The 120,257-nt window shown below is 41.3% G+C and overlaps 1 protein-coding gene across 1 annotated transcript; it reads right to left on the bottom strand.

Annotated features, from left to right (window-relative positions):
• Positions 1 to 18,577: 18,577 nt before the first annotated feature.
• On the bottom strand, positions 18,578 to 54,938 carry LOC147891623 (uncharacterized). The gene is made up of 2 exons (XM_087388008.1): positions 52,575 to 54,938; positions 18,578 to 21,539 (listed from the first exon to the last, which is right to left on the bottom strand). The coding sequence occupies exons 1-2, from the start codon at positions 54,688 to 54,690 to the stop codon at positions 18,847 to 18,849; spliced, it is 4,809 nt and encodes a 1,602-aa protein (XP_087244134.1). The 5' UTR covers positions 54,691 to 54,938; the 3' UTR covers positions 18,578 to 18,846.
• Positions 54,939 to 120,257: the final 65,319 nt, after the last annotated feature.

Below are 120,257 nucleotides of genomic sequence, written 5' to 3'. Positions count from 1 at the left end.
CCTCCTTGATATCTCCATTCAGAAAGGTGGATTTCACATCCATCTAAAACACGAGCCAACTTCCCTGGGCAGCTAAAGCCAAAACACTGCGAATTGTGGTTAGTCGAGCTGTGGGAGCAAAAGTATCTTGATAATCAAAACCATGTACCTATGCAAATCCTTTTGCCACGAGCCGAGCCTTGTACTTATCCAACGTGCCGTCGGACTTGTACTTGATCTTGTACACCCACTTAGTTCTGATTACCTTGCGTTTTGGTGGTCGATCCACAAGGTCCCAAGTGTTGTTCTTCATTATGGAGCCATACTCTGACTGCATAGCCTCCATCCACCTATCATCACCATGTGCCTCTTCAAGACACTTGGGTTCATCAGCACGGATCACTTCTGTCATCAAAGCATAGTTGACCAAGTGTTCCTTCACCCTTCTTTGCTCCTCTAATCTCTTGGACCCGCGGTGTTCGGATGGTTCCTCCTCAATTGCTGGAGGTTCTCTGCCGTCCAAAAGCTACTTTATCCACTTCGTGAATGGCCGTTGCCATTGTGGTTCTGCAGGCTCTTCTTCATCTTCTTTGTCTTGAATCCTCCCAAGCACCGTTGGGGGAGTTCGGTCTGCTATTGGTGGTGGTACTGGATGGATATCCTGGTCTTGGTTGTCTGGGAAGGAAGCATCCTCCTCCAATTGATGCGGTTGTTCTGAGAAGACCACATCACGACTTACAATTACCTTCTTGGTAACAGGGTTATAGAGGCAGTAACCCTTTGCCTCTTCATTGTAGTTCAAGAAAATACACTTTCGGCTCTTCCGTTCCCATTTGGTCCTGGTAGCATCAGGGACATGCACAAAACAGTCACATCCAAAAACTCTGAAATGTGCAACTGAAGGTTTCTTACCAGAAAATGCTTACAGTGGAGTCATCCCATTCACAGCCTTCGTGTAGCTACGATTGAGGATGTAAATTGCAGTGTTACATGCTTCAGCCCAGAAAGTCTTTGGCAAATCTTTCCCTTTCATCATACTCCGACCCATTTCGCAGATGACGCACATCTTGCGTTCTGTTGCTCCATTTTGCTGTGATGTATGTGGCGGGGGTTTCTGCCTCTTGATTCCATGACTTTTGCAGTAACTTTCGAATTCAGTCAATGTGAACTCTCCACCTTTGTCTCATCTTAGCTTCTTCACCTTCCTCCCCAATTCTTTCTCGACCATTACATGCCATTCCTTGAACCTACTGAAAGCCTCGTCTTTCGTCTTTAGGAAGTATATCCATATCCTTCTATTGTAGTCATCGATCAGCATCATGAAGTAGAAGGAACCACCCAAAGCTTCCATCTCCATCTTTTCGCAGAGGTCCGTGTGAACGAGCTCTAGAGGAGCCTTTGCTCTACTAGCCTCTTTAGGAAAGGGTTGCTGATCCTGCTTGCCCATCATGCAAGCTTCACATACATCAGGCAGATCTGAAATTTCTGGTAGTTTTGCAATCATTCCACTTTTATGCATCTCCTTCAAAGAACTAAGGTTTAGATGACCAAACCTCTCATGCCACAGCTTAGTGTTCTTCACATCCGCTCAAGCACTGAAAGCTAAGAGTTCGTAAATGTTGTTGCACCGTGTACCTTTACCAATGACCTTTCCTTGAAGATCCAGGATCTGTGCATGATTCTTATCGAATTGGACTTTGAGGTCCCGATCCGTGATCGCAGAAACGGACAACAAGTTCCTCTTGATATTTGGCACATAAAGAGCATCGGACAACTGTTTTACAACTCCATCTGGCTTGAGAACAATCGTACCTTTTCCTTTTTCTGGACATTTCGCATCATTGCCGACTGCTACCATGATGTCATTCCCTACCGGCTATAGAGAGGTATACCAATCCTTCCGACTGGTCATGTGGTGCGATGCACCACTGTCAATGATCCAAGGTTCATCTACAGGTACATGAACTGCCTCCGTGCAAATCTCCTCAGTTGCGATTAGTAGCTCTATGGGTACTGCCTGTGCGCTATTGCTGGACTCTTTCTTCACTCCGTTCTTCTCATCTGCAATCTTCTTGCAGCACTCATTCTGCTTGTGCCCTACCTTGTTGCAATAGAAGCACTTGATCTTCTTCTTTCTCTTTTTATCATCAGAAGAAGATGGGTTACTAGAGTCCTTACCGTTACCTTTCTTTGATCCAGTCCAGAAAGCCGAATCTTCTCCAGTCCTCGTCTTTTGATGCATCTCCTCCTCAGAAGCATCACATTGAAATCCTCAAAGTTGAGGGGCGGATTTCTGTTCTGCGTATTCAGCGTCGTAACAAGACCATCGTACTTTGGTGGGAGAATCCGTATGTACCTTCATGCTAGATTCTCACTAGTGATGGTGATGCCAATCACAGTCATTTGATCACGTAGATTCTTCACCCTGGTGATGAACTTCTCTACCGCTTCAGACTCAGACAACTTTTCATTCGCGAGTTGAGTCTCCAAATTCTAAATCTGCATCTGATTCGTGGTCTCGTACTGATTTTCCAAGACCCCGTCCATGCCTCCTCGCTGTGGTGACATGTTGAATTAACGCCATGATGGAATCACTAACACTGTAGACAATAGAACACAGTGCATCTGCATTTCTTCTTGTTCACGTGAGAATCTCATCCACAGTTGGTACTATCTATTGTCCTGCATTGGCTAGATTCAGACGTCCACCCCAGTAGCAGTGTCCCAAAGCTCATATGCACTTAGGATGGTCTTCATCTTGAACTTCTAGAGATAGTTAGAGCCGTCCAACTTTTCGCTTTCGCCGAATGGTGGGATTCGTAATCTTGCAAGCTGGGCCATCTCTCACAATCTGCTCGCAAATAGAAACACACTACCAAATATTCTTGCTAGAGTCCAGGCTCTAATACCATGTAAGAAAATAATACAACATCTGTGCTCAATAGATAATAGGATCTCGTACACAAGAGAGAAAACAAGATAGTATGGAGAATCAAAATTTTGATTACTATAGAATTGATACAATAGATGGTGCTACCTCCCAGCCGTGCGCTCCTATGAAAGAGGCTTCGATGGCATGCTAGAAATAGTAGAAGACGGAGGCTGAATGCTAAGGAATCAAGGTTGTTGTAGCCAGTGATAAAATGGGCTTCACGGGCTTGCTCTTATATAGCCACCAGTTGTAGTCAGTTAGGCTCAATTGGGTGGCCGACCCAGTCCACCCAAAACGGTCGACTGGGGGTCGGTCCCGAAATAGGCGACCGACCATACGATAGAACCGATGTGCAAAACAGAGCAATTGACCTACGGTTACCATTCGGCCCATAGCCATCCGGGATCATCTGAGGCTCCAAACGGGCCCCGTAACCCGAGAGTGGGCTGCACCAAGAAATGCTCCATCTACCCTCAGTGTGGTCAATCAAGGGATGCCTTCCCGTATTTGCATGTAGCCTAGTTGGCCATGTGCCAACTCTATCTGAAGCCGTCCAACCATCAGGCCACACATGGCCCCCATCTGGTGTCCAAACCAGGACCTACCAGATAACCGAGCTACTCAAATGCCTTCTCCTCATATGGGGGGCTTACAAATAGAGTTAGCTAGTTCCCGCATAGTTACATGAGAGTGGAGCATTGATATCTAACAAATTCACTCTTTGCTAAAGAATCCAAATGTGAATTATTTGCAAAAGAAGTGAAATACTTGGGACATATAATATCCCAAGAAGGGGTTCATATGTACCCTGACAAAGTAAGGGCCATATTGGAATGGCCACATCCTACAAATCTAGAAGAATTACAAATATTCTTAGGTTTGTCCGGATTCTATAGGAGATTCATCCAAGATTATGCTAAGATTGATGTTCCGATGAGACGAACCAGCTTAAGGGGAAGGGAAGCACCTTCATATGCGATGAAACTCAAAAGAGAAGTTTTGAAAAATTAAAAGTTAGCTCCTGTGCAAAATGACCACCACAAGCTTCTTCATGTAAACTATGTAAAATGGATGGAATTTCGTGAGTAGTGGGTTAGGGTAGTACTTTTACAAAAAGGTCCACCAGTGGCTTTTGAAAGCAAAAAGTTAGATCGTGCCCAACGGAATTACTCGACATTTGAGAAGGAACTATATGCTATAGTCTATGCTTTAAAAAAGTGGAGGCACTATTTATATGGTGCAAAATTCGAGATCATCTTTGATCAAGAGAATATTAAGTGGATTTGCAATAAGCCAGAGCTTAAAGGTAGAAAATCTAGATGGGCTGAATTAATGCAAGAGTTTGATATACAATTGACATAACGAAAGGGGAAGTTCAATGTGGTAGCAGACTCTCTTAGCCGAATGCCAATTGTTAATGAATTGAGTTTTACTCAATTTCAGAATGCTTTCCTAGAGTCCTTAAAGGGGAAATGTGAGTTTGATCCTCACTTCTCTGAAATATGGAAATCAATTAGAAATAGGGATCCAACCAATTTAGGGGCTTTAATTGAGGAGTCACATGGAAATGGCGACACACCACAAGTTGGTGATAAACAACTCAAGTGGAAAAAATATACTATTGAAGATGTTTCCTTTATTGATTACCCTAAGTAATTGTTCTTACCCTCCATTTTCTCATTGTTTATAATTAAAATCCGCTTTTCCTACATGATTCCTCACCTAACCACTCAACCTGACTTTTTTTCTAATATGCTCTACCTAATCTACACTTGAAACAAACCCATCTTTTTACTTAATTTTTTTAACATCATGCAAATTAACCTGCTACAAAAGTTTGATGCTCGTCCTTCACCTTGCAAGTTGCAGGTCTATTACTTTATATGCTCCATATCGCTCTCCCTTTGTTCCATTGCATTTAATCTTTCCTCACCCAATTCTTTTGGAATGTCAAGATAGTCCGAGTGCTGGACACCTGAGAATTCAGAAGACATATGTGCTTCTGAAAAGAAAATTCTTTTGGCCAAGAATAGGTAAGGATGTCCAAGATTATGTATTGAAGTGCCAAAAATGCCAGGTCAATAAGGTTGAATGCCTTAAGGTAGGAGGTCTCCTACACCTATTGGAGATTCCATCTAGCAAATGGGAAAGCATCTCCATGGATTTTATTGTGGGATTACCTAAAACACAGGCACAACTTTGTGTGGGTAATTGTGGATCGGTTGACCAAGATGGATCATTTTATTCCTATCAATAAAGATGTTAAAACTCCAGAATTAGCTAGGCTATTTGTGGAGCATATTTACAAATTGTATGGGCTACCAACAGATATTGTTAGTGACCAGGATAGCAAATTTAATAGCCATTTTTGGAGGGTTATGTTTAAGAGGTTAGAAACTTCATTGAAAATGAGCACCGCGGGTCATCCACACACTGATGGTCAAACTGAAAGAGTCAATCAAATCATTGAGGATATGCTTTAAGCATATGTAAGTAAACCGCACACTAATTGGGAGGAACAATATTTTCCCATATTAGAATTTGCATATAACAGTGCCAAACATTCAGCTACAGGTTTTAGTCCATTCATGATGATGTTTGGACTTCAACCAACAGCCCCAATGGTAGTGAGACTCGAAAAAGAGAAGGTTCAAGCGGCCAAAGATTTTCTTGAAGATATGAATCAAACACTTAAATTAGCTAAAAATAGCATAAGAAGAGCTCAAGATAGAGCACAAAGTTATGTAAACCCCCATCGTAGAAGGTTGGAGTTTGAAGTAAATGAGAAAGTCTACCTCAAAGTACTGAATCTTCAGAATCTCTAAAGACATGTAAATGTCCAAAGTTGTCTCCTAGGTATTGTGGACCATTCACAATACTTAAGAAGATTAGAGAACTCGCTTACAAATTAGCCTTACCTGAGGGATGTAGAGTATATCCAATTTTTCATGTTAGTGGGCTAAAAAGAAAATTAGGAGATGATGATAATCTCATTGGAAATGAAGTCCTAGTTGAACTCATTGAACCTGCATCTTTACCACATGAACCAAAAATAATTTTAGATAAACAAGAAAAAAGAACACGACATACTATCTAGCAAGAATGTTGGTTAAGTGGAAAGATAGACCTGAAGAGAGTTCAATGTGGGAAAGGGTGAGCAATCTCCAGAAGACGTGTAAAGGGCTCTATGAGAGGGCTAGAATGAAAGGTACCTTATGGGATGCATGACACCAAAGCATGAGGCCACTTGGTAAGCATTAGGTCTAGGGATGGATTCTAGAAGGAGTTCACAAAAGGATAGATGATAGAAAACAAGGAACTCACATGGGAATCCAGTGGCTGGGTGGTAAACAATTTGGAGAGCCTTTTGTTTGAGGAATCGTAATAGTAAGGTATGTGGAAATAGCGAAGGGGAGTGTGGCTGCAAAGGTGTTCAACATGCTAACATGGGCGTCACTAGTCTTTGGAATTTTGTGTTGTGTCCCAAACCTCTTAAAGCCTGCTACCCCTATCATGGGTGTTTTTTGGGTGACTGCAAAAAATGTGGCCCATGCAAAATGTCATGCTGCCCACGTGAGATGAAATTTGTTTCCAGAAAGGTGATGGTGAAGGTCTTCAAGAATTTGGAGACATCACGGTGCAGGGGAAAAAGAATCAAAGGAAAGACCCTGTTGGCAAGGAGATGTATTGCAACGAACTTATATGATTACTGAAGGCTCACCTCAAAATATTCATCAATCATAATTACACTTGCAAGTGGCAAGCTAAATAGTTTAAAGAGTGTCTGCTGAGGTTTCCTGAAGATAATATGGTTTTAAAGGTGGACTTCATAGAGAACTATTCTTTCAAGGGCAAAACAAGATTCAATCCATGCACTGGCACTCTATCCAAGTTACAATTCTTGTCCACATAATATATGACCATATTGGATCTGAGGTGAAGAAGACATTTCATTTTTTCATTTCAGATGACAAGGTCCATGACACCATCTTTGTCCAACATTTTTTTATGCTGCATCATAAGTGGTTGTCAGATTAAGGGTTGGAGCTGACTAGGCACTGGGTTTGGTCGGATGGAGTAGCCTCTCAATTCAAGGCTAGAAGACCTTTCTATTTCATTTCTAGATTTGAACAACTAGTGGGTTTGGAGCTGACTAGGCATTGGGTTTGTCAGATGGAGAAGCCTCTCAATTCAAGGCTAGAAGACCTTTCTATTTCGTTTCTAGATTCGAATAGCTAGTGGGTTTGAAGATGACATGGAATTTATTTGGATCTGGACACGAAAAGGGTGAGCACGATGGGGCTGGGGATGTTGTGAAGAGAGGAGTGACACATGAACAACTAAAGCCAAATGGAGCAACCTTAAAAAATGCAAGAGATGTCATGGATTTTTTGAGGACCAACTTGTCTCATGGGGCTCAAGCCAGCTATGCATCTAAGGAGAGGAATGTAGCATGAGTGTTTTGGGAGGTTAAGGAAGGAGATATTGATAGATCTATACAGTGGAACCTATGCCACAGACACAATATATGCATTGTGTACGAGGAGCTGCACAAGGGGTTGTTTGCCAAATAGTAATGAAAAGGTTGTCATGCTACTACAATGCTTGTATTCAAGAGTCTTGGGGACACTGCACCAATAAGAAGCATGTGCCCAATTGGGAATATCACATCATTATTCCTGATGATGCAGGTGTTTTGGATACTGATGAGGAGCTCATTGAGGAGCCTCTCTTTGAAGGGCATCATGAAATGCTTAGCGATGCTCTTTGTGTGTGGGGGACAACTTCGCAACGAATGTAGAGGGAGACAATGAAGAGGGTGTTGACTTCTACATCTTGAAGTGTACCAAAGCTAAGGAGAAGAGCCAAAAGGCTATGAAGGATGCTTGGGGCAACATAGTTGCTGCAAGCTCCTTTGTTGTGAAGGGTCTCTTTTATGGTCATCAAGGTAACTGCCACTACAAGCTTCTTGATCATAAACATGAGGTCATATTATATTCCGATCTTGCAAGGTCAATCAAGTTTCCATTGGAAGCCATTGAGGTAGAGAGAAACTTATACTTGCTATCACTTGAAGAGTACCAGGCTGTCTACAATAGCATGCCTTATGATCTCTAGACCACATTCTAATTAATTTATTTCCCACACTTACTTTCATTTTCTATGATTTTTTATTTGTCTCCCCCAAAAAAGAAGTCAAGTATGATTTTGGCTATACCAAATATGTGAGAAACCATTGTATATACATCAGTCAAGTAATGGTCATGATCCATTAGAAAAAGTAATACTTCATGATCCAACCATAGGGCACATGATCCAAGTTATTGATAATATTTGCAAGCAGTCAGAATGCACTACAACTAGGCAAGACATGATGCAAGTCACAAAGATAAATATAATATGATCATTATCCAATTGAATAATTACATGGTCTGGTATTATATTTGTGATCCAATTGAACAATTGTACATGATTCAGTAGCCAAAAATTACACCTCATGAAACAAAAACAAGGTACATGACCAAGGTTACAGGCAGTATTTGCAGTCCTTGAAGAATTTCACAGATAACAGCTTGTAAACAACCTCCTCCGCCTCTGATAAACATGTCACGTGCCCCAGAAGCAATCAGCTCCACAATTGGGGCTATCACCCACCCAAGCTGCACAACATACTTTTTTGCAACTAGCAGGCTATCTGTATCTTCCCAAGCATTAAAGTAGTCTTCAAATGCAAAAAACTGTTGGCGATCCCATGAGTTCCACCATCGCCATAACCAAGGTCCTACATGCTTAACCAAAAAATTGTGCTGCCAATGCATAGAAACTGAATCTAACTTTGGGAAAAAATGTCCCTTCTGAATTTCCAATACACTTGTAGAAGCTGTCATTTAGAAGCGCTGTGCTCAACACATCATAGAAAGCATATTGCTCCTAGAAATACCACAGGTGCTTGAAAAAGATTGGTTTCCCATCAGAAATGGTGAAATGTGCCCTGTCACAATATTTCTGATCCAAAACTTCTGAGATTACATTCTCTAGGCCAAGAAAATACAACGTAAAGTGCCACAACAGGTTGCATTTCCATTGAGAGCTCCATTTATATACATCAAGCCATCGAGTAGCCCAACACAGAAAAGTCTGTGCATCCTCTAGCACCAAAAATGTCAAGACACAATCGGGCCCTCCATGGAAGTCTCGTACTTGCTGTGCATGATGATGCCATCAGGGCTAGAATAGTTGCTTTTCACGGTTGTGATGATAAATCAACACACCATTCATGTCTATCACAATTGCACGTCATTCTGCATTCTTGCTCTCTAGGATCATGTAATAGTCAGTTTTGGGGGAGACAACAAAATCCTACTCTTTGAGTTCATGATGGGTACTGTGATATTGTTGGTACGGTGAATGATCCCTAGCTTTGCAACATATCATTTTAGTGCTCTCCTGCGCTGACTTGGATGCGAACCACATGCTATCTTTGCATGCATCTTAGGCCGGAGTTTGAAAGGACCTTTTGTATACATGACCAATGCTAATTTTTGATCACCTATACGAACCACAACATGATCAAGCTTCATCAAGGCACCTCTCCCCATCGAGTTAACACATGTTTATGCACGCGAGCCCATGGGCAGTGCATACTTGCTTTTAGGTTAGCTACATGACTTGCATCCTTCTCAGGAACCTTCTTGGCATTACTTGGTGTTTTAGTCCTTTTTTCCCTACTAGTAGGCATCTATGTAGTTGATGGATTGGCCTTAGCTACGTTGTTCTACATGGTCTTGCACTTTGTCAGTACCTTTATCCATTGTCCCACAGTGAACCCATCTCGACTGATCTCCTGGTTGGGAGCAGCATCTCCTTCACTTGTGGCTGCATCTATGAGATCATCCAAACCTGCCTATGTAGGTATATCACCCATCTATGTGTGTGTTCAATCTTCTAAGTCAACCACTTTTATAGGACTCTACACAGACCTTGGGATGCCTGACAAAGGTGTTATCTCATAAATAAACGTACAATCAGGTTCTCTTCTGACCTTTTCTAATGACCTCGTCTGTTCAATATCAAAAAAAACTTTCCAAAAAGGAGAATGGGGCTCGGGCCCTGGGCTGAGGCCAAGAATCTTCTCATGGGCTGTGCTACCCAAGAAAGGTGTAGGCTCACCAGTAAATTCTTGAGTAGGTCCAAGTACTCCAGGCTTGTCTGATGATCATGCTTGTGAATTATCAACAAAGACTGCATTTAGAGAACATGCCAAATTTCAAATGGAGATTTTATCTCGGTGGAAAAAGCACATGCAACCTAATGCAAGAACACATTTAGTAATCATGTAGTCATGCATAGACAATGCAGAAACAAAGCACTACCAATAAATATACAAAGCACTCCCTAAAAACCATCACAAAGCACATGATGCACTTACAAAAAGCGCATGCAAAGCATATGCAAAGAAGTCTAAAAGTAGAAGGAAAGTAAACAAAAATCTAAACCCAGTGCTTAAGCATTGCCAAACTAGCCACAAAGAAATTAAGCTGTCACAAAGCAATGCCAAAGCATTATCAAACCACTCACAAGTAGTGCAAAAGCACTCACAAAAGCAAGCAGTGCCAAAGCATACTGAAAGCAATGACTATTTACATCGAAAGTAGTTTTAAGAGAGAAAGTAGCGGTAAAGCAGTCACAAAGCACTGCTAAGCATTGACAAGCACACATACAAGGCAATGCTAAAGCAATGAGACCCACAAAGCACATGTAGAGTACTTTGCATATTCCATGTAAAGTAGTCTAAAAATACAAAGCAGTGACCAAGCAGTCAAAAAGAAGTGCCAAAGCACTACCAAACCACTCACAAGCAGTGCTAAAGCACTCACAAAAGCAAGCAGTCACAAAGCAGTGCCAATGCATACTGAAAGCAAGGGAGATTTGTGGATCTTGGATATTGTGATTATGGATATTTTAGTTTTGTACTCCCATATAATTAGAATATTTCAGGGATGTTTCATTACCTTGTGACTGCTGGAAATTACTATTTGTAATATGGATATTGCAAGCATGTTTAGTGTAGTTTTGCACTATAATATAATTAGAATATTTCAAGGATGTTTCATTACCTTGTGAGTGCTAGACATCATTGTTTCATATTTTACTAAGTTCTAGTCCAGCTTCACTTCAAGGAATTGACCCATGGAAAGGAGCTTCCCAAACGTTTTGTATAATTTTCAAGGCTAAATTCTCATCCTTGGATGCACAAGTTTTGCTAACTATTCTGCTAACATTTTTTGCAACAATGATTACTAATAGGCTTTACTACTAATATATTTTGCTAAAAAGTTCTTGGATGAATCAAGTTTGTCTAAGCATTCAATGATGCTCTAAATATCGGATTTATTTTGATGATGAGCACATTTTTTATCCATAATATTTTCATTATTTATTACTCCAACTTGACCACGGATGTTACTTATGAAAATACATTGTTATGTCATGTCAATAACCTGTAAAATTATGTTGCTATGACTTGGTCATATCTTGCGGCATTGGTCACAATCCGTGAAAGGGATTATCTCCTTTGGTAGTGGTCCATCCCTTGTTATTGATAGTTGGCCGAACAATAGTATTCATCCATTCCTTATTGATTGCCAGATAGTGGTATTCATATGTGCCTTATTACTTATTGATTTGCTGGATAGTGGTATTCATCTGTGCCTTATTACTTATTGATTTCTGAATAGTCGTATTCATTTGTGCCTTATTATTTATTGATTGTTAGACTATGGCATTCATCCGTACCCTACTACCTATTGATTGCTACTCTTCCATGCCTTATTACTTACTGGTTGCTGGATAATGTTATCTACCCATGCCTTATTGATTATTATTTTTTTTCCCAAAAATGTGGGTTTATATTATAAAGCCAAAAAGAGAAGTTTTTACATCAAAAGCTCTCTAACCTTGACCAGTATTGTTAGGGAGAAGTAACATAGGGAGTTATCATTCAGAATAGGTCATTTACTGAGTTAAAAAGGGTAAGTGTTGAACAGAACATGTTAGATTATCTCCTCCTTTGGCACCACATGAGTGATGACATTGATAACCACAGTACTCGGGATGTACATTTATGGACAAGAGCACATATGCTTCTGTTCCTTCTCAAGATGCGATCTCTTGGAGTGCTAAAGGGACTCGAGAAAGAGTTCCCTTGACATGTTCTCATTGCGCACCTTAAATGACACCTTTGCAGGATCAGCTAAGGAGATGGGTCTCTTGAAGGTGAGTGGGGGTGGTGAGTCTTTCTAGAGCACTGGGGGAGCAATAAGAATCTTCATGACAAAGCTAATGCTTTGGACTTGGAGTGATAGAGAATGCAAGAATCTATTTGTAAGCTAACTCAAAAAAAAATATGTGGAAAGGTCTATCTACTACCAATTTCAACGTGCCTTAAAGAAGGAATGAAGGAAGGCAACAGAACAAGTGTAAAAGATGTAAAAGATGAAGGAAACACTTTGGGCTTGAAGGAGAGGAAAAGACAATTACAATATATAGATGCATTTGCAGCCATTGATGATGCTAGAAAGAGGAGAATCTAGCCTACAAGGTTGGTTCTTCAGTGTTTCAATGAAATTTCTTACTTTAGTGCTACATTTTTCTACTAAGTTTCACTTGTCTTATTCTTTAGGAACTTCATATGGAAGATGTGATGGGAAGAATGGACAGAGATGATATTGATTGTTAGTACATTCTAGCCACTTTATTGAAGCCAAGTGATGTCATTGGGATGCTAACCCAAGACACAAAGACTTGCTTGTGTAAGTTGCTGAAGAGATGATGGAATTTAAGGGCATCGTGGTGAAAAGGAGATGCTTGGATCTTGTGATACTTACACATCTAAATTTTCAAGTCTATTCTTTTGGAAAGTATAAGAAACCTAGAGTATCATTACCCACACCTTGGTCTCTAAAGCTTGCATGGCAAGAAACAAACTAATGTGTGAGAAAAATGCTTAGAGGCTACCATTATGTAAGGGGCACAATGACTTGGAAAGGTCAAAAGAAATTTGGTGTGAAATCATCTGAGATGAATGTTTTTAAGAATGTTTGAGGCCTAGTTGGTCAAAGAGCACAAGCTAGAGAGGGTGAGCATCAATATTATGAACAAATCTTGGCCTTTGTTCAAGGTGATGGGGAAGTTGAGAAATATTTCTCAATCCAATCTGAGAAAGGCATATAGTGGCTTGTAGCATTTGAGAGTCCAAAAGAGTGCCATGAGACATTGACGTGGGTTTTAGAGAGAACATGAATTCCACCCATTATTCAAAGGGAGGAGGAAGGACAAACATTGGCAATGGAACATTTCAAGTTGAATTGCATATTGCTAGTGATTGGAAGACACTAAAGCTCTTATATGGTTGTGATACATGGGAAGATGTAGCAATCACATGCCTGTATTGCAATTGTTATCAACAGAAGAAAAAGGTAGGATTATAATCGAAGAATGGAATTCTCTCTAGTAAATAAATGCTAGCCCAATAATGACAAGAAGGATCCGAAGTGGGATCCCATCTTGCCCATCCCACTGTCCATGGCAACACAAAATATTCTTGCCAAAGTGTCGATGGATGGAACAAAGGCAATGAGATTCTTATCCAATCACAATCTTGAGACATTGTCTCAAAGTATATTAGGTTGGGAATATTGGAAAGCCTTATGTCAATGCATGAACAATAAGACTCCCATACTCAACCGTTGACTTTAAGGGCAAAAGTGTGCCCAAATCTTGATGCATTGATGAAATTGCTTCTCTAGCATTGAATCAACGAGATGTATTATGAAAGGTTCATAGAGTTTATACAATTAATAGTGAAATCATGCAGGCACTCACATATTACACATTACATGGTAATCCTATACTATCACAATCTTTAGTACCTAGTTTATTTTTAAAAAATGTTACTAAAATGATGTTTGTCATGTCTACAACATATTCTTTATGCACTTGGACCATGATTGTATAGGATTGTGGGCATCTATCCATTTGCAATACAGAAGGCATGCAAAAGTCACACTGTCAAGCCAAGGAAGCCTACTTCAAGAACCCAAGGCATGGTCATGATATCACTCATAGCAATGCATTGCATGAGATGTTTGATTGGTTTTTTACATGTTTACTAGGTAGGAATTTGAAGTCTGAAAAGGAACACAAACTTCTGAAAGCCGTTTAGAATGTATCAAAGAAAAGAAGCTATTGTTCTTGGAAGGCATCCATAGGGATTCAAGGGGTGGCATGTTGGAAGCAAAGTACAGTTAAACGAACACAAAAGGCAAAGTTCTTCGAGATGTTGAGGTCTGTCCAAAAACACTTAAATCTACCACGGGCACAAATTTGGACACTGGGAAGATTTCCAAACACCCAAATTCATGCCATGGTGGGTTTAGCTATTTTTGGTCAAACCATGCCATCCTGAACAGGTTTGCCTTCTGCGGCATGGTCAAATCTTTTGTAGATTTGTAAAAAATGATCATTAGAGTGTTCGAAATTGGCTTAGAATATATTGAATATAATGCCTTTTCCCATGCTTTCCCACTTTAAGAAAGGGACGTGTAACATCAACATTGTGTTCATAACTTTTGGAATTTTTATCTTATTTTGGATTTTTTTCCCAAACATGTCACTTCCACTTGATATTGACCTAGCAGACTCAAAAATGGGTGTTTTTGCAACACTACATATATTCACCTTCATAGAATTATGGCCTACATATGTTGGGTTGGTAAAGAGATGTGAGGGGAAGGTAAACAAATTTTAGTAAAGTATTTTGCACATGTGACACCAAATGAAAGTTTTGATGGAAAAAAGAGCAAGGTACCACCCACATGTGGTGCACGCCTTATGTGGGCACATAAGGATTGAGCCTTATGTGGGCACACATTGCTTTAACCTTATGTGCCCACATAAGGTGTGCACCTTATGTGGGCACATAAGGCTTGAGCCTTCTATTGCTATATAACGATTATTCAAAGAATTTATTAATAATTGATTTCTTATGTGGGCACATAAGGCTTGAGCCTTCTATTGCTAAATAATGATTATTTAAAGAATTAATTAATAACTGATTTCTTAATTATAAGTTTCTAATTTATAAATAGATTTCTTAATTATAAGTTTCTAATTTATTAATAGATATCTATTGCTTCTTATTGATTTCTTGTTTAGTAATTAATTTATATTATTAATCCCTTTCTACTTATACTTTAATTTGTAAATCCATTTGTTTGCTATGGCCTTCTTTCTTGGTCAAAGGTCACATCATTCCCAAGTGTTGTTCTTGTACAAAGCTTCCATTTCTTCATTCATAGCAATTTGCCATTTTAGATTGTCAACCGCATCTTCGAAAGTACACTGGCTCTTTTGTAGCCATGATGATAGTCATAAGAGCATAATTGGTAGTTTCAATCTGAATTTCTTTGCCTTTCTGAGCATATGTCAATCTAGTTGGTGGTCTGCTTTCCCTAGTAGATGTCTAAGTTGCTGCTCTTCTTTGGGTGTCTCTGGCAATTCTTGCTCTTCTTCATCAAACCTTTTCTATAGGTGCCTGAGTAATTGGTGTGTCTACTCTTGTGTATTTGATGTCTTCCATTCTGATTCTTCATTAAAGATTACATCTCTGATTATCTTTCGGTTAATGGGATCATACAACTTGTATGATTTTCTTTCTTCATAGTAGCCAACCATGATTCATTTATGTGACTTAACATCCAATTTTTTGCGATGATCATCATGTATGTGGGAATATTCTATGCAACCAAATATGTGGAGATGCCCAATGCGTGGCTTGTATCCAGTGAATGCTTCATAAGGTATCATACCTTGAATCAATTTGGTCGAAAGCCAATTAAGCAAATAGTTTGCAGTGGCAATTGCTCCTTCCGAATACTGATTCAGAAGATGCTTCTCACTAAGCATTGCTCTAGCACTATCTGCTAAAGTACCATTCGTCCTTTTAGCTATTGCATTCTACTGAGGAGTATCTGCACATGTGAATTGTCTTTGAATGCCATTACTTCTGCAAAAGTTCATGAATGCTGAAGACATGTATTCTCATCCTATGTCTGATCTCATGACTTTGATCTTTTTGCCTGTCTACTTCTCAACCATGATTTTGAATTTTGAAAAGACTTCAAATTTATCTTCAGAAAGTAGACCCAACAATATCTATTGTAGTCGTCGATGAAAGTCAGGTAGTACAATGAACCATTGATGTTGCAGGTCATTGTATAGCTCATACATCTGTATGTATCAAATCAAGAATACCTTGTATAAAAATAACACTTGGGAATTATGCGACCTTCCACCAGGAAAAAAGGCCATAGCCAACAAAATTTGGAGACCTATGCTAAGTTAACAACTCAAATTACGGCACGTGGAAATACCGAATGGAGACCATTCTTGTACTTCAAGACAAATGGGAGTATGTCGATGGGTCTACATCTCGACCATTTGACAGTCTAGCAACAACTCCCACCATTGCCGTAGCACAAGCAAAAGGTTCTACACCTGCACCAATGGTATCCACATTTGCTACCATTGCCAAATCACAGGCAGAAGGGGATAAGAAAGACTTATGTGTGTGCAAGAAGTGGATTTGATGTCGAGGCTAAAAAGTGTATGATACTTGCACTGAAATGTGCATGTGATGTGATGAGCGCGTAGAGCACAAAAAATCGAGCATTTTTTCTTTTTGGAGCACCGTTAAATTCTTATTGGATTAAGAGACATGGCTTGATCTAGGTGTAGGGGCAAAAAAAGGAGAAAAATGATGATGTGGCAAGAGGGGTCACATGTAGAAAAAGCGCATGTGGAGAGGTGTGCTAGTGGAGCACTAATGAGGTGGCAACTTGGTTCACATGCACTTCTTGTGTAGAGACAAGTGTGCTTGGCAAGGGACTGTGCCACGTGGCATTGGTGAGGCGACAAGGTGACGTGGCCTAATGACATGGCACAATGACAAGGTACTCGATGATGTGGCAATCAATGCTTACGTGGCAGTCTGTTGATTGGACTACTGACTAGGCGTTGGCATGGCAACAGTGCCCACGTGTCAAGTGTGATGATGTGGATGGATAGGGTGCCATCATGGCAATGATGTGGTAGTCTCGGTAGCCTAGATGACATGGCACATAAAGCTGCCATGTGGTTGTTGCTTGACTACACGTCTGGGTAAGGTTGAGGATAAGGCCACGTGTAGCTTAGAACACAATCCTTGAGATGTCCTCAAGATTTCGTTGGAATCTTTCAAGATTCCATTAATGCTGAAAAATCGTCGCCTTTTTCGGTTGTTTTGACGTAGCTTACCTCTTGTTGATGAAGGCGCGCCTCTCGTTGCGCAGTCTGTGGGTTTGTGTCTTGGAGGCTTTGTGTTGCAGTCGTTGGCGTGCAGATGGAGCCCATAGTCAAGGCGTCAGATCGTTGAGTGGCTAAGGTCTCGGAGGTCGCTGGAACACGGTGGTTGGCGGTCGATTGGAGCTCGTTTGCTGTTGTAGAGCCTAAGTAGTTGAAGCAGCATGGCATTGCATGCCAATGCTACTGTCGGCTTGCACGTTGATGTCGCAAGGTAAAGGCGTTGCCTGGCGGTGCTGTGTAGACGGACAGAGAAGGCGGTGTTGCAAGGCTGGAGCCTTCGTTTGGCCTATGTTGTGGCGTTGTACGCCGCTGCTTAGCTCGATGAGGTTGTCTTGCCGTTGTAGACAGAGTTGCATGTGTTGGCCGGCTGGGAGCTTCTGGTCGATGATTAGGTCGTTGAACTCGGTGTATAGATAGTTGGAGCGTTGTTGTATGAAGCAACTATTGCTTGGCGTGTCGGCCGAGCAGGTCGACTGTGTTGTTGTAGGAGCCGGTTGCTGGCAGATAAGGTGCTCTTTGATGTAGTCAGGTTGGAGGTGGGAGCTTGTTGTGAGGTGGGAGCTTGTTGAACGAAATTCTCTCACCAATGGATGGAAATTCTCTATCACTTCATGGAAACCTTTCATCACTGGAATGAAAGAACAATCAGCACGTGTTGTGTGTTCCTTACATTTACAGTTCACTCTTCCGCTGTCAATCATTTAGTGAGAGTTTAGTCTCCTTGCCCATTACAATTCTACAGTTTGCTGCCTATTTGATTGCGTTCTCCCCTATCTGTGTTTTCTCTCTACAATTTGTGGGCACACGTCATGTGGGTGACATCTTGAGTGTTGGATTCTGGGACAGTCCGCTTGACACTTGTTTGAACTAAGTGTTTCTAATGATGCATACTTGTTTGAACCAACAGTTTCCCATGGTGCTAAAATTTTGACACATTTGAAACAAGCAATTTGGATACTTTAACAATTTATTGAAGGTTTCCATCAAGGAGGTTTTCTACAAACAAAGACCCGTGAATACATCCATTGAAACCCTTAGATATTCTACATAAGACTATCGTATGACAGTGATCTCACCTATAACCCACATACACACACTCCATCCTAAATGTAATGGAAACAAATAGCAGCTTTCATGACTATATTGTACAGTGACCTCACCAATAAACTACATACACACTCCATCCTCAATGTAATGGAAACAAGTAGCAACCTCCAAGACTATTTTGCATTTAACAATATTCAATATGAATTGGTGGCAGAATGACACTCAGAGCACACACTGAAAGTTTATTATCATTGCAAGCAAGTGTTCCTCGAAGAAAGGGAACAGGCCCGCGAGGTGGGGGGGGAGCACTCAGAAGGAATGGCCAGCTTTCCAATGTGGTTAGCACAGCAGGTCTTATTCTTCATCCACATCAAAAAGCACCGCAATTGGATCAGCTACAGATCCTGCCCCTTTCATAACATACTCAACATCTGCAATGCCTGGGTTCCCGTTAAAGACATGACATGAGTTTCTTAATAACAATTTCATGCCGCCGCAATCACTTCTATATAACTGTGACCTGACACGTTCTTCGCACCATCACCAATCATCGTGTTTCTTACATTCACTGTGTCATCCCACCTAACTGCATCGGCCTCAATGTTTGCTAGCAGTACATATGATGAAGCATTCCCATCTAGCTCAAAAACAAGGTTTGCAGCACGCACAGCCCGCTCCACATCACTATGAATCCTGCATGATGAAAGCAAGGTCAACCATGCTGGAGCAACATGTTCATGTGGCATGCTGATGATCAGGTCTTCTGCCTCTTCCAACAATCCTCCTCGCCCGAGAATATCAATCATGCACATATAATGCTCCACCGAGGGGGTTATGCCATGGTCTTTGTCCATAGAGGCAAAGTATCGCCTCCCATCAGCAAGCAGACCTGTATGATTACATGCCGTAAGAATGCAGATGAAGGTGATCTTGTCTGGCTTTACCCCTTTGTCTTGCATTTGCCCAAGCAGTTGGAGGGCCTCCTTGCCATGCCCATTCTGGGCACACGCTGCCATCATGGCATTCCAGGAGACTACATTGCGCACTGGCATCTCTGCAAAAACAGCCCTCGCATCATCCAGGCTCCCACACTTGCCGTACATATTGATAAGGGCATTCCACACAACAACATCCGATTCCCATCTGTTGCCAGAAACAGTAACATGGATCTCTTTCCCCTCTTCTAGAGCTACCACACCTGCACATGCATCCAAAACACAGACAAACGTGAACTTATCTGGCTTTATGCATTCAGCCTGCATGTGGCCGAACAGTCCCAGGGCCTCCTCGCCATGTGCATTCTGAGCACACACTGCCATCATGGCACTCCATGCAACAACATCCCGCATTGGCATCAATGCAAACACATCCCTTGCATTCTCCAGGCTTTCGTACTTGCCATACATATTGATAAGGGATGTGCCTACAGCAGCATCTGACTCGCAGCCATTGCCAACAACAGTAGCATGGATCTCTTGACCCTCTTCTAGAGATACCACACTAGAACACACGTCCAAAACAGAGATTAAGGTGCCCTTCTCTGGCTCGAAGCCTTCTGCCTGCAATTGAACAAACAGTTGTAGGGCCTCCTTGCCATGCCCAGTCTGGGCACAAGCTGTGATCATAGCACTCCACGAGACCACGTTCCGCAAAGGCATCTCTTCAAACACAACCCTCGCATCATGCAAGCTCCCGCACTTACCATACATATTGATAATGCATGTCGCCACAACAACATCCCAATCCAATCTGTTGCTAGCAGCGAGAGCATGGATCTTTTGACCCTCTTCTAGGGCAGTCACGCTGGCACATGCATCAAAAACACAGATGAAGGTGATTCTGTCTGGCTCAAAACCTTCAGCCTGCATTTCACCAAACAGCTGTAGGGACTCCTGGCCATGCCCATTCTGTGCACATGCTGCTATCATGGCATTCCAGGAAACAACATCATGAAGAAGCATCTCTTCAAACACAGCCCTTGCATTATCCAGGTTGCCACACTTGCCATACATATTGACAAGGGCATTCCAAACAAACACATCAAACCCCCATCCGTTGCCAGCTACAAGAGCATGGATCGCTAGACCCTCGTCTAGGGCTGCAACATTGGCACATGCTTCTAAAACACAGATGAAGGTGACCTTGTCTGGGTTGAAGCCTTCTGCCTGCATTTGCCCAAACAATCGTATAGCCTCCTTCCCACCCCTGTTCTTGGCACATGCTGCCATCATGGCATTCCAGGCAAATGCATCCCGCATTGGCATCTCTGCAAAAAGAGCCCTCGCATCATCCAGGCTTCTGCACTTGCCGTACATATTGACGAGGGCTGTCCCCACAAAGACATCTAATTCCCATCCCTTCCCACAAACAGTAGCATGTATATCTTGACCATCCTCTAGAGCTGCCACACTGGGACATGCATCCAAAACACAGATGAAGGAGACCTTGTCTGGCTCGAAACCTTCTGCCTGCATTCGACCAAAAAGTTGTAGAGCTTCCTTGCCCTGCCCATTCTGGGCACACGCAGCAATCATAATAGTCCAAGAGTACAAATTCCGATCGACTATTTGGTCAAACACTGTGCGTGCATGGACCAAGCTGCCACACTTGCTGTACATTTGAACTAGAAGGTTACAGAGAAATCTGTTGCCTGCATATCCACGACTGGTTATGTGTTTATGCACATGTTCGCCCTGATACAGGGACTTGGTACTGGCGCAACGCCTCAAAAGGGATGCATAGGTAGCAATATCTCTCTCTGGACCCAGCTGACCAATGGTCTCTTCATTCAAGCTCTCAGGACAGCTGTCTTCATTTCTAGCAAGGCCACTGTTACGGTACTTATGTGATGTATACGAGTCTCTGGTTTCTAGCTTCCTTAGCACCTCTTCTACTAGCTTGGCCAACTTGGTTCCCCCATTGCGTAGTTTGCTGGCTAGCCACCTCAAATAAGGGACAGGCAACGATTCAAGAACCTTGCCTTGGTGCTTACCAAAGTCTATGGTAGTATCCCTAGCCTCAGGGTCCATGGTATCCAAAACCCTGCAGTTTGTAGACGTACAGCATGTGATCCTGTTTGCTTGCCTTCTTTCTAAGGATAGTGACTCCATGGCAAGGTGAGGCATACCCGATGTCGGTGATAAATTTGGGGAAACGCACGAAAGGAATAGCGCCATACATTAATGATCGAAACGGCCGCAACTTGCCAGAAAAGAAACAAATGGGGAAAGCAAATCTTTCGAAGAATGCATTCATGTTTTATCCACGAAACAGAAGAGGGACAAAAGGAAACCTGGTTCAACTACTTTTGATGTCTCCAAGCAGGGATGCCTTGATTCTTATACCCTTCAATGTTGACGGCCGCCTTCTCAGTCTAGGAATTTAAGCAACATGAGCTATCCTTCACTTGATTCTAACTTTGTGCACCAAATGCTTAATGTTTGACATTCTAACAATCACCTTGCTATCTACAAATCTTTGCTCAAAAGAAATAGTTCCTCTATTTGCTTTTGGCTCTAAAAACAGTTCCTCAACAACCACTACATTTGCTTTTGGCTCTTCCTTTAGAGATTGGTCCTAACCTTGTCATAGTAGAAGAATTTCTCCTTTTTGGCCTCTCCCTCCCCCCCAACACTCCCCCCCTCCTCTCTCTCTCTCTCCCTCTCTCCCCTTTATCTCATGTAGTCTTCCCTCACACCATTTCCAATGGATTCCTTTTTGTTTGCTTTTTTTTGGCTTGGGGGTAGCCTTTATTAATCTTGGGCAGGCCTTATGAATGATTAAATATCATTCACCTTGTTCTTCTTGCCTCACTCTCTATAGAGTTCCTTGCTTTATCTCATGAGTCACCATCACCCTTCTTCTTGGACCTACCTTGTCTAAGCTTGCCCTTATGCCTGTAGCAATAAAGGCCATCGTTGTCCCTGTACTTCTTCTCCCTCGCTTCATCTTGCATGAGCATTGGCCCAAGCTCCTCGAAGGTGGGATCTCTGCATTAGTTAGTGTGGTGACCAAACCCGTGAGATCACTTTGTAGTCATTAGTGTGGTTGCTAAGCCCATGAAGCTCATAGCACTTCTAATTGATTTGATCAACCTTTTGATCCACACCTACTAGCTGATTCTTGATAAACTTGACCCGAATTAAATGATCACATACCATAACTCCTTTGTCCATTTTGAAATGCAAGACCTAGCTAGTGTTGTTTTACAAATCTTTCATAATGGTCCAACCCTCCTCTAGGATATCTGCCCATAGGATGTGCAGAATCACTCCATCTATCAATGGATCCCTTAGCTTTAATTAAAGATTTACATTTGCAATCATATTTAGATATTCGTGTGTTGTAAATAACATAAAATTTGGCAACCCCTACTTAAGGGTTTTTGTCCCCAAAAATGTAGCATGATGCCAACTATGCAAATAAACAACTCCAATACTTCGTAAACCCTCGATAAAGCTCAAGTTTAATGAAGTATTGTCTTCTTCAATTGACAATGTATAGCTAAATAGAGTAAAGCAATGACTATATTATATAAACTTTGCTATACATGTATACTTAAGTCCCAATGACTATTTGATGAAAGTGTTTGAAATTCAATACAACTACCTTTATTGATGCAATATGATTCAAAATCGGTGGCTACACTTTGCAAGAGTTTGAAAACTTACTAAAAATACAATGTACTATCACGATTGTCAAAACAATGACTATATGATGCAAGTTTTGCACTGTACTTAGCTCATTTTTCTCTAGCTAAGAGTGAAGGCCCTCCTTGTAACTTTAATTGATGACATCTTTTGAACCCTCATCAATGGGACTACCTTGCATCTCTATGTTTTCATCTTTCATCTACTTCCTCACTTGCTGCTGAATTGGATTGCCTTCTTTAGATTGAATGGCTTCATGTGCTAAAGGTGGCTCTCTAAACTTGAGAAGATGGTGTTTTCCATGAACATCTAAGTTGCAAGGGCTCCTAATGCCACTTGCAAGAGAATAGGCAGTGTAAGCAAGATAATATCCTACCCTAAGCAGATCTTCCCAGAACATTAACCAAAAATATTGTAAGCATAGGTTTTTTTGACAAGAATGATTTGTCCTTCTACTGTTGATTCGATCACCTCCCAAAAACTTTGACAAAGCCTTGACGAACCAAACAACTATCTTGCCATCCTTGCTTAAATGCCGGTGATAAATTAATATTTTTATAGAAGAGAGCATCTTCATATAGTGAGAGAGGCTAGCAAGCTGGCCAAGACCTCTCTCCCTACCCCCACTAGACCTCACAAGGAAGGAATCACCTTCAACATACAACTACACAAGCTAAATCAAAATGAGTTTTCCATCAAAGGAAACATGAGAACAGTGATATCAAATATAATATCACTCAAATCAAAATGAGAGAAGAGATACCAAAAGACAAGATTACTCACCTTCATATTCTTATCTTACTCTACATCCTTGTCCTTCTAAAGGAAGATGCTTCTCTTTATGATATCTTCTGGTATTCTTTTCTTTTCCTCCCTTTTTTTGATCGTGTCAAACTTGAGGTCTCTTTGAATCTTCATGAATGTCTCAAAATTGATCTCATAGTCTCCCATACATTTCTGAGATTCTTCAAAGAACATGGATAGACATTCATGTGAGTTGAAGTCATCTTCCATCCCATGGAAAGGGTCATCCTTCGCAATAATCTCAGAATCCATATGGTAGACTTGGGCAATCATTGCCAGTGCATAATCCTCCCTCAAATAAAATATTTCCTAAATGTCATGAATAATAATATACTCCATATCTTCAATTTGGAAAGTGGGAAGCAATGGCACAGCATCGTTCGAGCTTTCAATGTTAAGGCCTTAATACTTACTGGCCCGTAAAGTGTGTCTGACCTTTGTGCCACAAGGTCTAGTGCAAAGCTTCATCTCTCTTCTTGACTACATCTATCACCTCCTCTTCATCCTCCCCTTATGCTTCCCCCTCCTCTTGGAGTTTCTCTTTATCCTACTCTTCTAGCTCTTGATCCCACGGCCTCTCTTTTCCTTCCTCCTCCTCTTGCATCTTCAAGACTTCCTTAGAGTTAACCTGGTGACAGTTTAGGTATAGTACAAACACCAAACCTTCCTCTAGAGGTTCACACTTTCTATTGTGCATGTTGACTCTAATTTAACATGATTTCTTATGTTAAAATGTGCTAAAGAGGGCACTTTGGGTTGTTGGGCGATTCCCGAACACCCCAAATTGCTTTCTTAAGCACATTTCTTTAGTTTCTCTTATTTTCTACTGTTGGGGTGCTAGTTTAGACAAAATTTGTTCAAATGTGCTTAACAAAGTGATTTAAGCTATTGGGACTATTCCCAAAACTCTAAATTGCTTAAGCACATTTCTAAAGTTGCTCTTGTTTCTTGATTTTTGGGGGCTGGGCTTTCTCTCCAAGCTTTAGAAGATAGTAACTGTGAAGAGAGCACAAAATGCACTCATTTTTTAAATTTGGGAGGCATATTTGAACTGTGCTCAAGAAAGTGATTTGGTCTATGAACCTATTTCAAGCTTTTGAAGGCAGCTAGTAACTATTAAAGGAGCATAAAATATACACATATTTGAAATCTGGGAGGAATATGTGAAATGTGCTCAAGAAAGTGATTTGGGCTATTGTGTTGAGAAACCATCTCGACATCATGTGATCATATGTGCATAGCACTAACACATAGAGAGTGCTATAATGGAAAGGGTTAGATGCCCTAACCCTAACCCTAAAAGCATTTCTATATATTCTACATTTTCAACTAAATCTAGTGTACAGTTAGTGTACAGTTAGTCATTTGTCGTGTGCTCTCTAGCTGTGCCCTCTCTCCTAATCTCCACTCTTCTTCTCTCTCCTCTTCATATTTTGTCATGGTATCAGAGCTCCCTTGCCTTCCACTACATCGAGATCATTGTGTAAGAGATCGAGAGATCTTGAGTGTTCGCTTCCATGAGAGAAAAAATCCATTCATTTTGGAAGAATTTCCATCCATTCCATTCACCTTTATGTGAGAGAGAGTTCTTTGATTGAAAGCGAGAAAGAGTGAGCTTCTTTGAGAGATTATAGTTCAATGAGAGATTGTGGAGTGATATCTAAGAGATATATATATTTTTAGAGCAATTTGAGAGCCTAAGAGGTTAGGTTCACCTTTTTTTATAGGTTCTGTAAGCTTCCTTGAAGCCTGAGTGCCTCGAATCTCTGTGCTTTTTTCTTGTGATTCTATTCTCCACACCCAGCCATTTTTCAAGGCAAGATTCTCCAAATCTCCTAGCTTCACATAGCAAGCTGACTAGCAGCAAAATGACTAGCAACTATAACGCCCTACCAGGGACCTCTGCGACCTAGCCATCAAAGGCTGCAAACCTGTTCTACATCCAGGCTAGAAAACCAGTTCTACATCCACTAAGGTGACTAAGAAATACTAGCACGTAGCTGAATTCTATGCTCTCACAGGTAGCAATGGTGGCTCTAAGCAATCTAGCAAGCTCCATGCTCGGCCTTCAACGAGCAACTCAACAGGCCACGGCTTAGTCCTTCTACAAGGCGGTTATGTCAAGCCCGACGGCTAAAGATTGGCTACACATGAGCTTACTACAGACATTTTGAAGCTCCAAGGCATAGCCTCCTTTTGTCGCCAGCGACTCCATCAGCTCGTCATTCTACAATGCCATAACTATCACAAGGACACCATCTATGCAGCTAGCTTCAAAGTCTGATGCCCATAGCCAACAACTTCAACTGGTCGCCATACTAGATTGCAAGGCACAAACTTGGCTTCCAAAAGCTAGCGCAAGCCTAGCAGCTCCAATGGGTTTGCCAATAGCCGACTACCAGCTTGTCTATGCTCTACAACGATGCCCATGACATTCCATGACATTGAACACTTTGAAGCCTGCTCATTGAATTGTGGAACGTCAACTTTTAGGAAAGGTGATGATGTGAAACCAAATGTGAGTGAAGGGATTGGATCCGAGTAGGAACTATTTAGGAATCTTTTGGCATGGCTTTGATTGGCTTCTTTGGAGTTGTCTCCACTATGGATGATCTAATCTACTCTGAACTAGATCTAGACCAACTGTTAAGCAATGAAAAAGCATCAAATAACTCCTTTTCTTTGTTCATTTTAGGTGCTGGGTTAGATGCATCGATGTAGAGGCTGATGTGCATGCAAGAATTGGATTTGTTGCCAAGGCTCACAAGTATGTGATATTTACACAAAAATGTGCACGTGATGTAACGAGCTTATAGAGCATTAAAAATCGAGCGTTTTTTCTCTTGGAGCGCCCTCAAATTCTTCCTAGATCAAGAGATACAGCTTGATCTAGGTGGAGGGGCAAAAAAGGGTGCTAGTGATGATGTGGAACTCAGAGTCACATGCAGGGGTACGCTTGCCAAGGCATGTACCTCTGGGGAACTGTGTGATGAGGTGGCAACTAGGTGCACATGCAGTGTACTAGTGTGGCTACAAAGAGGTGATTGTACCTGGCAAGGGGTCAATGCCATATGGTAATGCTGAGGTGGCAGTGCTGATTGGATGTGGTTGATGAGCTGTCAAGTGATAATGTGGCTTCTTAACATGTGTCAGCTGACTAATGACCTAGCAAGTCATGATGACATGGCAGATGGGTAAGATGCTATTGATGTGGTAGCATGCCACATGGCTCTGTGGATGGCCTTGATAGCCTTGATGGGTAAGATAGTCACATGTCAGGTTGCCATGGTTCCACGTGTCTTCTCATCGGTGCACCACGTGTCACAAGGGTAGCCAAACCTTAGTGATAACTTGATATAGTTGGGTGACGGATTTGAGGCTCTGTGCCATTGGCGTGGTGGAGGATGCTATTGGAAGAGCTTTAGGGCTGCAGTTGGAGCTCAGAGGTCGCTGCTCTAAGCAAGCGTTTTGATGTGTAGAGCTCTAGAGCGGTTCATTACACATGAGTCTCATGTCGTCCACCTTAGAGGGCCTGTGGAAGCTCTATGGTTCGTCCTATTTTCATGGAGGAGATCAAATCATCCGTGAGCTGGTAGTTGGAGGGAGCCTGGGAGCCCGTTATGAGCTGTGGCACTGAGCCTACTAGTCGTGTTCACGTTGTCATTGTTGGAGTGAATGGAGAGCCATATGTTACCGTAGGCTCTTCACTTGATGGTCGTTGGAGCCGTGGATGCACTTGAAGCCTTTGTTGGAGTTGTTGGAGGTTCGCGGCATCATCGCGATGGTCATTCCAATCACACTCATTATGCCAATGAACCTAAGAACATGTTTCTTGCAAGCAAGGATCTGCAGCACACTAAAACAATGTATCTTGACATTGATTGCAATTCAAAAGGGGAATGCAGTTATCAAGTTGATCAAGCATATCAAGATCCTTAGTACATTGACATCGGTGCATCATCTCATATGACAAAGTGTCAGGAATGGTTAAGAGAGATGAAACCATTAGAAGGACATAAGAACATTATCTACACTGCAGATAACACAATGAATCCAGTTCAAGGAAAAGGCATTGTTCCTATGAACAATTTCACTAGTACAAAAGGATTGGTGAAAGATGCACTCTATGTTCCGAAGCTCAGCAAGAACCTCTTGTCAGTAGGTCAAATGATGGAACACAACTACTGAGTCATCTTTGATGGAGATGAATACACGATCAAAGACAAATCCAGAGGATATTAGCTACTAGGAAAAGTAATCAAGGAAGGATTCTTATTCAAAATGCTAGCTATAGTACCAGATTTGCATGCCATGTCAGCTCAACCGCAACAGATGCCACTTTCTGCAATATGGCACAAAAGATATGGACATGTCAATTTCAAAGCTTGATAGAGCTCACAAATAAGAATATGGCAATTGGAATTCCTAAGCTTCAGTTTCTTGGAAAAGTTTGCGAAGCATGTTGCTTTGGTAAACAAAAGTGAACCAACTTTGGTAGAAGCACCTCTTGAGCATGAGCTATTTTTTATTTGATTCACACATATGTATGGGGTTATGCCCAAACCCGCAGTATCAATGGTTCACTTGACTACTTGACTTTCATTGATGACTACTTGACTTTCATTGATGACTACTTGACTTTTTGAAAGAGAAATTTGAAGCCTTTTTCAGATTTCAAGAATTCAAACCCAAGGTTGAAAACCAAATATGTAGAAAGATCAAAGTCATAAGATCAGACAGAGGGGTGAATACATGTCTTCAGCATTCATGAACTTTTGTAGAAGTAATGGCATTCAAAGACACACCCATCTTGGCCTCCTCCCACCTCCCATTCACATGTGCCTCGATGTCTGCCCGCCTAGCCTCGATCTCTTCTGTCTCATCCTAGAAAATAAATAAATATTAATTATTTAGAAAATAATTAAATTTATTTCTTAAAAAATTAAGTCTATTTATATTTACTATCAACTTTTTTTAAAATTTAATTATACATATATTGATTTGAATTATATTTAATAAATAATTAAATTTTATTTTTGGAACATTTAAATTTATTAAAATTGACTTTTGGTTTTAAATTTTTAAATTTTAGTTTTTTTTAAATTGAAAAAAATAATTTTATTTTTATTAAAGTCACAACAACATCAAGAAGCTTGATTTGATTTTCACTTTTTGAAACTTTTCAAGATATTTAATGTTTGAACAAATATAATTTAGAATAAATTATAACTTAAGTTATATTAAAATTATTAATATAACATTAACTTTTATAAAAATATTTTTGAAAATTCAAAAAAATGAAAAAAAATCTTCAAAAATTTGACGAGTATTAGTGAATCACAAAGTAAGGATTACATAAAATTCTAAAACTAATTTAAAAATTAGTGAATGAATTTGTAAGCTTGGTGTTAGAAAATATGAATTGGTGTGCTTTTATCCTATGTGTGTATCTTTGATGGGTATGATACTTTGAAGAGGCCTTAAAGTTTTTAAGTTTGAGGCCTCTACAAAGTATCATACCTATCAGATATCATTTGCATAGTATTTACTTGTTTCATACATGTATCATGCATGAGTGTAGAAACATTTGCATCTGTGTGCTTCTAGCCGATGTGCTTGTATCCAATGGTTATGATACTTTGTTTTGGCCTCAAAGTAAAAAGAATTAAATGCTTTACAAATTACCATACCATCAAATATCATTTTCATGGTTTGGAATGGATATTATTGAATCCTTGTTTCTTACCATGTGTGACATGAAGTTGGGGATAATAAACTTCACACACCTCTTTACTTCCTACTTCTTTCAAACTGAGTGATAGAGATATTCATCATTGGGAAAGGGACATTAAAAAGAAGCTTTTATACCAAGAGACCACACCATACTATCCTCCCTTAGATGAGAATGAAGATGGTAACATCCCAAGTGATGTTGTACTCAAGCATAGGGAGAAGGAAAGGATCAACAGAGGCCATAATCTCAGCAAGCCAGTCTGCGCCAAAGAGAAGAGCAATACGTTGTTGAAAGAAGATCTTGCGGCTCAACATGACATGAACTGATATATATCGAGGAGTTTGAAGGGGCTGATTGGGTCAGATGGGTAGGTTCCGAGGAAACATTGCACCTCCTTCATAGACACCTCTACACAGCTCAAAACACACTCCAAACTATCATAAGACACAAAGACCCATAACTTTCAATAGAGACATGATATAAAATATTCAATCACATATTGAGATGCGTCTTGAAATGGACTTTACTCTGATATAAGTTTCGTAAAAAACAAAGAAGCGGTCGGAAAGATATGGGCAGTTTACTGAACGTGGGTAAAAACCGTCTAAAAAAGAAACAATCACACATAGAGAGTCATAGATTTTTGGTTTGACATCTAATACAATAACTGAAGACAAGGATAATGCTCCTTGAAGAAAGCTTTGCACTGATATAAGTTTCGTCCAAATAGGACCACCGAGTGAAACGTTATGAGCAAAATATTGACAGGGGGTCAAACTATCATGAAAAACACCTACTCCCTCTACTGGTGCCGACTTGGGAGAATACTACCTCCATGCTTAGACTTCATCAACGATCCAAGTCCCATAGAGGTCACCTAGGAGGGAAGGAAGAGCCCCCTTTATGGCTTGGGAAATAGATAAACCATGTATGCGCAATGAGCGGCTGAATAGACAACACTTTTGAGCACTTTGGAAGAGAAAACAATGGAAAAAGGAAAGAGACACTCAAGAGAGAGAACTTGAAGTGACCTTCATTACCGATAGAGTGAGACTCCACTCCAATGGAACTCAAAATACTACAAACACAAGGGAGAAGAAGAGGTTTCATACGTACAAGAGGGAGCAGAAGCTCCAAGACTACTCACAGAGAGAGAATGAACTAGAGAGTCTCGATGGACTCAAGAGTCTACATAAGAGAATATCTACAAGAGGGAGAGAAGGCTCATGGAAGAGGCTTGAGGAGACTAGAGCTATAGAAACATGAGGCCTAATGGTGGAAGAGATGATGAACAAGGGAGAGGAGGGCTCCTTTTATAGAGATTTTGTCACCCTCCTTCACCCATTTACAATTGCTACCTGTAGATTCCTTTCCCCATCAATCACATAAGCCCATATGTCACCATCCATGTCCTTTTTGGCTACTGATGCCATGTGTCCCATCAAAAGATGCTCAAGACTCTTAAAAATATTAAGAAAGTCAAGAGTCTCCCACATGGAGCCCATAGGGACCCTCTCTTTTCCATATGTCCACATCCTCCTTATTCCACATAGGAATTCTAGAAGGATTCTTCTTGACTTCACACTCATCCACATGCCTTCCACACGCTTGGCATGTGATCTCTCTTATATTATTGGAACATATGGACATGAGCCCACCTCTTTATATGACTCACTCTTCCCACTTTCTAAAAACCCCATAATATCCCATACACAAATAACTCTCACCCCATACCAAGGTATTTATCATTCATACACATGGTATTTACAATGAACCATTCCACTCATCCTCTCAATCCCATACAATATCTTAGAAAATAGAAATAAGTGAGAGTCGCTAGGCTATCACTTGATACTCAAACTCTTATCAAACATAGAAGAAAACAATACCAATGCCAAATTAAAAAATATCAACTTTTGGCATCACACCATGCATTATACTTGAGTGTTGAAAAATATGCTTCATTGTGCTTCTAGGTATATGCTTGGCTCTGATGGGTATGATACTTTGCAAAATCTTTAAACTCACTTAGTTTAAGGCCTCTATAAAGTATCATATTCATGAGATATCATTTGCATGGTTTGACATGCATATTTGCTTATTTCTTATCATGCATCACGCATGAGTGTTGAAAAATATGCATCGGTGTGCTTTTGGCTTATGTTCTTATCCTCAATATGTATGATACTTTTCATAGTATTTTAAGGCCTATGAAAAGCATCATATGCATCGGATATCAATTTCATTATTTTTTAATAAACCCTGAACCCTAAAACCTAAACCTTAAACCCCAGGCCCTAAACCCTAAACCCTAAATCCTAGAACCTAGACCCTAAACTCTAGATCCTAGGATCCTAGACTGTGAAATTACCTTATACACTAACCTATAAACCCTAAGCCCTAAGTCCTAAACCCTAAACCCTAGACCTTAGGCCCTAAATCCTAAACCCTACACCCTATTTTGTAGATTTTAGACTCTAAACTCTTAAACTTATACACTAATCAATAAGCCCTAAACACTAAACCCTAAACCCTAATCCTAAAACTTGAAAACCTAAGCCCTAAACCCTAAACCCTAGACCCCAAACCCTAAACACAACCCTAAACCCTAGACCCCAAACCCTAGACCCTAGACCCTACATTCTAGAATATAAAATCTTAACCTTATATACTAACCTATAAACTCTAAATACCAAACCCTAAAATTTAAACCCTAGCATGACTTGCCTTTACATCCTAGATCTTAAAATGTAGATCTTAGACCCTAGAACCTAGACCATAAGCCTTAGGCTCTAAAACTTAAATCCTAGACTATAGATCCTAAACCCTAAATTACAATAAATAATTTATGAAATATATTGATTTGTGCAATAGGTTGCATGCATCCCCAACCTGTTGCATGTGCAACAGGATGAGTGTACCCCCAACCTATTGCATGTGTAACAAATCGGGGGTGCATATAACCTATTGCACAAATTAAGAAAATTTGATGATTTGTGCAATAGGTTGTGTGCACCCCCACACATGCAACAAGTTGGGGGTGCACACAACCTGTTGCACGATCAAGAAAATTTGATGATTTGTGCAACAGGTTGTGTGCACCCCCAACCTATTGAATGTGTAACAAGTTGATGTGCCCGCAACCTATTGCATGTGCAATAGGTTGGGGGTACAGGTAACCTGTTGCACAAATCAAGAAATTTTGATGATTTGTGCAACAGGTCATGTACACCCCCAACTTGTTGCATGTGCAATAAATTGAGCATAACCCCAAAATGTCGCATGTGCAACAAGATAGGGATGCATATAACCTATTGCACCACTAATGTCAATAGGCAGACAAGGTCTCGATTAAGCTCTAAGCTCTTTCAAAGTCCACTTCAACTTCTATAAATGTGGTAGAATTGCTCAAACCACTGTCTACCGCTAGCCTTCACTTTATGAGCAGTCGCTTCCCTTGCTTGGGATATAGCTCCCGAATATCACATTAATTTCCAAAGTTCATCTTCTTTGTGGATGCATTCAATGAGATGTTAGGCCCAAAATTGTATACCTGCCGCTTGCACTCCATTTCCTTCACATGTAGTTGTGGGCATGTCCGATCTCGAAGGTGCTTTTGCATTTTTCTCTTCCACTTTCATGGCCTCCTTTTCCACTTCTTTGACCGCTAGGTGATCTTGAACTTCCTCTATGTGTTTCAATATTTTAATCCTTCACATTCGATTCATTTGTATTCATATTGACTACCCTCAGTGGTTGCAGCTTCTGCTACAAGAGTGAGTTCATCTATGACAGCCTTAAAAGATGGATCACGAACCACTACCTCTGCCTCAACCATCTATGCTTCATCTTCCACGTGAATTACTTTCTCTTCTATAGGTGGACTGCAGGCCCTAGGCTTAGCTTGATGGTCTCACCCTATGGTGTGCTATCCAACACAGTTGCAAGTTCATTAAAAAAGGAAGGGCAGGTGCATATGTTCCAAGCTTGTCTAATGACCTGGCCTGCAATATATCATGGAAGATTGCATTTGATCCAAGACCATGGGCTTAGTTCATCATTCTTCTCATGTTCTATGCTACTTGGAGGTGAAGGTTTAGCAATACACATGTGCACTGGTCCATGTCTTCCAGGCTTGTTAGATGACCCAATCTACGAATTATCGACAAAGACCATCCAAAGAAACATGTAAATTTTCAAATGGAGATTTAAGCATTTGCAAAAAACACATACAAAGCAATTCCAAAAACACATAATTTTATCTTAGTGTGGATGGATTGGGCATATTATGACTTGACACATTTCACCCTTTTGGATGGGAAGCATGTCTTTTTCAAGAACCTATGGTATTTCTAAGAAAAATACCCTTTCTATGATGAGTCGTGTACCGTACTTATTGATGACAGCTTTAACAAGTGTATAGGAAATTTGTCTGGGACATTCAACACACTTCCAAAGATGACAATAATGCTTGCACACAGGCACTGCAATTTTTTGTTTAGACACATAGTGCCATGGTTATGGCAGTGGTTGTTGCCAAAGGATTGGTTGCAGTTTGCTTCTGGAGACCATTTCAGGGCTTGGTCAGGCTAGGAAAGCTTGCAAGTCACAGAAAGTTTTCTCATTCACTATTATGATACTGCATATCCACAGACTATATATATATGGGCACATAGACCAGCCAACACCTTGTCCAAGATACGGCAACAAAGAAATATTGCTAGAAATGAAAGAAAGGTAGGGAAATAAATATATTAAAGATCAGAAGGCATACTATTGTAGAATTCCCCATACACTTCAAGTGGAAGAAAATACAAGCTCTTTCCATCAATGGCTTCTAGTGGAAACTTCATTCGCCTTACAAGATGGGAGTATAAGAAGACTTTAGGTTGATCATCAAGAAGATTAAAGTGGTAGTGACCTTGATGGCCATAGATTAAAGCCTTCACAATATAGGAGTTTTTTGCTATCATGTTGCCCCAACCATCTTGCATAGCCTTTTCAGTCCACTCTTTAGCTTTGGTACACTTCAAAATGTAGAAGTAGGCACCTTATTCATTGTCTACCTCTGCACCATGCAAAGAGCATCACTAATTGCATCATGATGTCCTACATACATAGGTTCATCAAGGAGCTCGTCATCACTACCCAAATCATCGGCATCATTAGGAACAATGATGTGATATTCCCAGTTGGACACATGATTTTTATTGGTGCACTTTCTCCACCAAGACTCTTGGATACAAGCATTGTCATAGCATAACCTTTTCATTGCTATTTCCTTGCTAGCCCCTTGTGTAGCTCCCTTGACGCAGTGCATGGATTGTGTCTTGGGCACAGGTTCAGTCCCATTGTATAGATCTATCGAAATCTCCTTCCTTTAACTTCCCAAAACACGTGCTACATTCCTTTCATTAGATACATAGCTGGTTTGAGCCCCATGAGACAAGTTGGTCCTCAAGAAACCCATGACATCAGATGCACAATTTATGGTGTCTCATTTTCTTTAAGCTATTCATGTGTTAATGCTCTCTTCACAACAACCCTAGCTCCATCAAGCTCTCCCTTGTCGTGCCTAGATCCAAAGAAATTCCTTGTCAATTGCAAACTTGTGAGCTGTTCAAATCTAGATATGAAATAGAAAGGCCTTCTAGCTTTGAATGGGGAGGTAGCACTATGTGACAAAACCTAAGCTCCAGCCATTGATCTATCAACCACCTATGATGTAGCATAAAACAATGCTGGACAAAGAGGGTGCTGTGCACCTTTTCGTCTAAAATAAAGAAGGGAAATGTCTTCTCCACCTCACTTCTAATATGAATGTATGTTATGTGCATAAAAATTATAACCTGGCTAGATCCAATGCATGGACTGAATCTCATTTTGCTCCTTGAAAGAGTAGTTTTTTGCAAAGTCAACCACCGAAACTACCACATCTTCAAGAAATCTTAGCATGCACTCTTTGCACTGTTTAGCTTGCCACTTATAAGTGTTATTGTGCTTGATGAATATTTTGAGGTGCTTCTTCATTAACCATATAAGATTGCTACAATCCATCTCCTTTCTCACAAGGTCTTTCCTTTGCTTCTTTTTCCCATTCACAGTGGTGCCTGTGTCCACATTCTAGAAGACCTTCACCATCACCTTTTTGGAAACTTGATTTATCTCACAAGGGTAACATGATATGTTCTTTGGATCACATTTTTTATAGTCGCCCAATAGACATTGATGACTATAGAATGTGGCTCCAATAAGTTTGGGGCACACCACAAACTCCCAGAGGGGAGTGACACCCTTGTAAGCCTATCCAAAAGCTTTGCAACCTTTGCTATTTCCACATATCTGACAGCCACAGTTGCAAGATGCTCCATGAAGACCAAAACTCTGCGTCCTTAGCTAATTGACTACATCCTTGATAAAAATCATATGCATGTGATAAATTCAGCAGCATGTGTACCTATCCTTCAGCTTTTGCATGAAATAGGGCGTCAAGCACTCAAATGAGCATTGTTGGATGCTGATCTTTGTAAAGGTGTCCTTGAATCACTAGAAGAGCTCAACCTATGGTAGCGTACAAATCAAGGGAGCTCTTAGAAGTAGTAACACATACTATCAATTATATTCTTTTTTTAAAAAATCACCAGCATTGTGCTCTCATTACATAATTACAATAATGCTCACATCACAGAGTCACCCGCTTTACAACAACAAAGGTTGACTCTAGAAAAGTCCAACAATCATGCCATCCCATAGGTTTCTTTATGGCCAAAATTGACATATCACTTTGTTCCCCCTTTGTGCATTATGAGCAATCACAAAGAAATTATTGAAAGCAGTCTCAAAGCAACTATTTGAAAACACTCTCATAGCAGTTCATAATGTCTCCAACCAGTCAAGAAGCAATCTAAAACAACTCTCAAAGTAGTTCATCATGGCATCCCATAGGTTTCTTTGTGGCCAAAACTATCCATATCACTTTGTGCCCCCTTTGTGCATTGTGAGCAGTCTCAAAGTAGTTTTACTGGAAGCAGTCTCAAAGCAATTACTCAAAGAAGTCTCAAAGCAATTGTCTAAAGACACTGTCATAGCGGTTCATGATGTCTCCAACCAATCAGAAAGCAATATGAAACAACTCTCAAAGCAATTCATAATGCCATCTCATAGGTTTCTTTGTGGCCAAAACTATCATATCACTTTGTGCCTCCTTTGTGTATTGTGAGCAATCTTAAAGCAATTACTGAAAGTAGTCACAAATCAATATCAAAGCAATTATCTGAAAACACTCTCATAGCAATTCATGATGTCTCCAACCAATCAAGAAGTAATCTGAAACAACTCTCAAAGAAGTTCATCATGCCATCCCATAGGTTTCTTTGTGGCCAAAATTATCATATCACTTTGTGCCCAAAGCAACCTCAAATAGTCTCAAAGCAGTTTATCATGGCTCTAGCCACAAAGCATTCTCAAAGTATATCTCAAACAGCCTCAAGGAACTTTATCATGACTCCATCCACACAAAGCATTTTGAAAGCATTCTCAAACAGCCCCAAAAGCAGGTTTAGTTGGTTCTTTGGGGAGTCTATGTGGCCCCCAGCTTGGGGGAGTCCACATGAACCTAAGCAGTTCCAAAGCAATCAAAAAACACTAAGAATGATAGCTTTATTGCATGTGATCTTCATTATGGCCCCTAGTAGCCACACAACATTTTCAAAGTAGTAAAAAATCACCTCAATCCAAAGCAATCCAAAAATCCATAGAATTTATGGGGGAAAAATGAATATGGAAAGCACTGTTGTGTCTATTGGAAGTACCCAATAACAGTCCCATGAAAAGCTACAAAGTAGTGAGTACACCTGACTTGAGGTTCCTCGAGAAGGTGGATAGGATGCTTCACATAGCTTTTTTTGCCTAAACTCTTTCGATAAACATCTTTATTATTGGGGGACACCCTTGTTTCTTGAGTCCAAAATGCAAAGACAATATCCTAAACCTAATGTGTAATGCTGCTACATCCTCATTATTGTCTTTAGCACATGGGTAGCAACAACATTCTTGAACTTTGACCAACAAATGAGATTTTGCAGAGTAAAAATTCCTTCTATGGACACCTAAAAGCTTTGAGGATTTTGTAATGTTATATTCTTGGTATTTTGGTCCATTAGAATTCATCACCATCATCATGGTAGACCTTTTGAAGAAAACTTCATCAGAGGTTTGTGGCTGCTTGACATGGCTTAAGATGCTACGGATGTTGGATACAATTGCTCCCTGTAACAACTGAAGTTCATCATTGGCATTATGCAAATGCTTGACATGGGGATGAGAAATGATTTGTTCAAAGGTATCCTTTCTAGCTATTGAGTCCATTCTGCTTCTTTGTTTTAGTAAGAATGACACAACCTCATTTGCTATCTTTCATCTCTTGTCCATGTTAACTCAATAGTAGCCTCATTTGCAAAAGCTTACTTCATCCTTGATTTTTTTCGATGCTCTCTTTTCTTCACAGTCTCATATTCTCTTACAATGTTTACCTCTTGTTCTCTACTGGTCAGATGTGTTAGTGTCCCTACATTGACATCCTCTGGTGTGGAAGGCAAATAAGTTAGATGCACTTGCAAAAAAGAAACATGAAAGATCACTACCTAGATCACTAGTTTCATTCTCAAAGATCAATCAAAGAATATAAAATCCAATGTATTTTTTGTAGCACAAGCACCTACCATTTTGTTAACAAAGAAAGAAGTACAAGAAATGGAGAGCTTGTAAGAGAGAGAGAGAGAGAGAGAGAGAGAGAGAGAGAGAGAGAGAGCTTGCAGCATTCTCAAAGTAGTGTCAAAGCAATGTGGTGATAGAGAATTACAAAAAGATAGAGCTTGGAAGAGCAAACAGCATGCGTGCACACACACAGAGCTTGTAGTAGTGGAAGGGACAAGTAGGCCAAGAGAGACAAGAGTGAGTTTGCAGGCCAAAAGCACGAGACAAATCAAGGAGACACAATCAAGGGAGAGCAGAGTAGTCAAAGATCATAACCAAGGGAGAAGAGGCAATTACAAGGTCATTATGAGACAGGACATGGGATGTTAGTTTTTTATCACTTATCACTTGCAAATATACACTTGCAAGGTGCTTTTATAAGATCAGTAACAGGGTACTGTTTCTCACTTGGATTTGTAGTTGTGTCATGGGTCAGCAAGAAGCAACCCACAGTTGTTCTTTCTTCTACCAAGGCCGAGTACAAATCTGCATGCTTTGCTTCTTGCGAGGCAATGTGGTTGAGGAGGATTTTAGGAGACATGGGTGCAATGCAAAACAAGCCTATGCAGTTATCATGTGACAATCAAAGTTGCATGGCGATTGCAAAGAACCCGGTGTTCCACGCTCACACAAAACACATTGAGATTCAATATCACTTTGTATGTGAGATGATCATGGATGGAGAGGTCGACTTGGTGTACTGTCCGACTATAGAGAATGCTGCAGACATCTTCACGAAGGCTCTTGGAAGAGACCTGCTGGAGAGGCATCTTCATCGACTTGGCATTGGGCCGAGAAAGTAAGTTCACTTGCAGGTGGACATTGAGGGAGGATGTTAGATATCAATGTTCCACTCTCGTGTAACTATGCGGGAACCAGTTAACTCTACTTGTAAGCCCCCCATATGAGGAGAAGGCATTTGAGTAGCTCAGTTATCTGGTAGGTCTTGGTTTGGACACCAGATGGGGGCCATGTGTGGCCTGATGGCTAGACGGCTTCAGATAGAGTTGGCACACTGCCAACTAGGCTACATGCAAGTGTGGGAAGGCATCCCTTGATTGACCACACTGAGGGTAGACGGAGCATTTCTCGAGGCAACCCCCACTCTCGAGTTGCAGGGCCCATTTGGAGCCTCAGATGATCCCGGATGGCTATGGGCCGAATGGAGAACATAGGTCAATTGCTTTGTTTTACGCATCAGTTCTATCATATGGTTGGTGGCCTCCGACCCCCAGTCGACCGTTTTGGGTAGACTGGGTCGGCCACCAAATTGAGCCTAACTGACTACGACTGGTGGCTATATAAGAGCAAGCCCGTGAAGCCCATTTCATCACTGGCTACAGCAACCTTGATTCCATAGCATTCAGCCTCCGTCTTCTACTGTTTCCTGCATGCCATCGAAGCTTCTTTCAAAGGAGTGCATGGTTGGGAGGCAGCACCATCTATTGGATCATTTTTATAGTAATCAAATTTTTGATTCTCCATACTATCTTGTTTTCTCTCTTGTGTATGAGATCCTGTTATCTGTTGAGCACAGACGTTGGATTATTTTCTTATAAAATTATCTCTAACCAGCTGGAACACTTTTTGCAAATGTTCCAAATGCTTGACAGCTATCCTTATCTACTCTAGTTGTGGCTCAGTTAGTATGCCACCTTAGTTAGTTGAGTTTGGTTTGAGACCCACATATAGGGTTCTTCTATTTCTTTGTACTAGAATTCTTTTGGCTTTCACAACTAAGAAGAGGAAAACTATTTTCAGCCTCCACCTTTGTGTGTATTCCCCCATTGTGTATGTGAGAAAGCTGCAAGTGAGACTCCTTCCCTCTCTCCCACTATCTTCACAATGATGACTGAAAAAAAGGAACTCACGTGGGAATCCAGTGGCTGGCAGTAAACAGTTTGGAGATCCATTTGTTATCGTAACATTGGTAAAGAAAAAGGTTGGTACTATGTGTTTATGCATAGATTACGCACTAAATAAAATCACCATAAAAAATAAGTATCTGAATGAGCTCTTTGATCAATTACAAGGGGCAAAATACTTTACTAAATTTGATTTAAGATCAAGATATCCCCAAGTACAAATTACGAAAGAGGATGTCTCAAAGACATCATTTCGTACTAGGTATGGGCATTATTAATTTAAAGTAATTCCATTTGGATTAACATATGCTTCAGCAACAATCATGACACTTATGAATAGTGTCTTAAGGCCATATTTAGGGAAATTTGTTGTAGTACTTTTAGATGATATCCTTATTTATAGTAAAACCAGGAAACCGAACTGAATGTTTCTTCATAATCAATGCCATATGTCTGTGCATACCCCTTGACAACTAATCTTGCATTGTATCTATTCACAGAACCATCTGCATTGTGCTTGATCTTATAAACCCACTTACAGCCAATTGCATTCTTGTCTTTAGGCAAAGGCACCAATTCCCATGTAGCATTTGCTTCCAAGGCATCCATTTCTTCATCCATGGCTTTCTCCCATTTTTCATTTCCCATGGCTTGCTCAAAAGAAGTGGGTTCTGGTTCCTGTATCACTTTGACCATGTAGGCATAGTGAATGGCTGTAAATCCATCATATTTTAGCCTATCCATAGGATACCTAGCTCTGGTATACCTGTGCAAAATACGCTCACTTCCAGGTGCTCTCAAAACATCCATGGTCTTCCTTACTCCAGGTGTAACAACAGAAGGAATACCCAACTCATCATCAATGCTCTATTCTGAGCCACTGGATTCACCATCCACATAAGAGTGACCTGCATTCACACCAAACATGGGCTGATCTACCTTCTCTTTTCCTTTTTGTGATACCTGTGTACCACTATTTGCATTGCTTTGAGGAGATTCTCCTGATCTCAATCTGCTTGTCCATGGCGAAGTATGTGAACCACTGCTAGAGGACATTGCAGGTCCACTGATATTTTGTGATTGCTGCTGTGAATTTTGTGCAGCATTACCATTTTGTGCATCTACATCAATCATCACATTTACTGGTTTATACCAGTTGCTCATCTCATAAAAAACAACATCTCTACTCACTGTGAACTTACGTGTAGAAGGGTTATAGCATCTATACCCTTTCTGCTACAGAGAATAACCAATAAAGACGCACTTCTCAGCTTTTGGATCCAACTTGGACCCCAACTCATCTGGCACATGAACATAGGCAATGCAACCAAAAATTTTCAAATGAGAAATGTTTGGTTTCCTACCAGTATACATCTCCTCTGGAGTCATGCCATGTATTGCTGCAGTGGGAGTCCTGTTCATTATATAAACTACTATAGCAACTACTTCAGCCCAATAATAATCTAGTAGATCTTTTTCATTTAGCATGGCCTGAGATACCTCTCCAATATGCCTGTTTTTCCTTTCTGCAATTCCATTTTGCTGTGGGGTATGACTGCATGAATATTGCTGCTTTATGCCATGCTCCTGCAGGAACCTTGCAAACTCATTTGAGAGGTACTCTCCCCCTCCATCTGACCTTAGGCATTTTATTTGTAGGCCTGTTTCTTTTTCAACCATAGCTTTAAAAGCTTTGAAGTGCCCAAACACTTCACTTTTCTTTTTCATAAAATACAACTAAAGTTTTCTGCTGAAGTCATCAATAAAAGTGACAAAATAGTGACAACCTCCAATAGATGCAGCTTTAGTAGTCCACACATCAGAGTGGATTAATTCCAATGGCTTTTTACTCCCTTGAACATGCCTGGGAAATGGTTTTCTTACCTGTTTTCCAAATTGACAGGCTTCACAAACCTTATGCATTTCTGCAACCTTGAATTTAGGCAATCTTGCAACAATATTTTGGGCTTGCGTTGATTTAAGTCACTGTATATTAACATGACCAATGCGTTTATGCCAAATATCAATATCTGCAACTACACCGGTCCCATGTGCAAACATTACTGCACTCAATTCAGGCATGTCCACATCCAACGTAAACATCCTACCCTTCTTCTTTCCTTTTGCTATCAAGCGACCGTTATTTTTCATATCCTCAACAAAGCATCCATGAGGATTAAATCTGACCTGCAAGTCCTGCTCAACCATTTGACCAATAGAAACTAGGTTCTTGGTGATGTTCGAGACATGAAATACATCAGACAGGTATTTCTTTTTCCCATCCTGCATAGACAAAGGAATTTTAACAATCTGCATAATAGGATGTGCAGTATCATCACCAGTCTCCACAAATCCTGGTTTTTCCATTTTCCTTACATCCTGCATCCACTCTGCATGACCTGTCATGTGGTTTGATGCACCTGAGTCAACATACCACACATCATTTCATTCTTCTGCACTTGTCACAGAATTGGTCATGTGCTACACCATAAATAGATGCTCATTTCTATCATCACCCTGTCTACTAGAAGATGCATAATTGCATTGCTACAATTTTCCATTCATAATGTCATTCTGCTTTTTGTAGCAGTCCTTAGCCATATGACCCATTTTTCCATAGTAGTATCATTCAACATTGTTGTTTGCATTTTGGCCTCTCTGCCATCCACCACGACCTCTTTGGCTCCCCCTACCTCTAGAGTTACCACGTCCTCCTCCATAGGACTGGTTTTCTTGAGTTTGCTGCATATTTTGATTTCTACCACGGCCTACAGATCGGCCTCCTCTACCTCTGCCTCTACCTCTTCCAGCATTTGAGTAGAAGATAGTTTCTTGTGAAGTTCCTCCTGAAGAAGATGCACCCCCATTTCTCTGCTCTTCAAAAATTAGAAGAGCAAACAACTCTTCAAAATCAGAAAATTTTTCACGGACGGCAATGGATGTCCGAAACTGTGCATAATCCTTTCCTAGACCATTCAAGGTCATAGAAACTAGATCATCATCTTCCACTGGTGACCCAATGGAAGCAAGTGCATCTGCAATTTTCTTCACCTTCATGTGGTAGTCATTTATGCTCAAATTTTCTCTCTGCACATTGTGCAACTCCTGTTTGAGCTGCATTTTCCTGGCTTGCATATTTGTGCTGTACATTTTTGCCAAAGTATCCCATGCCTCATTTGGCGTACTTGCATCCTGAATATGCACAATCATAGAATCCGAAATACTGATAGACAGCTAGTACATAACTTTTCTGGCTCTCTCATGCCATCCTTTAAATGCCTGCATTTCTTGTTGATTGGTAACATTAGGAAGAACTGGTTCTTCTTCATTTCCTGTAATGAACTCCCAATAGCCTTTTCCCATAAGGAAATTCGTCATTCTAAACTTCCATGCCTGGAAGTTGTTCTTGTCAAGCTTTTCTGTAACAATCTGTGAAAGAGAATCAGACGCCATTACAGAACACTGCAAAATATTCTGTCACTGCGAAAAACATAGCTTTTGCCTCACACGAGCAGATCTGCAAAATTGACGAAAGTGGTATTTGAACACGCAGTCACTTCCTAGTGACGATTTTGCATCAACAGGCAACAAGCATGATTCTGCAACTTCCAATATCTCTGCACACAGGCATATGATGCAATTTTTGCGGCAACTTTTCACCGACCAGCCGAGCAGTGGTCGCACAGTAAAAATAGGCCCTTTTTTCGAGTGCCTGCGAAGAACTTCCGCCTTCAAAACTGGCCTCGAATCAGAAAAATAAAGTCACCAGGGGCTTTGCCATATCCCGCAGCATATACTGCCCTCTCGCCACACCGCGAAGGGCGTCTCAATCTGAGACAGTGCACTCTTGCACTTCTGCCTGTGCTACCTGCAGAGATTTGCTCTCAAACTCGAAAAAGGAAAGCAACACTGGTCCTCTTACTAGGATACCGCGAACTTGGTTTGCTTTCTTGAGCTCCTTACCACGAACAAGGCTGTGATACCATGTGAAGATAGTGGGAGAGAGGGAAGGAGTCTCACTTGCGGCTTTCTCACATACACAATGGTGGAATACACACAAAGGTGGAGGCTGAAAACAGTTTTCCTCTTCTTAGTTGTGAAAGCCAAAAGAACTATAGTACAAAGAAATAGAAGAACCCTATATGTGGGTCTCAAACCAAACTCAACTAACTAAGGTGGCATACTAACTGAGTCCTTCATCTTTCGAATGAAATAGGGCTTCAAGCACTCAAACGAGTGTCATTGAATCTTGATCTCTCGAAAATTTTCCTTGAATCGCTTAAAGAACTCAACCTATGCTGGTGCACAAAACAAAGGAAGCACAATTGGATAGAAATCACTCTATGGATAGAAATCATAACACATATGTAAAGCACTCCATGGACATATAGAGAGCTTATAAAGCAGTCACAAAGCACATACAAAGAACTTGTAAATTTCATGCAAAGCACATTACAAGTAGAAAGTAGTGGAAAAGCACTCATCAAGTAGTCAAGAAAAGGACAAGCACTCATAAAGCACTGCCAAAGTAGTAACAAGCACATGCAAAGCAGTGCCAAAGCACATGTAAAGCTTTGCCAAAGCACATGCAAAGCACATGTAAAGCACTCTTCAAATAGAAAGCAGTGGACAAGCAGCCACAAATCAATGTTAAAGCACTTTCAAAGTAGTCACAAAGCACATACACAGAACTTGTAAAGCAGTGGTAAAGTAGTCATCACTGAGCAATTCTTAGCAGAATCTAAGAAGTCAAAAGCATATGCAATTTCAGGACTGTGAGTAACATAATATTCTATGTGGGTGGTAGCATTATTGGTCAGAACGATTTTTGTGCTTAAAAGCTAATAATCTAAGAAGTCAAAAAAGCACATGTAAATAACATGCCAAACCACATACAGAGATTTGCTAAAACACTACCAAACTAATCACAAAAGCAAAGCACCACTAAAGCATTGTCATAGCATTGAAAAGCACATGTAAAACACGCCTCAATTAGATAGCAGTGGGCAAGCAGCCACAAATCAATGTTAAATGACTCATAAAGTAAAGAAAAGGACAAGCAGTCATAAAGCACTAGCATGCAGTAACAAACAAAGGCAAAGCACTGCCAAAGCACATGTAAAGCACTCTTCAAATAGAAAGCACTAGACAAGTTGCCACAAATCAATGTTAAGGCACTTTCAAAGCAGTCATAAAGCACATTACAAGTAGAAAGCAGTGGAAAAGCACTCATAAAGTAGTCAAGAAAAGGACAAGCAATCATAAAGCACTGCCAAAGCAGTAATAAGCACATGAAAAGCACATGTAAAGCACATGGAAAGCATTGCTAAAGCACATGTAAAGCTCTGCCAAAGCACATGTAAATCACTCTTCAAATAGAAAGCAGTGGACAACTTGCAAAGCACATTACAAGTAGAATTACAAGTAGAAAGCAGTGGAAAAGCACTCATAAAGCAGTCATAAAGTACTACCAAAGCAGTAACAAGCACATGCAAAGCACTGACAAACAATCAAAAAATCAAGCTATCAAAAAGCAATTTTTAAAAAGAAAGTAGTGGTAAAGCTCACTGAGCAATTCTTAGCCAAATATAAGAAGTCAAAAGCACATGCAAATAACATGCCAAACCACATATAGAGCTTTGCTAAAACACTACCAAACCAATCACAAAGCAAGCAGTGAAAAAGCACCACTAAAGCATTATCATAGCATTGAAAAGCACATGTAAAGCACTCCTCAAATAGAAAGCAGTGGACAAGTAGTCACAAATCAATTGTAAAGAACTTTCAAAGCAGTCACAAAGCACATATAGAGAACTTGTAAATTTCATGCAAAGCACATTACAAGTAGAAAGGAGTGGAAAAGCACTCATAAAGTAGTCAAGAAAAGGACAAGCAGTCATAAAGCACTGCCAAAGCAACAACAAGCATATGCAAATCACTGCCAAAGCAGTCACAAAGCATTGCTAAAGCACTGACAACTAGTCAAAAAATCAAGGTGTCAAAAAGTAGTTTTTAAAAAGAAAGCAGTGGTAAAGCAGTCACTGAGCATGAATCCAATACCATAGAAGCTTCTAAAGTAAAAAGACAGCCGTAAAGAACTTGCAAAAGCACTTCTAAAGTGACAGACATTGCTGGGCACATGTGAAAAAACTTATAACATTGCTAAAGCACAAGCAGAAACTAGTCACAAACCATTCTCAAAGCAGTTACAAGAGAAGCCATGAGTGACACGGCCACGCAAGAGGACCAAGTGGCATTGACAAAGCAGTCCAACAGAAGATCCACTTGAGTGTGTGATTCCTTAACTTGGAGTCTACATGGCTCCAAGCAGTTACATGGCATTGAGAATGCAACCTCAAATGACTTCATCATGGCAAAAACTAGTCTAGAAGCAGTTCATTATGGAAAAAACTATTCTAGAAGCAATTCATTATGGTAGAAACCAGTCTAGAAACAGTTCATCATGGCAAAGACTAGTCTAGAAGCAATTCATCATGGCAAAGACTAGTCTAGTCTAGAAGCAATTCATCATGGCAAAAACCAATCTAGAAGCAGTTCATTATGACTCAGACGAGGAATCATGGGGAGGCGAATGCAGACGTGAGGTTCCTCAAGAAGCTGGACAAGGTGCTTCACATAGGTTTTTCTGCTTAGGGCCTCTTTCTACAAACATCTTTCTTATTGGGGGACACCCATGTTTCCTAAGTCCAAAATGTAGACACGATATCTTGAGCCTCTTGTGTAATGTTATTGCATTGTTGTTGTTGTCTTCGGCAGGAGGATAGCGACAACATTCCCTATTCGTTGATGGACAAGTGAGATTTTGCAGAGTAGAAGTTTCTCATGTGGACGCCCAAAAGCTTGGAAGCCTTTGCAATGCTGAAATATTGGCATTCTTGCCCATCAAAATTCATCAACATCATCATAGTAGACCTTTTGGAGAAAACTTCATCATGGCTCCATGGTTGTTTGACATGGGTTAAGGTGTTGCATATAATTGGATACGATTGATCCCTGCAACAACTGAACTTCTTTGTTGGCACTATGCAAATGTTTGATATTGGGATGAAACAAGATTTGTGTGAAGATATCCTTTCTGGTTTCTGAGTCCATTCCTCTTGTTTGTTCTTCAAATAAGGAAACAAAATCCTTTGCTATCTTTTAGCTCTTGTCCATGTCAGATACAACATTTGCCTGATCCGCCATAGCTCGCTTCGCCCTTTCTTTCTGTCATTGCTTTCTTTTCTTTGTAGCCTCGTACTCTCTAACAGCATCTACCTCTTTGTCTTGACGGGTCAATTGCATCAATGTCTCTGCATTGACATCCTTAGGTCCTGGAGACAAATAACCTAGACGCACCTACAAAAAGTAGCATAAAGCATCGCCACCTGTCCTGATTTGCAATGTCATTTAAGAAATAGAAAAGAAAACATGTTTCCTGCAGAGGCACGTACCATTTTTCGACAGAAAATTTGAGTATGAACTTTGATGGTCCTGGGGACGCTGTTAATTCAGCAGGAGTGTTTGCAAAGATTTCGTTGGTTTGAAGTGCTGCTACTCTACTCTGGTCTCAAGTTGATTTGTTCCTCGCTAGTAGTGGAATTTGCAGACTCCACTTCACTCAGGATCTCACCTCTTCTGGCATCTTTTTTAAGTGTTGCTACTCTCAGGATGTTTTTAAGATACAAAGACATAGAATGCAAAGAAAGAACCAAGAGTGCCCACACACACACACACACACACACACACACACACACACACACACACACACACACACACACATACACACACACACACACACACACACACACACACACACAGACAGAGATTGATTTCAGGTTGCATATTCAAAGCGGGAGGTTTCAAAAAGGTAAGCAGGTTGGCAGTTACAGTGTCTTTGTTAGTTACGCATCATGGACGTGGGACATGGTTTTTATTTTTATATTTACACTCCTGACCAATCTCACAATAGGTTTAAAATATGCTTTTACAAGCATTGAAGAAGCATTGTCCATGGACATTGCTTTTTAGTTCAGCCAATCGTGCTACCACCCATAGAGACAGTGCTTACAAAATTCAAAGTAAGAAAAACTCAAATGGGATACACAACCCAAATGGCATAAGAGTTTTGTTCCATTCTGGCTCATGTGCCTCAATAAGCAATGCCACAAATAAGTACTTGGCTGCTTGGTTATTGTAACAACATGATTAGACACTCCTGATACATGTAAGGGATACAATGTCCCACACTTGACACATCTTGCCAAAACCATAGAGCCCTTCTAAATTTTCCAACTCTGAAATCCAAAGGTGGTATGAAAACCATCATCATCTAGCTAACCCTTTGAAATGAGACTCTTAGTCAAATTAGGCACATGTCTCACATTTTTTAAAACAAAAGCAAACCCATTTGCAAAAGAAAACTATCACCTGCTCCCACTATCACATGAATAGTTATTTCCAAGATGCACACAACTTGCCTTTCCACTGTCATAGGTGGAGAACCATTCCCTATGGGGAGAAACATGGAATGAAGTACCAAAATCCAAAATCCAATCCTGGGAATATGCATCATCTGAGGTGGTAAGCAACTATGCGGGTAGACTACACATGAAGAGAATGTAATTATCACTATGATCAGTGACTACATTGATCTCCTCGATCTTCACTTTTCCTTTGTTCTCCCTTGGACTCTCTTCCTTCTTATTTGCACCTCAATTTGCATTCTTTTTCTTATCCTTTTTCTCTCTTTTCATCTTGTAGTAATCCTTTTTCATGTGGCCCTTCTTGCCACAATGGTAACACTCAATGTTATGTGTCCTAGATTTGCTACGAGACTTTTCTCTTTCTTATGACTTCCCCCTGAACTGTGATCTACCCCTCTGCAAATTTAAGGCTGCATCTTGCTTGTTGCCATCCATAGACTTCCGTGTAATCTCCTCGGCCAAGAAGCTACCCACAACATCATCAAACTTCAGTACTCCACCAGGTGCAGAGTTATTGATAGCTATATGAAAGGTATCCCATGAGCATGGATGATTTTTTCAGTTTAATTTTATTAAGAAGCTAAACTTGTATATTGGTGTCGAAAGTTTGTATACCCTAATAAAAATAAATGTTTGAAAGATTTGCCAGGATTTGAAACTTTTGCCAGGATTGACATTTTTTACCTCAAAATTCAAAAGAAAATATATAAAACTATACTACATCCTATCAATATTGTGAAACTAAAAAAATAATTTTGATAAAATTTTGCCAAGATTTTATATTAATATATAAGCATAGCTTCAATAAAAACATACATGCCCATGAGGATGGAAATGAACACAAGAGGATGGCTCATTTACTAATGTGAAATAAACAGACTCTGCAAGATGAAGTCTAACAAAAGACTCTCCTAATGCATCCAACTCATTCCAATTATCCTCAGACATAACTACAGGCTTAGCTGCAATCTCTTTCAAGGGTTTAATTTGGTTCTTTTGAATAAGCACATCCCTTATCTATTCTTTCCGCAAAGCAAAGTTTTTCCCAGAAACTTTTTAATGTTGAAAAACTCCTTGTCAGACATGGAAGAGGATTCCATGATGCAAATAAAGCAAAATCTCAAATGCTAGTGCCTGCCAGAAAGAATCACACCAAATACTAGGTGCACCCAAATTTGTCCACCATAATAGAGGGTAATATCACCAAAAGCTCAAAGCTCAAAGCATCTGACTCATTTGCATATACTATGCATCCATATGAGAAAATATGGCCCAAAAGAAAATACCAACCTGTAATGATAAAACAATGGCAAACCTAATGCCAATAAGATCCAAATGCCTCAAGCATAAACACAGTCCATGGGCATAAGCATCAATAATGTCTCATCCAAGAGAGCATAGCACTATCAGCGCATGAACTGCAATGTGTCAAACCTGCGTTTATGCCTCAGTCCATGGGCATAAGCATCAATAATGTCTCATCCAGGAGAGCATAGCACTATCAGTGCATCAACTGTAATGTGTCAAACCTGTCCCTCATCATAAAATAGCATCTGTGTGATAAACATCCATCAATAAAGCATCTCACGAGGTTATATGGGCCTGTCAGCCCATCCAACAAGGATCTCAGTCCAAATGTCCTGTAAAGCATCCATTGCAACCCAATGCACACAACGAATGAACACGCATGGCTCAAACTGCAACCAGAGTGATCTGCATATGTATAAAGATTTATCTATTGGGAAGAGTCCTTTTGAAGCAGTGTACGGATGCAAAGTGGGGATGCCTTTCACATTTTTGGACATGGCTGTGCAAAATTAACAAGCTCGGGACGATTTGAAATGGATGGAATATCTTCTACAACTTGCTAGAAAGAACATGATTAAGACCTAACCCAAGCAAAAAAAATTATGCGGAGGTACTTGGTTCTCAAAGTAGGGAACTATGTGTATGTAGGTCTCCACAAAAATTGATGTGCCTCCCTAAACGGTAATACCAACACTAAGCTAGCTCATCGGTGTTATGGTTCTTATGGAATCATTCACAAGTTCAAGGTGGCTTATCACTTAGAGTTACACACTTTCTCTAGGATCCACAATGTTTTGCATGTCTAAATGGTGATACTACGTGGACCAAAATGTGCAGTTCTACTTGAATCGCCACCTACGGATAAAGGAGGCCATATTATCTACATTCCAAGATGTATTGTGGGTTTCAAAGACAAAGTACTCCGTAACAAGAGGCACACACGTGGCTAGAGCACTCTCCCCAAGTGGCAGAGTATAACTCCAGTTGTTCCGCTTTCAAAGGGCGTCAAGTTTGTAGTAGCTAGAGCTCTGCTTTGTCCCTAACGGGGCAATGCTAACAAAGTATACATTGACTAACTCCTCAAGTGGAAGAAGTATAAAATTCTTGGAAATCAAAGAACATTGTGGGCTGAAGCTACTGCCTCTATATCTCCCTTCTCCCACGCTTGTGACTATTGTATAGGGGAGTGGGTGGGCACTTTCCAACCCGGAAATGGCCAACCACGGCCATGAAGGGCCGTGTGGAGTAAGTATTCCGGTTGCTTGCCACAAATGGGCCAGAATACAATATATGATTTGTGTTGCCGATTGGAAGAAACCATGAACACCCTTGCTAATCGTCTAGTCTAGTCAAGGCTTAAATCCAACAGTTTGGATCAACGGACACATGCCCTGATTTGCTTATTGCACTGCGCCACAATTGGAACAATCTGTTGCTGTATTACGCTCACAACCTCCATGGAGTTATACCTAATGGATTTGGTTCAGATAATTCACAACTGCGACCCAACTATAATCAACGCTGACCAGAAGAAGATTTTCGTCGCATAGTTAAGTCTGGAGCGACAATGTATGCATCCTTCGCTTCTGTCACAAGCAAATTCGTGGAGATGGCACTGCTAATGTGAATAAGACGGTCGTGTAGCGTAAGCTCTCCAGAGCTATGCCAACCCCTTCCTCTGGTACCAAAATGAAAATAACAAACAACCACATTCTCTACAATCAAAGAACAATTTCCTCCCAGCCAACATCTGTAGAGTCAACACTCACGCTAGCACGCACAGCTTCAATTTTGATTCACCTGCCTTTTACTCTACAAACCCCCAATTCCCTACATGAGTCCACAATTATGCCACGTCCATTAATTAAGGCTCCACTCACCCTCACAGACAACCTTAACATGAAAGCCCTTTTAACCATATACATGAAACGCAATACACATTGTCCAAAGGGAACGTGCCGACTGATCCTTTCGAGGTAATGTTGCCTGAGCATAACATCATCATGACCCAAGCAAGCTACAACTAGTGCTAATGTAAGCCAGAGCTAGCTAAACAAGAATTCCAAATCAAGAGATGGTAAAATGGGAGTAAATATCCCCCGTATATGGTGAAGCATCTCGAACTTTGATCGTCTTGTAGGACATATTTACATTCGCTCTTAATTAAAGTTAAGAGGACTCACCCATCTAAAGGGTAAACGGATCCTTCAGCTTTATGTATACAACCCTATTAAGAGATTCATGTGTTAAAAGCACATGAGACCCGCAAAGGTCCTTGGTGAAGTTGAGAGTTCCTAGCAGGCTGGAAATGAGACGAAGATGGCCCATTTGTGGCAAGGTACTTCCCGCAACCGGAATACTTAACTGGAGTTACTCCAGCCACCTCCACACCAACACCTCCCTGGGTAGCAAAGCATGTATTTTTATTCTTCATCAACATCAAGAAGCGCTACATTTGAGCTATAGCCATATATCCGCTGCTGTACATCCTCTCTGATGTGTCTCCAAGAATGATTTATGTACTTAATTCTCACCGCAGATTTCTTTAAAAAAATAATGATTTATGTACTGAATTCTCACCTCAATAAAGCTCAACCTCTCCTCAGCAAATACAACTCCTCTGCAACTCAGGAGGTATATCCTTTTGTTGAGGGTATGATGTGTCTCCAAGAGTAAATTCATGCACCACATTACTCAGCTCCATACAACTGTGACCTAACACCTTGATGTCATTATCAGCCTTTGCCGTTTCCATCTTTAGTGCATCGTCCAATCTGTGTGCATTAGACTGAATATTGGCTAGAAATGCATTCGGTGATGCGTTACTTGGATCTAACTCGGAAACAAAATTTGCAGCATGCACAGCTCGTTTTATATCGTTATGGATTCTGCACGATGAAAGCAAGCTCACCCATGCTGCAGCAACCTGTTTAAATGGCATGCTGATGATCAGGTCCTCTGCCTCTTCCAGTAGTCCTCCTCGTCCAAGAAGGTCAACCAAACACACATAGTGGTCAACCCCAGGGCTTATGCCATGGTCGCAATTCATAGAGGCAAAGTATTGCCTCCCATCAGCAACCAGACCTGTATGGCTGCATGCAGTAAGAACACAGAGGAAGGTGACCTTGTTTGGCTTCAAGCCTTCAGCCTGCATTTGACCAAATAACAATAGGGCCTCCTCCCCATGCCCATTTTGGGCGCAAGCTGCCATCATAGCACTCCATGAGACCACATCCCGCAACGGCATGTCTGCAAACACAGCCCTCGCATCATCCAAGCTCCCACACTTCCCGTACATATTGATAAGGGCGTTAGACACAACAACATCTGACTCCAATCCATTGACAGAAACAGTAGCATGGACCTGTTTACCCTCTTCTAGGGCTGCCACACTGGCAGATGCATCCAATATGCAGGTGAAGGTGATCTTGTTTGGCTTTACATCTCCTGCATGCATTTGACCAAACAGCTGTAGGGTCTCCTTCTCATGCCCATTTTGGGCACAAGCTGCCATCATGGCACTCCAGGAAACCACATTCCGCACCGGCATCTCTACAAACACAGCCCTTGCATCATCCAGGCTCCCGCACTTGCCGTACATATTGATGAGGGCTGTCCCGGCAATAACATCTGACTCCCATCCTTTGACTATAACAGTACTATGGATGCCTTGACCCTCTTCAAGGCCTGCAAGACTTGCAGATGCATCCAGCATACAGATCAAGCTGACCTTGTCTGGCTCAAAGCCTTCTGTCTGCATTTGATCAAATAATTGTAAGACCTCCTTGCCATGCCCATTCTGAGCACAGGCTGCCATCATGGCATTCCAGGAAATGACATCCCACATTGGCATCTCTGCGAACACAGCCCTTACATCATCCAGGCTCTCACACTTGCCATACATATTGATGAGGGCGTTCCACATAACAACATCCAGCTCCCATACATTACCAGCAATAGTAGCATGGATCTCTCGGCCTTCTTCTAGGGCTGCCACACTGGCACACGCATCCAAAGCACAGATGAAGGTGACCCTGTCTGGCTCGAAGCCTTGAACTTGCATTTGACCAAATATTTGTAGAGCCTCCTTCTCATGCCCGTTCTGGGCATAAGCAGCGAGCATAATTGTCCAAGAGTACAAATTCCTATCGTCTATTTTGTTAAACACAGCACGTGCATATTTGAGGCTCCCGCACTTGCTGTACATTTGGACAAGAAGGTTACTCAGAAATGTGTTGCGACCATATCCATGCCTGATCATGTGTGCATGCACGCGTGCGCCCTCAGACAGCGACTTGGCACCGGTACAACGCTGCAAAAGGGAGGCATAGGTAGCAACATCGGTCTTATTACACGGCTGACGGAGAATCCTGTCATCAGCATACCAGTCTTTATTACTCGTAATGCCACTTTGATGGTGGGCATCTAACGCATGTATATGACAGGTCTTGCTTGTTCCTAGCTCGCTTAACATATCGTTTGCAATCTCGGACCACTTGAACTTCCGCCCACCGTGTAGCTCGTTGACCATCCACCTCAAATAGGGGACATGTAACGATCCTACACTGGTCCGAGGGCTGAGCCTATCTAAGACATTGGAGCTTGTAGGCCTGCGAAATGCTGCCGCATCTGCTTGCCTACTGCCCAGAGATTGGGGCTCAAGCGCAAGCGGAGGCAAGCTCGATGCGAACGATAAAGTAAGAGATGCACAACAGAGGAGTATTGCCATAGATATGGAATTATTTGGTGGAAGTGGGCAAATGAGAGAACCACCAAGGCCAAAACTGGCCGAGGATGAAGCGAGCAACTCTTTCGAAGAATGGATTCATGTATAGCCCACGAGACAGGACCGAGTTGTACTCCTCTGTTGTGCGCCGACGTTTGATTGGAGTGGTGTTGGAAAGATGTTGGGCTTTGGGTTGAAACTTGAGCTGCCAAGAGCTGGGAGCGTTGTTGCGTGTCCATCGTGCTCCTTCCCTCGCTAATACCCTTTGCCATTGAAAACTTGGTTTCTATGCATATTTTTATCCTATTCTCATCCCACCATATGCTAACAAAAAAAGAACTAGGGATGGCTTTAGGAGGAAGAGGACACATGGCATCATTTCATGTGTTTAAGACGTGAGGACCTCGTGGGGACAAGGACAGTCATCCTTCCATGTTTTTGAATCCCTAAAAAAGGGGAACCCATTTTGGCTGCGAGGGTCTAGAGGCCATGATCTAGGATGGGAGAAAAAGTGGCTACTCCCATTCTAAATCCATCTTAGACCACTTGGTGTAAGATGGGAGTAATGATGACAAAAAGATTCCCATCCTAAACCCATGCTAGCCCCATCCATGTGCTAAGGCCCTAATAATTATCAAGCACTCTAGTGGCCCACATGTGTGCTTCCCATTCCAATCCGTCAAAGGCTCGGTTCGTGCAGAACGCGATCTCAGCCGTTCCATTCAAAATCTTGTGGAATGGGAATTTCACCCTTGCCCAAAACAGCTGCCCGCATTGAGAATCTGACACATGGCGTGATGCCTCTGATGGAAGGGATAGGAGTGGGGAAAGGCTTCCCCCCTCCTATCCCCTACTCCGTCAAATTCATGGGTCTCGCAGATGAGATCTCCACCTTTGGATCAAGTCTCCCTAAATCATGAAAAATGGTGGGCTCTATGAGCTCGATGATGCAACACATCATACCAAAGCACTTTCCTAAATGTTGAAGTGTCAAATTCTTTCCAACTGGCCCATCACATCAACCTTTTAATTGCTAATGTGTCAACTCCTCACCTCATGACTTTGACAGCCGGGATAAGCCATGGGTTGGCCTCTCCCTCTGTTGTCTCTTTCCCACGGCTTCCGTAGGAAGAGAAGGGTATTCACAATATACAGGGTTCCGAGGCTTTTGTCACCTACAGATATATTTGTAATATCATTTGTAGTATACATGTAGCTTAGGACCTCGAGTCGTATTTTGGTGAGAGACGTAGGCTTAAGTGGGGTAAGCAAACATAGTGCATGCATGTGTGAAAGGGATGTGCATTATTATGATTGGGGTAATGAAGGCTTTCGCCTTCATTGGGGGTTGAAGGGTTTAGGAGGAGTTTGAGGGTTAAAGGGAGGTTCAGGGTTTAGAAGGAGGTTCCAAGGTTTAGAAGGAGGTTCTAAGGTTTAGAATAGGTATAGGGTTTAGAAGGAGGATCCAAGGTTCAGGATAGCATACATGGTGGAGAACTCGTCTCCCTCGTAGATCATGGAGGTCAAGGGTTGAGGGACTAAGGGTTTAGGGGGAGCATAGGAGTGGGAGAGGAAGAAGGTGTAAGAGCATGGGGGGGAAGGAGAGAGAGAAGGGAGGAGGGAGGAGGAGACTGGAGGAGGAGGAGGGAGTTAGGAGGGGGGGGGGAGGAGGAGGAGGAGGAGGAGGAGGGAGGAGAGGGAGAGGAGGGGTTGCAAGGCTGGAGGAGAGGGGAGGAGGAGTTGCAAGGTTAGGACATGCTTTTGGACGTGGATTGCAAGGAAGCATGGACAATTAGAGACAATTGCTTGGAATACCAAAGTAGAACTCAACACAATACCCCAAAGAGTGTGGGCTTCATTCCATTATGGAGTATTTATACAAGTTGGAGAGCTTCTCTCTCTACATGTAGGAATTGTAAGGCATTCTCTCTCTACATGTAGAACTTGCATATAGAAGTTGCATGTAGAACTCGCATGTTGCATGTAGGAGTTGCATGTTAGAATTGCATGTAGAACATGCATGTAGGAGTTACATGTTGCATGTAGAACTCGCATGTAGAACATGCATGTAGGAGTTGCATGTTGCATGTAGGAGAGTTGCATGTAGAACTCACATGTAGAACTCACATGTAGAACATGCATGTAGGAATCGCATGTAGGACTTGCATGTAGAACATGCATGTAGGAGTTGTAAGTAGAACTTGCATGTTGCGGATTCCTAAGAGAGATTATTCCTAGCTTTATGCACGTACAAGCAGAGCTTTGCCACTACTCTACGTACACATTCTGTGCTACCTAAGTCCATGTTGGCACAGAGACAACACCCTCATATGAAAGTGACTCGCGGCTTCGCCGCTCGCCATTTTCATATGAGGGAGGCCACTTTCTAAAATGTTGAAGTGTTAAAATCTTCCTAACTTGCCCATCACATCAACCTTTTAATTGCTGATGTGTCAACTCTTCAACCCATGACTTTGACAGTTGGGAAAAGCCATGGGTTGGCCTCTCCCTCATATGAAAGTGACTTGCGGCTTTGCCGCTCTCCACTTTCATATGAGGGAGAGGCCTCCCCATGGCCTCCCCCTACCCCATCAAGAAAGTTTCCTGGGGACTATTGGATGTTATTGAAATCAGAGGCACAAAGTTTCATGCATCTATACCCACGATCACTTTTATTCTACAACTATATTAGTCGAAGGAGCGCAATGCCCAAGTAACCCAAGCAAGGCATTAGAATTTGTGGTGGGACATGATTAAGATAAGGTCAGAGTGAAAAAGTTACAAAGGCGGTGGGAGATATTCCTGAAGGTTCTTGGTTGCCTCATGCATATATTTAGAGGGAAGAGAGCTAGCGAGGCATAGGAGAGATGGCGGGGCACAGGAGAGATGGCAAGGCACAAGAGAGCCATACAAGAGGAGGATCCATGGCACTGAGAGGCGAGTGAAATGAGTAGATGAGTTTTATTAATACATTAGGTGAATAGGTGAGTAGGATGAAAAAATTGCAATTAATTAATTTCTCTATGTTTGGGAGGGACGTGCACAAAAAATTAATCTAAGGTAAGGCGAGACGCACGATTAATTAGTCTCCAAAACCTTCACTGATTTTGAGAAGGAGCATAGATCTAGCGGAGGGGAGCTTCTTGAATAAGGTTTTGATCGCAGAAGCTTCTACACCAAGGTATAAAGACCAGAGAAAGCGGAGGTATAGGGGAAGAGGGTTGTGAAGACCTCTCCAAGATGAGGAGGAAAAGAAGGGGAGGAAAAGGGTGAGAGGGGGTTGAGCGGAAGGCAGGGGGAAGGGAGAGTAGTGGGATAAGTGAGAGAGGCAAGGGGGAGGAGGAGGAGGAGAAGGGGAAGCTGTGGGGATGAGCAAAGGGAGAAGAGGGAGGGAAGGGGGGCTGAGGGAGAGGAGTGAGGGGACGGGGGCTGAGGGAGGAGGCAGAGAGAAGAGGAGGCGAGAGGAGGGAGTGGAGGAGGGAAAGAGGAGGAAGGACACATCATAGAGCAGTAGAAGCAGCATAGATTTATTCGCAATGAAGCATAGGTTAATCACGATCATGGGGGCGAATGCAACAACTAATGACTAATGAATTAATGCAATTTAGGGAGAGATGCGAATAGGATTGATTACATAAATAGGACCCCTCAAGTTGGTAAAAAATTGTATTAGTTATTAGAAGTGGGAGGAATCAGTTAAGTAAATCTGGAATCATCTAGAAACCACCTTAAGATGCTATAAAGCCTCCAAGCTTCCTCACTCAGCCCTCTTCTTTCATCCCCTCCAGTACCTCTTGCTTAGCCTACCCATTCTCAATGCCTTTTCCCTCAACCAGCTTCTTGCTCTACCATCCCATAGCCAGCTCTTCTACTCTCTGCCCTCAAGCCCTGAAGCTGGGTGATTAGGGAACTATTGCATGTTAGCTTGATCTGTCTTTCAATTGCTTTGCTCTGCCCTACACCCTTGGTAGGTTCCTATTTCTACCAACGAGTTGTTGGCATAGAATTCACTTGATTGTCGAACATTGATGAGAGCAAATTGCTGCAGACACACACGCGAGTAAGAGAATTGTGGGATAGTGGAATTTTTTTGGGAAATGTTTTTGCTCTACACAAATGTTGTGTATACTATTTGAGAACGTTATCGCTATGAGGATTTAGAACAAAAAATTGACTTTGATGTGCAAGTGGTTCAGATTGATACGAAATTTTAGTAAGGAGATACAAATTTTATGATTATCTCATAGCTATTAGGTAACAAATAGAAGGAACATTCATCATTTCTATTGGATACCTCCCTTACATTCATCATTTCTATTGGATACCTCCCTTACATTCATAATTTCTATTAGACACCCCCCTTTTGCTGACCCTTGCTTGCCTATGTAGATCGTTTGCATTTGTCAGCCTTCTGTTGGAGCTCCACGTTCGCCTCCTGTACCAACTCAGCATTTCCTTACCTAAGCTTTGCCGAAAGTACTCCATGTGCCCAGGGCAAGGTCCTTCGTGGAGTTTTCATTATCATTCTTAAACAACCAGAGGTCTCCTTTATTCCTTTATCACGTGGGGATTGAAGGCCAGCCAATATCCAAGCCAAAAAATGTGTGATTGGTGTGTCTACACACTAGGCGGACACACTAGGCGGACACTAGAAGAATGAAAAGAATGAGAGTGCTCTCAACGGAAGCAAGAATGGAAGAAGGAGAGAGAGAGACAGAGAGCCACACAAGTTTTGCTGGGTGCAGAACCACCCTAATCTTCTTTTTCATTCATTTATATATGTGTTTGAGTATTGTACATAACCGGGGTTAAGGCACAGTGACCTTTAACCCCCACAACCTCCCACTTAAAGGACAATGTGCCTTTAAGGGAGAATAACTAGTGAGCATACTATCCAATGCCCATCGATATACGACAATACTCAAACCGCTGACTAGGTAGACTCTTCGTCAGCATATCTGCAGGGTTATCATCTGTATGAACCTTGACAAGCTCTATGCGCTTGTCCTCAAGTACCTCCCTGATGAAATGGTACCTGACCTCGATGTGTTTGGTCTTTGCATGAAAGATCGGATTCCGTGCTAGCTGAATAGCACTCATGGAATCACTATGCAATGTCGGTACACCTGTATGAATCCCCAAATCTCCCACTAGCCGATCAAGCCATATAGCCTCCTTGCAACCCTCTGTGGCTGCAATATACTCAGCCTCTGTGGTAGACAAAGCAACACACTTCTGTGCGCGAGACATCCACGACACTGCACCACCTGCAAAGGTGAACACATAACCAGAAGTGGATCTCCTACTATCCACATGCCCTGCATAGTCTGAATCTGTGTACCCAAGTACACGCATGTCTCCTTTACCAAAGCAGATGCACATCTCCTTGGTACCCTTCATGTACCTCATGATGCACTTAACTGCCTCCCAATGCCTCTTTCCTGGATTAGCCATATACCGGCTAACAACTCCCACTGCAAATGCAATGTCTGGTCTAGTAGCTATCATAGCATACATAAGACTCCCAACTGCTGATGCATAAGGAACCTTGGCCATCATGGCCCTCTCCTCATCTGATTTGGGACTATCTGTATGACTCAGTTTCACATATGGAGGCAATGGAGTACTCACTGCCTTGCCCCCCTCCATATTGAAACGCTGCAATACTTTTGTAACATACTCTTTTTGTGAAAGCCAAAGGAGTTTCCTACTCCGATCACGCGTGATGCGCATACCAAGAATATGACCTGCAAGTCCCAAATCCTTCATATCAAAGGCCTCATGCAACTTGGCCTTTAAGGCATCTAGCTCATAAGTATTCTTGCTAGCCAATAGCATATCATCCACATATAGTGCCAAGATTATCAGGCTATTATCCTTAGCCCTTTTAGTGTAGAGGCAGTGATCAACTTCACTCCTTCTAAAACCCTGGGACTGAATGAAAGCATCAAACTTCTGATACCATTCTCTAGGTGCTTGCTTAAGACCATAGAGACTCTTCTTCAGCTTGCAAACTAAATGCTCTTTGCCCTTTTCTTCAAAGCCTTCCGGCTGCACCATGTAAATTTCCTCATGCAAATCCCCATGCAAGAAAGCTGTCTTGACATCCATTTGCATAAGCTCCATATCCTCTGATGCCACTAGTCTAAATGTGGTCATCTTCACAACCAGAGAGAATATCTCATCAAAGTCCACACCCTTCTCTTGCTTGAACCCTTTAGCAACCGAACGGGCCTTGTACCTAGGCACATCATCACCTGTGACCTTCATTTTGTAGACCCATTTACATGGCAATGCTTTCTTTCCATGTGGCAAAGAAACCAAGTCCCAAGTCTTATTCTTCATAAGTGAACTCATCTCTGATTCTCTGATTGCATAGCATACTCCCACTTGCGTTGATCCTCACGCATCATAGCCTCTCTGTAGCAAGAAGGCTCCCCGCAATCAGTAAGCATCACATAGTCTACCTCTGGAACAAACCTATCAGGCGGTCTAGACACTCTAGATGATCTTCTCAATGGCATTTCAGCTTGCTGTCCCACTTGCATATCAGCCACATTTGGCTCATCATTTCCACCAATAGATGATCCATCATCTACCCTTGATTGTATACCTGTGGGAGTACTTGGTTGTACCATTTCTTGCACATTTGGTGCATGGGCAGCTTGCTGTCTATCAACATATGCAGGTGGATTCACATCCTGGAAAGTGATTCTCCTCATTTCCACATCCCTCATGGGTGCCTTATGCATCTTCTTCTCATTGAAGACCACATCATGGCTGCGTATGATCTTCTTTGCTTCTGGATCCCAGAGACGAGAGCCCATCTCTCCACTTTCACCATAACCCAGAAAGATGCATTTCCTAGACTTAGGATCTAGCTTCTTTCGAAGCTCTTTTGGCACATGTGCATATGCCTCACACCCAAATATACGCAAATGAGAGTAAGAGGGCTTCTTGCTACTCCATGCCTCTTCAGGAATACCACCATCCAAACTCTTACTAGGTGATCTATTGATCACATGCACTGATCACATGCACTGCAGTCTTCATTGCCTCAGCCCAAAAACCACCAGAAAGACTTGCATTGGAAAGCATGCATTGCAACCTTTCTTGAATGGTACGGTTCATCTTTTCTGCAACTGGATTTTGCTCTAGAGTACGAGGGGATGTGAGCTCCCTCTTAATCCCACGTGTATCACAGAAATGCTGAAAGTCATGAGAGAGATACTCTCCACCATTGTCAGTCCGTAGGCATTTAAGCGTTCTACCTGACTGATTCTCAACCAAGGCCAGCCATTTCTGAAATACCTGGAACACATCACTCTTCCGAGCTATAGCATAAGCCCACACTTTCCTAGTTGCATCATCAATGAATGTCACATAGTATTCAGCCCCGCCTAATGACCGTGTAGGCATGGGACCACATACGTCTGAATGCACCCAATCAAGCATTTCAAACTCTTTCTTTCCCCTTCTTTTATGGGCTGATTTAGTCTGCTTCCCATAGAGACAGTGCTCACAAAATTCAAAATCAGAGAAACTCAAATGCGGTACATAACCCAAACGGCATAAGAGTTTCATTCCATTCTGGCTCATGTGCCCCAACCTGCAATGCCACAAAGAAGTGCTTGGCTGCTCGGTTATTGCAACAACATGATCAAATACCCCTGATACATGTAAGGGATACAAAGTCCCACACTTGGCACCCCTGGCCAAAAGCATAGAGCCCTTCTGAATTTTCCAACTCTGAAAGCCAAAAGTGGTGTGAAAACCAGCATCATCTAGCTGACCCACTGAAATAAGACTCTTGGTCAGCTTAGGCACATGTCTCACATGTTTCAAAACAAATGCAGACCCATTTGCAAAAGAAAACTTTATGTCACCTGCTCCCACTATGTCACATGCATAGTCATTTCCAAGATGCACACAACCTGTCTTTCCACTATCATAAGTGGAGAACCATTCCCTATGGGGAGTAACATGGAATGAAGCACCAGAATCCAAAATCCAATCCTGGGAATATACATCATTTGAAGTGGTAAGCAACTCTGCAGATAAAGTAGACATGAAGAGAACATCATTGTCACTATCATGTGTGACTGCATTGATCTCCTCGATCTTCACTTTTCCTTTGTCCTCCCTTGGACTCTCTTTCTTTTGATTTGCACCCCAATTTGCATTCTTTTTCTTATCCTTTTGCTCTCTTTTCAACTTGTAGCAATCCTTTTTCATATGGCCCTTCTTGCCACAATGGTAACACTCAATGTTCCGTGCCCTGGATTTGCTACGAGACTTCCCTCTTTCTTGGGACTTCCCCCTGAACTGTGATCTGCCCTTTTGCACATTTAAGGCTGCATCCTGCTTGTTGCCATCCATAGACTTCCGTCTAATCTCCTCGGCCAACAAGCTACCCACAACATCATCAAATTTCAGTACTCCACCAGAGAGTTACTGAGAACTATACGGAAGGTATCCCATGAGGATGGCAATGAACATAAGAGAAATATTGCCTTAGTCTCCGCATCAAAATTCATTTTCTGAGCCTGAAGCTAGCTGAAAATAATATTGAATTCATTCAAGTGAGAAGCAATGGAGACCCCTTCCTTCATTTGCAGCTCAAACAACCTCTTCATGAGGTAAACTTTATTAGAGGCAGTTTCCTTCTCATAAGTGGCACACAGTTTCTTCCACAAATCTTCCGTAGTCTGCTCATTTACTACTGTGAAATAAACTGACTCTGCAAGATGAAGTCTAATAGTAGACTTTGCTAATGCATCCAACTCATTCCAATCATCCTCAGACATATTTGCAGGCTTAGCTTCAATCCCTGCCAAGGGTTTAATCTGCTTCTTTTGAATAAGCACATCCCTTATTTGTTCTTTCCACAAAGAAAAGTTTGTCCCATCAAACTTTTTAATGCTGAAAAACTCCTTTTCAGACGTGGAAGAGGATGCCATGATGCAAATGAAACAAAATCCCAAATGCTAGTGCCTGCAAGAGAGAATCACACCAAATACTAGGTGCACCCAAATGTGTATGCCACAATAGAGTGAAATATCACCAAAATTCAAAGCTCAAAGCATCAAAAGATACATCTGACTCATGTGCATATACTATGCATCCATATGAGCAAATCTGGCCCAAAAGAAAATGCCAATAAGTGCCAAATGACTCAAGCATAAACACTGTCCACTGGCATATGCATCAATAATATCTCATCCAAGAGAGCATAGCACTATCAGTGCATCACCTGCAATGTGTCAAAGCTGTCCCTCAGCTTAAAATAGCATCCATGTGCAAAGCGTCCATAAAAATAGCATCCCACAAGGCAATTTGGGCCTATCAGCGCATCCAATAAGGACCGCAATGCATCCAAATGGCCTATAAATCATCCACTGCAACCCAATGCACACCACGAATGAGCGCACACTGCTCAAACTACTGCAATTAGAGTGATCTGCATAAGGTATGCTCAAGAAATCATAGTCCCACGGTAATGAGCGCTACTGAAAATAGAACCTGAGATGCCTCAAAACATGGGCACCATTGCATAATCGGAACCAGCAAGAAAATCTGCAAATATCTCTCTTCTGCCAGAACTCCAAAATCCCAACCGATGAGTGAGAAATGGGAGTCAACACTTATCCACTGCCATGTGGCATAAATCTAAGGTTTCAAAACCTTAGTATGAAAAATGCATAATAGAGAGACAAAATCGAATACACAGAGATCTATAACTCTGAAAATCCTCCACCGAATCACACAAGAATAGGTAGGGGTTTTTGGGCATCCGGAACGCAATGGGACAGACGGTTTTGGAAACCGTGGCCTCAATCACTAGGTCCAACACACGGACTGAAAAACGTTTTTGGAAACAGATCTATCTGTAAACTCCACCGGAGTGCGAATGATGAGCAACATAGAAGTTTTAGGACCTCCTAAGTCCACCAGAACTGACAGATCTGCAAATGGTTGCTCCAAACTTGAGTTCCAACACCCGGGCAAAAAACGCAGGAATTGACACAGTGACTCAGAAATCCAATGAAATGATCCCAGATTCAGGAATGAAGGTGTTTCCAGGCTCCTGAAGTAATGTGGACACTAAAAGCAAGCAATAGTTGCCTCTACAAGTCAATACGGAGTCTCTGTCATCGAACGGAACAGGGAAAAGCTGAAAAAACGACTTTTTCTTTGAAAGCTCTTAACAGGCTCTCAAAACCACTTCGTAAAGCCAAAGTGACTTTTCAAAAGATTCCTCCAAGGTCTCTGCACACTCGGATGCAAGTAAAGTCACCCACAAAGCTTCCCACAAAGCTTCTCCTTCCTCCCACAGAGCTGCTGAGCTTCCAAGCATTCACGCACGCTCAGCTAGATCACCCGAGCTCTGATACCAGTTGAGAGTGCTCTCAACGGAAGCAAGAATGGAAGAAGGAGAGAGAGAGACAGAGAGCCACACAAGTTTTGCTGGGTGCAGAACCACCCTAATCTTCTTTTTCATTCATTTATATATGTGTTTGAGTATTGTACATAACCGGGGTTAAGGCACAGTGACCTTTAACCCCCACAAAGAAATACATTTATTGTACAAGCTAGAAGATGCCTATGTGGTTTGGAGTGGACGCCATGCTATATCTGGAAGAGTTTGAATCCTATTGTCAGTAAAATGGCAACTTTGGGTGGGATGGCCTTTTTTTTGCATAGCTTGTGGTTTGTCGACATGTGACTGCCACACAAGGGGGCTTGGCATTTTGCGAGTAAGTTTTTATGAGTTTTGTGAGTTTTTATTGATTTTTTTCTATAGCTCATGGCATGCCATTAAAGATCATATGGTGTCGAACTCTTACAACCACCTTGATCTCTAGTTACAAGGATTGATTTGAATCAACCATGATGAACTTTTTAAATGGGAAAATTTAAGCAAAACTATGCATTTAGCATTGGGAGAAATTTAAAATACCATTTTATGCACAACTTGTATTCTTATATGTAGAGGACCCAATACAAACAAACACATCTCCCATGAAACTAGAAATTATAGATGTTCAAATATTCGACCTATGGATGACCATCGTTACTCTGCTCCATTGGTAGAAATTCCTTGGTACAAAACAAAACTTGAACTATGTTGCTAGAGGGGTATAAATTCCTTGACCCTCCCAGGTCCAAAAGCCCACTAAGAGTTTAAGGGTGGCAGTCCAAGAGCTTTTCATAGTTCATGAGTGTGCAAAAGTTGAAGAGTCCAATGGTGGTAATCCAAGAGGTAGAGATACTCCAAGAGTCCAAGGGTGGCACATGGTAGCATTTCCTGAGCTCTTTTTTGCCAAGTTGCCACGTGTCAAAAACCCATCATTTTTTTGGGGGGAGGGGGGGGTGTATGGGTAATAGGTAGAATAGATGACACCCATAATCCGAGGTAGCAATACCTGATGCATGCCTCCCCAAACCTTCAATGATGCAGAAATGACTCTTGTTCTATTTTACCTATTGTTGAGAAAAGGGATCCTCACCCTTTCTCCTTGGATGAAAGTGCCCCCGCAACCATTTTCCTAATCCTTCTTGTTCATCCAAGTCCCTTTTGATAGGTTTTCCCTTACTAAGATGAAATATCGAATTCCAATAACCACTAAAACCAATAAATGATACTTGGTTCAAGCTCTTCTCAAAATGAGAAAATACTCCAGTCCAAACTCTTCATATTCACCTTCACCCTTTCTACTTGAGAATTCTCTCAATGGAAGCAGAACAAAAGAGGGAGAGGGAGAGAGAGAGACAGAGAGAGAGATAGAGAGCCAAAAGAGAGCCTTGGTGGGTGCAGAACACCCTAATCTTCTATGCAATCCATATATATAGATATATACATGCGTGCGTTTGAGTATTATACATAACCGAGGTTAAGGCACAGTGGCCTTTAACCCCCACAACCTTCCACTTAAATGCTAATGTGCCTTTAAGGGAGAACAACCATTGAGCATTCTATCCAACGCCCATCAATTCATGACAATACTCAAACCGCTGACTAGGTAGAATCTTCGTAAGCATATCTGCAAGGTTATCATGCGTATGAACCTTAAAGAGCTCCATGTGCTTGTCCTCAAGTACCTCCCTGATGAAATGGTAACCTAACCTCAATGTGTTTGGTCTTTGCATGAAAAACTAGATTTCGTGCTAGCAGAATAGCACTCATGGAATCACTATGCAATGTCGGTACACCTGTTTGAACCCCCAAATCTCCCACTAGCCGATCAAGCCATATAGGCTCCTTGCAACCCTCTGTGGCTGCAACATACTTGGCCTTTGTGGTAGACAAAGCAACACACTTCTGTGCACGATACATCCACGATACTGCACCACTTGCAAAGGAGAACACATAACCAAAAGTGGATCTCCTCCTATCCACATGCCCTACATAGTCTGGATTTGTGTACCCAAGTACACACATCTCTCCTCTGCCAAAGCAGATGCACATCTCCTTGGTACCCTTCATGTACCTGATGATGCACTTAACTATCTCCCAATGCCTCTTTCCAGGATTAGCCGTGTACCAGCTAACAACTCCCACAACAAATGCAATGTCTGTTCTAGTAGCTATCATAGCATACATAAGACTCCCAACCACTGATGCATAAGGAACCTTGGCCATCATGGTCCTCTCCTCGTCTGATTTGGGACTATGTGTCTGACTCAGTTTCACATATGGAGGCAATGGAGTACTTAGAGCTTTCCCCCCACTGCAATACTTTTGTAACATACTCCTTCTGTGAAAGCCAAAGGATTTTCATACTCCGGTCATGTGTGATGTGCATACCAAGAATATGACCTATATGTCCCTAATCCTTTATGTCAAAGGCCTCATATAACTTGTCCTACAATGCATCTAGCTCATAAGTGTTGTTGCTAGCCAATAGCATATCATCCATAGAAGTGCCAGCAGTATCAGGTTATTATCCTTAGCCCTTTTAGTGTAGAGGCAATGGTCAATCTCACTTCTTTTGAAACCCTAGGACAGAATGAAGGCATCAAACTTCTGAAACCATTCTCTAGGCACTTGCTTAAGGCCATAGAGACTCTTTTTCATCTTGCAAGCCAAATGCTCTTTGCCCTTTTCTTCAAAGCCTTCCGACTGTACCATGTAAATTTCCTCATGCAAATCCCCATGCAAGAAAGTTGTCTTGACATCCATCTGCATAAGCTCCATATCCTCCGCTGCCACAAGTCTAAGTATGCATCTAATTGTGGTCATCTTCACAACAGAAGAGAAGATCTCATCAAAATCCACACCCTTCTCTTGCTTGAATGCTTTGGAAACCACATGAGGCTTATACTTAGGCACATCATCACTTGTGACCTTCATCTTGTCGACCCATTTACATGGCAATGCTTTCTTTCCGTGTTGCAAAGAAACCAAGTCCCAATTCTTATTTTTCATGAGTGAATTCATCTTTGGTTGCATAGCATACTCCCACTTGCACTGATCCTCATGCATCATAGCCTCCCTGTAGCAAAAAGGCTCCCCGCAATCAGTAAGCATAGGTCTAGACACTCTAGTTGATCTTCTCAAGGGCATTTTGACTTGTTGTCTACATATCAGCCACATTTGGCTCATCATTTCCACCGATAGATGATCCATAATCTGCCCTTGATTGTGAAGCTGTGGGGATACCTGGTGGCACCATTTCTTGCACATTTGGTGCATGGACAACTTATTGTCTATCAACATATGTGGGTGGATTCAAAGGGATTCTCCTCATTTTCACACACCTCATGGGTGTCTTATGCATCTTCTTCTCGTAGACCACATCATGGCTTCGTATGATCTTCTTTGCTACTAGATCCCAGAGACGATAGCCCATCTCTCCACTTTCATCATAACCCAAAAATATGCATTTCCTAGACTTAGGATCTAGCTTCTTCCGAAGCTCTTTTGGGACATGTGCATGTGCCGGACACCCAAATATACTCAAATGAGAGTAAGAGGGCTTCTTGCCACTCCATGCCTCTTCAAGCATACCACTGTCCAAACTCTTACTAGGTGATCTATTGATCACATGCACTGTAGTTTTCATTGCCGCAACCCAAAAATCACTATAAAGACTTGCATTGGAAAGCATACATTGCAACCTTTCCTGAATGGTGCGTTTCATCTTGTTTGCAACTAGATTTTGCTTTGGAGTATGAGGAGACATGAGCTCCCTCTTGATCTTGCGTGTTACATAGAGATGTTGAAAGTCATGAGAGAGATATTCTCCACCATTGTCAGTCCATAGGCATTTAGCATTCTACTTGACTTAGTTTCAACAAATCCAGGCATTTCTAAAATACCAGGAACACATCGCTCTTCCGAGCCATAACATAAGCCCACACTTTCCTAGTTGCATCATCAATGAATGTCACACAGTATTTAGCCCTACCTAATGACCATGTAGGCATGGAACCACATACGTCTAAATGCACCAAATCAAGCTCTTCAAGCTCTTTGTTTCCCCTCATTTTATGGGCTGATTTAGTTTGATTCCCATAGAGATAATGCTCACAAAATTCAAAGTCAAAAAAACCCAAATGCAGTACATAACCCAAACAACATAAGGGTTTCATTCTATTTTGGCTCATATGGCCTAACTGGCAATGCCACAAAGAAGTAATTGGCTACTTGACTATTGCAACAACATGATCAAACACCCCTGATACATGTGAGGGATACAGAGTCCCACACTTGGTACCCCTAGCCAAAGGCATAGAGCACTTCTGAATTTTCCAACTCACAAAACCAAAGATGGTGGTCTGAAAACTAGCATCATCTAGCTGACCCGCTGAAATGAGACTCCTTGTCAGCTCAGGCACATGTTTCACATTTTTCAAAACAAAAGCAGACCCATCTGCAAAAAAAAACTTCATGTCACCTGCTCCAACTATGTCACATGTATAGTTATTTCCAAGATGCACACAACTTGTCTTTCCACCACTGTCATAAGTGGAGAATCATTCCCTATGGGGAGTAACATGGAATGAAGCACCAAGATACAAAATCAAATCTTGGGAATATGCATCATCTTAAATGGTAAGCAACCGTGCAGTAGACTAGACATGAAGAGAGTGTCACTATCATCAATGAGACTGAATTGATCTCCTTGATCTTCACTTTTCCTTTGTCCTCCCTTGGACTCTCTTCCTTCTTATTTGCACCCCAATTTGCTTTCTTTTTCTCATCCTTTTACTCTGCTTTTAGCTTGTAGCAATCCTTTTTCATGTGGCCCTTCTTGCCACAATGGTAACACTCAATGTTCCGTGCCCTGGATTTGCTATGAGGCTTCCCTCTTTCTCGGGACTTCCCCCTGAACTGTGATCTATCTCTTTGCACATTTAAGGCTACATCTTTCTTGTTGTCATCCATAAACTTTTGTCTAATCTCCTTGGCCAACAAGCTACCCACAACATTATCAAACTTCAGTACTCCACTAGGTGCAGAGTTACTGGTAGTTGTATGAAAGGTATCCCATGAGGATGGCAATGCACACAAGAGGAATATTTCCTTAGTCTCTACATCAAAATTCAGCTTCTAAGCCTGAAGCTGGCTGAAAATAATATTGGATTCATTCAAGTGAGAAGAAATGGAGGACCCTTCCTTCATCTGCAGCTCAAACAACCTCTTCAAAAAGTAAACTTTATTAGAGGAAATTTCCTTCTCATAAGTGGCACATAATTTCTTCCACAAATCTTTCATAGTCTTCTCATTTACTACTATGAAATAAATTGACTCTGCAAGATGAAGTCTAATGGTAGACTTTGCTGATGCATCCAACTCATTCCAATCATCCTTAGACATAGTTGCAGGCTGTCATAATCCCTTCCAAGGGTTTAATCTGTTTCTTTTGAATAAGCACATCCCTTATCTATTATTTCCACAAAGAAACGTTTGTCTCATCAAACTTTTTAATGTTAAAAAACTCCATTTCAGACATGGAAAAGGATGCCATGATACAACTAAAGCAAAATCCCAAATGGTAGTGCTTGCATGAAAGAATCACACCAAATACTAGGTGCACCCAAATATGTCTGCCATAATGGAGGGTAATATCACCCAAAAAAACTCAAAGCTCAAATCATCAAAATGCATCTAACTCATGTGCATATACTATGCATCCATATGAGAAAATATGTCCCAAAAGAAAATGCCAACTTGCAATGACAAAAGAATGGCAAACCCAATGCCAATAAGATCCAGATGCCTCAAGCATAAACACCATCCATGGCCATAAGCATCAATAATGTCTCATCCAAGAGAGCATAACACTATCAATGCATCAACTGTAATGTGTCAAAGTTGTCCGTCAGCATAAAATAGCATATGTGTGCTAAACATCCATTAATAAAGCATCCCGCAAGGCAATCTGGGGCTATCAGTGCATCCAACATGGATTGCATTACATCCAAATGTCATGTAAAGCATCCACTACAACCCAGTGCACACCACAAATGAGCACGCATGGCTCAAAACTACAACCAGAGTGATTTGCATAAGATTGATAAAATATGAAGAGGGGAGAGGAGAAGAGAGGAGATGAGGAGAGAGGGCATAGCTAGAGAGCACACCACAAATGACTAACTGTACATTAGATTTAGTTGAAAATGTAGAATATATACAAACCCATTTAGGGTTAGGGTTAGGGCATCTAACCCTTTCCTTTATAGCACTCTATATGTGTTAGTGCTATGCATATGTAATCACATGATGTTGAGTGTGGTCTCTCAAAACCTTCCCTCAAGATCAACATCATGAAGTAGGCCTTCCCTCAAGATGGTGATTTTGGGGAATCGAAGAAGGACTGAGCATTACATTCCATCACACCCCTTTAATGGGAATGTAATTCCCCTGACCAAGAGCTTGTCGGTGTTTCTCGAAAAGCTTTTTACTATCAATTGGTTTGGTAAAGATGTCTGCAACATTCTCTTTGTTATCACAATGTTGCAGTGTGATGTCACCAAGTAACACTCTTTCTCTGATGGAGTGCTCTCTGACATCAATGTGCTTTGTCTTGGAGTGATATACTGGATTCTTGGCCAATGCTTGAGCCGATTGATTATCACAGTATATTGTTGTTGGCTTTGATTCATCAAAGTAGTCTGTCTCTGACAATAGTCTTCTGAGCCATATAGCCTCACATGCACCTGTAGTGAGTGCCCTATATTTTGCGTTAGTTAAAGACAAAGAAAGAGGTGGCTGTTTGTTTGACAACCATGATATAGCACCTTGACCAAGGAAAAATGCATATCCCTGTGTCAATCCCAGTCTCATGATCTCCGGCATAGTCACTATCACATTATCCATGCAACTTTGGATGACTTCTTCTGTATTTTATTCCAAAATTTCTTATACCTCTGATGTATCTCAAGACTCTTTTAGTTGCATTCCAGTGAGACTATTTTGGATTTGCCATAAATTGTGCAAGTGAACTTACTGCATAACAAATATCTGGCTATGTGATAGTCAGATATATAAGAGATCCAATGAGCTGCCTATAGTATCTATCATTGGCTGTAGGCTTTTCTGAATCTTTTGTAAGTTTCAAACTCTGTTCCATGGGATTCACTGCAATCTTGCAATCTTCCATATGAAACTTCTTCAGGAGCCTATCAACATATTTCAACTGACTCATGAAGGTGCTATCTGAATCTCTCTAGAACTCAATTCCAAGACAATAGTGCATAAGTCCAAGATATTTCATGTCAAACTCCTAGGGCGCCAACTCAATATGTATTATGTTACTACCCTCATCCAAAATCCAGGGTATGGGGGGACAAGTTCTATATAGAATATGCATAGATTTCCTTTGAAAAATTCAAATATGCAAGGGAAAAATATGAAAATATCATGTCCCCCCTCCCACAAAATATAAGGCATATACCTTGAAAGATTTGTACATATTTTTTATAAAATGTGAGACCCTCAGCAGGGGGGGGTCTTTTGGATGAGGGGGGGGAAACAAAAAATACACTAAAATATGAAAATCGATCTCCTTTCAAATCAATGTAGCTTTTTCATGTGTTACCTAAATTTCAAGGTGTAAAGACATATTTGAAGCTCTTTTAGTGTAGAATATAACCATATTAATTTAACTGATTTTTACTCATGGTATATTTTTAAATTCATCTCATACTCAAGATTTTGATAGGTTTTTGTTACTAAAGGGAGTTGGTGCCCCAAGGCCAAACTCTGTAGATAAGTCTTGTATCAATTTCTTGATGAAGCTATCCTTGCTTCCGGTCACAATCAGATCATCTACGTACAAAAGTGCAACAGTAATGTCTTCCCTTTGAACTTTGTAGTAGAGAGTATGATCATCTACGTACAAAATTGCAATAGTAATGTCTTCCCCTTGAGCTTTGTAGTAGAGAGTATGATCTGCATTGGATTTCATGTATCCTTGAGCAAAATACTTGTCGATTCTATTGTACCAACTTCTGGGTTCTTGCTTTAAGCCCTAGAGACTTTTCTTGAGATGGCAAACATGATTCTCCTTTCCTGGTTCAACATAGCCTGCTGGTTGTTGCATGTAGACTTCCTCATGTAGGTAACCATTGAGAAATGCGTTCTTGACATCGAGCTGGTACACATTCCATCTGTTGAGTGTCGTTAGTGATATCAAGAACCGTATGGAATCCATCTTTGCATAAGTCTCATAATAATCCTGACCATATTGCTGTGCAAACCCTTTTGCAACTAGTTTGGCTTTGTATTTTTTAATGCGTACTTCACTTTGTATACCCATTTGTTTGCTATGGCCTTCTTTCCTGGTGGAAGGTTGCATAATTCCCATGTATTATTCTTGTACAAAGCATCCATTTCTTCATTCATAGCAGTTTTCCATCTTGGCTTGTCAACTGCATCTTTGAAGTACACTGGCTCTACTGTAGCCATGATGTAGTCATAATAACATAGTTGGTGGTTTCAACCTGAATTTCTTTGCCTTTCTTAGCATATGCCAATCTGTCCAGTGGTTTGCTTTCCCTAGTAGACCGCCTGAGTTGCTGTGGTTCTTCACGGGGTGCTTGTGACAATTCATGCTCTTCTTCATCAACCGTTTTTGTAGATGACTGAGTAATTAGTGTGTCTATCTCCTGTGTATTTGAGGTTTTCCATTCTAATTCCTTATCAAAGATTACATATCTAGAGGTAATGACCTTACAGTTGATGGGGTCGTACAACTTGTATGATTTGTTGTCTTCACTGTAGCCAACCATGATGCATTTGCATGACTTCGCATCCCATTTCCTGCGACGATGATCATCATGTATGTGGGCATATGCTATGCATCCAAATATGCGAAGATGCCCAATGTGTGGCTTGTGTCTAGTGAATCCTTCATAAGGTGTCATACCATGTATCGATTCAGTCGAAAGCCAATTAATCAAGTAGTTTGTAGTGGCTATTACTTCTACCCAATACTGATTCAGAAGATGCTTCTCACTAAGAATTGCTCTAGCATTGTTTGCTAAAGTACCATTCTTCCTTTCAGCTCTTGTATTCTGCTGAGGAGTATCTGCACAAGTGAATTATCTTTGAATGCCGTGACTTTTGCAAAAGTTCATGAATGCTGAAGACATGTATTCACGTCCTCTATCTGATCTCATGACTTTGATCTCTCTGCCTGTCTCATTTTCTACCATGGCTTTGAATTCTTGAAATCTGGAAAAGACCTCAGATTTCTCTTTCAAAAAGTAGACCCAAAAATATTTGCTGTAGTCATTGATGATAGTCAAGTAGTAAAGTGAACCATTGATGTTGTGGGTTTGGGCATAACTCCATCCATCTATATGTATCATATTAAGAATACCTCGTGCTTGAGAGGTGCTTTTGCCAAAGCTGGTTTGCTTTTGTTTGTCAAAGAGTAGCATGCTTCGCAAAATTTTCCAAGAAACTGTAGCTCAGAAGTCTCAATTGCCATATTTTGATTTCTAAGATCTATCAAGCTCTTGAAATTGACATGACCATATCTCTTGTGCCATTTCACAGATAGTGACATCTATTAAGGTTGAGCTGACATGGCATGCATATCTGGTACTATAGCTAGCATTTTGTACAAGCGTCCTTCCTTGACTCCTTTTCCTACTATTTAAAATCTTTTGGATTTGTATCTGATAGTGCATTCATCTTCATCGAAGATGACTCTATAGTTGTGTTCCGTCATTTGACCTACTGACAAGAGGTTCTTGCTGAGCTTCGGAACATAGAGTACATCTTTCACCAATTCTTTCGTACCAATGAAATTGTTCATAGGGATAATTCATGTCCCTTGAACTAGATTTGATGTATTATCTATTGTGTAGATGACATTCTTTTCACCTTCTAATGGTTTCATCTCTGTGAACCATTCCTGATGATTTGTCATGTGAGATGATGCATCGCTGTTGATGTACCAAGGATCCTAATCTGCTTGGTCAACTTGATAGTTGAAATCCTATTTTGGATTGCAATCAGTGTCTAGATACATTGTATCAGTCTTTTGCATTTCCTTATTTGCAAGAAACGTATTTTGCATAATGACTGTGGCTAGAATGTCCACCACGATGATTTCCTCTTTCGCAGAAATTCCCTCGATTGCAACTGGATTGACCACCTTAGTCGTATTGCTTCTTGCGGAAATCTCTTTAATAGTGTCCAAACTTATGATAGTAGTTGCACTTGATGTTTGACACGTTGGTGGATGCATTCCCTCAACCTTGGAATCTTCCTCGATTGGAATGATTTCCTCTTTGCTGATTTTGATTTTGCTGAGGATAAGCTAATGCTGATTTTGACTTTGTTGATGACTTTGTTGTTGATGATGACCACTTCGCTAGAATGATCTACCTCTACCTTTGCTTCTATCTAAAAGTGTGAATGCTTGATCATTAGAATGACCTTTGCGTGCATGAATGGTGTGAGTCTTGAGTTCTTCACCAAGTAAGATTGATTGAAGTTCTTCCAGTGTCGAAATTTGCTGTCGAAGGGCATCTGTTGCGGTTGAACTAAAAAAGTAAATCTTGGCCAAACTTAAGTATTTTTTGCATAAAAGTTTCAAATTCTGGCGAATGTTTCAAATTTTTATTTTTATTAGGGCATACAAGCTTTTGACACCAATATAAAACTTTAGCTTCTTAATGAAACTAACATGAAAAAATCATCCATGTTGAGTTTCGAAACATAGAGTACATCTTTCAACAATCCTTTCATACCAGTGAAATTGTTCATAGGGATAATGCATGTCCCTTTAACTGGATTTGATGTATTATCTTCCGTATAGATGACATTTTTTTGACCTTCTAATGGTTTCATCTCTATGAACCATTCTTGATGCTTTGTCATATAAGATGATGCACTGCTGTCGATGTACCAAGGATCCTAATCTCCTTGGTTGACTTGATAACTGAAGCCCTCTTTTGAATTCCAATCAGTGTCTAGATACAATGTATCAGTCTTTTGCATTTCCTCGTTTGCAAGGAACATATTCCCATGTTCATTTGCATAATGAATGTGACTAGAATGTCCACGACGATGATTTCCTCTTCCACAGAAATTCCTCGATTGCTATTGGATTGGTCACCTAGGTCATACTGCTTCTTGCGAAAATCTCTTTCATAGTGTCCATACTTATGACAATAGTTGCACTGAATGTTTGACACATTGGTGGATGCATTCCATCGTCCTTGGAATCTTCCTAGATTGGAATAATTTCCTCTTGCTGATGATGTTGCTGAGGATGATGTTGATGCTGATTCTGACTTTGATGCTGATTTTGTTGCTGAAGATGACCACTTTTCTGGAATGATCTACCTCTACTGCCTCTGCCTCTGCCTCTATTAGAAGTCGTAAATGCTTGATCATTGAAATGACCTTTGTGTGCATGAATGGCCTGAGTCCTAAGTTCTTCACCAAGTAAGACTGACTGAAGTTCTTCCAGTTTTAGAATTTGCTATTGGATGGCAATACTTTGGACTAGATTCTCGTGTGATTCGGACGTATGATTTTCAAATCTCCTCCATTTTAGAGCAACGTGGTTGTCTTCCCTCATTTCATTTGGACAAACATTGAATGTCTTCTTCTTCAGCTTCAAACTACAATGCTTGCATGTGCCTCGAATGCATTCAATCATGTGCCACTCACGGTCTCCCTTTGTACAAACCACTAGCTCCAATAGAGACCTTAGGCTACAAAACTTGCCCTCCCTTGCAACACATGATGAGGATCTAGGTGGCGTATTCATTGGGGAGGCATGGGCATTGATCCCCATGGAGCAATGCTCTAACACGACCAGATCTCAAGTCATTCATAGCTTGCTGGACCAGTTAAAGTCTATGTGTTTTTTGCAACAACCAACATTCTTGTCTTTGAGTTTCCTGATGTGGCAGGGCTTACAATGCTCAAAGCTACTCTACCCAATTGAAATGTCCAGATTTTGATCCACAAACTTGAGATATAAATCTGTTTGCTGGCTGACCCAACATGCCAGAACAACAAAACAATGAGCCCCCTTTTAGCTACTACTAAAAGAATATAAAACACAATCTAATTAAAGTATATAATGAAGCAAAACTATTTTCCAACCACTGCACTGGTTTAGGACAATCACAATTTCAATCACTAGGCTAGTTTAGGACACGTTTAGGACAGTCAACCATCGGGCTAGTTTAGGACACTTTTAGCACAGTCATTGATGATTTGTGCAATAATTTGTGTACACCCCAACCTGTTGCATGTGCAATAGGCCTGGCCGTATATAACATGTTACATAAATCAAGAAAATTAATTTGATGATTTGTGCAACTTGTTGTGTCTACCTCCAAACTATTGCATGTGTACCAGGTTGTGTGCACCCCTAGCTTATTGCATGTGCACCTAACTTGTTATACAAATCATCAAGTCTTCTTGATTTGAGCAACATATGCATTCCCTCCCGTTTCCCCTCATCTCCCCGTCCCCCTCTCCCCCATACTCCCTACTCCCCCATACTCCCTCCCTTCCCCCTCCTCCACCCCTCCACTGCCTCTCCCCCTCCTCTCCCCTTCCACCACTTCTCCCTCCACCTCCTAACCTCTGGCTCCCACCAATAGACAACACAACACATGATAACATTTGTATGCCTTGTTCCAAAAAAAGGGTGTATATTATGTGGCATCCACTTAAGAAACATCATGTATCTTATGTGGCATCCACGTAGAACACATGTGCATCTCAATCAAATGGTGTATCTATTATTAGGCCATATTTATGTGGAGGTGACCAATTTGTTGCAAATTTACCCATCATGATCTATATTGAGTGGAGGTCACCACTTACAACTTTGGGGAATTTTGAGATTTATTAGGCCATATTTGTGTCAAAGTGACCCATTTATTGCTCCAAAAAATCTGAATACAAAAGAAATTATCTAAGGTTGCATGGATACTATGACAGTGACTATGATGGAGATCATAAGACTAGGAGATCGGCATAGGGATATTCCTTTTTCCTTGGTCAAGTTGCTATATCATGGTTTTCAAAAAAACAACCAACTTTTTCTTTGTCTTCAACAGAAGGAGAATATAGGGCACTCATTATAGGTGCACATGAGGCTATATGGCTCATAAGACTATTATAAAAAACAAACTACTTTGATGAATCAAAGCCAATAAAAATATAACGTGATAATCAATCGGCTCAAGCATTAGCCAAGAATCTAGTATATCACTCCAGGACAAAGCACATTGATATCAGAGAGCACTTCATGAGAAAAAGAGTATTACTTGGTGACATCACATTGCAGCATTGTGATAGCAAGGAGAATGTTGCAGACATCTTTACCAAACCACTTGGCAAAGAGCTTTTTGAGAAGCACTGACAAGCTTTTGGTTTGATGCAGAGGAAGCATCTTCCCATTAAAGGGGTATGATGGAATGTAATGCTTAGACCTTCTTCGATTCCCCAAAATCATCATCTTGAGGGAAGGCTTACTTCATGATGTTGATCTTGAGGGAAGGTGTTGAGAAACCATCTCAACATCATGTGATCATATGTGCATAGCACTAACACATAGAGATTTCTATAAAGGAAAGGGTTAGATGCCCTAACCCTAACCCTAGCCCTAGCCCTAACCCTAACCATAACCCGAACCCTAACCCTAAAAGGATTTATATATATTCTACATTTTAAACTAAATCTAGTGTACAGTTAGTCATTTATGGTGTGCTTTCTAGCTGTGCCCTCTCTCCTAATCTCCACTCTTCTCCTCTCCCTTATTCATATTTTGTCATATTGGGCCTTCCCCCAATCCTCAAAATTGCATTCTTAGGCACATGTATGTACAGTATTTTTATTCTGGTTTTTGAGTGCTCTGAAGGTAGTTTGCTCTATAGTAGGAGCACCGATTGCTTTCATTGTGGTATTTAGATAAAGATTTAAGAATTTGGGAGGCATATATGATTGTGTTAGAGTTAGCTCAAATGTCCACCTCTCATGTAACCCACCAATATTCTGTGTACCCAATGTTGTAAGGCCCCCATATGAGGAGAAGCCATGATGGGTATCGGATATTGGGAGGGATCCCCAGTTTAGACACTGGAAGGGGTCTTAGAGTAGACCAGATGGTTATGAGACGGCTTAGGAGCCAAGAGTAGATACCCGTCTGCAAAAAGGGGGGGTTCGGGGGGGCGATAGCCCCCCCGATAGCAGGGGGTCCGGGGGGCGCAGGCCCCCGGTGGGGGTCTGGGGGCAAAGCCCCTAGCGGCAGGGTCCGGGGGCTGCCGGTAGCCCCAGGCCGGCATGTTTTCTGAAGGGTCGGCTGGTCTTCCAGGCCGACTGTCTATTAGGCCGACTGCCTATTACAGGGCCGACCGTCAACCACTTACACTATATAAGTGGCCACCCCCTATCATCAGATCACTAGTTCTTCACGCTCATAGTCCTCCGTCCAGCATCTGTCTAGATCACCATCGAAGCTCTGTCTGTAGAGCGCACGGGTGGACAGCCAAACATCAGTTGTATCAGCAGTTTGGTATATCAGAATTTTTGTATTCTCTCCAGCTTTCCATCGTGTACTTGCGTTTTGTTGTTATCTTCCGCTGCGTACTATTTTCTTACATGGTATCAGAGCTCAAGCTATCTGAGTAATGACTTTATTGCAAGTTCAACGAGCTTTGTTAGCAAAGGCTACTAGGAGTGATGGCTGCACCAACCCCGTTGCGAATTCGTCCACCTGCCTTCAATGAAGGCAAGCTCGATGGGACGAATTATACTTTGTGGAAATTCAAGATCAGCGCGATCTTGGATTCATATGAGCTTCTGGATACTATTCTGGGATTGGATCCAGAACCGGTTGGATCACCGAATCCAAACAACCCCAACGTCATAACGCCACCAAATGCAGATCTTCTTCGGGCATGGAAACGAAGGAACGCAGATGCACTCTGCGCTCTTGTTACCAGTTCAAGTGATTCTGTTTTGACTTTGATTCAGCATATAGACAAGGCAAGTGAGGCTTGGAACATACTAAAAGGTCAGTATGAAACGCGAAATCAGACCAGAATTCAAAATCTGGAGAATATGCTTGCTGCAGAGAGGTGCTCTGATGGAGAATCAGCTGAGACATTCATCACACGGATCAAGAATCTATGTGATCAGATGGCGGCGGTTGGGATTACAAAGACCAGTGAAGAGTTGGCCAGAAGGTGCATTCGGATCCTTCCACAAAAGTACGATGCGTTGGTCACGACACTCAACACGCAGGTAAGAAATCCACCCCTCACTTTTGAAGAGTTCAACGCGATGCTTCTAGAGGAGGAGATGCGAATGAAGACCCGCGATGGCGGAAGTGATGCAGCATTCTCAACCACATCCAAAGGGAAGGGTGGAGAGAAGAAGAATGGTAAGAAGAAGAAGTTTTCAGGTAAGTGCCACTACTGCAACAAAAGCGGTCACATGATCAAGGATTGCAGAAAGAAGCAGCAGGACGAAAAGAATGGCACTACACAGTCTTCTTCGAAAGGCAAGGAATTTGCCAACACAGTTGAAACTGAGTTGGAGCTATGGGTTGCAATTGAAGAATTATGCTCCTCAACAGAAGTTTCAACAACGAATGATTCGTGGCTCCTTGATAATGGAGCGTCCCGTCACATGACCAGAAAGAAGGACTGGTATAGCTCTTTCAAGCCTCTACAAGAGCCCATGAACGTGACGGTCGGTAATAATGCAAAATGCCCTGTGGAAGGTACAGGTACTATCTCTCTTTCCATTCAAGAGGGTGAAACTAAAGAGCTTTCTGATGTATTACTAGTTCCTCAGCTAAAGAAGAACTTGCTTTCGGTTGTTGCGATAACTGATCGCAACTTGGAGGTGCGTTTCAAGAGGACCGGAGCAGAAATCCTTAATGCAGCGGGCAAGGTGGTCGGCAAGGCAATAAGGAAGAACAATCTCTACGAGCTGACGGCACTAACAGTCTCTTCAGGAGTGGGCATCAGTAAGGTATGGCATGAAAGATTTGGTCATCTTAGTTATCCTATTCTTTTGGAAATGCAGAAAACAGGGATGGTTGCACACTTGCCTGCACTCTCAAAGGTGCAGGAACCTTGTGAAGCTTGTATGATGGGCAAGCAACAAAGGAAGGCCTTTCCACATGAGAGCGGCTATCGGGCAAAGGTCCTCTACAATTGGTTCATGCTGATCTCAGTGGGAAAGCTCCGACTCAAGCTTTGGGGGGATGTAACTACTATATGCTTATCGTCGACGACTACAGTAGATACATGTGGGTGTATTTTTTACGAGATAAGGCTGAAGCTCTTGGAAAATTCAAACAGTGGCAAAAGATGGTGGAAAATGAAAGTGGGCTGAAGGTAAAGAAGCTTTGCACGGATCGAGGAGGAGAGTTCCTGTCAAAAGAGTTCGACACATACTTGCACGAGAATGGCATTAAGCGCCAACTCACGACTGCACATACTCCGCAACAAAATGGTGTTGTAGAGCGTCGCAATCGTACTGTCATGGAGATGGCACGATGCATGGCACTAGGTAAAGGACTGCCTAAGTCTTTTTGGGCTGAGGCAGTCAATACAGCAGTCTACATCCTCAATCGAAGCTTCACAAAGGCCTTGACGGGCAAAACACCTTTGGAGGCTTACTCAGGTAAATTTCAGAACATTTGGATGTGAGTGCTTTGTTCATGTTCCAGATAGCACCAGAAAGAAATTAGATCCAAAGAGCAGAAAGTGTATCTTCATGGGCTATAGCCCGGAGTCAAAGGCATACCGGCTATATGATCCAGAGGCAAAGAAGATCGTGGTCAGTCGTGATGTGGTGTTTTGGGAACAGCCACATACAGTGGAGGAGGAGGTATGCCCTTCCACTTTATCATCAGCCGTAAAAGTAACTCACCTTGTGCCCGTATCTAAAGCAGAGTTGCAGAATGAGGAGGAGTACTTCGAGGAACAGACTCCACCAACACCACAACATGCCTTGGCTCCACAAGGTAAGCCACTTCCAAAGTGGGCAAGGCAGCTCTTTGATGAGAAGAATCCGGTTCCAGACTTGGCAGAGTCATCTACAGATGGACTTCGACGATCAAAGAGGATAGAGGAGCAGAAAAGGGCTTCTGAACACATAGTCAATATGGCCTTGATGGCTGAGATTATGAAAGTTCAAGAGCCTACGAATTTGGATGAGGCAATGGTCGATCCAAATTGGAAAGCTGCCATGCAAGAGGAGTATGACAGCATCATGAAGAATCAGACTTGGGACTTGGTTGATCGTCCAGTAAAAAGGAAGATCATTGGTACCAAATGGGTATGGAAGGCCAAGTACAAATCTGATGGATCTTTGGAAAAGTACAAGGCTAGGCTTGTTGCACAAGGATACTCCCAAGTTGAAGGCTTTGATTTTGAGGATTCCTTTGCTCCTACAGCAAGGATGACAACTATTCGGGTGGTACTTGCCTTGGCTGCTCATAAGCAGTGGCCGGTGTTTCAAATGGACGTGAAATCTGCGTTCTTGAATGGACATCTCAAGGAGGAGGTATATGTGTTCCAGCCACCAGGATTTGAGGTGCCCAATTCAGAGAACAAGGTTTGTAGACTAAAGAAGGCATTGTACGGGCTGAAACAGGCCCCAAGGGCATGGTACCAACAGATTGATAGCTTTCTCATATCTATTGGTTTCTCAAAAAGTGCTTCTGTTGCTAACCTGTATGTTTGTAAGCAGGATGGCAAGTATGTGGTAATAGTCCTTTACATGGATGACTTGATCATCACAGGAGATCATGAGAAGATGCTGCAACAGTTGAGGGAGTCGTTGAGTTCCAAGTTTGAGATGACAGATTTGGGGCTCATGCACTTTTGCCTCGGCATTGAGGTTTGGCAAAAACCTGGCAGGATTTTCATCTCTCAGCAGAGATATGCTCGCGAGATCTTGAAGGCATTCGATATGACCGAGTGTAAGGACGTGGTCTCTCCCATGGAGGTGAATGGTAAGCTCTCAATGGAGGATGCATCACCACTTGTCGACATCAAGGAGTATAGGAAACTTGTGGGGAGTCTCATTTTTCTATGCAACACTAGACCTGATACCAGCTTTGCAGTTGGTGTACTTAGTAGGTTCTCAAATCAACCTCGAGAGAACCATTGGAAAGCAGGGATGCGTGTGCTAAAGTACGTGAAAGGTACACTAGAGTATGGCATTACCTACAGAGCAGGGAAGGCCTTGGCGGGTTACTGTGACTTAGATTGGGCGGGAGATTGTGATTCTAGAAAGTCAGTTTCTGGATATTGTTTCTCACTTGGTTCAGGAGTGTTCTCTTGGATTAGCAAGAAGCAACCAACAGTGGCACTATCTTCGACGGAAGCTGAGTACAAGGCAGCATGCATTGCTGCTTGTGAAGCAGTTTGGCTAAGGAGGATCCTGCAAGACATAGGAGTTCCAATCGAAGATGTGACGGTTCTAGAATGTGACAATCAGAGTTGCATGGCCATCGCAAAGAATCCTGTGTTCCATGCTCGTACAAAGCACATAGAGATCCAGTATCACTACGTACGAGAGCTCATCGAGGATGGAGTCATAGAGCTGGAGTATTGTCCCACAGAGGACAATTGCGCAGACATCTTCACGAAGGCTCTTGGGAGTGATTTATTGTTGCGGCATCTACATCGACTTGGCATTGGTCCGAACACGTAGTTCATCATTGAGGGGGGGTGTTAGAGTTAGCTCAAATGTCCACCTCTCATGTAACCCACCAATATTCTGTGTACCCAATGTTGTAAGGCCCCCATATGAGGAGAAGCCATGATGGGTATCGGATATTGGGAGGGATCCCCAGTTTAGACACTGGAAGGGGTCTTAGAGTAGACCAGATGGTTATGAGACGGCTTAGGAGCCAAGAATAGATACCCGTCTGCAAAAAGGGGGGGTTCGGGGGGGCGATAGCCCCCCCGATAGCAGGGGGTCCGGGGGGCGCAGGCCCCCGGTGGGGGTCTGGGGGCAAAGCCCCCAGCGGCAGGGTCCGGGGGCTGCCGGTAGCCCCAGGCCGGCATGTTTTCTGAAGGGTCGGCTGGTCTTCCAGGCCGACTGTCTATTAGGCCGACTGCCTATTACAGGGCCGACCGTCAACCACTTACACTATATAAGTGGCCACCCCCTATCATCAGATCACCAGTTCTTCATGCTCATAGTCCTCTGTCCAGCATCTGTCTAGATCACCATCGAAGCTCTGTCTGTAGAGCGCACGGGTGGACAGCCAACCATCAGTTGTATCAGCAGTTTGGTATATCAAAATTTTTGTATTCTCTCCAGCTTTCCATCGTGTACTTGCGTTTTGTTGTTATCTTCCGCTGCGTACTATTTTCTTACAGATTGTGTTTACTAGTGTTTTGGAAATGTGCTTAAGAAAGTGATTTGGTCTATTGGGCCTCCCCCAAGCCTCACAATCGCTTTCTCAAGAACAATTCCATATTTTGGATGCTCTTCATTTTCCATATTGTCTGGTGTATATTTTTAAATAGTTTTTGAACTTCTAAAAAATTGTATGGAATCTGGGAACAAATGGATTGTATGGGATAATTCTTAAAAATGTCCTTACAAAAGCAATTTGGACCCTCGAAATTTCTTTCTTAAGCACACTTTTACCTTTTATTTTTTGCATGTATTTGGGTGCTCTTATTCCTTTGTAGGGCCAATTGGGACTAGTTGTGTAATTAAGCTCTTGCTTGCAAGCTGGAAGGCTATCTAGCTCATGGTAAGGACAAAGCAAATAGCCAAGGTGGTTGATAAGGGGCCTCCCATTGCTCAAGATGGCACTTCTAGTGTCAGAGGTTCTCATGAGAGGAAGGGGAAGTCAGTGCATATTCTTAAACAGGCAAAGAAGAAGATAATTTCCCATAAGGTGAGTGTGCTTAGGGAAATAAGGAAGGCACAAAAGGCCATGGGATATGAAATTCCAAAGCTCCCTTTCAAAGGCTTGTGAGGGAGATTTGTGATGATAATTAGCTAGGATATAGATGGCATTGGTTTGTAAAGTACGCTCTCCAAGAGGTAGCTGAAGATTGGATAATAGAATTCTTCCAAGATAAGCATGATTGTTGCTGCTCTTACTCATAGAGTCACCTTGATAGTAAAGGATTTTGAGACACTCAAGCAAGTTTGTTATAGATATGACAAACTCCTTCATCTATGTGATTGGGTGGACCTAAAGAGGAGGGATATTCTATTAGTGCCACCATCAAGGAAACCAAAGGAAGAAGGGATAAAAGTCGAGGAGGTAACACACAACAAGGACACAAGGGGCAAGGTTGCTTACAACAGGTCATGAGAGAGCAGAGGGATGCTTCCAACAGGCAATTCATTCAAGAGACTACCCTAATGGACCTTAGAAGTCATCAAAGGCTTACCAAGTTGGGGTCAAATATTGTCATCAAGTTGAAAGATGCCACTTTTGTAAGAGATATGAAACTGACCCGACTATTTCCTAGCTTTGAGGTCACGAGGAGAGTGGGTCATAGATATAATTATTTTGTATGTTCTCAGGTAAGTTATCTTCTTGCTTAAGTGATGAATATGGGTTGAATTTCTTGATTAAGTGATGAGATGGATTGAGTTTCTTATACACTGCATTGATAACAATATTTTTATCAACATGTACAGAGCAGGGTTAAAAGAGAAATATCGAATTGAGGTTCATGTACTTGATCCCTACATCTCTCCCTTATTAAGAAATCCAAATATTTCTACAAATGAAATTGTCAAGTGGTTTAAACACTGTGACTTCACCGTGATAACTCTCATCCTCTTACCTTATCACTCTAAGTGAATAAGATGCTATACTTCATATCTTTTATCATTTGTTATTGTAATGTTGATTGATGTATCTATCTTTTATTGTAGCAACCATTGTAGCCTAGTCTATATTGATCTTTTAAAAAAATGAAATCCCTCTATTGGAACACATAAGTATTGAGATTAGCACATCAGGATGTTTAGAGGGGTTTAAAATCCATCTTCACATGATTGGTGGAAGTGGATATTGGATTGGATGTGGATGATGGATACTTGGTTCTATTTAGTGGGTACTATCCCCCATTGTATGGGAGGATCACACCTTAGCCTTCCCTTGATAAGACCTAGGTTGATTGTGGGCATACTATTGCTTATTTAGACTAGCAATCACAAGTTTTGTGTTTGTCATTGAAGGCTACAATGATGAAGAAGGTCATGGTACTTTGCTTGGAGATGCTGTTTATCAATAGCGGGCAATTATTTTTTGCCTACAAAGGCCCACTCTTTCCTTTGGCTATTCCTTGTAGTTTTTCTTTTCACTTCTAAGAAGCTTTCTGCTAGTGGATTTCAAGAAGGATATTGTGGCCCTCTATTCTGTCACATGTCTTTGACCTCCATGGTCTCTGAGATAGTGTTTTATGGTTCTGAGAAAGTTTGTTAGGAAGGCTTCTCACAGCTATTGGGATCTATCCTATTTCCCTGCATCACTGGTTTTCTGTTGAGAGCTACATTTGATTGTTGAATGAAACTATCTGGTTTTGGAGCTTTCCTTTTATTCTGCAAACATTGTATTGCTAGTAGTTCATTTGGTTGAGCTTTGCTACTATATATCAAGTCCTTCAATATTTAAGCTCTGCTAATAGATGTGAGAGAAATTTACAAAGTGTTGTGACTCTATATTGCTACTGTTATCATGTCTACCTATGCTTTTGGTTATCACGAGGAAAGAAGGAGGCACAAATGTTTTTGGTTCATTCTACCATGACGATGTGTACAAAAATATCTCGTGATGCCCAACAATGTTCTCCATTCCCAGAGATTTGTTACATCTTTTTGGCTAAGGTTTAAATCCTTTCATTTGGCTACCACTTTCTTCATGCTTATGTCGTTTGCTACTTCTATTGGTTCCCAAAAGGAGGTCGAGTTGCTGTTGATCATCAAATGGTTTCAGAAAAATATTCATAATTTTGGTTGCTTATTCCTAGTAAAATATTGAAGAATATGTTAGATATCAATGCTCCACTCTTGTGTTGGACACCAGATGGGGGCCATGTGTGGCCTGATGGTTGGACGGCTTCAAATAGAGTTGCCACACTACTAACTAGGCTACATGCAAGTGCGGGAAGGCATCCCATGACTGACCGCATTGAGGGTAGATGGAGCATTTCTTGGGGTAGCCCACTCTTGGGTTGTGGGGCTCGTTTGGAGCCCCAGATGATCCCGGATGGCTATGGGCCGAACGTGCACCGTAGGTTAGTTGCTCTATTCTATGCCACGGTCCTATTGTGTGGTCGGTGGCCTATTTTGGGACCGACCTCCAGTCGGCCAGTTTGGGTAGACTCCCAATTGGGTCTAATTGACTACGACTGGTGGCTATATAAGAGCAAGCCCGTGAAGCCCATTATCATCACTGGCTACAACAACCCTGATTCCTTAGCATCCAACATTCGTCCTCTACTATTTCCAGCATGCCATCGAAGCTTCTCTCATAGGAGTGCACGATTAGGAGGCAGCACCATCTATTGTATCAGTTTTATGGTAATCAAAATTTTGATTCTCCATACTATCCACTTTTCTCTCTTGCATACGAGATCCTGTTATCTATTGAGCACAGACGTATTGTTTTCTTACATGGTATGAGAGCTTGGACTCTAGCCAGAAGATTTGGTAGTGTGTTTCTGTTTGCAAGCAGATTGTGAGATATGGCCTAGCCCACAAGACTGCGAATCCCACCGTTCGACGAAAGTGGAAAGTTGGATGGCACTAACTATCCACTCTGGAAGTTCAAGATGAAGACCATCCTAAGCACATACGAGCTTTGGGATACTGCTACCGGGGTGGACCTAATGCCGGTTCTGAGACCGAATCTAGCCAATGCAGCACAACAGATAGTACCAACTACGGATGAGATTCTCGCATGGACAAGAAGAAATGCAGATGCGCTATGTTCTATTGTCTGCAGTGTAAGTGATTCTATCATGGCGTTAATTCATTTTGAATCATAGCTACACAAAGGCTGTGAACGGGATGACTCCACTACAGGCATTTTCTAGTAAGACACCTTCAGCTGCACATTTCAGAGTTTTTGGATGTGACTGTTTTGTGCATGTCCCTGATGCTAATAGGACCAAATGGGAACTGAAGAGCCGAAAGTGTATTTTCTTGGGCTATAGTGAAGAGGCGAAGGGTTACCGTCTCTATAACCCTATTACCAAGAAGGTAATAGTAAGTCATGATGTGGTCTTCTCAGAATAGCCGCATCAATTGGAGGAGGATGCTTCCTTCCCAGACAACCAAGACCAAGATATCCATCTAGTACAACCACCAACAGCAGACTGAACTCCCCCAATGGTGCTTGGGAGGATTCAAGATCAAGAAGAGGAAGAAGAGCCTACGGAACTACAACGGCAACGGCCATTCCTGAAGTAGGTAAAGTAGCTTTTGGATGGTAGAGAACCTCTAGCCATTAAGGAGGAACCATCCAAATTCTGCCGGTCCAAGAGATTAGAGGAGCAAAGAAGGGCGCAGGAACACTTGGTCAACTATGCTTTGATAACAGAGGTGATCCGTGCTGAAGAACCCAAGTGTCTTGAAGAGGCACAAGGTGATGAGAGGTGGATGGAGGCTATGCAGTCGGAGTATGGCTCCATAATGAAGAACAACACTTGGGAATGGATTGACCACCAAAATGCAAGGTAATCGGAACCAAGTGGGTGTACAAGACCAAGTACAAGTCTGACGGCACGTTGGATAAGTACAGGGCTCGACTTTTGGCAAAAGAACAACATCTTAACTGGATTCTGTGACAGGGCAGGAGACGTGGATAGCAGGAGATGAGTGACAGATTACTATTTCTCACTTGGATCTGGAGCTGTGTCATGGGTCAGCAAGAAGCAACCTATAGTTGCTCTTTCTTCTACCGAGGCTAAGTACAAATCAGCATGTTTTGCTTCTTGTGAGGCAGTGTGGTTGAGGAGGATTTTAGGGGACATGGGTGCAGTGTAGAATAAGCCTATGCAATTATCATGTGACAATCAGAGTTGCATGGCGATTGCAAAGAACCCTATGTTCCACGCTTGCACAAAACACATTGAGATTCAATATCACTTTGTATGTGAGCTCATCATGGATGGAGAGGTCGACTTGGTGTACTGTCCGAATATAGAGAATGCTGCGGTGCAGAGGCATCTTCATCGACTTGGCATTGGGCCAAAAAAGTAAGTTCATTTGCGAGTGGACATTGAGGGGAGTTATAGATATCAATGCTCCACTCTCGTGTAACTATGTGGAAACCAGCTAACTCTACTTGTAAGTCCCCCATATGAGGAGAAGGCATTTGAGTAGCTCGGTTATCCAGTAGGTCCTGGTTTGGACACCAGATGGGGGCCATGTGTGGCCTGATGGCTGGACGACTTTAGATAGAGTTGGCACACTGCCAACTAGGCTACATGCAAGTGCGGGAAGGCATCCCATGACTGACCGCACTGAGGTAGATGGAGCATTTCCCAGGGCAACCCATTCTCGAGTTGCGGGACCCGTTTGGAGCCCCAGATGATCCCGGATGGCTGTGGGCCGAACGGCGACCGTAGGACAGTTGCACTATTCTACGCCATGGTTCTATTGTGTGGTCAGTGGCCGACCTCCAGTTGGCTGGTTTGGGCAGACTGGGTCGGTCTCCCAATTGGGTCTAACTAACTGCGACTGGTGGCTATATAATAGCAAGCCTGTGAAGCCTATTATCATCACTGGCTATAGCAAAAAGATCTTGGGGACAAAGCATTTGCTAGGAAGAGAGTTTGAAATGATAGACCTCGGACCGATGCCTTTCTATTTGGGGATTGAAGTTTGGCAAGAGCCAAAATAGATCATCTCATAGCTGAAGTATGCTAGAGAGATACTGAAGGCATTTGGCATGGTTGAGTGCAAGACAGTTGGCACCCCTATGGAGGTTGACATGAAGCTCTCAAACGAGGATTCATCACCACTGGTGGATGAAGCGAAGTACAGAAGGCTTGTGGGCAGCTTGATTTACTTGTGCAACATGCGGCCGGGACATCAGCTTTGTGACTGGTGTACTAAGCAGGTTTTCCAATAAGCCCCAGGAGAACCATTGGAGGGCAGGGATGCGGGTGCTGAAATACATCAAAGGCACGCTTGATTATGGCATCACCTATACCAGCATCCCAGCCTCCATCCTCTACTGTTTCCAGCATGCCATCGAAGCTTCTCTCATAGGAGCGCACGGCTGGGAGGCAATGCCATCTATTGTACTAGTTTTATAGTAATCAAATTTTTGATTCTCCATACTATCTGCTTTTCTCTCTTGCATACAAGATCCTGTTATATCTGATGAGCACAGACATTGTATTGTTTTTGTATAGGATACTCTTCCTAAAATGTGGTTCTTGATAACCTGATGTAGTGAGCATGGACTTCTGAAGGAGCTTCTTCTTTTGGACTATTTCCTCCATGAGGTCAATGACAAAGATGGTTCACAAAATTCTTCTAACATTATAGATGATTACCATGTGGCTGATTTAATTATACTTGGATCTTATCTTCTTGTGTAGGGTTCATTATGCTAGTCCATCTTTACGTTGATTCAAATTTGTATCTTGATTCGTAACAACAAGAGGACTGGCTTTAGCATCATTTTGGGCCTTTATATTCCCTTCGCAAAGGATATTCTCAAAGGGCAACTTTTTTCCCTCACCCCAAACCTAAGAATTTTTCATCCTTTGGGTTACTATGGCGGAAAATATTTTGTTTGGCAAACATATTATTTTACATATGGCAAAAAATCATCTTGATAATCAAGAGACATTTTTGCCATATTCTCATCGGAGAAGAATGATACAGAGAGTGCTCTTTCTGTGAAGAGAGTGGGAGAGAAGTAAGGAGTCTCACTTGCAGCTTTCTCACATACACAATGGGGGAATACACACAAAGATCAAGGCTGAAAATAGTTTTCCTCTTCTTAGTTGTGAAAGCCAAAAGAACTCTCTCTTAACTAGTACAAAAGGAATAGGTGAACCCTATATGTGGGTCTCAAACCAAACTTAGCTAAACTAGGTGGCATACTAACTGAGCCACTAACTAGAGTACATAAAGATAGCTACCATCCAGCTATTATTCATGGGTGGTATACCAACCACATCTACAGCTAACAAGTCAGTGACAAAAATGCACAACAGTCATCCTGGCATATCACGAGTAGAGCTCGATATCTCAACACTCCCCCTCGAGCTCCATCCCAATTCCTACACACCAAGCAAGTCTCTGAACTTGTGCAACTTCTTTGCACCCAATGCCTTTGTGAATATGTCAGCTACCTGATCCTCTGTGCTGACATCAACTAGATCAATAAAACCTACTAGAACCTTCTCCCACACACAGTGATGATGCACCTCAATGTGCTTTGTTCTAGCATGATAGACTGGGTTATTTGCTAAGTGTATACTGCTCATGTTGTCACAATAAATGACAACTGGCCCATCTGTAGACTGATGCATATCATAAAGTAGCTTACGCAACCAAGCTACCTCACATGCATCCATTGCTGCAGCCCTGCTCACTAAACCTAGGATTTTGATATAGAAAGTCTTTGACCAATCAGGATTGCATAGAATGGGTTTTGAAGCTAGAGCACTCTTGATTTGTACAAACCCATGATCACAATCCTCATCCCAAGAGAAATCAACTCCATCATTTAATAGCATAGTCATGGGTCACGTCAAAGCAGCATATTGATCAATGAAGCAACGATAGTATCTTGCTAGATTGACAAATGAGCGTACCTAACGTTTGGTTGTTGGCAGGGAGAGCTTGAGGATAGCTTCTACCTTCTCAAGGTTAGGCTTGATGCCCTCGGATGAGACAATATGTCCTAGTAACCTCACTTGAGTGGCTCCAATGGTGCATTTATCAAGGTTGAGGCTACCATTTGCATCATTGACCCTTTGGAAGGCCAACCTAACCTTCATAATGTACTCCTTATGTGCCAAGAATATACAGAAATCATCTAAAAACACCTCCAAGAAGACCCCTAAATATGGAGCAAACACCATCTGCATAAATCTTTGAAAGGTAACAGGAGCATTGGTGAGGCTGAATGGCATTACATTGAATGCAAATGTCCCCTAGAGTGTGGCAAATGTGATTTTAAGCACATCCTCCTCAGCAATTTTGATTTGATAAAACCTGGAGTAACCATCACAGAAAGTATACATCTCATGACCACTTACCTTCTCAAGAATGAGGTCTTGAAAGGGAAGAGGATGATGGTCCCTCTTGGTGGCCACATTGAGTTTCTTATAGTCGATGCAGACCTGCCACTTGTTGTTTTTATTTGGGGTGACTACCACTAGTGAAACCCATTCAGTATTTTGAACTGGGACAATAAACTTAGCTTCTACAAGTTTCTGCAACTCTGAGTGCAAAGCATCGGTCTGTAGGGGCTCTAATATCCGATACTTTTGAGCCATAGGCTTCGCATCAGGATTCAACTCTATCTTGTGCTCTATGGTAGTCACATGGCAAAGGTGGTGATAGCTAGTTGCGAAGAGGTCAAGGAAAGAAGCAAAATAAAGCTCATGGTAAGACCTTTGCAACAAATGGAAAAGCAATGCATGAATGCAAAAAAACATGCCAAAAGCTCAAGTGCATGAGATGACCATAGCAAAAAGCATGGCATCCACACAAAAAGCATTAAGGCTTATGGAAGAACAAAGCATCATGCATCAAGCTACATCAATCGAAGAAGTGAACGCCATTGACATGAAGCATTGAAAAGTAAAATCCTTTCCACCTTCAGCCCATATGTCTGTAAATCAAGCTTGACCACCTAAGAGTAGCTATGAAAGCACCTAGGGGAGGTATTGACATGTAAACCACACTTGACCACCTTAAGTAGCAATGCATGCACTAAGGGGAAGTGATGGATTTGTAACTCACATTTGACCACCTTGCAGTAGCCAAAGGATCATGCCACCAAGGGGAGGTGTTGAGAGTTGTGGTGCCATGAGCACATGTAGAGCAAAGGTATGAGTAAAGGGCAATCTGCCACATGGCATGGAGGAGATATCCCACATGTGAGCAAGCATATGGATGTAAGTACCCTCACCTATAAAAGGGAGGTCCATTTGAAGTAATATCAATCAAGCACTTTGCACTATCTCAAGATTCTCTTTATGAGTCCAAGCTAATCTATCTTGGAACCTAATTGACTTGAGATACATGTCATGAGCATTCTCTTCATCATGTTTGCACTTAGGTTGCATACTCCTTAGATTAGTGTTGTATTAGGATGTTTTCTCAGTGACTAGGAGAGCTCGATCCCCTGATTTTACATTGATGTCATGGAGCCAAGCATTCACTCCACACCTTCCACCTTTCACTAACTTGTTCACACATGAGTTGAGAATCTCCTTGCACCTCAAGTTGCTTGATGCGATGTTCTTGCACCTTTTGTAGCCCAAAAATGAGTGTCAAGTACTCATCTTGGTTGCAAGTACTTGCTAGTGCAAACTTGCTATAACAATACACCTCACCTTTTAGTGAAGTGAGCTTCACACCCACACCAGCAGCCTTGGTCGAAGGTTTGTATGCTCCGTGAAATTGGGGGAGTCAAGATGTCATCACACCAAGACTAAAATCATGACATCCCAAGTTTCTCGGTAGTCCAAGATAGGTAGAAGGAGAGGGTGGGGAGAATTCAAAACTTGAGCAAGAGGTTTAGTACCAAATAAACTTGCAATCCTTTGTTGATAGTTTATCTTTAGACAAAAAAGAATTACAACTTGAAGCTCAAAATGAGGCACAAAAGGTTAATTAGGTACAAAGGGATTCCTTGGTCGAAACATTACCAACCATAGCCGAGCCCTAGAAACCTTTGTAGTGAGATCGAGAAGAAATCATTCAAGACGAGCTTATCCACAGGAATTAATAAGTAGATGTGCCAAATCTCCCCGCAAGCTTGGGGAGCATCCCACCCTTTGAATAATGTCACCCTTTTAATTACCTCCGATGCAGCAAGTAGCTTGATCACCACACAATGAGTAGAATTGAAATCAAAGTCCTCCCAGTGCATCACTAGTTCTTCACCTTGTATCATCCATGGTGTATCATCCCACCCATCGTCTCCTTGAACCATGCATTGTACAATCAGTTGTTGAAGATCGACATGAAGATCAAGAAAGAGATCTTGCCAATTGGTAGCCATGATGAGCGGAGGACCAAGCACCAAATCCTTGAACTCGTCGAGAAGTGACAAATATCCACCCTCCTCGTGTGGCGTGCGTCCAAGGAGTGATCTTAAAAAAGTTAAAAATCTATGATCTAGTATCCGATATGAATAGAGCACATGAAATGAAGTACTTTTTCTTTTTACAACAAGAGGAAACTCCCTACGGTTAGAGAGTTATAGTTCATGAGATTTCACCATATAAGCAATATCATTACACTTTCATCACTTCCTATTTGTTGGCCCATTGGTAAGTCTTCCTTTTGTGAATGGGGAGGTCTTGGGTTCAATTTCCACTCCTTAATAAAAAGAGAGGAGAAGAGAAGAGAAAGAGAAGGAGAAGAAGAAGATAGAGGGGGGGGGCACGAGGTCTGTTGCGGATGCGCAGGAGCAGTTTTGTATGGTGCCGCACAGAAGATACGCAAAAGTGATTTTGCAGACGCGGTCGACGACCAGAAGATGCATGGCACTGTACAGAAGAAGCACAAGAACCCAGAAGATGTGCAGGAACCATGGGTGGGGAAGGCGCAGAAACTGAGAAGTTCTACAACTGCAGAGACAAAGAACTACGAGCAGAAGACATGCAGATTGGAGGCGCAGAAGCAGAGAATTGCACACAGAACGTGCTACAGAATTACACCCACCAGTCGTAGGAGTAATGAATTTTATGCCACTAGCCATGGAGATTTCAATCCCAGCAGCCACACTAGTTCTATTAACTAGAAAAGAATTCGAGGCATGATGCTACATGCAAGGCATGGTGACGCTTGAGGGCTATAGAGGAAAAGGGAACATGAGGAAAGAAGCATTAACATAGGTGGAGAAAAAGGATTAAGAGGGGTGGGAATGAACAGAGGGACTATGCCACAAGGGGGAAGGGAGAGGGGGAAGAGGAGCATGTACATGATGGGACGAGGAATGTAGAGATGGAGACATCAAGGGAGGAGTGTCATGCTTTATTTGAAAGGAAAGATGGGGGGAAGAAATCAAAGTACTAGCTAGGTGGCTTTACAAGAATGAGTGTGTTCCATCAAGGAATAGCCCCCTCCTTTTATAGCCAAGAGAGGGGGTCTCTCCTAATAAATGCATCCTCCTACATGCATGGTGTGTGTGGAAAAGTCTCCCATGTGGGCTAGGTAGTTACACACTCTCAATTGTTTGCAACAACCCTTGGCCTCATTTTTCCACATATATCAACCCCCATATCCCAAGTCTAAGGTACTCCCTTGGTCTCTTCCCAATTTTATAATACGTTCAATCATCTAGGAGGACAAGTGGAGAGTTGCCACAAGGAATCTTACCACCTCATCCTACTTTCCCCATTATTTAACTTACATGCATGGTGTGTGTGGAAAACTCTCCCATGTGGGCTAGGCAGTTACACACTCTCAATTGTGTGCGACAACCCTTGGCCTCATTTTTCCACATATATCAACCTCCATATCCCAAGTCTAAGATACTCCCCTGGTCTCTTCCCAATTTTATAATACATTCAATCATCTAGGAGGACAAGTGGAGAGTTGGCACAAGGAATCTTGCCACCTCATCCTAATTTCCCCATTATTTAACTTGCATTCTTGGACTATCTACACCACCCCCCACATGGGCCTATCCTACATGGAGGGAATAATCCAATATAATATCCATCTCCACCTATTTTATATTACTTCTCCCATGGTCCTTGGTCCATGTCTCACTAGATGCAAGCATGGGACTACCTAGGTGGAGGGGTGGCACATGGAGGAACCATGCCACCTTAACATTTTATAATATAACTACCATGGATTATGTACAACACACCTTATGGGTCCTCTTACGTGGAAGGGTGGCACATGGTCATGCCCTGCCACCTCAACCTTGGGCCCTATGCACACCATATTTTATTATACTTTTGCCACACATACAAGCACACACATATATTTATGCCTTTTACCTTGGTCGAATTTATCCATAACATTAGTTGTTTAAAAATTAAAACTCACATACACAAGAATTTCTACATCATGCAATTTCAATGTTTCCACACATCGATGAATTCCTCTTTTCTTTTATCTTTTTGCTTTGTATAAGCCTCTTTAGATCATACTTTGCAATGATAACTTTTGTTAAAAGAGTTTTACATCAATGCACTTCCATAGAAGCAACAACATTGCTCTCAAGCATAAGTTTTGTACCAATACATGTTTCCAAACTGTGTGTTGTACGTAATGTGCTATCCATAAGCTGATAGTAATGCATTGTCTTTTTAAAAACCTTTCTTTTATTACAATGTTGTTCCAATGCTTGAATTTCATCATATTTTGATATTAGCATAGGTAGATATATGGAGTCCATGACAATAGAAAAGGTTTATTGAAAGTAAATATGTTTCTAGATTTAAATATTAACTAAGATGTCTACAAAAAATATGTTTTTGTAGAAAATCTTCCCTTTTTTAGATGGATAAGGAGGCATCCTGGTTTCAAGATATAAGTTACAATCATCCTTCAACAAGCAAAGCAACACTTGAGAAAGATTTACTGTTCAGAGCTGTGAAACTGAGCTTAGGCTCCTCTCTTTTTTGGTTACCAGATTTTCTTTTTCCCACTCTTAGTCACTTGTATGCTAGTTAGAAATTCCTCTCTAGAGGAGAACATTCTGTCAACTCTTGACATCATTGTACAAATCATACGATTATAATATAATCAACTTTTTCTTTGCCCAAAAAATAAGATGTCTACCATATTATATTAATTAGATCAAAAGGTTTGATTTTGATCTAATAGTCAATGGTATTTAGGTAGTCTTAAGTTTTGAGATTTATCAATTTACTTTATTTAGATCTAGGCCATTATGATGTGCACTTGGATTCTAGAATTTGAAATTTGGTGATGGATTGATATTTCCATCGACGGAGTGAATTTTTCATCCAAAAATGGGGGAAAAGAAGCAATCCAAAAATGATTGAAAACTCGCTTTAGCACTGAAAATCTCATTTGACAAAAGGGAGATTTTAATCATTTCTGGATTGCTTCTTTCTCGCTTTTTTTGGATGGAGATTTCTCTCCGTCCATGGAAAATTCAATCATCATAAAATTTTGGATTCCAGAATCCAAGTTTACATTAATGTTTTCAAATGACAATTGTTGTTGTTTTCATGACTTAGAATTCAACTACTATAAACTAGAAGTTATATTTTTGCGACGACCTAGATCTAATAAAGTAAATTGATAAATTTCAAAATTCACTACAGTCTAAATATTGACCATTAGATCAAATGGTTTGTTTAGTTAATATCTAGTTCTAGAGAGATATTTACTTTTAATAAACCTGTTCTACAAGCATGGACTTCATATACCTATTTATCTTAACACCAAAGATATGCTCTAATTCAATGATTTGGATGAGCAATAATGATTGAGACATAATTACTTAATTTCATGTAGAGATAAAGCATATTTTGGTAATTCTAAGTAAAGGATGCATTATACATTACATAGTCATGTGTGAATTATTAGTAGCTCTAAAAATATTAGATCTTATCATTGACCTTGTTTTCTTCTTTTTCTTTTTTGACATGAAAAGTGAAAAAAATCTCACCTTTGAATTGGCAATATGTATGCTAATTTTTTTTTGGGGAAATTATACGTTGTAAAATTAGTTCTCTTTAATGTCACCAAAAGATTGCAAAATTGATCAATATTTAGGAGTAGTGGAAAATCTAGGTAACATGTTGCAAACGAAAACTGATGACCCATTGTCATTTTTCACGACTCACTGTTAATCACTCATTACCATGCACTCTACTAAGCATGCAAGCCCGATGACTGGTAAATAATTGCACTCTATTGATTATGCAAGCCCGGTGGTGGTAACTGGTGGTAAGTAATTACGGGCCACTACGGTGGCTAGTAATTAATTACCAGCCTGGTGGAATCTTAGCCACCATAGACATGGCTGATAAGAGCCACCACCACCGGGCGGTAATTACCACAAATGTAAATCATGAAGCCTAATCACCTCTAATCACTCATTACCATGCACTCTACTGAGCATACAAGCCCGGTGTGACTGGTAATTAACTGCACTCTATTGATCATGCATGTAAGCCTGGTGGTGGTAACTTTGTAGGTGAGTAATTGTGGCATGTTATAATTAAATGTTTCAATAACACGTTGCTCACTCGATATCGCATGCTTGTTAGATCTTCGCTTTCTCTCTCACTCGCTATGGCATCCACGTCGCAATGGTTAACACAAGCTGGATACGCATCCTAGGATCCAAACATGAGGGAAAAGCAAGCCATGAAGCACATAATGGAGGTGGTTGATGCTACCCTCCTACTAACATAAAGAGATGAGGTGCGCGCAATTGCCAATGCAAGCATCTTCCATGATCCGAATGGTTGGAAGTACAACCGCATCAACGCAGTGGTCTCCAACAATGATATTGCAATGGTATGGGATTGCATTGATGCCGCACATGGATGAGCCACTCTCCAACACATTGAAGATGGAGGCCGTGTTCATACCTTGGATCCAAATTTTGTGGGCCTGGCAGCCACAAAGCCATCCACCCTTCCATCATGTATCACCTTTGTGAATGATGGGTCTTTATGTCCAATATGCCAAGACCGTTTTAATATGATGACTGGATACTATGCACTATCGTGTCATCATCGGTTTCACCTGGTATGCTTGGAAAATATGTTGAAGGTCAGGAGTGCTCGCCCAACTTGTAATGCTCCCCAAGCCAAGCAATTGTATGATGTTCTTGGCATCGGAGCAACATTTTCAGTGGATCCTTGGTTGCAGAGATTATAGGCCCCATATATTGTAATGCCATATTGTAATGACATATACCAATTTTGTTAATGGTGTTTGGAGTTAATATGATGGCTACTCGTTAGCATGTTTTGATTTTAGTTGATCATGATTATTATTTTTGTGTCTCTTTTTAATTATTTTGAAATACTTAAGTAAATGTTGCTCAATTGCTGGGTTTTTTAAAATCGATTTTCTTTAGAGGTGTATTTTAATTGTTTTGAAATACTTAAGTAAATGATGCATGATTTTAATGCTTGGGATTTTTCAAATCATTTTTCTTTAGACCTCTGCGAATCTAGCAAGCACACTGTTGGGGTAAAGGGCAGTGTGCCCACCCACTTGTACAGTGCCCATGTATACTCATATATATATGATAGAGGAATAAGCTAGAGTAGCTTTTGCTCCACCACTTTTGGTGTCTCCTATCCCTTTGTGTATGCTCTCCTCTCTCACAACTGGTATCAGAGCCCATGGCGTTCGATCTACGAGGAGCTCGATGAGAGGAGAACAGGCACTGCTTCGAGAGATCTACCGCGAGCTTTGGAGAGCTTGATTCTCTCATTCATGGAGAGATTTTGGGTAGACATCATCCAAATCTGTTTGCTCTACAATGCAGCTGCAAGAATCACTTTGGGTTATCTTCCAGCGCTCCAGTGCTCTAGCAACCTAGCGTTGGAAGGAGACCGCTGTTCGTTGGTCTTGACGTTGTCTCGTGGGAGCCTATCGTTGGCTGTTGATGCATCCTTTGCAGCAAGTGGCTGGCCATTGTGTGCTTGTTGGAGGCATTGCTTCGTAGATACTTACTGGAGATCGTTAACATTGGTGTTTCGCAACTCACGAGTGGATATCATTGGAAGTTGTCGTATGAGTCTTAGAGGCAGCTTGTGTCTTGGAGGTCGGTCGTAAAAGCACCGTTTAGGCTTACTGTTGCTACTAAGGTTGGAGCTTTGAGCAATGCACTCTTGAGGCTGAGCCTTCATTGGAGAGCGTTGTTTGGAGAGGGCTGTAGGGAAGCTTTGTAGATGCAGCTGCTGCAGATGGCTCGTGAGCCACTGCGAGCTCCTAGATGGAGTAGATAGGAGTCTCTTTCTCTCCATACCCTTCTCCTTCCCGTGAGCAAAGGAAGAGCAGCCCAGTGATAGCAACAACATCCACTTCGGAGAAAAAGAGTGAGTTCTTTGTTTTTAGTCTGGAAATCTGACAGTATTTCAGACAGTAAAAGTGAGCAGAATGCCATTTTCGACAGCAAGTATTTGCAAATCCATAAGGATTTAGGCTCGGTGCCCATCAGAGGAGTCGGAGAACTTTGGAAGGGCTATGTTTTCTCTGTTGACAGCTCGGTCATCCGAGTTTACAGTACAGAGTTATTTACTATCCAAAATAGGGACAGTTCGTGATTAGTGTGCAGACAGCCATTTTGTAGACTGTATATTGGCAAATGCATACATGTTGATACACTTTGGCAAGTTGATGCATTTTGGCAAAATGATGCAGTAAATGTCACTTGGTATATGCCATTGGTGATGCATTTTGGATGCATAAGTGAGTGGCAAATGCATACAATTTGATGTTCACTTGAATGCCAATATAATGAGGCCATATACATGTAGTAAATGCATTTTGGGGACTCTTGAAAGGCATTTTTTATTCTCTGGTATGCAATTTCCAGAAAGCGGTTTATGCATTGGATGCCACAGTATATGCAAGTATTTTGCTCAGAAATTGGATGTTCAATATCTGTTTATGCTTTGAAGCCCACGAGAAAATGATTGATTATTCTTGACTGACAGGTCATTGAATAGTTGTTGTTTAAAAAAAAAAAAAAAAAAAGATAGAACAGTCATTTTCAGGACTGAATATCTCTTTCCTGGTGCAGAATTGAACTTTGTGCCGAACTGGAAAGTTGTAGTTCATAGAACACACTACAACTTTGCTTTTGGAAGCAAGTTGATCCGGTATAAGCTGCAGGAGTTACAGCCTCTGCAAAACCACAAAAAGTTGCAGTCTGCTGTCTATTTGTGACCAATGTGCAGGAAGCTGTTTTTCAGGTGAGAATATCTGAGAATCCACAAGGATTTGGCTCTTGAGGTCAACTGATAAGTTGTAGATCTTTCTACCAACTACAACTTTGCTGTTTACAGCTTTGGCATCCGGTCTTTCAGTGAAAAGATATCGCTGTTCAAAGACAGGGACAGCATGTTATTTTGCCCAAAGTGGCTGTGAGGTATTGTTGTAGGAATTTCTCTTGCACAACAGTGAATTGGGAACTCACAGTAAATTACAGAAAGTGATTGGGATCTCACTTCAGTCCAAGGGCATTATTGGCATTTTGGCAAGTCACTTTGGCACATTTGGGAAGTGGTGAATGCTTGATTTAGTTGCCAAACAATTGCGTGCTTGAGGTGATGCATTGGTGATGCAGTAAATGCCATTTCGATGCATTATGGATTTGCATTGGTGGATGCTACACTGATGTTTATGGATAGTTGAGCTAGGCTCCTATTGCCATTGGTTGAGCAGGCATTGCTCATTTGGTTCAGTGCATTTCTTACTTGGATTGCCAGGCATTGGCAGGTTACTGGGCTGCATATATTCTTGTTTATGCCTCTTTATGGCTGAGTGCTTTTGAGCATTGGATCAGCCAATTTATTTGGAGACTTGATTGGTCTGGACAACACTATATTTTTGGTCATTTGGGTTGCCTATTGCACTATACTGCTCTTTGGTTGTGACCTATTGTGCCACAGATATGGCTACAGCTGGTAGTGCCCTCTTTGATATTGAGAGGTTGGATGGATCAAACTTTCAGTATTGGAAAGAGCAGATTTATGATGTGTTAGTGCAGAAGAGGCAACATAAGCCCATTCAATGCAAGGGTGTCAAGCCTAATAGCATTAAACAGAGTGATTGGGATGACATGGATGAGCAAGTTCATGTCATATGACCCCTCATAGGTCATGGTTCAGTGCATATCAGGAATGCATTGTGGAGAGTGGTTTGATGGGCATTGATCATTCTATGGATGTCTATGGTTATGGGGATATCCACCTTGTTATGCCTAGTGGCTCTATTCGTGTTCTACAGAGGGTTAGACATATACCAGGACTTGCTATGAGCAAGATCAGTACTGGACAATTGGTTGAGGCAGGTTATCATGTCTCTTTGGGTGATCATGCATGGAAGATTGCTAGAGGCAATCTGATTATGGCTAGGGGATCACGGGTTGGATTCTCTTATGCATTGCATGTATCAAGTGTCCGAGATAAGATGCTTATGATTAGTAAGCAGCCATCAGTTAGTTTATGGTATGCCAGACTTGGACATATGTCTACTGCAGGTATGGAAGCCCTTACAACATTGAGATACATTCCTATTATGGATGTCTCTCAAATTTTATGTCATGATTGTGATGATGATCAACAGTCAGGATCCTCTTTTCTGAGGAAGACAGTCGGTGAGAGGTATCTTGAGCCATTGCAGTTGGTTCATAGTGCAGTTTATGGGCCTATGTTTACCGTTTCATTGGGTGGCGCCTCTTACTTTGTGACATTTATTGATGCTGCTACAAAATACATATGGGTCTATCCGATTCGGCAGAAGCATGATGTATATGATACATTTCAACGCTTCTTGGGTAATGCTGAAAATCAGTCAGGAAAGAAGCTATTGAGCTTGATGACTGATGGTGCAGAGTTTACCTCTTCTAGATTTCAGCATCTATGTGATACACTTGGTATCAGGAGGGTGTTGACCACTCCTCATCTTTCTGCTCAGGATGCCTTAACAGAAGGCATAAATCGGATTCTATTGGACAGGATTGGTAGCATGCTACGGTATGCAGGTCTTACCGAATGCTATTGGGCTGAGGCATGTAAGACAGCTGCATACTTGCTTAACAGGTCACCCAGGAGATCTCTGAATGGTAGAGTGCCATTTGACTTCTTGACAGGCAGGGCACCATGTTATGAGCATTTACGTGTGTTTGGCTGCGAGGCTTATGCTCATGGTTCCCGATCGAGGAGTGTATCTTCCTTGGATATAGTGAGTCTAGTAGGGACTACAGGTTATGGGATTCTTCAACTAGAGAGTTGATACGCAGCCATAATGTCTATTTTAGAGAGGATGCTATGTTTAGACAGCCCAGGACTATGGATAGCAGGAGAGTGATGTTCCAGGAGGGTGTAAGTGCACTGATTCCTCCGAATTCTATGCAGGGACAGCCCATATCCCTTGGAGTGGGAGGTTTTTCCCACGGTGAGCAGGTTATAAAGTTGGGACAGCCACGATTACTTCTTGATTTTGGTCAGAGACAGTCAGATGTCTCTAGTATTCCACAGGTTTATACTCCTATGGAGATTGTTGATGCATCTTCTATGGACAGTTATAGTTTACTCCCAGGATGCGGAGTGCCTCTTGCAGATGAGGATGTGGCTATGCATGGTGAGGAGGATACCTTGGCTAATGATGCCCGGTATGATCCATTGGCTAGTTATGCCAGGACAGATGTGGTTTCTGCAGTTATTGACTCGGGTCATATTGCGCATGGGCAGGAATCATTGATATGTTTACTTCGTAAGTGCCTCCATGGCCAGAAGCAATCACCTCGAGCTTGGCTTCATAGGTTTGATACCATTATGAGAGCTCAGGATGTGATGCGCAGTGAGACAGGTTATGGTCTCAGTATTCAGGAGGTCACTATCCTTTTGAGGTTACTTGCCATATGGTTCCTTATGGACAGGGATGCTTTGCAGTGGGAGCTGCATGGTCTTGATGATGTTTGTCAGATCCTTGGTTGTTTCAGTATGGAGAGGGGGAAGCTGAGTACTCCATTGCCTGTATTGGCTCCATACTTGAAACACAGTAGGTTTGACGATCACAGATCAGTTGAGCAGCAAGTTATGGTTGATATGGCAGCCATAGTACTTCATGCATCCATGACTGTGTTGAGACTTGGTTCTCACATGTTTGCCATTGGGGCTACACTTCTAGTTCTTGCTTCCGTTGCAGTGGGAGTTGGTAGCATGATTATGGTAGATTTTAGCAGTAGGGAAGCGGTTGTGGACATCAGGTCCTTATGCTTCCAGGAGCAGCATGCAGGTGATGCAGGTTGGGTAGACTAGCAGAGGTCTATTGTAGGTTATGTGCTTATGGTCACAGGTGGTACAGAGACATTTTCTCTACACAGTGATAGTTCAAGTGCTATGGACTTAGCACAGGAGCACGTGGTGGTGAGAGTTCACTCTCCCAGTGAGATCTGGCATGAGATCTTGGTTGACAGGCATCTACAGCTTGTCATTTTCTATCTTGCAAACCTAATGTCTGCTAGCAGCTTATCCTCTATGCACTTTGCACATTGTAAAGTGCCGATGGGCATAGGATGACGGTGTGGTCATCTTGTTTTTTAGCCTATGGCTGATTGTATTATATGTGTACTATACTCCCTTAAAGGCACACTACCTTTAAGTGGGAGGTTGTTGGGGTAAAGGGCAGTGTGCCCACCCACTTGTACAGTGCCCATGTATACTCATATATATATGATAGAGGAATAAGCTGGAGTAGCTTTTGCTCCACCACTTTTGGTGTCTCCTATCCCTTTGTATATGCTCTCCTCTCTCACACACACTGATCATTCTCCTCTCCATCCTATCCACCTTGGTGCTAGTGGTGCTACTGTGTAGGTTGTTTATTATTTTATTGAACAATTGCACATGATGCAATTGTACATGCGGAACTCAAAATTGACACCGAGATGTGGACGTGACAAAGCAATGTTTTTTTGATGCTCTAAATTTTTGGAAAATGGGCAAAGTAGTGTATTTTTTTGGCCACCACAAGTGTAACTATAAATTTTGCAAACTGAACACATGTATACTTTTCTCCTATCAATTGTGGCTTAAAATGTAAACTTTGCCCGAAATCCACAACTACTATCGTGTACATTGTACGACAAGCTATTATTATGTTTGTTGATGTGAAAATTTTCCTAGCTTTTTGACAATTCTTAGCATTATCAGCAACAATCAGCTGAATAATATTGTCACAACCGATATCTTCAATAGATCTACTTAATTGCTCTCTGCAATGAATTTGACAAAGTGTGGATTGTACTAGCCTAATCTATTACTCAATGAGCATAAAGATCACCGAGGATCAAACCAAATATGGAAAGCCATGGAAAGAGAGATAGGAAGCATGAAACACTCAATCTATTCAAAAATGTGTGTTCTCAACAATACATGATAGGCCTCTTATATAGAGAGTGCCCTTTGAATAGTCAAACCATGTGGGATCCTCTCATCCACATCTCTCCTTGTGGATATCCTCAATCCACATCTCTACATCATGTAGTCCATATCTTAGGGTGGCTACTTTAATACATTCCTATACCATACCTTAGCCTCTAATTATGTGCTCATGGCACCAAACTCTCAACACATCCCCTTGGTGCCATGATCCTTTGGCTACTATAAGGTGGTCAGATGTGAGTTACATTCCATCACTTCCCCTTAGTGCATGCATTGCTACTTAAGGTGGGGGTCAAGTGTGGTTTACATGTCAATACCTCCCCTAGGTGCCAGGTTTGATTTACAAACATGTGGGCTAAAGGTGGCAAGGTGTTGCTTCTCAATGCTTGATGTCGATGGCGTTCACATCTTTACTCAATGTAGCTTGATGCATGATGCTTTGTTCTTCCATGTGCCTTAATGCTTTATGTGTGGATGCCATGCTTTGTGCTATGTCATCTCATGCACTTATGCTTTTGGCATGCTTATGACAATGATGTGTGCATTCATGCTTTCATTTGTCATTTGTTGCAAAGGTTTTACCATGAGCTTTGTTTTGCTTCAATGGCAGTGTCTAATTGCTAACAATGATTCTGATCTAATAGGCGCATAGAGCTCAAAAAGATAATTATTTTTCCTTTTTGGAGCATGTGCAAATTCCTCTTGGATTGCAAGTTACGACTTGTCGAAGTTTTTGTGAAGAAGAGGTGATGATGTGGCAGAGGCTGTTCACATTCTCTGCAGTCACACTGTGCTTAACAAGGGGTGATTGTTGAGGTGACCCTATGCTATGTGGCAGTCATTTAACCCAAGGCTAAGAAACGTAACTATGGTCAAGTAACTGAACCTAACCCCACTAACTTAACCACCCCTAACCATGGCTTAGTGTGGGTTGAGTTGCCATGTGTTAACCTTACCTAACCTCACCTCCAAGCTTGACTAACCCTAGTTAAATTTGATCTGCCATGTGTCAATTAATGGTGACCTTAGCAAGAATGAAAATGAGGTCTGTTCTGATCTATAGCGACGATGGCGGTGTGGACGCAGTCGCAATGAGCTCGATGAGGAAGAGGAAGGTATCATGCATCTCCTTCTACTGATCCATAGCACAGAATCGCCTTTTGACTTGATGTCTAGCGCAATTGCATGCGATGCTCGGCTAGATGTTGGAGGGCTGTGCTGCTATGTGTTGCGGATGCTTGGCAAGGTCGAGGTCTTTTAGAAGAGGCAGAGCAGTCGGGGGAGCTAGTTTGATGGGTCACGGGTGTGAAGATGCTGTTAGCTGATTTGCAGAAGATCTGAGCCGGCTGGTCATGGGTGGCTGTTGCTAATGTGCCGGGCCATGGAAGCGGGAGCTTAAAGACTGTTGCTAGCAAGAGGTCATAGGAAACATGACGATAAAGTCGCTAGCTCGTAGGAGTCTTTTGTTGCTAAAGGTCGCGGTGGCCATTGGTTGTCTATGGGCTTTGAGGCTTGTTGTCGGTGTTGGCGCTAGAGCCCTTGGCGCATCAGAGGCTGTTGAAGGCTAGCTTTCATGTAGAACTTGTCGTTCGGTGGAGGGCACAGTAGAGTCACATCTGCCCTTGGCACTCTGCTAGACTACAGAGGTGGTACTTCGTGACTCAGGGTCGCTCAAAGTGGAGTTTAGGCCGTGAGCCCATATTAGAGCATCATGTTTTTCTGTTTTTGAAAATGGAAATGGAAGGACATATAATTCCTCCAAGTCTGGTAGGTTGTACATAGTAATCGGATGGTTGTCTATATTCACTATGAGAAGAGTGTCAGTTAGTAACAAAGTACTCAACATGGAGAACCTCTTGAGAGAAATTGATTGGACCTTCTCTCTTACAAAGAGGAATGCTTAAATGGCTCTCAAGAAGAAGGTCACATGAACGAAAATATCTCAAATTCTCATGGATGAAATTCTCTCACCAATGAAGATCTCGCAATCTAAAACTAAAACTAATCTAGGAGAACTCATGAGTTCCTAAGGCATGCCTATAGCTAATGGGAGCAATCCTAGTGAACTACTACTAAGCTAAACTAGGAGAGCTAAACCTATGCTCTGATACCATGACAAAGTGTGGATCGTACTAGCCTAATCTATTACTCAATGAGCATAAAGATCACCAAGGATCAAACCAAATATGGAAAGCCATGGGGAGAGAGATAGGAAGCATGAAACACTCAATCTATTCAAAAATGTGTGTCCTCAACAATACATGATAGGCCTCTTATATAGAGAGTGCCCTTTGAATAGTCAAACTATGTGGGATCCTCTCATCCACATCTCTCCTTATGGATATCCTCAATCCACATCTCTACATCATGTAGTCCACATCTTAGGGTGGCTACTTTAATACATTCCTATACCATACCTTAGCCTCTAATTATGTGCTCATGGCACCACAACTCTCAACAGAATTCTCCCATCTTAGCCTCACCGCTTGTATCAATTGACTACCGAAAAGCCTCCCCTTTGAATGTCACAACCATGACATTAATGAAGGGCTGCTTGCTAACATTCTTCCATACATCTATTATGATGGTGGAAGCAATTTTCTCAATGCCATCATAAACCACTTGTTGCATCTCCTCTTTCATCCTACTATAGTATGCATCCAACATGATGTTACAGAGGCCATCATAACTAGGCATTGTGAAACTCGGGCCAGCTTTAGTGATAGAGGCCATGGATTTTTTCCAATGTGGGCTTTGCACCATGCTCAATGGATATCCCGTGCAACAAATAGCTTCAAACACATCTTGTTGTGCCTTCTCAATATGTTGTGCTTTGAAGGAAGCTTCTAAGGATTGTTGCTACACATGTAAACTGGCATTCGAATGAGGCACATAACTGAATTTTCCTCTTTCCATATGCAAGTTCAAGAAACTTGCTGATTGTGCAAGGGATCTTGTGCCACTACTATGTGTAGTTGCACTTTGCGAACAACTTTCCATAGTTGCTGATTGCTCGCCCGGGGTTTCAAGGCCCATGGTTCTTTCTTCAATTACAAGTTGAGACTAGTGGCATGTGACTATTTCATCACTTGCGGTTATCTGACCACCCAAAATGGCTACCACCCTTTCCACTCGTGTTTGCACTTGCGGCTATATAGCCACACAAAATGGCTACCACACTTTCCACTCCCAGACCCTTGCACTTTTCAATCTGTCTTTGAGGGTTGCCTTGGAAATGTTTGCGCATACGAGTTCTTGAACCCGTGTACTCTTCGTGGTGGCAGATGTTACATCTCCACTTTGTGACAGTTACGAGCATAACATACTCTCGGGCTTTTGTAGGGTTTCAGCCTCATTTCTCTGGAGCCATGGTCATGTACTCTATATGCACATACTTATAGATCAATAATGTGCAAAATTGTCAATTGCCATGTATCAAAACATTTCTCCAGTCTTGAATAAATTTATTTCCCAAATATGTGCTGCATTGAACAATCATTTCACTCACTCTTATTCTGCTAACATTCGGTAAGTGCGCTAGACCTCAAGATGGTGGAGCAACTAGATTCCAATCATCTTGCCCCCTCCTGACATAATTGGATGGTGATAGATGTGGTAATCTGCCTAGGGACCTAGGTGTGGGATAGCAAATTCCCATATCTCGCTCTTTCTTGAGTAAGCATCTATCTACGCTATGATATTTTGTGACATCATGCTCTATACACGAAAGTCAGTATTTCACATATGCTAGTGTAGTAGCTAGCACTTCTCACATGCATGTGGTGGCTCTTTTTCTCACACCTTTTACTTTTCAATCTCAACCATTCGACAGAATTATTCAAAGGATTTAAATGCATTCGTTCATGCTACAAGTAGTCTAAAACATTTGGACCGAAATAAATACGTAAGGAACCAACAATTGCTCGATTAAGGACATCCATGGTCCAAATCAATGTCAAATTTCATTAGAATAGTTCCACATAGTAAATGTTCACTCATTTACATCTTCAGCTTGTACACGGGTGACTCTACTTTTTGCATGGTTAACGCCTTGTAGGATGCCAGCAACAGATTCGACACTTGGTCCCTCACATCTATTTATTGGTTTTTCTTCATCACCAATCAAATGTTTTCTGATTCTCATGGCTGATCCCGTTAAAACTTGGTTGCAAAAGTTGCACTTCCACTTTTGACGCCCTAACCTTGTAACAAAATCCTACGGTTTTGCAACACTTTGGCCTCTTCCTTGATTCTTGTTTGGCAGTTGATGTTGGCCTACCTATCTTCTCTGTCTGCCATGGTTGCTGTACATGTAAAAGAGAAAAACCATCTCAGCTCATAAATATGTTTTCAGCACTTAAGACAATGTCACTAACATGTCATAAAAAACAAATGTAAGTCTACTAGACCTCAAGAGAGAGAAACCATCCAATCATCTTGCCCCTCCCGACATAAACGGATGGTTATAAACGTGCTAATTTGCCTATAGAAATAGGCATGGGATGGCAAGTTGCCTTTTCCCATGTACCACTCTTTTTCGAGTAAGCATCTATCTGCATTATGATCATTTGCATCATCATGCTTTGTATGTGAATGTCGGTATTTCACACACACTAGTGCTGTAGCTAGCAATACCTACATGTGCACTTATCAAGATCCTTTGTTTGAATCTACAAAGTGAAGGATGCTACCTAGGCTAGACATATCTAATGTAAGATTAAACATACATTTCATACTTATATAAGATCAACTAATTGTTATGAGATAAGATAGTATTACTCTCTATACATAAATGTACAGTATAGAATACCACAAATTTCTTCTTACAAGCAGACTAGTATAGTCTGTAACGATCTCTAGAGTAGTGTAATTTGCGGGTAGATTCAAGCTGGCAATTGCGAGCTACACACCGGCTAGACTTTCAATGGGTTGTTATCAGCTGGTGAATGTGAGCCACAACTGGTGAAAGCCAAGTATTTTCATCTTACTATTACCTAATAAGTGCATATAAACTATAATATATCATTTCCAATTTCCCATCCATGTGTGAGTAGTTACTAATCAGCATATGCAGACCACCCACTGGCACATGGTTCAAAGGTATTTTGTATCCATATGCGAGTAGTTACAAGTTGGCATACGTGGACTCTCCACTGGCATATAGATACTTACATTCAATCTCATACATATTTTTTACTAGTTTTTTGTAACCTATAGGCTATATAGCTAGTAACATACCAAAAAATGTGAGATTTCAGTAAATTTTAAAAGCTAATGTCTACGAAAAAAACTTTCTTTCTTATGTTTTTCAGAAAATAACTTCAAATATATTAAAAAAAAATTTCTTTTAAAAATAATCCTTTCAAATCACAAATGATAAACCATCTATTGAGAGCTATGCATTTATCCATTTTACATCCTAGTGTGGGTGGATATTAGCTGGCCTACGCGAGCCCACCACCAACATTGGACACTTTTTGAAAGGATATAAAAACTCACAAATTAGTTTGGAAGCTTTCTTTATCCCTTTTGCCTTATCCTTGTTTGTTTTTTTTGAGACTTCAAGTAGAGCTAGATTCTTGGGAATGTAAACAGTACGAGGTCGGCGAAAAGTATATATAAGAAATTGCACCGCGTGGTATGTTCACAATACCGCTCGATATGTACCAAAAAACTATGCAATACATGAAGTAGATGGTGCGGTATATACATTACCGCACGGTATAGGTAAACACTAGGCGATATACCTATCCTTGTACCACATGGTAAGTGGTTTTACCATGTGGTAACTGGCTGCAATTGGTCTCAGTAAAATGGTGGGGCTAGTTCAAATCGTTCTAGAGGGGGTCAAAAAATGTTTAAAACATTTTAATTCACTGATTTTAAATGCCCATTTTAATTTCCTCGTAAATCCTTGGCTACTATGGTGGTTGCTGGTAATTAACTGCTAGCCCCATGGAATCTTAGCCACCATAGACATGGCTAATGAGAGCCACCACCATCAGGCAATAATTACCACAAAAGTAAATCATGAAGCCTAGTCACCTCTAATCACTCATTACCATGCACTCTATTGAGCATGCAAGCTTGGTGACTGGTAATTAACTACCTTGGGGGTTCACCTCAAAAAATTTAGTGTACCACATGCATTCAAAACAAGGGGCATTTTAATTGCACTTTTGGAAAAAAATTACAAGATCACAACAACATGAGGATAATTTTGATTCAAATTTATGAAAAAATCCGTTAGTTCATAAGTAATGAGGGGTGGTCTTATTGGAGGAAAATTTTTAGTTGAATGGTATTTTAAATACGCCTTGAATGTATGTGAGACATAGATTTCTTAATGGTGCACCCCCTTGAGTTGATTGCACTCTACTAATCATGCATGCAAGCCCAGTGGTGGTAACTAGCAAGTGAGTAATTATGGTGGCTGGTAATTAATTGCCAACCTAATGGAATTTTAGCCACCACCATAGATGTGGTTGGTAATCTTAGACGCCACCACTAGCAAAAGATGGCAATAATTACCACGTACATTAATCATGAAGCCTAATCATGTTTGATCACTGATCACCATGCAAGGTAGTACTGCTTCCTTGACTTAATCAAAATTTGGGCCAACCAATGTGGTGGCTCTCACATTGATAGTTCCTTGTAGTCGGGCTACAAACTTAAGCCTTCGCTATTCCATTCCCTTCACTATTTTGTTTTCTATCCCTCTTGACCTTTTCTTTCTCTCTTGCACTTAGACTGCAAACTTAAGTCTCCACTATTCCATTTCCTTGATTGTTTTATCTTCTATTGCTCACAACTATTTCTTTCTCCCTTGCACCCTTCTTGCAACTTCTATCCCCTTTCATAATGGACCCCCGTGGACACACCAAGCTCCAAAACATATATGTATAGTTTGAAAGGTCCTCATATAGTCTTTCCTCGACCCCCTTTGCGCAACCTAGGAGCTCCTCACATGATCTTTTCTCCCCCTCTGCAGCACAATGCCTCAAGGGTATTGAGGAGAAAGAAGGTGATGAAGAAGGCTCCAAGGGTGGCAGGACTGGTGACGAGAGCAATGACAAGGATGCCTCCGATTAGTCATAAAAGTAGTGCTAGAAGTAGTGCTAGCTAGCTAGTATTATTTTTTGTACTTGAAGCCACAGGTGGCTTGGCTTCATGCTATATATATATACAAACACTTTTTCGGCCATGAATTAATATACACTCCTTTTATTTTTTTGGCATTCAATTTCCTTGTGCAATGTTTTATCCATGAATGCTTTATGATGTAAAATGTTTTGGAGTTGTTATATTTTATTCAAAATTGTAATCTTTGGCTTGTATATGACTTCAGCTTCTAGTACTTTGCCCCTTTGCTCGTTTAATAATATATAACGAATTACCAATAGCTATAGATGTGCACAAAATTGTGCAAATTATAATGATGTTGGCTGTAAGAATTCCATTTCACAGTGTAGAAATGGGATTCGTGCACCCACACAACATTCTGCTTTTTTTAAAAAAATTTCTACAGAGCATCTATAAGCACATCGCACTGCTTTTAAAATTTTTAAAGAGCATCTATTAGCACATCTATAAGTGCATCCCATTGTAATATAGATGCATGTTTAGACGCGGGTCTATGGACGTGCTAATAGACATGCTAATAGATTTGTCCGACACTTAAAAATAAAAATAAAAAAATGCATTTGATGATGTGTCTATGGTCCCTTTTCCTTGTTGTGTCTTATTCTCTTTTTGATAGATAATTTTGTGTTTATATATGTTTTTAATAAGATCCTTAATAATTACAAAATATAGACTTTGCATGTTTATCTACTAATATATTAAGTAAGTAATCTTTAATTTATTTTATTGCATACTTTTCAAACTTCTAATTGAAAAAATAAGAATGTTTTTCTTCATACTTTCCTATGATCTTGTTTAATAATTTTTTGGTAATCGGTAATTGCTTAAGTAGGAGATTTTCTATCTATTTTTTAAATAAATTTGATGCCTTGATGTTTAGAACACATAATTCAGAGATTAAATTAAATAAAGGCCGGTTCTAATTATGTAATGTGTACAATATCTAAAATATAGTTCCTTTTTGTAAAACCTTTATTTCAAAAGCAAGTGTCATCGATTATCCACATACAAGATTTCTCTTTTCATTCGTATGTATGTATGCATGTGTGTGTGTGTGTAAAATTTTGGCCTTTCCCATGATACTTATAATTGAAGCAAAGAAGCAGTAGTGTCATCAATGCAGCTGGTGCATAATGTTGAGGCTTATTTTAATATATTTGAATTAGAACATGGAATTTCAAAAGGATAAAATAAAGTAATATACTCAGTCACCTCATGCCTTGGCTTATATAGTTCAATTTGTATGAGGAAGAAGAGATGACACTAGTGGACTACAAATTCAACAAAGGTCAACCTAGGGACATTTAGTGCTTCTCCCTTTGAAAGAATTTATATATTGGATTTTGATGTAGTCGCTAGCTTTACAGCTATATTCATTAAATATGCATTCCCTAGCCTAGTATATAGTTGGTGATGAACTTCATGAAATGAAGCATTCTCTAGCAAAGAACCATTGCCATTAAGATGGTATTAAGCAATAGTTTTTTTGATATTAAGATGTCTAAAATTACCTCAATGACATAAAATATTTTGTTTGGAATTGTTAAAGGAGATGCTTTAATCTCCAAAAGTTATCATGTAAGAATCACCATTGCCTAGTAATAAACTGTGTGTCTCTATATCATATGTTTATAGAATGTTTCTTATGAGATACAGATGCTCCAATCTCCAAAAGTTATCAGTAAGAATCACCATCACAACAAGACAAAGCACCCACAGACGTGCACACAGACGCATTACCTTAACAAAAGAAAAACTTATGGATGCGTCTATTTATGCATGTACAGACCCGGATTTATAGATGTGTCTATATAACATATGGACACGCCTATAGATGCACTTTTAGATGCTTTGTAGAAATTTAAAAAAAATAGAAAGATGCGTACATAGACGTGCTTATAGATGCTCTATAGATTAAAACTAAAAAATAAAAGCAAAAATTTGTGTGGTTGAATAGAATGCTGTGCACGCTGTGTATGCTATCAGCCGTAGGGCCTTGTAAACGAGGGACAACATGTATCAATGTATGAAAAATCAAATCTTTATATACAATATTGACATTATTTAATTACTTTTAAATACTTGGGGGGCGCTCTAGTAGCTCGGATATACTGCTCCTTAGTAATCAAACCGTTATCATAGAAGTGCCTCCATGTATCTCCTTTGTGATGGTGGCAGTGGTAGGCTGTCTCGACAGGAGTAGGGTATCTACCCACGATATCAAGATGCAAGATGACACAATTTACAGAGGGGTTAGTACAAAGAAACAACCTCCTGATAAACCATATAAACAATATAATTTGAGATCAATACTTACAAATTGGGCCTCCCATGATTCAACACCACTTGCTCCAAAATGCACGTTTCCATATTGCTCCATTTGGATCCTTCATGCTTCCACGTGCTGCAAACTGGGGTCTGCCTTTGCTACCTTCATTGCTTTCTTCCACTCATGCTTGTGAGCGGTGTGGGGCTGGCCCCTTGGTGGTTGACCTCCCTCTCTCCTGGCAATCTCGACTAGTGCTTGCCTCTTAAGCAAAGATCTTTTATTGCCAAGTATCTTAACAATCTTTGACTTGGCCCATTTATCTGTGAACTGAACATTGGGGGGATTGGGATACGTAGAGCGAATAGCAGCGAGGGTCTCATCAGCCAACCTTTTTTGGATGGTCTTTGTAGTAAATAAAGCAATCTCTGTAGTTGTTAGCAATTATAGAGCGCATAAAGGCCATGATGTCCTTCCCTCGTGCATCCATCAAGATGCCTCCTATCTGAGTGATGTCATAGAAGATTGTACCATCACCTCTGGCACGTTTGCATCATCTGAATCATTGTCGCCTCCATTACCCTCCCCAAAGTACTATGCCATGCATCCCCCACTGCTCTCCCTACTACTACGCTTGCTGCCATGTTGTGTCGAGCTAGTACGCTGGTCACTCATAGTTGGAGAAACGACTCTTGATTGCATGGGAGTATGCTAGCTACTCGTAGTTGGAGAAGCGACTCTCAACTGCACGAGAGTACGCCGGTGGCTCTGCGAGGAAGAAGGGCCTCTTGACCACAAGGGGGGAGAAGGGGCTCGACTCTATAGCTGGATGGGATGTCTCGACTCCATTGGGGTAATCTTAGCTAGTGTAAGGTTGGGGTGGTTTGGAGTCTATACTGCTGACTCCTGGGGGGTGTTTGGAGTACCCGTCATGTATGTGTATAACTCCCCAGGAGTAGGAGGGTGCCCCAAAATGTTATATAACTCCCGAAATATGGCATCTCGGAGATCAGGTGAGGCTGAAGAGCTTCTTGGCCACATGATGAACCGAAGAAAAGAAAAGAAGAAGATTACCATCAAGCATGCCCTCATCACGAGATGCAAAAGAAAAAATACAGTGACAGCCTGACATTGAGCAAGCATTTATAGACTCCTTCATTCTTTGAATTAGAGTGATAGGAGTCTATATCTGCTTGCTCAATGTCAAGCTATTGAAGCTTCGGGTGGGGAAAAAGAGAGAAGGAAAGAGAGGAGAAAAGAGAGGAAAAGAGAGGAGAAAAAGAGAGAAAAAGAGAGGAGAAAAAGGAGAAAAGAGAAGAGAAAAAATAGAGAAAAAGAGAGGAGATAAGAGAGAAAAAGAGACGAGATAAGAGAGAAAAAGAGAGAAAGTGAAAAGAGAAAAAGGGGATAAAAGAGAAAAAAAGAGAGAAGGAAAGAGAGGAGAAAAGAGAGGAAAATAGAGGAAAAGAGAGAAGAAAAAAGAGAGAAAAAGAGAGGAGATAAGAGAGAAAAAGAGAGACGAAAAGAAACGAAAAGAGAGGATAAAAGAGAGAAGGAAAAAGAGAGAAAAAGTGAGGATAAAAGAGAGAAAAAGAGAGAAGTAAAGAGAGGAGAAAAGAGAGGAGAAAAAAGAGAGAAAAAGAGAGGAGATAAGACAGAAACAAAGAGGAGAAAAGAGAGGAAAAGAGAGAAAAATAGAGGATAAAAGAGAGAAGGAAAAAGAGAGAAAAAGTGAGGATAAAAGATAGAAAAAGAGAGAAGGAAAGAGAGGAGGCAAAAGAGAGAAAAAGAGAGGAGATAAGAGAGAAAAAGAGAGGAGAAAAGAGAGGAAAAGAGACAAAAAGAGAGAAGGAAAGAGAGGATAAAAGAGAGAAGGAAAAAGAGAGAAAAAGTGAGGATGAAAGAGAGAAAAAGAGAGAAGGAAAGAGAGGAGAAAAGGGAGGAAAATAGAGAAAAAGAGAGGAGAAAAAAGAGAGAAAAAGAGAGGAGATAAGAGAGAAAAAGAGAGATGAAAAGAGACAAAAAGAGAGGATAAAAGAGAGCAAAAGTGAGGATAAAAGAGAGAAAAAGAGAGAAGGAAAGAGAGGAGGAAAGAGAGGAGAAAAAGAGAGAAAAAGAGAGAAGGAAAGAGATGAGAAAAGAGACGAAAAGAGAGGACAAAAAAGAAAGGAGATAAGAGAGAAAAAGAGAGGAGAAAAGAGAAGGAAAGAAAAAGAGAGAAGGAAAGAGAGGAGGAAAGAGAGAAGAAAAAGGGAGAAAAAGAGAGAAGGAAAGAGATGAGAAAAGAGACGAAAAGAGAGGACAAAAAAGAAAGGAGGTAAGAGAGAAAAAGAGAGGAGAAAAGAGAAGGAAAGAGAGGAGAAAGGAGAGAAAAAGAGAATGCAATCCTTTATTTCCTCACGAATGCAATCCCTTTCTTCATTCATGCAATCCCTTTCTTCATTCATGCAATCCTTTTCCATCATTCATGCAATCACTTATTTCCATCATTCATGCAATCCCTTTCTTAGAAGGGGAAGGGGAAGGGAAAGAGAAGGAAAAGGAAGGGGAAGGGGAAGGGGAAGGGGAAGGGGAAAGGGAAGAACACATAAGAAAAACTGTCATAGCGCATCTATAGACGCATCTAACAGTGCGTCTATAGGCACGACTGTCTATTTTTCCAAAAGTTAGACGCATCTATAGACGCGCTCCGATAGATGCCTTTTTGAAAGAAACTAAAAAGGACACGCCTGATCCCAAAAAGAACAACACTAGTACGAAAAACATCCCTTCCCTGCATACAACAAAGGACGAATCCAAAGAGAGCAACTTCCAAAGAAGATCAACCGTCAAGAGACTAATCTTGGATAGAGGTGGGGGTTAAAGGTCACTGTGCCTTTACCCCGGTTATGTACAATACTCAAACACATATATAAATGAATGAAAAAGAAGATTAGGGTGGTTCTACACCTATAAAAATTTGTGTAGCTCTTTGTTTCTCTCTCTCCCTCCTCTGTTCTTGCTTCCGTTGAGAGCACTCTCAACTGGTATCAGAGCCCGGGTGATCTAGCTGAGCGTGTATGAATGCTTGAAGCTCAGCAGCTTTATGGGAAGAAGGAGAAGCTCTGTGGGAAGCTTTGTGGGTGACTTTACTTACATCCGAGTGTGTAGAGACCTTGGAGAAACCTTTGGAAAAGTCACTTTGGTTTTGCGAAGTGGTTTTGAGAGCCTGATAAGTGTTTTCAAAGAAAAAAGTCGTTTTTTGAGCTTTTCCCTGTTCTGTTCGATGACAGAGACTCCGTATTGACTTGTAGAGGCAACTATTGCTTGATTTTGGTGTCCACTTCACTTCAGGAGCTTAGAAACATGTTCATTCTTGAATCTGGGATAATTTCATTGGATTTCTGACTCACTGTGTCAGTTTCTGCGTTTTTCTGCCCGAGTGTTGGAACTCAAGTTTGGAGCAACCATTTGCAGATCTGTCAGTTCTGGTGGACTCAGGAGGTCCTAAAACTTCTATGTTGCTCATCATTCGCACTCCAGTAGAGTTTACAAACAGCTCTATTTCCAAAAACGTTTTTCAATCCATGTGTTGGACCTAGTGATTGAGACTACGGTTTCCAAAACCGTCTGTCCCATTGTGTTTCGGACATCCAAAAACCTCTACTTGTTAGTTCTTGCATGATTCGGTGGAGGATTTTCAGAGTTATAGATCTCTATGTATTTGATTTCGTCTCTCTGTTATGCATTTTTCATTCTAAGGTTTTGAAACCTTAGATTTATGCCACATGGGTTTAAGGACGTGGTGGAAAGAGGCCCTAATGCAACAATCAAACACCATGCAAGTGGCTTTGTAACTATTGACTCCACAAAGTTTTGGCAAAGTAAGAAGGACACACTAGTACTACCGCAACAATGTGAACAGGTATTGTACACACATATAAAAATACTCACTTTTAAATATTTGATACCTTCGATGCAAGAAAAATAACATGATTATATTTGTGTTTGAATTAGGTTGTCTATTAACCAATGGTGGATAATAATAGGTGGTGGCATGTCATACCTATTATGCCATGTTCCAAAGTGATGTATAGTACATTTTCTAATATGGAGTGTATGGAGGATGATAATGGCCATAAAGGTGATGATGACCGTGATACGAGAGACGAGGATGATCATGAGATAGGGGATACAGATATTAAGGCCATTACCCGTGAGGATAAGCTTACCATTGATGATGCTGATTTCGATGAGCACATGAGTAGCACAAGTAGTATTGGGCTGAATGTATTTGTAGATCTCAATACTGGTTTGATTTTGAAGAAGATAGTTTGGCAAGGGTTAATCTCATTGAGGATGAGACTGAACCATAGCCCATCATTGATATTGGCAAAACTATTTTACATATTGTCTCATTCTCCTCACCTCACTTAATTTTTGTATATGTGGGTTTGCCAAAAAGCATTGATATTTTTGTTAAAATTATGTGCTTTGGTAATCATGGGTAACGTTTGGAAAGCACTGATGTACACTCGATGTACATTTATCAACCTGCACCAAAATCTCACCTTATATATTCTCTATTTTTGCGTCTAAAATCCGCATCTAATTCATAGTGCAGATGCACTAATAGATGCACTAATAGAGGTGTAAATAGACGTGCTATTAGACGCACTATTAGACGCATCCATATTTTCACTATTCTAGCATTGCCTGTAGACGCGCCCGCTATTTTGTGCGTCTATCAAGCATGTCTATAGTTGCTTTGTCTTGTTGTGCATGTTGCCTATCAATAACCTGTGTGTCTCTATATCATATGTTTCGAGAATATCTATATCATAGATGTTTTTATCAAAGTTATACTTATATATTAATATAAAATCTTGGCGAAAGTTTATTAAGTCCAAATTTGTAGTTTCACAACATTAGAAGAATACAATACACTTTTATATATTTTCTTTTGAATTTTAAAGTATCAGGTGACGAAACTTTAAAATTTTTACATAAAAGTTTCAAATCTTGAGGAATCTTTCAAATGTTTATTTTTATTAGGGCATATAAACTTTCGACACCAATATAAAAGTTTAGCTTCTTAACGAAACTAAGTTGAAAAAATCATCCATGGTCTATATGGCATGTTAAGAATTAAGGTGGCCAAGCAATAATGTGTGTCTCTAAATTACCTCAATGACAAAAAGTTATCGTGTAAGAATTACCGTGTAAGAATAACCATGGCCAAGCAATAACGTGTGTGTTATATCTTTACAAAATGTTTCTTATGAGATACAGATGCTCCAATCTCTCATGTAAGAGATGCTCCAATCTCTCATGTAAGCATCAACATTGCCAACTAATAACCTTTGTGTCTTTACATCATATGTGAGGTTTGCAAGCATACGTT

The sequence above is a fragment of the Dipteris shenzhenensis genome, chromosome 17 (genome assembly GCF_047967505.1).
Source record: "Dipteris shenzhenensis isolate YYH24624 ecotype China chromosome 17, Dip_SZ_1.0, whole genome shotgun sequence".
Lineage (NCBI taxonomy): Eukaryota > Viridiplantae > Streptophyta > Polypodiopsida > Gleicheniales > Dipteridaceae > Dipteris > Dipteris shenzhenensis.
The sequence above is the reverse complement of the archived record's forward strand: the minus strand, read 5'-3'. Positions and strand labels throughout refer to the sequence as shown.

Bases quoted from the DNA above. Each gene is read 5' to 3' on its own strand.
- LOC147891623 (XM_087388008.1), bottom strand. From the start codon at position 54,690: ATGGCAATACTCCTCTGTTGTGCATCTCTTACTTTATCGTTCGCATCG. The intron at 21,540-52,574 runs GTATTTGCTGAG...TCGATCATTAAT, and splicing joins TCCTGAGTTGCAGAGGAGTT to GTATGGCGCTATTCCTTTCG.